A 124190-nucleotide genomic window follows, 5' to 3' on the forward strand; every position below is an offset into this window, starting at 1 on the left:
TGCTAGAACTAGTATTCCAAATCAACCCATGATAGCTAAGTTGAAATTGATAGGAGAAACATGGCTATGGTGGAAATAGTGGTGTCTAGATAGTGGAATCTCAGAATTGGTTGGCACATGGGATCAAATGAAGTTAGTTATACACAAAAGATATCTCACACCTTCTCGCCATACCTTGAATATGAATGCTTTATTTAGCCTACACCAACAAACCTTTTATTTCTTTGCAAATAAGTTGTGGGTGTGATAGATAGTATTTGTAGATTGTTAGATATTACAATTCTTTCATGTGTACTAAGGCCAATACAAGTGACAAAAAATATTTGTATACTATCAAATATTACAAGTGTTTCTTATGTATTGTTTATTTGAATTAGCAAGTTAGTAATAATAGCAAATGTTTGGGCTTTGCAACACAATGTTTGAGCCGTTTAGCCAAATTGTTAGTGATAAGCTTGACAAGCATAGCTTCCATGCTTGAAAGTTTAGATTGACTAATTTTCTTATGGGCAAAGGTTATTGGGACTACAACTGAGAAGATAATGCAAAGTCTCATGGAACTAAGGTACTTAGAAAGTTATGTATCAACCTTCCATTAGTGTTTTAGAGACAACATGATTGTGTATGTATAAGGTACAAACATACCTACACAAGCATGGAATTAAATGATCGAGCTACTTGATACAAATACCACAATCATAAAGTTATAGTTGAAGTATGGGTTAAACAATGTCAAGTGTAGCAAGTTATTTATCAATTAATATGAATTAAAGATTAAAAGTATTGTTGAAGCACTTGGATCTATTGAGGTGTAGAGTGATGATGATGATGATATAGTGACTACATGTTTGGATTGTTGAGGCAAGGAGTACAAGTAGTTTCAAACCTCCATCAACGCAAGAGATAAAATTCTTAATTTTGTAGATCTAATATCCGTGTTGATATTAAAAGAGAAGAACTTGGGTCTTGTTGCATCCTCATCACAAAGCAAGATTATTTCAAAACAAGTGCTCTACTCTAACATAAGTAGAGGTAGAGGTCGCAATGGTGGCCATCATGGCAACTATTGCGGGCAAAATTAGGGGCAATCGTATTACTCACAATAGTAGTCATATACAAGTGGTAGAGGTTAGTCTTATTGCAAAGCAAGAATATTTCAAACAAGTGATCTACTCTAACATAAGTAGAGGTAGAGGTTGCAATGGTAAAGGCCATCATGGCAACTATTATGGGAAAAATTAGGGGCAATCGTATTACTCACAAGACTAGTCATATACAAGTGGTAGAGGTCAATATCAAGCCAAGGGAAGGCATAGAGCACACAGTAGATAGTAAACAGGTTATGATAAAAAGCAATACTATAATGGTGCTCAAAAAGGTCATGGAGCCCAATGTTTCATGTATGCAAGAAACATAGTATCCTCCAATACCTCACCTATATCATCACTTAGCTTTCCATTGAGCAAGGAACCTAGTGTTTCATACATACATTAAACACATTGAGGTCCATTACTTGAGTGAGTCTTGGCAAGTGACATTGATCTACATATTGTATCTATTTCAACAATGGAACCTCTGACTATCCTTCAATGCATTCCTCAGGAACTTTACCAATAGCCTCGACCCTGCCTTCATACCTATCTACTACAATCTTTGGTTCTTAGTAAAGTTACTAAAGCAATACCAACACTATACAATAAGGGATTACCACCTTTATTCTTTGACATTAGTGTTAGAATAGATGGGGTCATTATGAGTCAACTACACCTATGTGCACCCTCTTTTCATCATATTATGTAGAATTGCTGTAAAACATGGTGGACAACCGCTTCAGCTCTATACCCATCCTTTTTACCTAGAGTCCTTCATTCAACTAGGAGAAGTGATAATAGCTTATCTACTCAAATAGAGGATGCCTTGGTTGCTCTCTCTACGGTTACTCCATGAGGAGTAAGAATAATTTTTAAAAATAGAGAAAAGAAAAAAATAAAAGGAAAATAGAAATGAAATGAAAGATAGCAAAGCTCCACCTTAGGTTGGTGCTCCCACATATTCCTACACCTAAGGCTTCTCAAGTTAGATGTGCTCGACTGCCTCGATTGGTTGGCTCTACTTCTAAATCAGTAACCCCTTGCTTGTATGGCACAACTTAGGACACATCAAGGGTAAGATATATGTAGCTTACTTGGATGATTTGTGACCTTGAGATTCATGCTACACAATAAAACCTTGCATTAATTAGGTCTTAAAATTATTAAATAGCACCCTAATCTTGCTTGGAGTTTGACCCATTTCCCAATTATACTTACACAAGCACCTTGCAAACTGCATAGTAAGATGTTGTACAAGAACCTTGCAGTGCATAGTAAGATAGACACCCTTAGGGAGATCACCCTAATTGCAAGATTATTGAAGAGTAAAGGAGCATCTAACAACATTAGCGGGACACTCATCTTCTACAATGGCCTTGCATCCATGAAACCATCATCCACCTCCTCAGGCTATCACCACTAGAGCTACAATGACAACCTTATCACTTCATCAAGAAGTACTACCACTCCTCCTATATGACCATCACTTCACAACCATCCCTTGCATGAAGCCCATAGGCTACATGCCAAGGGTTGCATTTGTCTAGGAGGGGGGTAATGTTACCCTCATTTTTGGAGCAAAGCTAAAGAAAAGAAGTGAAAGAATTTTGTGGATAAATCTTGTGGATACTTGAGAAAGATCTTCATTGATTTGAAATACTTGTAGCTTTTCCAAAGGATATTATAGTTCAGTTCTAATATCAAGAGCCAACTCACTCTCATCATGCAAATGGAATCACCCTTAGTTAGGAAAGAGTTCGAGATTAATCCTCCAAGTGCATGCATGCACTGTAAGGACCAACAACAAAGAGATAAGGTGCCCACCTTTTGGAGGGAAACCCTAATATGTAAGTCTATGTATAAGTAGAAGAGGTTATTATTGTGTGTGCCAACTTTGAGATCTTTTCTTCTTACTTCTATCTTATCCAATGCAACACCTAGAGAGAGAGAGAGAGAGAGAGAGAGAGAGAGAGAGAGAGAGAGTGTGTGTGTGTGTGTGTGTGTGTGTTGGGGGGGGAGGACCATTAAAGAAGCTCATCTCTATCACTCATGCTATTCTCTTCTTCTTCTCTTCAATTGCAATCGCTCGAGGATACATGGATCGAGTTGGAGTTGTAGATTAGTGGATTGGGAGACATAGCATGAGCACCTAAAGAACTCATGTACGGTATTCTAGCATGATACAAGTAGGTGGTTGGCAAAGTACAAACACTTGAGGGTCTCTCAGCTCTTGTCCACTCCACCATTGAAGTGAAGCAATGATTTCCTCTCTTATTGACATCTTTTGGAATATATTGATGAGATCTCTAATTAATCTCTAGAGAAGTGATAGAGGAGCCCCACTAGTAGGTACTTCAATACCCCTCTTTTTGTACACAAATGATATTTTATTTATAGTTAATTTCCCACAAGGGGCTACAAAGACATTTGAATACACTATACTCTCTTATGCACAATAGAGTGAACTCCCAATTATCCAGGTAAAACCAACACTATGATGTTTAATACCATATCACATGGGGTTGGAGATCAATAAAGCTTTACTTGTGGACATGAGAGGTGGAGTATATGGATTCTTATATGTATTTGGGTGTCTTATTTACAAGCTCACTTTCTCTATGAGATAAGCAACATAAACTAGACTCCCACGAGGTATACAACATTAAGAGGGTTGGAGAGTATGTGCTCACATATATAGTTTTAAGGATCATGCACTAATCTATGGCTATTTGATACTTGGGTCACAATCCACACTATCATATGGAATATAGATATGGGGACCTAGCCTTGACAATCGCAATAGATTAGGTCATGCATATGATGGATGGAGGTCAATGGAGAGGTGATTGGTATCCATGATTTCTAGGATGATTAGATCTAGCTCTTTGGTCTTGCATCTCCAATTGTAATGGAGGTGCTTATTAGGTTAGTGACATCCATACACAACTTATGGGAGCTCCTTAAACACAAGTATGAATAACTAGCCCTTGAACGAGACAACAATTTTATGATAGAGGGTGATACTTCATGTTGGTATATGCCCAGATGACATCATGGTTTGAGTTACATGGTTTTAGCATGGATAAACCCCCTTGATGCACCATCACTCAGTATGAGTCATTCAATTGTTAGTAAGATCATCAAATAGGATCTTATTTAGCTAGAGTCTAGGAGGACATGGCTAACACCAATATATGAGATGGAATGAAGGTGTCTTTCTAGCCAGACCACTTTCTCCACACCATCGAGGATGGATTTATTATAAGGTCAAGATATATGGATACTCACCTATAATGGCATTAGATGTGTTATTGGTTAGGTATGCATCTCTTCACACTAGCTAGAGATTGAGGCTAGAAGATATAAATCCATACATTTAGAGAAATGCATGACTTTTATATCAAGAGCTAGATATACAAGAGCATTACATTTACCATTGCTCATTCCACTATGGGATCTGAGGGTGCTTCCATTATTCATTTAGGGATCAATTTGGACCACAATCAAGTCATGTACTTCACTTATAAGAGATGCCTTTGTCTTTTCCTCTTAGAGATATGAGGATTGAGAGATGAAAGGTGAGAAGGATCGAAGCTTGCACTCGAGAGTTATGGCGGGAGACCAAGAGCAAGAAAGAGACAGACAAGAAATGGGAACTCCAATAGTCACAATGTGTGACCGAGCCTTCCTTTATTCAAACTGTCATTAAAAGAATAAAGAATAAAGTGACGATGATGGGTGCCGGCCACCTGCAGTGTGCAATGGTGGTGACTATCAATGTAGTAATACATGAGCGGCTAGGCGGAGGCGCCTTTACCCCCAACGACCTCCCACTTAAAGGCGAATCTATTGGGGGTAAAGGCACCTCTGCCTAGCCGCCCATGTATTACTACACTGACAGTCACCGCCACTGCACACTGCAGATGGTGAGCGCCCATCACCATCACTTTATTCTTTATTCTTTTAGTGATAGTTTGAATAAAGGAAGGCCCAGTCACACATTGTGACTATTGGAGTTCCCATTTCTAGTCTCTTCCTTTCTTGGTCTTGCTCTCCCGCCATAGCTCTCGAGTCCACAACCTTTGATCCATCACTCCCTTTCAACTAGTATCAGAGCTTTGCTTTCCGACTCTTGAGCTTGATTCGTGGCATTCTCAGCATCCCATCGACTCCCTACTTGCATTGGGTCTCCTTCCCGGCAGCCATATCCGACTCCTTCGAGCTCCCGTCACTCCCCGGCTTCCCGAGCAACTTCCAGGCATTGTTGGGCACCTTTAAGACATTACATCAGAGGTATCTAATCATTTTCTTCAGGATTTACTTTAGTTCTCAGGTCTCACAGGCTGTAAACAAGATTGGGACAGCCACCATTGAAGCTCCCTTGCTTCATATCTCACTTGCCTTTGAACAAGACTTGTTGGAGCTTGTTTGAGGCCTTCCTTGGCTTTAACCTGAACTCTCCAAAGCTTGGCCACCATTTTTTGCAGCCCCAAGACCAGCATTTACAGTTGGCGGAATCACGCATCCCTCCCATATGTGTCTTCAGCATTGACAGTCACAACAGCAGCTATCCCCCTCCATTGGCACTTGGAAAGGCTCCATTTCATGCATATGAACATGCTTTGATGCTTGGTTTTGATGGTTGATGTGTTGACATAGCATTTGGACTAATTTAACACTGTTTTGGGACTATCATAATAGTCCACGGGCATTTTATGACAGTGTTACACTGACATTTGATGCTACAACTTGTTTGGCATTGTCATTTGATGCCCGGTTCCCGTTTGATGCCCGGATGTTAGGGGAATGTATGCCTATTGTTTGGCAACCATTTGGAGCTGATTTGTGCTGAAATTCTCAGTTTTGAATAGTAAATCACTGTTATACACAGTTGCGCTGAAGTCATTTTACTCATGTATACTTATGCCTATGCTTTTCGGGCTATGTTTCAGACATATATGGTGATGTATTGACACTTGGGGCTCGACATAGAGCTTGGTTTTGATTCGGGATCGTTGGTTGAGCTTGAGCTCGCTTTGCAAAGCATTTGGATGCTCTGTCTTGGATGTACTTATGGCATGTATGTTGCTTATGTCTGACCGGTCCTGACATGCTTAGCCTATGCCATTACTACATGCTAGTTACATTGTTTGGAGCCTATTGCTATTGGAGCTCGGTCTTGGCTTTGGCCTTGGATTCTCGGAGCTTACTTGAGCTATTTATTGGCTTGCCAGAGTTGTATCTTGGGATGTACTTCATGTCTTACATGCTTATGGATGCTACATATGGATGCTCTACCGTCTACATGTTTGGGATGTACTATTGGTGTATTGTCTTGAACTTATGTCATTGGCACTGTGTCTTGCCTTTGCTTGAGCTCTTGAGCTCGTACATATGGCTTTTGTGCTAGTGGGAGCATTCTTGAATGCTTATCAGACATTGAGCAGGTGGTACTTTTATGCATTGAGCCGTTGCATGATATTGAGAAGTTATAGACACTTGAGACTTTGGGACTTATTACCTTTCAGGATGATACATCATATGTCTTGGTTCATTGTATGCTTATGAGCTAAGTCTCAGTTTTGGATCCGTATCTTTGTGAACTGACACCTACTTGTGTCAAGTTTTAGTAGTGCCAAGAACACTTTGCCCCGTTGCCTGGGGGGTGTGCCTACTTACTGGCAGATGTTTGTATGACATACTTGGGTGTTGGATTCATGCTTATTTATGCTATGCCCGCATGATGACGGCTTTGGTCTTGGCAGTATCTAATTGCCTTGGGATCTGATTTTAGCACTCTTAGCTCTCTTTTACTGAAATCTGAAATTTATTACAGCAAGCATATATGTATGGACTGACATGGATTTTTCATACTGAAACACTCTGAAATGATGTACTTTCACTAGTACTTGGTGGGCAGCAGCTTTGGTTCCACATTCTTTGCCATTTTTCCTCGATTTTGGTGATTTTTTTGTCATTTTCTGCAGTAAACAGCAAGCAGTTTTGAACTGTCTACAGTCTTCCAGCCTGCATTATGGCGAGTTCGTCCACTGATCATGCTATTTTCAACATCACTAAGCTTGATGGTACGAATTACTCTTATTGGAAGAGCCATATTTGGCAGGTGTTAGTGCAGAAATTGCAGATCAAACCTTTGAGGTTAAGCGGGCATCCGCCTACAACTATGCCAGATGAGGAATGGCTTGAGCTTGATGACTTATGCAAGTCCACTATTGTATTGTCTCTCACAGAATAGGTTCACTATAATGTCTTTGAGGAAGAACAGAGTGCATGGCAGTTGTGGGAAAAGATCAGAAATCTCTATGACAAGAAAAGTCCAGCGAGTCAGATGTATTGGCTGAAGCAGCTTATGGATCTGCGCAACACGAAGGAGAATGTGACTATGTCTGCTCACTTGAGCCAGTTCCATGCTATGCTCAAGAACTTGACTTCGCAAGACATCACTTTTGCAGAGGATGTCAATCCTCTTTTCTTGCTTGGTACTCTTAATGAGTCATGGGATGTATTCCGCACTGCATTATGTGCCTCTACGGCTACCTTGAAATTATCTGATGTTGAGAGTGCTCTTCTACACGAAGAGGTTAACCGTAAGAATTTGGATGCCTCTAGTGTGTCTCATGCTATGACAGTTAGAGGCAGGAATGATGGATATGGAAAGCATGGTAGTGGTAGTGGCCATGGACGGGATCCTCAAAAATCTCGGTCCAAGTCTCGTGGAAAGTCCCATAGCAAATCCTGTGGTAGGAATGCAGATGTTACTTGTCACCATTGTGGGAAAAAGGGCCATATTAGGCCACAATGCCATGAATTCCGCAATGAAAGGCGCAAAGATAAGGGGAAATACAAAGTGCAGGATAAGTCTTCTGATCGCAGCATAGTACCTGCAAAGTCCAATGTTAAAATTGAAGAGATCAATGTTATGCAATCTGAGAATGTTGATGATGATGATTATATCCTAGTAGCTTCTTCTAGTGCTTCGCAGATGACAGAGATATACTCTATGTATGCACAGTGTTGGCTCTTGGACTCAGGTGCGTCCTTTCATATGACACCTTGCCAAGAGTGGTTTCATTCATACCATACTATTTCGGGTTCTATGCGCTTGGGTGATGACAGCTCTCTTGATATTATGGGCATTGGTGATGTTCGGCTGCAGTTTCCTTTTGGAAGCAGCTTTGTTATGTAGGATGTACATCATGTACTTGCTTTGACACGTAGTCTCCTGTCAGCTGGACAGCTTGATGACGCAGGATATCATGTATGTTTTGGAGACTCTGCATGAAACATCACTCGTGGCAGACTTGTGATTGCGAGAGGTGCCAAGGCTGGCAGTCTCTACCCCTTGATTGTATCAGCTTCTTCCCTTGATCATGTTTTGTCTGTGGGTTCTATCCCACATGTATCTCTTTGGCATGCCCATTTGGGTCATATGTCTTTGAAGGGAATGAAAATGCTTTCTGGTTTGCAATACTTACCGCCCCTTGATTATGCATGTTTTAATTCATATGAGCATTGTCTTTATAGCAGGCAAACTAGGTCTACGCATAAGAAGTCTGGTAGGCCATGCATGAGTGAGCCCTTGGCATTGGTACATTCGAATGTCTGTGGATCCATGCCTTGTCAGTCTATGGGTGGTGCAAAGTATTTTGTTACGTTCATAGATGATTTTTCACGGAAAGTTTGGGCTTATCCCATTAAGTTGAAATCCGATGTCTTGGCTGTGTTTCAGAGATGGCTTGCATTGGTTGAGAACCAGTCTGGGTATAGGCTAAAATACCTAAGGACAGATAATGGGGGTGATTATGTCTCACGTGCTTTTGAGCAGTTATGTGATGAGAGGGGTATTAAGCGTCAGTTGACCAAACCTACACCCCCCAGAATGGTTTAGCTGAGCGGATGAATAGAACCATCCAGGAGCGTGTACGTAGTATGCTTAGCCATGCAAGCCTACCACATAGAGCTTTTGGACTGAGGCAGTTAGTATAGCTATGTATGTCATAAACACATCACCCTCTAGTGATTTGGATTTCCTGGTTGCAGAGGAGATATGGACTGGAAAACCTCCCTTTTATGTGCATCTCTGTGTCTTTGGATGTGAGGCATTTTGCCATGTGCCCAGGGACAAGAGAAGTAAGATGGATCCCAAGAGTGTCAAATGCATTTTCCTTGGTTATGGGGATGCAGGTGAGATGGGTTATCATCTCTAGGATCCCCAAGCGCAGAAAGTCATCCACAATCATGATGTAGTCTTCCCTGAAGACAAAATGCATAGGCAGCCTGAGAGAGTTGTTGAGATCCGCAGGGTCATATTTCAGGAGGAGCCGAGAGCTCATGCACAGCCAGTTGGACAGCCTACAGCTACAACAGATGCTCATGGTCTGGGTGTTGGACAGGCAGCAGAGCCTAGTCTACTAGAGACAGACATCCACCTGATAGATTTCAACCCTCGATGCATTATGTCTTGGTTACAGATGCAGGAGAGCCTTTCACCTATGATGAGGCTATGTGCAAGGGTGAAAGTCACTCTTGGGAGAGGGCTATGCAGTCTGAGATAGACTCCCTGCATAAGAATGACACTTAGGATTTGGTTTCCTTGCCTATGGGCAATAAGGCTTTGCCATGCAAGTGGGTGTACAAGCTAAAAAGTACCCGTGGACACCCCAAGCCGGCATACAAGGCTAGATTGGTAGCAAAGGGTTTTAAGCAAGAGCATGATGTGGACTTTGACGAGGTCTTTTCTCCTGTGGTTAAGATGACCACCCTGCACTTAGTCTTGTCTTTGATTGCTCAACTTGACTTGGATTTATACTAGATGGATATCAAGATGGCTTTCTTGCATGGGGACTTGCATGATGAGATTTATATGGAGCAACCTAAGGGATTTGCAGAACCTAGCAGGCAGCACCTAGTGTGCAAATTGAAGAAAAGTCTTTATGGCTTGAAGTAGGCACCTAGGGAGTGGTATCATAAGTTTAATGCCTTTATGCAGTCATAGGGCTACAACCGGAGTGCTATGGATCCGTATCTTTATACGAAGAAAGCCCGTGATGGTTCTTTATTGATTTTGGTACTCTATGTGGATGATGTACTGATAGCAGGGAAAGCTCATAATAAGCTAGATGCTCTTAAGGCTCAGCTCAAGAAGAGCTTTGAGATGAAAGATCTGGGACAGGCCACTTACATACTTGGTATGCGCATTAGATGCGACAGGCATCAGGGACTCCTCTACTTGTCAGAGAGGGAGTACATTCATAAAGTCCTTGAGCACTTCCACATGTAGGACGTAAAGCCTATTGGCTATCCATTGCCTTCTTACGTGAAGGTATCACAGGCTGATTGTCCGCAAATAGATGAGCAGAGGGCCGAGATGGCCAAGATTCCCTATGCATCCGTAGTGGGCAGTCTTATATATGCCATGATAGCCACTCGTCCAGATATTGCCTTTGCAGTTGGTGTTGTGGCACGCTATATGGCTACACCTGGCAAGAAGCATTGGGATGCCGTGAAGGGTATCATGAGGTACCTGAAGGGCACTACAGATATGTGCATATGCTATGGCAGCCAGGATATAAGAGTCGTGGGGTACACTGACTTTGATTATGCAGGACATGCAGATAGTAAGAAGTCCACTTCTGGCTATGTATTCACCTATACTGGAGGTGTTGTTTCTTAGATGTCCAGCATGCAGAAATGCATGGCCCTTTCTAATACAGAGGCCGAGTATGTTGCAGCCATTGAGGCTTGCAAGGAGGCCATTTGGTTGGGTCATTTAGTTGCTGACCTTAGTATTGATGCTATCCCTACACTGCATTCGGATTCTATGAGTGCTATTCAATTAGCCAAGAATCCGGTCTTCCATGTGAAGACGAAACACATTGAGGTGAGGTATCACTTCATACGTGGGGTCGTTGAGGACAAGTTTGTTGATCTTGTCAAGATCTCGACTGACCAGAATCCTGCAAATCTACTCACGAAAAGCCTCTCTATAGAGCGCTTTGTCTTCCTCAGGAGGTTGATGGGCATGGGATGAGATGACGTCTTTCCTCATCCTGTTGTACATGTGTACATGTGTACATGTTGTACTGTCTTTTTTTTTCTTTTCATTCCTCACTAGGGTAGACTCGCCTTTAAGTGGAAGGTTGTTGGGGGTAAAGGCGCCTCTGCCTAGCCGCCCGTGTTTTACTACACTAACAATCACCGCCACTGCACACTGTAGGTGGCGAGCGCCTGTCAGTGTCACTTTATTCTTTATTCTTTTAGTGACAGTTTGAATAAAGGAAGGCCCGGTGACACATTGTGACTGTTGGAGTTCCCATTTCTAGTCTCTCCCTTTCTTGCTCTTGCTCTTCCGCCATAGCTCTCGAGTCCAACCTTCAATCCGTCGTTCCCTTTCAGAATCTGCCCTAGTGAGGAGTGAAAAGGAAAAGAAAAAAGATAGTACAACCTGTACACATGTACAACAGGATGAGGAAAGAGCCCATCTCATCCCACACCCATCAACCACCTGAGGAAGACAAAGTGCTCTGTAGAGAGGCTTTTTGTGAGTAGATCTGCAGGATTCTGGTCAGTTGAGATCTTCACAAGATCAACAGACTTGTCCTCAATGACCCCACGTATGAAGTGATACCTCACTTTAATGTGTTTCATCTTCGCATGGAAGACAGATTCTCGGCTAACTGAATAGCACTCATAGAATCCGAATGCAGTGTAGGGGTAGCATCAATACCAAGGTCCGCAACCAAATGACCCAACCAAATGGCCTCCTTGCAAGCTTCAGTGGCTACAACATACTTGGCCTCTGTATTAGAAAGGGCCATGCATTTCTACACCTAGACATCCAAGAAAAAGCACCTCCAGCATATGTGAATACATAGCTGGAAGTGCACTTCCTACTATCTGCATGTCCTGCATAATCAAAGTCAGTGTACCCCATGACTCCTGTATCCTGGCTGCCATAGCATATGCACATATCTGCAGTACCCTTCAGGTACCTCATGATACCCTTCATGGCATCCCAATGCTTCTTGCGAGGTGTAGCCATATAGCATGCCACAACACCAACTGCAAAGACAATATCTGGACGAGTGGCGATCATGGCATAAATAAGACTGCCCACTGCGAATGCATAGGTAATCTTGGCCATCTCGGCCCTCTGCTCATCTGTTTGTGAACAATCAACCTGTGATACCTTCACATAAGAAGGCAATAAACAGCTAATAGGCTTTACGTCATGCATGCGGAAGCGCTCAAGGACTTTATGAATGTACTCCCTCTCTGACAAGTAGAGGAGTCCCTGATGCCTGTCGCATCTAATGCGCATACCAAGTATGTGAGTGGCATGTCCCAGATCTTTCATCTCAAAGCTCTTCTTGAGCTGAGCCTTGAGAGCATCGAGCTTATCATGAGCTTTTCCTGCTATCAGCATATCATCCACATAAAGTACCAAAATCAATAAAGAACCATCACGGGCTTTCTTCGTGTAAAGATACGGATCCATAGCACTCCGGTTGTAGCCCTATGACTACATAAAGGCATCAAACTTATGATACCACTCCCTAGGTGCCTGCTTCAAGCCATAAAGACTTTTCTTCAATTTGCACACTAGGTGCTGCCTGCTAGGTTCTGCAAATCCCTTAGGTTGCTCCATATAAGTCTCATCATGCAAGTCCCCATGCAAGAAAGCCATCTTGGCATCCATCTAGTATAAATCCAAGTCAAGTTGAGCAATCAAAGACAAGACTAAGTGTAGGGTGATCATCTTAACCACAGGAGAAAAGACCTCGTCAAAGTCCACACCATGCTCTTGCTTAAAACCCTTTGCTACCAACCTAGCCTTGTATGCTGGCTTGGGGTGTCCACGGGTACTTTTAGCTTTTACACCCACTTGCATGGCAAAGCCTTCTTGCCCATAGGCAAGGAAACCAAATCCCAAGTGTTATTCTTATGCAGGGACTCTATCTCAGACTGCATAGCCCTCTCCCAAGAGTGACTTTCACCCTTGCACATAGCCTCATCATAGGTGAAAGGCTCTCCTGCATCTGTAACCAAGACATAATGCATCGAGGGTTGAAATCTATCAGGTGGATGTCTGTCTCTAACAGACCGTCTCACGGCAGGCTCTGCTGCGCTTGCCCAACTGCCTGTCCAACACCCTGACCATGAGCATCTACTGCAGCTGTGAGCTGTCCAACTGGCTATGCGGGAGCTCTCAGCTCCTCCTGAAATATGACCCTGCGGATCTCAACAACTCTCTTAGGCTCCCTATGCATCTTGTCTTCATGGAAAACTACATCATGACTGCGGATGACTTTCCGCGCCTATGGATCCCAAAGACAGTAACCCATCTCGCCTGCATCCCCATAACCAAGGAAAATGCATTTGACACTCTTAGGATCCAACTTACTTCTCTTGTCCCTGAGCACATGGTAAAATACCTCACATCTAAAGACACCGAGATATGCATAAGAGGGAGGTTTTCCAGTCCATACCTCCTCTGCAACCTGGAAATCCAAACCACTAGAAGGTGATCTATTTATGACATGCACAGCTGTACTAACTACCTCAGTCCAAAAGCTCTGTGGTAGGCATGCATGGCTAAGCATACTGCGTACATGCTCCTTGATGGTTCTATTCATCCGCTCATCCAAACCATTCTGGGGGGGAGGGGGGGTGTAGGGGGCGGTCAACTGACGCTTAATATCCCTCTCATCACATAACTGCTTAAAAGCACGTGAGACATACTCACCCCCATTATCTGTTGTGGGAGGCTTTTGCTCAACCGCCAAGACCCTCGAACCGCTTATTGTTTCAAGCGTTCCAAGCCGAGCACTAATGGCTACCTCTCATATAGCCGACGCGCCATCCGTATCTACGGGTGTAGTGAGCTTACCTCCATGCCGATCGAGTTACCTCCTCTCCCACGCACTTCGGTAGCTCCATGATCCAAGTGCAAGCTTCAAGCAAGCTCCATCCTCAAGCTCCACACTCCAAGATCCATTGCCACGAGCAAGACAACAGAAGAGAAGAGAAGAGAAGAAGAGAAGAGAAGAAGAGAGGAGAAGATGGAGAGCTTCTCCTCCTCGGTCCCTCACCCTCACACACTCACTCCCTCACACTCTCACACTCCCTCTCTCAAGCACAAGCTCAAGCAAGCAAGAACAAGAATAAGAAGAAGAAGAGGAGAGCTACTTTTGGCCACACACAAGAATGAGCTTCTCATTCACTTTTCAACTTTCATATACAAAACCCTAAATCCCTTTTGGGCGGTCATCCCCTTTTCCCCTTTTTACATGGCCGACCGTAGCCTAGCCCCTTTTTCCCATTGTCCTTCTATCTTCCTAGCTTCCTTTCCACCGCCCGTCTACATTTACAAATTGCACGAGTGAGAGCCCGACGCTCCTTGAACTAAACCATGATGCACTTGCGCTCTTTTACAAAAGTTTTGACTTGCGCTTTTCCTTGTGCGCCTTTCTCCCTTATTTAGGACTCTTTTCCTTGTGCGTCTTTGTCTTCCGTTTCTCTTTGCCTTGGCCTTTGTCTTTGTCTTCTGCTTTAGCTTTTTCGGATTTTCCACCTTCGTTCATTTGAGGGTTAACCTCTGTCCTTAGGCATTTGAGCCTATACCCAGACTGGTTCTCAACCAATGCAAGCCATCTCTGAAACTCAGCCAAGACATTGAATTTCAACTTAATGGGATAAGCCCAAACTTTTCGTGAAAAATCATCTATGAAAGTAACAAAATACTTTGCACCACCCATAGACTGACAAGGCATGGGCCCACAGACATCCGAATGTACCAATGCCAAGGGCTCACTCATGCGTGGCCTACCAGACTTCTTATGCATAGACCTAGTCTGTCTGCCATAAAGATAATGCTTACATGAATCAAAACATACATAATCAAGGGGCAGTAAGTACTGCAAACCAGAAAGCATTTTCATTCCCTTCAAAGACATATGGCCCAAACGGGCATATGCCAAAGAGATACATGTGGGATAGAACCCACAAACAAAACATGATCAAGGGAAGAAGCAGATACAATCAAGGGATAGAGGCTGCCAGCCTTGGCACCTCTCGCAATCACAAGTCTGCCACGAGTGATCTTCCATGCAGAGTCTCCAAAAGATACATGATAACCTGCGTCATCAAGCTGTCTAGCTGACAGGAGACTGCGTGTCAAAGCAAGTACATAACATATATCATGTATAACAAAACTGCTGCCAAAAGGAAACTGTAGTGTAATATCACAAATACCCACAATATCAAGAGAGCTGTCATCACCCAAGCGCACAGAACCCAAAACAGTACGGTATGAATGAAACCACTCTCGGTAAGGTGTCACATGAAAGGACGCACCTGAATCCAAGAGCCAACACTGTGCATACATAGAGTGTATCTCTGTCATCTGCGAAGCACTAGAAGAAGCTGCAAGGATATAATCATCATCAACATCCTCAGGCTGCATAACATTTATCTCTTCAATTTTAACACTGGACTTTGCAGGACTTATGCTGCGATCAGAAGACTTATCCTGCACTTTGTCTTTTCCCTTATCTTTGTGCCTTTCATTGCGCAGTTCATGGCATTGTGGCCTAATATGGCCCTTTTTCCCACAACGGTGACAAGTAACATCTGCATTCCTGCCACGGGATTTGCTACGTGACTTCCCATGAGACTTGGATCGAGATTTCTGAGAATCCCGTCCACGGCCACTGCCACTACCATGCTTTCCATATCCATCATTCCTACCTCTAACTGTCATAGCATGCAACACACGAGAGGCATCCAAATTCTTATGGTTGACCTCTTCCTACAAAAGAGCACTCTCAACATCAGATAATTTCAAGGTAGCAGCAGAGGCACATAATGCAGTGCGAAATACATCCCATGTCTCATTAAGAGTACCAAGTAAGAAAAGAGGAGTGACATCCTCTGTAAAAGTGATGTCCTGCGAAGTCAAGTTCTTGAGTATAGCATGGAACTAGCTCAAGTAAGCAAACATAGTCACATTCTCCTTCATGCGGCGCAGATCCATAAGCTACTTCAGCCAATACATCTGACTCGCTGGACTTTTCTTGTCATAGAGATTCTTGATTTTATCCCACAACTGCCATGCACTGTGTTCTTCCTCAAATACATTGTAATGAACCTGTTCTGTGAGAGATAATACAATAGTGGACTTGCATAACTCATCAAGCTCAAGCCATTCCTCATCTGGCATAGTTGTAGGCAGATGCCCGCTCAACCTCAAAGGTTTGATCTGCGATTTCTGCACCAACACCTGCCAAATCTGGCTCTTCCAATAAGAGTAATTCGTACCATCAAGCTTAGTGATATTGAAAATAGCATGATCAGTGGACGAACTCACCATAATGCAGGCTGGAAGACTAGAGACAATTCAAAACTGCTTGTTGTTTACTGCAGAATATGACCAAAAAATCACCAAAATCGAGAGAAAATGGTGAGAAAAGTGTAACCAAAGCTGTTTCCCACCAAGTACTAGTGAAAATACATCGTTTTAGAATATTTCAGCATGAAAAATCCATGTCAGTCTGGAGTTATAAGCTTGCTGTAATAAATGACAACAGGATACTGTGAGAGTCAATTTCTGACCAAATCACTGCACCAAGTCAATAAATGACAACCAAGACATGACCAGTCATAAACAAGCATAAATCAGCACCAAACGGTCATCAAGACCCTAAGCAAACACCCAAACATGTCACCAAAGCATCCGTCAGTGTGAGTAGGCATACCCCCTGGACAATAGGGCAAAGTATACATAACACTGGCAAGACTTGACACCAGTAGATGTATGCTCACAAGAGTACAAAGCCCAAGCTTAGGTCAAAAGCAACTCCAAGATATCAGTGCATGGACCATGCATCATTTAAGTGTAAGAGATCCCAAAGTCTCAAGCATCTGCAAAATGCTCAAAATAGCATAAACCTCCTGCTCAATGTCGGTCAAGCACACAAGATGCTCCCACTGGCACAAAAGGTGGATAAACGAGCTCAACAGCTCAATCAAACCAAGTTGGAGTACCAAAGACAGGTAACCAAGACAATGCCTCAATAGCATCCTAAGAGCATGAAGACTACAAAGCAACTGTAGGTAGCATCCATGAGCAAGACATACATCCCAATATAATATATCTGACAACCAAAATAACAACCAATACAAAATTCTGGAATAGCAAATGAGAATCCAAGCCAAGTCTTCAGAGAGCACTAAAGCTCAACAAGTACATGGTATATTGTGCCAAGACAAATGCATCGAGCCGTAGGTGTCGGGTAAGCATGTATCCAAATAGCATATAACTGTCAAAGCACTGACCACTGTCAAGCATAGACCAATGTCAATAAGTGCGGGCTGAAATAAGCTCAAGCTTCCAAAAGCATCCGGATCCAATGACAAGCTCGAAGTCGTCCCTCGAAGATCAATACATCATAGCATAACCCAAGGCATACACCCGGAACCAATAGGCATATGTCAAAGCATGAAAGATAGCTTCAACCCAATAGTATTCAGCATGCATATAACCTCTATAAACTGAGCAAATTAGTGCTCAATCCAAGCTCAAATCCATAGGCAAACCATAAGCATACATTCCCGTATGTATAGGCACCAACCGGGCATAATTGGGCATCAAATGCCAAGACATGTAAGCATAAAATTAAAGTAACAGGTGGCTGCCCTGTTTTGGAAAAATCTAGGATTATTCAAAATAGTCAATGGCTAAGCTAAATCAGCTCCAAATGCGTCTCACATAAGAGGCATAGCATTCACAAGTGATCCGGTATCAATAGACATCAGTAGAAGCATCACATAAGCCATAGGCATACAAATACATGCTGTCTCAGACCTGAAATTTGTTGCAAAATATTTTGTCATTAGAATTTAGCAAATTTGACATCACCATCGCGTCTGGAGCGTGCCAAAACTCCAACTTAGACTCTTACCTTGCATAAATCGGGTTTCGAATGCCCGAGATATGACAAAAAGAGTGATTTTTGGGCCAGATTTTGAAACATGCGCAAAAAAAACGTGAGCTGGCTGGGGGGGTCTGCTGTCCCACGTGTCAACAATGGGGCCCAAAGGGGGCACAAATGGGGGCCAAAGAAGGCCTACACCAAGCCTTAGCAAGCCTTAATTGGGTGGAAGCAAGATCTAGGTGAAGGAAGCTCCAAGAGGTGTGAGCTATGGCTGCCCACAACCTGTGAAGACCCTGTTTTACCTAGACCTGTGGACTGAAGTAAAAAACTCTGAAATAGTGAAGCAATTCCTCAATGTCAATGCCCTGATGGTGCCTCAATAGGCCAGGAAGAAGCTCAGAAAGCCAGGGAGTGACGGGAGCTCAAGAGAATGAGCTATGGCTGCCGGGAAGGAGACCCAATGTGAGTGGGGAGTCAATGGGAAGCTAAGAATGCTACAAGCCAAGCTCAAGAGTCGGGAAGCCATATTATGATACCAGTTGAAAGGTGAGAAGGATCAAAGCTTGCACTCGAGAGCTATGGCGGGAGAGCAAGAGCAAGAAAGAGAGAGACAAGAAATGGGAACTCCAACAGTCACAATGTGTGACCGGGCCTTCCTTTATTCAAACTGTCACTAAAAGAATAAAGGATAAAATGACGGCCACGGCCACCCGCCACCTGCAATGTGTAGTGGCAGTGATTGTCAGTGTAGTAATACACGGGCTACTAGACGGAGGCGCCTTTACCCCCAACAAGAGATACCATCCTTAAAGGTAGAGCATTAACTTGTTGAGGGCCCATCTAGAGAACTCATGGATTTCTTCATGAGGAGCACCTAGACAACCTTAGACTAAACTTAGCTTACATTCACAAGGAATTCGGAGGAGTCCCTACACATCCTTAGTTTACATATACTCAAGGGACTTTGATATCGAGCAACTCCAACTTAGCTAATCCAGACATCCTAGAGCCCAACAAATAAATTGATGATATATATATAAGAGAATACATCAAACCATTTCTTAAGCTATAGCCAACCCACCCAGGTCCTTCTCTATATGGGATGAGACTGAGGTAATACGGTAGCATGATTGATGAGGAATTTCTTGAGATGATATGTATTTTCATATTCCTTTTGGGTCCACTTTATCAATTATGATACCACTAGCAAGGTTTTTTTATTATTGATTTAGAATTATTTTGTTGTAATTGTTATTTCTTAACAGTTATTATTTTACATACAATTGCAACCTATAATTTTGGCCACTTTCATACACTAATACACATCATTTCACACACACACACACACACCTCTCTCTCTCTCTCTCTCTCTCTCTCTCTCTCTCTCTCTCTCTCTCTCTCTCTCTCTCTCTCTCTCTCTCTCTCTCTCTCTCTCTCTCTCTCTCTCTCTCTCTCTCTCTCTCTCTCTCTCTCTCTCTCTCTCTCTCTCCATAACTATGTTCATAATAGCAAAACCTTGAAAAAAATAGCTAAATCCTAGCTATATGGAAGGCGGATTAAAGTATTGAGGTGTTTATTAACATGTATTTCAAATAGCTAAATGCTAGCCTACATAAGGGGCATTGCTTTAAGATCCAAAAGCAAGAAATTACAACAAACACGTATAAAATTGGAGAAAAATTAGAGTAGTTGTCTCAAACAATAGTGTACTTAAATAAGCAGAATGAAAATTTTAGATATAGGTAGTTTTTACCAATGTTGGAAAGACCATTATCAATATGCATGTGGGTATATTTCTTCACTTTCTATTAATATGTGTGTTGATATATTTTGACAATAGTATCGATGTGTTTATCAAAGTGGGCATCAAAATCAACCGTCAACATACCCTTCATTTCTTATAGTGTATGATCAACCTAGTACTTAGGTTGTGAACTCAAGAATATCATCATTGCTTGGATGGTCAACATTTTCCCATGCTAGTTTCAATTATAGGACTATACCTTCACCATAAACTTCTAAAACAAATGAAATGCTCTTTTACTTTCATTACATCCATTATATGCTTGTTTCCTTTGAGTCTATAAATTGGCATATTAACTTTTGTGTAATTTATAGTAGGTTGTTGGAGAGGACACTTACGCTTGCAATCCACCTCTAGACAACATATTAGGATGTCATCACCATTCAAGGATGAGATAGAGATGTTTGACTTCAAGCATTGTGTCATGTTCTTAACTATTGTGACTGATTTTTGCCACCTTTTAATCTAATTTCACCATGTGCCTTGTTATTTTTGCTTTAATATGTGATATATGAAACCTAAAACCACCTCCATCATTGGTGGCCTAAATACTAACATTGGTGAAAGGAGGATTTAATGTGCTTCTAATCTTTATCGAATATTCCCAACTTTATTTGCGCATCTGATTCTAATCATATTGTGAAGCTTATCAAAGGTCATCATTACACATATACACCATTTTAACAATAGTTTGATAAATGTCTGAATATCATTTTTGTGCCATGTGGTTTGCTACCACTTATGTCATTGTCAATAGATTGAAGGAGGTAAAAGATGCATTTCAAGAGACCATTGCAAGCATATATTAGCACTATTGGCATGGCAAGGATCCTCAATAATTTTGTTATGCAAGAACTAGGGGTACTTTAGGGTTAGTGCAATGGAGTCCTATTTATAGGACTTAAGGCCCTGTTGTGCATATTATTGTGAGATCACCACTCTTGGAGTCTTTGCGTGTAGGTCAAGTGTCTATGTATGGGGATGGTGTGGGCTAGTGGCATGCTAGACAATAAGGAGATTGTAAAGGATTCTTACTATTGATGTGTAATTAAGAACAAAGCACCTAAGATTACTCTATGACTTTGTAGGGTATATTGGACCAAACTTGCACTTCATTGATTCGTATGCAAGTTTTCTAGGGCATGTGAACGATAAAAGAGCATTGCAAAATATCTGCTTCTTTTGATTGGCACAAGCTAATTGTCAACTAAATGGTCCTTTATTTTGCAATCTTGAATACAAAATTTGAGAGTGCATAATAGGAAATGGGTGATTCCACTACTTGTCCTAGTTGCTTATTCCATTTTAAGGAACCATGCTTGCCTTTGCAACATACTATAATTTTTGGTTGTCATTCTCCTGAGTGGTTATTGAGTGAGTTTTTGGTTGTCAAAAAACACTTGCAGAGACTTGGATGGAGTCATAAAAAATCATGATGTTTGAAAGGCTCCCAAAGTCGTTATTGTATGTTGCATGACCATAGATTGTGCTATCCATGTTCACAATGATGTGGATTGAGTTTTAGGAATTTTACAAGGGAATTCCTTGATTTGTAGATGCTTTGAATGCTAAGACTGTGACCATGTATCTTGACAAGATTCACGACACTTTTGCTTGACTATCTCTTGTATCCTCATAGTTTCTAAAACTACATAACTATGTATCATATCTATCATCTCTTCTTGCCTCATGAGAAAATTCTTACACTAGTAGCTATAGATTGAATATGTTGTTAATGTATACTCATAAATTGGGAACCTTGCAAAAAGATATTGAATTTGTAAGTATTATATGCATGGTAGGCCTTTCTTGTCTAGGAATGAGATAAATTTTAAAGGAAAGATATGTAGATGTAAGAGGGGTGGTTGTAATGATAAAGGAGTAGAGAAAAGGTTGAATATATTGGGGGTTCATGTCAATCTTCCATGCATGTCTCAATCCTCTTTTTTAGTCATTTACATATTTTTGGAGACATGGAGCTCTTCCTATTAGACCTATTCTCTTTTCTATCTCAAACCAACCATTAACATCCATCTCTCAAACTTTTTGATATAGTAGGTATGTCTCCTCTCTATGTTGACGCATCCATGTACCCTAAATATCAACAAACACCATTATAGATGGATAAAATACTTCAAAAAATATCAAATTTGATGTTACAGGTGAATCATAAGAACCAATCCTCCCTGATCTTTTTTTCCTTAACAACACAAGCCTCAAGATAGAAGAACAACAATAAGCACAACCAATGTCATTTTCAAGTCTACAAACTAAAGACATTCTCACCTAGATTGATCACTTTTGAGAACATACTTAACTAGCATCATACAAGTATTAGAAGTAGGCATATTACATGTGGCATAGCAACCCCTTGGTTCTTACAATAATCTAAGGTGGTGGCAGTCACAAAAAAAAAACTTTTAATTAGAAAATTTGCACATGAAATTCACAAACAAGTTTTTCTTAAAGCAAATCTAGCAATTATTGAGGCCATGAAGCTCTTCTTCCTATGGTCTCAAATACATTTAGAGGTAGCAAGGTATGTTGAAGATCTAGGCTCTACTACTTTTCATGATGCTATTCAAATAGTAGAAATAATTGAAGTCAACAACACGACATATAATAGATGGATGTTTTCTAATTCTACTTGTCACTCCTTGTCATGTTCCTATAGCTCTTCATCATTTCCCTCTATGGGTGAATTAACTCCCCATGGGTCTTCATGGTTTGGGTGGTGGTGATGCCACAATTAGTGGATCCTAGGCTTTTGCTACAACCTCTCCTTATGGATTGGGTTGAATGCTTGATATTCAAGGTGTTGATATAGTCATTTGAAATCCCACTTCCTTGAGCTCTTGACTGCCATAGCCTACTAACTTTAAAAGCTCTACTAAAATTTGCTTGGCTTGCTCCTATTAGAGCACTTTAAATCCTTTGCCAAAGTCATATAAAAGAAAGGATGTGGCTATTGATAATTTTTCTTTTAGCTCCTCCACATCATCCGTAGATGGTACAATGTCAATAAGGATGGCCTTTTTTGTGAACTTGTCGTTCATGGTGATGATATGTCTATATACTACATCTTGTTCCTTCAAATGCCTCTCTTTGGATAGGGCACTTGCCAAGTTAGAGGCAAGTTTTCTAATGAATTCATCCTTAGATTCTATGCCTTTCATGATTCTCTAACTATACTTTTTGTTGCTTCCACCAAGTTAGCATCTATGGTGGTTTATAACTTGTTGATTCTACCAACTTAGTGTCTATGGTGTTTTATAACATAGCGACCAGGATCAAATCCCATCTCAGACTCTATAGGTTCATTTCTATCTAGGCAACTTTGTTTTGGAAAAGTGGATTTGTTTTATTATAACTCTTTATTTTATAATTGCTTTAATAATAAGCCGAACGAAAAATCATGGGAATAGACCACAACATCTTGATTCAAATTTCGTTGTTGTTTTTATGTATCATATACCCTTCAAGCCTAGGAACACACAATCTGTATCATCTTGATTCAAATGTTTTTGCTGGTTTTATGTATTGTGCTCCCTTCATTTTAGCAATAGGTCATCCTTCATACTTGGAATTGAGGGGAGTCTCAACCATGCCTAATCTCTCACAGGGCAAGCATGGCTAACAGTTACTTTGTCCATGGGATTGGTCAACATGATTTTTAGAGCATTGTTTAGCACCTCAATCAAGATCAAATGGATGAATCCGAAGCGTAAACAAATATTTGTAACTTAGTTGGGTAATGCTGATGTTGTGGCCTTTAGTGAGTCTTTAGTGTCTCGATCAAGATTGAACGACTCAAAACTTAAAGAGAGAACTATGAAGTCCAGGGGCAGTGCTCTGTCTGTACAGCTCCTTAGTGTTAGTGGATATGTTAGCTCATGTGTGAGTCTGTGCATACAGAGGCTGGGTACTATGCATATAGAGGCTAGGTACATTATTTAGGATATTTATGCATTTTTTATTTGTGCCATTTTATGGTCATTTGTAGCATTTATGGACTGGTGACCAACCAGCATTTTATGCTCCTCCTTTTTCAACCTATATATTCAAACTCCTCCTCCTCACTCAATCACTCATCTGCCATCAGACGTGTGAAGACTCCGTGGAGAGAGGAGCCAGTGTTGGTGCGTACACAACCAGTGACTCACTGTTGTATGCAACTGTCTCATGTTGAATATAAGGATTTCATTTTTTGAGCATACATCTAAGTTCTCATCTGTATTGTGTTCTTCAATGTTCTTTCTTTCCCTTTCTCTTTTTTCTTGTGTTTTAGTAGTTTATTATAACATATGTTCATGCTTCCATTGCTGCTCCACTTTTGACATGGTATCAGATTTCACGTTATATTCTATTTCTATTGTGATTTGTTGATTTCAGGACATAGATTATCTCTCTTACTGATTAGGCACGATAGCTACTGTTCACCATTTAGCTTGTCCTCCATCCCCAACTGCCTCCATTTTATCCTAGAATGGTGCATTTATAGCTGACAACACCTTTCAACCTACAAGTGAAATTATTACTACATTAAATTTTTGCTTAGCCTATGCTTTTACATATATTGTTATTGTTTTTTATTTTTTGAGTATTTTATCGCAGTGATTTTAGCATTTAGTGCCTGCTACTACGGGGCAACATCATCTTCTGACATTTGCCATTGTCTATTTGCTATTTTCCATTTTTTGCAATTCATTTTTGTGATCAACCTATGAATCTTGCGTGTGAACTCATTTTTGTGCAGTCTGTGTTGGTGTTTTGGGTGTGTTCCCTCTCCAAACACCTTCTTTTCTCTACTTCTCTTCTAAATCCTCTACAGATGGCTCCTCCGTGCACACCCACTAATGATAAGTTACATGGATTTGAATATCTCACGTGGAATGTTGTGACGAAAGCTTGATTTGTGCAGAAGTGGTTATGATATGTGGTTTGCAGAGCTATTGAACATCCTCAACAGCCTTCTCCTGTTTTAGCTAATTTTGATGAAGACAACCACAAGAAAGTGGTGCTTACATGGGATTCGGATGATGCACATGCTTACTACGCCTTGCTTTGATGTATTTCCAACACAATACCTTCCACCATGAGGGCAATCACTCTTTGTGCGTAGCTACAACAAATTACATTCGAGGCCAAAGATACTATCAAATCTTTTCTAGTTCATGTGACCTAGATCCAAGACCAACTTTTGTAAATGCAGTCTGCCCTTCTAGAGGCTCATCTTATTGAACTTGTACTCTCCAAACTCCCTCCGATGTTCGATGGAGTGGTGAATGCTTTGAGGGCATAGACATCATCAACTCTTCACTTTTACACATATGACCTCTATTATGCTGCTTGAGCATGAGGCATCATTGCAGTTACAGGGGAGGCTTTCGTCAGGTTCTAGCGAGGCTATTGTAGCTTCAGAGAGGGGTTCAAAGAAGAAGAATTTGAAGACCAAGTGTTACCACTATGGGAAGAAAGGTTATTTACGGAAGGACTACAAAGAGTTAGTGGCTTCTAGGAAGCAAAAGGAGAAGAAGATGAAGCAAGCTATGGACCCCTCTAATGAGTCACCATCTGCCTCCTCAAACTTAGACTTCGATCCTTTGACCAAGGAAAGGTCCAAGGCATGGAAAGGATCAGCTTCATTGAATCACGGGAAGTGATTGATGGCCCCTTCCTTTTCTAGCGGTGGTGATGACGGCATCCCTCATGACTCTCTAGTGCCTGAGAGGGAGTGTGAGAGGGTGGTGAGATGGGGCAGCTGCACCTCATCTTCACAACTATATAGATGCACAGGATCCAATGAGGGATATCCATGGTCACATATGTGGAGCCGAGATTGACATCCAAGTTCATGATGGGTTGTTTATTTGATAGAGAATGGGCTTGGCTCCTAGTCTTGAGCTCACATGAGAGGACACTTTGGCAGTTTGGCTAAAGATAGGGAATCCATGGTCACATATGTGGAGAGGCATTTTTGACAAGATGGTCTTGTATGCTACTGCGAGACATTGTCGACAAACACTAAGATCTATTATGACTCTTCTCTATTTTCAGGACATGGTACAATTGACATCGACATTAGGTTCTCTCTGAGGCACCTTGGTGGTGGCTTGATCACCCATTGCTTGGGTATCCATGGTTCTACTTGGCCGTTCCATGTTGTACGGTTTATGATGCATTCTCATTGTACCATTGTATTGTATCAGATCACCCATGGTCTGAGATAGGGTGTTAGCAGATTTGTCAACTCATGTGCGAGTTTGTGCATGTAGAGGCTGGGCACATTATTTGGGATATTTATGCATTTTTTATTTGTGTCATTTTATGGTCATTTGTAGCATTTATGATGAGCCAACTAGCATTTTACACTCCTCCTTTTTCAGCCTAGACTCTCTGGAGAGAGGAGCTGGTGCCGGTGCGCCCACGTAGCCAATGACTCACTATTGTATGCAACTCTCTCATATTGGACATATGGATTCCATTTTCCAAGCATACATCTGAGTTCTCATTTGTACTATGTCCTTTAGTGTTCTTTCTTTCCCTGTCTCTTTTGTCTTGTGTTTCAACAATTTATTACAACATATGTTCACGCTTCCATTGCTACTCCACTTCTGATAGCTTGGACTTAGTTAAATAGTTTTTTTGGATCTAAAGCCAAGAATGAAGAGATTCACTTGAAGACAAAACTCCATGTCATGAAACAAGAGTTATGGAGTCTAATTCAACTAAAGACACTGTGATCAACAGAGAGGAAGAGTAAATGACACTTGAATTGAAACTTGTAGTAAGTACCATGTACCTCACAAACAACAAGGGCATCAATGGAGTTTACACACTTAGCATAATCTTACTCAAGCTATAGATGCATGGTATATACATTGCATGCCATAGATACATAAGCACAAGCTTATCTCGCAATTTAAAGCTTCTATGTATCCAAGCACATCACTACCAATATATGGTAACATCAAGCTTCTTCTTCTCCAAGCATTATGTGTATTCCTACCAAAATATAATAACATCAAGCTTCTTCTCCTCCAATCATTGTGTGTATTCATACAACCCTACATCCAATGATTAGCATGAGAGCAAACTTCAACCTCTTGAGTAGAGTCATCAACATCCTTCACTTAATATCCTTTATTTGGAACATACCAACTATGAGAAAAAAGGCTTGGTTCTAAAAGACTTCAAGTTTGGGTTGAGTAATCAGTTAATGGACGTATACACACCAACATTTGAATCTACAAGTTCACCTCCCCACAAACAAGCTTGTACAAACAACAAACTCACAAATGTTAAATTTTTGACTCCATAGGTGTCATCATGTGCATTGGTGTAGTGACAAGAAAAAGATGCTCAAAGTTGGCCTTAAACCATGTCTAATGTAAATGCTTATAGATTCTCGCTGAGTGCAGCAAAAATAGTTTATGCTCCTCATTTTCCCAATTCTATCCTTCATTTGGGAGCTTGCCTGCCACAATCCTCTAGGCTAGCCTCCTCTCCCAAACCCTGGGATTCCATCCCTTCTAATCTTACGTGCTGGTTTACCTTTGGCATTGCCCATGCTGGCCCTACCTTTGTGGGTGTTGGCCCTTTGTCCATCAATACCATTTCCTCCCCTCCTAGGGCATACATATCTAGGTATCAAGCAACTCACCCTTGGCTTTATCCCATATGTCTTGCCCCCTGGTAATGCCTTCCCATGGTAGGGCATACCACTTTCCCGCATTGCCAAACAAGGGTCCATAGGAAGGATATGAGCATGTTTTCTAATCGAGTTTTGGTGATATGGGGAAGATGGACGAGAATACCATGAGGGTCTGGAATGTAGTTATAGTGTAGTCCTCTTCAAGCATGTATGGTCCAATAGAAATAGGGTCCAAATGGCTAAAGAGAATAAAATACCTAATGGGATATGTTTGATGGTTAGAAGTGATAGCCTGGCTATCCTTAGAGACCTAAAAGGGAAAATACATGTCTTTAATGTAGCCTATAAGAATCTAGCCAGAGATGGTTGATTTTGGCCAAGGTTTAAGGTTAATCTTACAGTTGTATATATTTCATTTTCCCTTTATTTAATACATAAAACAATGCATCACAAAAAAAGAAGATGCTCAATGTTTTTGCATAAAAAGAACACACACACACACACACACACACACACACACACACACACACACACACACACACACACACACACACACACACACACACACACACACACACACACACACACACACACACACACACACACACACACACACACACACACACACACACACACACACACACACACACACACACACACACACACACACACACACACACACACACACACACACACACACACACACACACACACACACACACACACACACACACACACACACACACACACACACACACACACACACACACACAAATGCAAATGAAGGCATATCTAGGACACAATTCACAATTGAGCATCTTTACACCTATCGACGACTAGTTAGGGGGGACTAATGTAGTGTTATTAGTCGTGTAAAGTTTTGGAGAAGGAGTTGGCACAACAATGGAAAGGATCAAGGGTAAAGGGGCCTATTTAGTGACATCTATTAGGCCCCACCCATTTCTGCCTTTTTTTGGTCAAAACTATCGGTTTCAGCACATGGCCACTAAGGCCCACCCTTCCCTAGGGCCCACAAAAAAGTTGATGATGCGACATGGCAATCAGAGCCAATTTTACAAAAAAGAAAAAGGAAAAAATAGATGCGCAAAAAAGGCCCAGAGTTTTGGGGCATGGATCCCCCCCTTTCTATGAAGGGTAGTGCCTTGCCAAGTGGCACTATCACTCCAATATAATGACAATGCCAAGCCAAGTCAGCTGCATGTAGGCATGCATGTGTAGATCCCTTTGGTCGACTGCCATTTCTATACTGATTTATGCAATCAAATCTAGCCTACCATGAATTATTCCTTCTACTTCTCATCCTTTGTTGTTTTGTAGGTGAAGCCATGGATACCAAGCATCCTCCAACTTTGCCATGGTTGCCAGGCTCCAACATGTGTCGCTAGTAATTGATTCTTTGTTGCCAGAATGAAGGCCTTCGATGTTTTGCTATTGCATACAATAGAAACCCTAAACCTCCACAAATCCACCCAAATCCACTCTTCTTCAAGTTCGTCTTCAAGTTAGAGTCGGCCATAGATTTGGCCTACTGGCTTACCGAAAGGATAGCCAAAGAAGGAGATCATTGTCCGGCTTTACGGCTTGGGCCAAAGACATATCATCTATTTGATTTTGTCTTACAGATTCAAATAGAAGTTCGAGATCGACAAGGAAATAGGCAGGGGAGATGACATAGCTCGCCGGCTGGGGAATGTCCAGACAATGCAAGCTATTTGATCAAATTCTTCTTGCCTTCTTCACTGCTATTGCCTTATTGGTGCCCTCACAATGCTACTTGTAGGAATTGGTATTTTGGCATCCACAGCAGCTAGTGAGACAATGTGACAAATCAACATGGCTGATTTTGTTTCAGGAGGATATTCCTCATTTCACGACAGTCATCAATCGATAGGTGAGTTTCAATGTCATACAATTCTTCAAAATTATATTGATTGAGGATGCAATGAGGGATTTTTTGTGCACGATTGCCTTGTAGAGAATGGCGAGGACACCCAAATGTTTGTCTGGCAATCCTACAAGCCACAGATGGCTATAATGACTTCTACCAAGGCAGTGTATAGTACATCATCTTGGTGAGGCTCCTTTGGTAGGACAACTTTGCTGGTACAAAAAGTCTTGGCAGTCTCCAAGGTAAGAGATGCTTGAAAGTTTGCATGTTGTCACAACTGATGCATGCGGATATCTATGTGCTGCCTACACATCTCCTTTTTGGTGATGGTGAAACAGCAAGAGCCACATTAATGTGCATTTGACCTTGCTAGTAGACTATTGGGTTTTCGTTGTGTAGAGACCTATCTTCTATAGTTTCATCCATGTATTTGAACACTAAAAGCTCCATAAATTTTGCTCATCCTTGTAGGGCAGTTTTGTGTACTATGGAATATTGGTGGTCTGATTGTATTGTTTCTGCGCATGCACCTGTGCAGGTTGAAGGATGGAACAATGAGAGAGTCACCCTCTCATGGGTGGCCATAAGCAGGCTAACTTGAATTGCTAGCAAAGGGTAAAGCCTGCAACAAGAAGAAACCTGAAGGAAGACCTGACTGTAGACCACCTTTCTCTTCCAAGCAATTTATAGGTGTAGGGTTTGCATATTGAATTATCAAATTATTTGGTTTGATGCAAATATTTGTGGTACTTACAAGCAACACAGTTTCTAATGGTAATAGATCGATGGTGGGTAATTCTTTTGTTACACAAAGGCTCCTCCACCTGAATGTGTATGCATGTTGTGCTTTGTTCACAAAGTGACCAATCTTCTATTTTTTTGCTTGGATTATGGCTTGTACAGAAATCAATCTTTAGGTCTTTGTTAGTAGATGAAACATTTTATGTCTAGGTCTTACACATGCAGCCTCTTCTTTGTCAGAATATACGGCCCTTGGAACAAAGTTTGGTCTTGGGAGCGGGGTGTTGGCATGATTGCAACCAAGCAACATCGTGTATCCATTGGTGAGCTTTCTCTCTAACACACCTTATGTAACTCTCATTTTTGGTTGTTCAAGTGGCATTATGGTGCAATGTCTTTTGGATTATTGTAGATGATGATTAAGATAGGAAGTTTGGACCTTGGAGAAGGGTGGTAGCATGATTGCAGCCAAGCAACATGTTGTGGCCATTGGTGAGAGCTCTCTCTCTCTCTCTCTCTCTCTCTCTCTCTCTCTCTCTCTCTCTCTCTCTCTCTCTCTCTCTCTCTCTCTCTCTCTCTCTCTCTCTCAATATATTTGCATTGTTCCAGACAATGATTAAGGTAGGCAATAGAGAAAGAAAATAAAAATTCAAGTGTAAGTTAAGCTGCAGTTGATCTAAGTACAAGTTAATTGTCGGGTTTTACATCATTGAGACAAAAGGTTGTTGCAACTACTATTGTTAGCTAGCAAAATGGGTAGCTTAATGAGGCCTATAGCTGTTACAAAATGCTCTAAGACATAGCTATAAGATGCTCTAAGATGTAGCTACAAAATGCTCTAAGACCTAGGTAGCTAGAGCCAATAATGGTAGACTTTAGATAGGATTACTTGGCTTCTACTTCGGTAAAGTAGGACTGAAATAAGGATCCTTATTCGATGGCATCCATTCTTTGCTTATCTCTCATGCTCAGTAGCCTTTGTGCATGCTTTAGCCTCTATTGCATTGTAGGCACATGCAAGGTAGGTAAGTTGCTTGCCCATGGTGCACCCTCCCACAATACTGCCCGAAGCTCTCTCTCAAATTGAAGTTTTTGTGCTTCCCACCTCTTCCTAGACTCTTTGGTAGCTTTATCTTCTTCCTTTTGTCTCTTGCGAGCTTCAACAAGAGCTTGGTTCTCTCATCTCTTTTGGTCTCGCAATCTTCATTTTGCCTCCTTTTGCTTCTCGATCTCAGTCTTCTTTGCATTCTTAGCTTGGAGACTTTCAATGAATTGGGCTGAGGTAAGGATCAAGGAGTTGGAATAGTCCACAAAAGCCTCCCCATGCACACGGGTGATAGTAACATTTTCCCAAGGTATTTGCAACAATTCCAAAACATTGCAATATTGCTGATTGATATTAGTGGATGAAGCATTTGGTGGCCCACATATGTCAGACAAGTGGCTAAGAGTAGTAGCAACATGTCCTTCCAACTCCTCCATGAGTGGTGTTACGGGAACATGGCTGCAATCATCCATTTCTTGGGTGTTCAACCCATCTTCAACACTCTACATAAATTGTGTCTCAAGAACATGGCTGCAATCTTGGGCATCCATGCCACCATCAACATCATGGTTGAGGTCTTCAATTTGCACATGTACATCCAAATTGGAGCATGGCAAGTTTTTGTAGCTGAGAATGTCATGGTTCAAGGGCCAAATTCTGGTTGCCCTAAAGCCTGCATGAATATTGCTTTCTGTGCAAGCAATAGTTAAGGCCTTGGATGCAATGCTAGCTAGTTCACCCTTACTTGCATGTGTGGAGAAGCTACGGGCTTGCCAGAGGTTCCTCTCCTTGCAAAAATTGGCCTTGAAGGGCTTAAAAACGGACACATCTAATGGTTGGAGCTTGTGAGATGTGTGTGAGGGTAGTGAGACAATGTTTATGCCACACTTGTGAGCTTTTTGTACCACCTCAAGACGTGTGTGACTTCCATGGACGTCAACAACTAGCAAGTGGCGGTTTGAGGGGGATGGAGGATTGGGCATTGCAGTTCTAAAATGTTCTAGCCAAGCCTCAAATAGTTTCCCAGTCATCCATGTTTTATTTTGCATTGACATAACAACCCCATCTTTGCATCCCATCAAGTAGTTTTGCATGGCTTTCCTCCCTTTGAAAATTTAATAGCCCGGAAGGACTTTTCTAGTAGCATTGACACAACAAAGAATTGTGAGCCCTTTCGAGCCAATACCCCCGCATACCTTTGTCCTTGCAGCCTTACATGCCCGTCTCATCTACATTCCAAATGTTCTTCTTCGGAGGGTAATTATGGAGATTGTACATGGCTTGCAAGTTGTCATGGAACGTTTTCACCACTTCTGGACGAAGAATAATTGCCCTTGCTTTGTCTAGGTTTTCACTTACTCGAAATGTGAGTTGTGGATGTCTCCTTAAAAATCCATCCCACCAACTCTTTCTAGGGATGCCATTGGAAAAAGGGATCTCACGCATTTGACACAATTCAACAGCCTTCAATCTTAAGCATCTCAAGGAGACCTGCTACCCAATGTCTTGCATTTTGAATGCCCAATTGAGAAGAGCTTTCTCCTCATCGGCTGTAACAATGGTTTGGGGGCCCCTACGCTTCTTTTTGGATCTACCATCTGTTCAAGCAACTAGGGCTATCATACTCATGCCAAATTGCCTACAACACTTTTGCATAGACATATCCTCGTCATGTGTAGCAATTGCCTTGGCCATGTTCAACTCTGTCCAATGTAGTTGCCTTCTCTTGGTTATAGGCTTGGCAATTGGAGTATTGGAGGGTTCAGATTCCTCCAATGATGTTGGTGCATTTCTAGCATTAGATGGTGGAGGAAGAGAACATCGTTGGGCTAGTGTGAACATATGCCTTTCACTTCTTCTTTTGGTAATCCTTGTGCATCTAGTCCTCATGATGGAGAGAGCAATTAGGCTGTTGTGTTTACAAACCCAATAGAGAATGTGCCACCTTTGAAGTTCTCTCTTTTGAGGGAAGAGGTATGGGCAATCTACTTGGAACACAAAGCAAATGACAATGATGAGATAATAGTTGAACACCGGGTGGAATGATAATTCTGTATAACACCATAATACCTAAAAAAACATTAACAATCTAATTGGCAATATAGTCTAAAGTAGATATAAGTATGTAATGCAGAAGAAAGAGGTGTTAGAGAGTTAATAAGTACCACATTGAGTTAGTATCAATTCATTAGGTGTGCATAATCTGAACAACGAACTCTCTTTTTTGGTGGGCTTGTGGGCAGCTTGATGTGTTCCCTTTGGATAGCTGAGCTTGATGATAGTTTTTTTTTGTTCACTTTGTACAGCACGGTGTTGATCTCCCTTGATAGGTTGAGATAAGAGGGAAACCGATTTTGAAGTAGGGATTAGCTTTGGCAGTTTTGTCAATAGTGCATGCAACACAGTAGATGGGCTTTTGCAAGAAGCAGTTGACTTCTTAGTAAGCAGTGCAAAATGCAACAGGCAAAGGATGGACTATGACCGGTTTTGTGACAGGCATGAGGCAAAGAGAGGCCTTGCCAAGACCAAGGAAAGAATGGGCCGCAATCAGTTTTGCAACAAGCTTGGGGTAGGAAGAAAGACAGTCTTGCTTCCCATGGAATGTGGTGTATTATGTGACTTACTTGAGTAAAAATAATGACGTGACGATCATGACTCGATACCCTATGTAAAAAGCATGTTCCTATTTTAATGTGCTTGCCGCGTAAAAGTTGGTGGATTTGTCACTATATAGGCCTTGCTTCCAACCAAAGAAACGTCACAAAAAAGGGGGCTGTTACTTTTTCGGCCCCCGTACCCTATAAAGACCAAAATGTGCTCTTGAGAGAGTTGAAGGATTTAGAGCTATTCACACGGGAGGGAATATGGTTTTACCCCTATTAAGATTGTGTTCACGTGTAGCTGTGGTAGGAAACCCATTATTTCGTCCTTGGGTGTTATTTTGGGTTGTTTAGAGCTTCTTGTGTGCCAGAGGCAGGGCAGGGCAGGACAGAGTAGCAGCAAAGGCAGGGCATTCTGTGTCAGCGCAGTCTCTTACATTTGCTGGAGGTGGCGTGCCGGCGTGAGATTCTCTCCGAGACAGGACGGAGTGTGCCTCACTCTTCTCGGGCTTAATTGCGCCCTCTCACAGCAGGTGTCGCCTAGTAAGTAATTCGGAATCCTGTGCTTGTGTTGCTGTATCTTGACCTAATCTGAGTGTACTGCCTCCAATCCATAGTGTCATTTTGTCTCTACACCTTGCGTTATATGATTGCTGGTAATGTCCTTTTCTCTCCTTCTAGCAGCAACGGTTGATTCACACGCTATCTCTGAGAGAGAGAGAGAGAGAGAGAGAGAGAGAGAGAGAGAGAGAGAGAGATACGCAGATGGATATATGAACCCATTATTTAGTTGTGTGTTATTCGGAGGACATCGAAGTGGGTTGTTTAGAGCTAGAAGAAAGGACTTCTTTCTTTCTTGTATGCCAGAGGCAGGGCAGGGCAGGACAGAGTAGCAGCAAAGGCAGGGCATTCTGTGTCAGCGCAGTCTCTTATATTTGCTGGAGGTGGCGTGCCGACGTGAGATTCTCTCCGAGATATTACATCAGGTACATACCATATATATACTTGTATCCGCATGTTATCATCTCATTTGAGGATACGAGGATTTGTTTGATCTTGTCATCTTTCCTAATAGTCGTAGGACTCTGCATTCTGATTTACCTTCGACATATTGCGATTGTACTGTATGATGGGACATCACCTCAGTTGTAGGTCTTACACGCCATTCTGGCGTTTTGTAGACGTTGTACGTCTTTCTCTATCGCAAGTGTCGAGGGGATCATTATTATTGTTTGTCCTGATTTTATCAGGAGTAAGCAATGTATCAAAACATATGGAACATTTAGATCATGGTGCATATTCAGTACATGTATTCTTTGGATGCACAGGATACACGAGTAGTTTATTTGTTTTAAACTTATAATGAAAGGGTATGCATTATTGTTGTGTGTGGGTGTGTACAGAAACCGTCACAATGATTGTTAAGAGAAATTTACAAATATGACTTGCATCTGTAAATACAAGCAAAATAATGGGCCATCAATTGTAAAGAGGAACACTCGAACAAGAAGAATTACTATTGGGTGGCGCCCCAGGCAAAGAAGATGGATGGGGTCCAAAAATAAGATAGAGGACAATAAGATCCAATGTGACCAAAATGAGAAGGCCCAGATAGAACTCCTAATGCCCTCACTAACTCTATGTACTGTGTAGGGCTTGCAACAAGGACATGACCATGACCACTAACAACTCTCATAAATTTTCATCCCATCCGAGGGCCCAACATATACACACTAAGCAAATGCATGCTAGCATTGTACATCGCATTTCATTTCTGTGGTAGTGTATATTGAATGTTGGCCAACCTGATTTAATGATTTTAATCTGCTGGCCAACCTGCTTTTCATAATGTATTGCTTTGGCCTGTTTAAGGCGGTCTCTCTCCTCCACATCATCACCATCTGATATGAGCACACTGCATCTTGTTGGAGAGAGATAGAGACCGGGAACACTCTGCTGGTTGTTCACAGTCCGTGCCTTTACATACACTTTTGAACCTTGGTATATGATTCGGTTTCCTGATTTCATTCTCTTTGAGTTCACGTGTGCTCGTTCTTCTTTTCAGTGTTTTGTGTTTACCGCAGTCCTTTCAGCTCTATCTCTTCACTTATGTTGCTTCATGACATTTTGACATGTTATCAGAGCCCAAGTATCTTCGTTCTGGTGCTGGTTGCTGTTTCTAACGGCTGTTTCAGGTCTAGTCATACTTCCCAACTTCTCTAAAGTTTGTGTTTTGCTGCTGTCTTGATCCAGCTGACTTGGGCATCGACTTTGTAAGCTGGGTGGCAGTTGACCCTGTAATTTTATCTGCTGCAGCCTGTGTTTTCATGTCCAGCCATTGTGTTTGCTTCAGCTGCTGACACTTTGAACTTTTGTGCAGTCAAATTTCACGTTGTTTTTGCAAGTGTCAGCTTCTTGTTGCCTGTGTTTTCAGCTTGATTGGCACACTCAAGGGAAGGATCACATGTTTTAGTTATTGCGCCTTTGTTGCATGTCACATTTTGTTCCTCTCTTATCTCTACTTGTCTCAGAGCTAATCCAGCAGCACTTGAATACACCAACAGCTGTCGACCTGGCTGGTTTGCTTCCTCAGCTTGTGAATGGCTGTCTCTATGCCCAGCCGGCCCCAATAGCCTTCTCTCAGCTTGCCTGGGCAAGTTTGCTTTGGCAGTCTTCCAAAAGTAAATTTCAGCATTAATGAATTAATTAATTATCTAAATTATTTTTCTGAAAATTAACTAATTATTCATTTGACCCATGTGCACCTCACATATGCACAACCTAATAATGAAGCTAAGCTTTAAAAATACACGTCCCTGTTTGATAGATGAAGCAAGTGTAGAGTCAAAGCCTAAGCTATTAAAAGAAAGAAAACCTCAATGATTATTTGAAGAGGGAGCGGTAGAGGGGAATTGAGATCAATACCACCAATAACATGCTCATATGAAACATAAGGTAAAGATTAGGTCTAATTGAAGACAAACTTATGCGTCTAGAGCCTTCTCTACTAACATTAACATATTGATACTAGTTTGGATCTCCATGGTAACTTACAACCAGTTCTTGTATATTAGAAGATGCAATAGAGAGGGTTTGGCTCATACGATCAAATGATTACATGAACTTGACATTAGGCGTGGTTTAGGTGTAGACAATGGATGGCCAATCGTCTCGGAAGAAGTGGTATCTCCTCCTTGAGTGGAGAGGTGGCTAGCCTCACCAACTGAATTTTCCCATTGATGTGCAGCTATTGTTAGTATAGAGGAAAGATTGAGGAGTGTAGTTGAGCCACCTTTTATGTCCGCTGCATTTACTCACACACATATACATTCATTGCATTTATTTTTGTTTGATTTTCTTTCTGTTATGTTTTGCTTTGGAGCATCTCACTACTAACTTCTGTGTTTGCAGGTTCTCATCTCTTTTGCAGGGTTTTGTCTTTCAGTGTAGGGCTAACTTGCAGATTGCTTTGGTCCTACCTGGGCTAGAGACGTGGGGATGCACACCATTCCTTTCATGGTTTCATCATCCTAGGAGTGCTTGCTCTTCTTCTAGCATGGTGGTTTCCCTTTCCGAGGGGGATTGTGTAGCATCTCTCTTGATGCTATCATGGCGGTGACTTCTATCTTGCTCTTCTAGCAGGGTGCTTTATCCACTTCCTCTTATTTCATTCCTTATGGTTCTCGGTACCATCTGAAGACCGACATCAGACTCCTCTTCCTTCTTCGGCATTTACATGCAGGTTGAGAGGGGGTTCCTACCCTTCTTGGTATTCTACAGACCTTAGTACTTTGTCTTCGACATCGGCTTCTTCCCCTTGTTGTACCTTACCCTTTGCATTGCATGATTTCATCATCTTTATACTAGGGCGCTTGGGCAAGTTAATAATTTTCCCACGAGGGACACTGTCCAAGTGGCACCTGCTGCATGAGCATTCTTCAGCATGTAGAATACTTTGCATCTCATTGTACAGAGCACCACTTGAGCGGATCCTAGGTTGTTTCCACCGGCGGCAGATTCCAACACACCACCATCCTTCAACACATGGATACCTCATCTCCTATTTTTCCTCGTCATTGACACCTTGAGTGGATGGATTAGCTTGTACTGTTTTGTGATGTGTTGGGTGTACCCTACCTATACCCGTTTTCTGGGTCACTATTACTCAATCAGCCACATTCCATAAAATTTATCTCACTTATTAAAAAAAAAGTTCCATGTGATTCCATCCGCCTTTTTAGGGCTTGGTAGGCCCTTGGGCAGTTGATGTGCACCCTTTGTCCGATGCCCTGTCCTCTATGGGATGACTACTTGGATTGCCTTGGTAAGATAACCATGGCCTTTGCAGTCTTGGTAGGCTACTAGGCAGCCAACGTGCACCTTGTTGAGCTAAAACATGCATTACTTGCTGATTAGCCTCTTAAACAATCCCAAAACACACAAAAAAATGCTCTTTTAGAGTAAAACCCTAAACTGGGGAGCGGTTTTAGAGAGTTCAATGGAAACCCTAAAACAGGGAGCGGTTCGAGAGAGTTTAGTGGAAACTCTAATTTTTGGGGCGCCCTTCCATATCTATAAATAGACATGTTACCCTCATTTAGCCTCATTCCGTCTGTGCAGGTTTCTCACTCCACGTGCAGATTTAAGCCATCAGCCTCCTCCCACGTGGCTGTCCAGCCCTTGAGACTGTTGCCACTCCATCCGTGTTTGCTCCTGTTGCTGGCGCCTTCATCCATGCTGACGTCAGCTGCTGGCGACATCATTATCTGTTGCGATCTGATCATCCAGTCATTGCCAACCACATCAGATACTGTTTCAGCCTGCTGTTTACAGCAGACTGTGGACAGTTTTCAGCCTGTGATCGATGGTTCACTGCTGCATTTACTAGTTTTCAGCGTCCAGACTACTTCGTTTCAGTGACCAGCTTGTTGCCATTCACTATTTAGCACTCCTACACTTCGACTGGTGGTCACGGACTTGGGATCCGTCTCCGGTGGACTTCACACTCCGACATTGCTTTGCCCTTGAGCACATTGTACACTCTTACATTCATTTACAACATTCATTCACTTCAGAGTTGTGTTCTCTCTCTCTCTTCTTTTGTTTGTGTTTGAGTTTTGATTTTTGCGTTTAGGGTTTGAGTTTTGCCCTCTGTGTTTGTGTTTCTCTTTGTGCTGTCGTGGTTGTACACTCTGTGTGTCCTCAGTGCAAACCCTAGTAGTTTTCTTCACACTCTTGTCAAATTGTGGTGATAACAGCCCTTGTAGAAGAATCGTCAATACAAATGGCCTGCTTGGTGATGACAACTTGGGTACCAAGCCTAGTAAGACTATAAATTGAGAGGAGTGGAAAGCCTAAGTTCGGAACATAGAGGGCTTGTGAAATGAGCACGAAGCGCGGTTGGGAAAAAAAGGCAAAGTGTCAACACCACTAATAGGGATTGATACAATGTGACCAAGAGTGACAGAACCCTTAGAAAGGCATAGATCTTGCAACAAATCACATCGTGGAGTCGTATGATTAGAAGCTTCACTATCAACCAGCCAAGGTCTCTCAAAAGATGAGACAACCATGGAAGAGGGCTTGAAGAGTGTGTGTTTGGCAAGTGAGGGAGACTGGCTTTAAATAGCCATAAATGCCTAAATTTGGTCGATTTGCATCAATAGGTGCTAGAAAGGCTGGCCGACCAGCATTTAATGTTGGTGACAGAAAAAAAAAGCTAGAAAAAAATAGGGGAGACCATGAAAATTTCTAGATGACAATGAAAATGTCCAACAGGTGTAGATAGGCTGTGGAAAGTGGAAACTAGCCTAGGAATGCACATAGGAAGCTGATAAATAAAGAAAAATGCGCCTAAACTGCCAAAGCTCCTATGTCTCAGTCAAACTTTGATAGGGGATCACAACCAGGAGATGACAGATTGACAAAACTATTATAGGCAGACTAACACCCCCTCTCAGATCCTGGGAGCGTCTGAAGACCCAACAATTTCATGTGACGAAGCATAGAAGCCTGGGACAAAGGCTTCATGAAGAGATCAGCTACGTCGTCCTCCGTGAGATAGTAGGCCATTGCTAACTCAGAACCCACAATCTGCTCTCGAACATAGTGATACTGAACCTCAATGTGCTTCGTGTGAGCATAAAACACAAGGTTCTTTGCCAAAGCTAGAGTACTGTGGTTGTCAACATGCAGCTTCGTAGGTCTAGGCTAAGGAAGCTAATCTTTGCCAACATGTGGTGAAGCCAAGCCGCCTCCGTAGTTGTAGAATATAATACACGATACTTCGTCTTTGTAGAAGAAAGGGCCACAGTAGGCTGCTTCTTGCTACTCCATGAGATAACTCTCAATGCAAGGGAGAAGGTATAGCCTGTAGTGGACGAATGAGAATCCACATCACTTAACCAGTCAGAATCACTCCAACTAGAGAGAGTAATTCCCTTTCCATACATGACCCTATAGGATCGAGTTCCCTGTAAATAACGAAAAACATGCAAGGCCGCTCTTCAATGCTCCTGAGTGGGAGTCTTCATGAAAGAAGACAACAATGCCACAACAAAAGAAACATGTGGCTAAGTGTAAATAAGCCAGATGAGGGAGTCAACAAGACACATATAACGGGTGGCATTTAAAAGGGAAGCTCCGGTTGCCAAAAGCTTGGACTTTGGGTCCATGGGGCATGAAATAGGCCGACAATCGGCCATACCAAACTCTGAGAGAAGCTTGGAAATGTATTTGTGCTGCGAAATAAAAATGCACTGTGCCATTTGATACATGTAGAAGAAGTAGAAAAGTGAGAAACACTTGAATCTTGCACGAGTTATCAGTACCAATGAGTAATATGAATAGGCTCATCTTGCTGTCAGGGAGATTGAGTAGTGTTTAGGACCTGCAATGCACATGTCTATGAAAGGGACTCCCCCTCAACAAGGGAAGGTAAATCCTCCTCATCTAAAGAAGGCTCCTCCTCTGATGGTGGATCAACCCTAGAAGACTTTAGAGAGGCAGCTGAAGGGATAAAAGTATGTGATGAAAAAGTAGTAGTCGCATCCATCAAATGTGATAGGGAAGTCGGAGTAGAGGGTGAAGGAGGAGGGGGAGGAGCTGAAGACGAAGAAGGGGTAATAAGAGGCAACTTGGAAGGAAGTAGAACGGAGGGTGGGGGTGGGTTAGTCGATGATGAAAAATCACTTGCAATAGAATCGTCAATAGGATCCTCGAAGAGACGTGTCGAAGATCACATCCCCACTCACCTCAAGCTTCCGTGTTGTTGGGTCATAGAGTCGATAGCCCTTCGTAGTAGTGTTATAGCCCACAAAGATGAGCTTCCTAGACTATGAGTTAAGCTTCGTCTTGCTCTTCTTCTTGTCCACATGGATAAATGCTTTACATCCAAAGATGTGGAAGTGAGACATAGAGGGCTTTCGACCAAAGAAAGCCTCATAGGGAGTCATGTCCTGTAATGTAGAAGTCGGGGAATGGTTGCGGATGTGAATTGTAGTAGTCACCGCTTGACCCTAAAGGTTATGAGGAAGACCCCGATGCTCCAACATTGATTATGCCATCTCTAGCATGGTTCGATTTGCACACAACACCACACTATTCTCCGAAGGTGTGTTTGGATGGGTATACTTCACTTGAATGCTGCGATCCTTGCAAAATTGAGAAAAGAGGTTAGTAAGTAAACTTTCCACCATGATTGGCTCGTATGCCACAAATTTTGAAGGTAGTCTGTGTCTCCACAAACACCTTCCACTTACAGAAATGGGAGTACACCTTGCTCTTGTACTCTAGAAAATAAGGCCACACATACCGATTGAAGTTATTTATAAGTAGCATCAAATACTTGGCCTTTCCAAGGGAGGCCGTGCCTATATGAGTATACTCTACTGAATGCCATGATCCTTGCAAAACTGAGAAAAGAGGTTAGTAAGTAAACTTTCCACCATGATTGGCTTGTACGCCATGAACTTTGAAGGTAGTTTGTGTCTCCACAAACACCTTCCACTTACAAAAATGGGAGTACACCTTGCTCTTGTACTCTAGAAAATAAGGCCACACATAACGACTAGAGTCATTTATAAGCAACATCAAATACTTGGCCTTCCCAAAGGAGGCCGTGCCCATAGGTCCGCAAAGGTTTGTATGAACCAACTTAAGCGGAGTAAAAGCTTTTTGGGAGGTAACCTAGGGATGAGGTTGCCTATGCTGTTTGCCTCACAAACATTTGGGGCTCAAAGTGTGAATAGGAGGAAAATCAGGAAGTCCCTCCACCATCTTCTTCCAAGAAGTGCGTCACATAGTGTCAAAATTTAGATGACCATAATGAGCATGCCAAAGTAGCCCAAGCTTGTGTGAAGGTCTTGCGGCTAAGGTTGTGAGCATGTAAGGTCCATCCTTCTGAGATCTTGTCTAAAGAACGGCACCTATAGAAGCATCCTCTATTGTCACCACATCTTGTGTAAATACCACGCGGGTACCAACCTGTGTAAGTCCGTGAAGAGACAATAGGCTAAAACCTAAACCTGGTACATGTAGAACTTTGGCCGAAGAAGACTACTTGTTTGGCAATAAAGGAATAGTCTCCACTCCTCGAGCGGGAATGGTAGAGTTGTCACCAATGGTGACTGTGTTTCTTCTGGCACTCAGATCTTGAAGCTAGTCTTGTCTCTAGGTCATGCGAGAAGAGGCCTCATTGTCAACGAGCCAAGGCTTGTCCTAAGTGAAAGACGTAAGAGCTGTATCCTCCTCGGTAAATACATACACAAAGAAGTGGAAGAAGCAAGAGCTGTATCCTCCTCGGTAAATACATACACAAAGATGGACTTGGTCATTATCGGGGCAGCCTTTGTATCCTTCGAATCCTTCTCCTTTGGCTTCAAATGGGGGTACTTTTGCCAATACTTCTCTTTGGGATTAGTTCCCTCCCCACAACGTGGGCATGGGCTTCTCCTTCATTTCATCCTTTTTGTCCTTAGTTTGTGCCTTCTTTTTCTTTCGTCTACTTGAGTAAATGCCTTGGTGGAGTCAGAACCACTGGCTCCAACCTCTTTGAGTTGCTCGTCATGCTCCAAGTCAAGCAGTGAAAGCTCCTCCCATAAGAGTATCTTGTGGGTTCTTGATGTGAAAAGACTGGTGTAGAAGACATCAAACCAAGGAGATGACAGTTGAGAGGGAATGATCATAGCCATGTCTTTGGAGGATATCATTGGACCAAGAGAGGCAATCTCACCTCATGTCCTCTATCTTTGTGATGTGCTCCTTCATAGAGTAGAAATCATTAAGATTGAGCATTTGTAACTTCTTCTCAAGGGAAATCTTGTGGGCAAACGTCTTGTGCTGATACATAGACGCAAGTTTTTTCCACACTTTTGCCGCAGTCTTCAACCTATGAACATGCACAAGGACAAAATCTTGCAACCTCATAAAGGGAAAGGATCGGGCTCGAAAGTTGAGCCAATCCCACAAGGCTGTTGGGTCCATATAAGTCCCATTTGTTGGATCTTCCTTAGGATGGGGGATGAAATTTGAAACAAGAGCCCAAAGATTGAAGTTGTCAAGTATACACTTCACTTTACATGACCGCAACAAATAGTTCGAACCATCGAGTTTGTCTTCTTTGGGTAATGAAGGTAAGACAGACACTTGCATCGAGGGTATCAAGCATGACATCTTCACTTCGAATAGAGCCTTGTGTGATAGATGAATAGAAGGGGGATTGGTGCGAATCAGGGACTCCTCTTGCTGACTATAATGGTGATAATTGCGTCTCCGTTTAGAAGAGTGTTTGGAAAGAAGCTCCTCCTTTGAGTCATCAAAGCTCGTGAATTGGTAAGATATCTTAGATTCTGCAACAATCACCTAGAAAGCTGCGCTTGGATGGAGACAATGCGTGAGATAGAAGACAACTATAGGGATTGTAGATGCGTCGTGTGTTAGGGAAAAGCTATCGCTTGCCACCAAGAAGCTGTTGCCTGCTACCAGGAAGCTGTTGCCTATTGTAGGAAATTCGCCTTCTTAGTACAACACAAGAAAATAGGGGTCGCTTGATGCCTAAATGCTCGTCTAGCTTGTAAGGAAGTCACCCGGTTGGCTGAAGGCCGATTGGACCACTTGAACGAGCACTGAATGCAGTGAACATAGGCTGAAAATTTGTGTTTTAAAGATTTGGGCTGCTCCTTCGTGATGAAAACCTGCTCTTTTGCAAGAAATTTCTAGACTGTGTTCTCACTTAGGCGATGATACCATGTGAGAGTGCAATGGGAGAGAGAGAGAGAGAGAGAGAGAGAGAGAGAGAGAGAGAGAGACACACACACACACACACACACACAGAGGTTAGGCACGAAGATCGAGACAGTAGGTGTTTGTTACGTGCGGAGAGACAGAGTGCGAGAGAGCAGAGCAGAGAGTGTGTATGTTTTTAGGTACAATGACGAGTGTGTACCTTTAGGTTTTTAGATAGATATATATGTGTAAGTCTCACCTAAAGGCAATGTGCCTTAAGAGGAGAAAAAAATTAGCTAAGTCTAGGTATGTACAAAGCTGAAATACATATATCTATCCAACTCCCATCATTTGTCGGCAATGAGCAAGCAGCTCTGTTGGAAGACCCTTTGTGAGAAGGTTTGCAAGATTATAATCTGTATGCACTTTGACAAGCTCAATGCTCTTGCGGTCAAGTACATCTCTAATGAAGTGGTACTTTACCTGTATGTGTTTTGTCTTTGCATGAAAGACAGGATTCTGTGCTAGCATGATAGCACTTTGACTATCACAATGGACAACAGGTAACTCTGTGATGCCAAGCTCTCCCACCAGACGTGAAAGCTATAAAGCCTCCTTGCATGCCTCAGTGGCAACCACATACTCTGCTTCTGTAGTAGACAATGCAACACACTTTTGTAGCCAGGAGATCCAAGAGACTGCTCCTCCTGTGAAAGTAAACACATGCCCAGAAGTGGACTTCCTGCAATTGGCATGACCAGTATAGTCTGCATCCGTAAAGCCAATAACAGATGCCTTCTGCTTTCCAAAGCAGATGCACAACTCCTTTGTGCCTTTTAGGTATCTCACAATACCTTTCATTGCATCCCAATGCTTCTTGCTAGGGGTACATGTATGTGCTAACCACTCCCACTGCAAAGGCAATGTTAGGACTTGTAGCAACCATAGCATACATCAAACTGCCAACAGCTGAAGCATATGGTATCTTGGCCATTTCAGCCTTCTCAACATCAAATGTAGGGCTGTCCTCTGCACTGAGTTTCACATATGGAGGCAATGGAACCCCAATTGTTTCCCCCCCTCTATATTGAAACGCTGTAAAACCTTGGAGATATACTCTTGCTGAGATAGATAGAGTAAGCCTGTAGACCTATCTCTGAGTATTCGCATGCCAAGAATGTGATTTGCATCACCAAGATCCTTCATGTCAAAGCTGCCATGAAGACTTTGCTTCAGTGAGTCCAAGGCATGAGTATCCCTGCTAGCAATCAGCATATCATCAACATACAAAACCAAGATAATCAGGCTGCCATCTGCTGCTTTCTTGGTGTACAAGCAGCGATCCACTTGACTTCTATGAAAGCCTTGAGATTGCATGAATGTATCAAACTTGTGATACCATTCTCTTGGTGCTTGTTTCAGCCCATACAAACTCCTTTTGAGTTTATATACCATCTTTTCTTTCCCTTTTTCCACAAACCCTTCAGGCTGCTGTATATATATGTCTTTATGCCGATCACCATGTAAAAACACAGTCTTTACATCCATCTGTATGAGCTCCATATCTTCACCTACAACCAAGCCCAAAATGATTCTCAATGTAGTCATCTTGACCACAGGAGAGAAAATCTCATCAAAGTCTTTTCCATGCTCCTGCTTGTACCCCTTTGCAACCAATCTTGCTTTGTACTTTGGTGAGGAACAAGAAGTGACCATCTTGTAAACCCATTTGCATGGAAGTATTTTTTGCCCTTTAGGCAACTGCACCAAGTCCCAAGTGCCATTTTTCTCAAGAGATTCCACCTTTGACAACATGGCTTTATACCATTTCTTGCTGTCCTGTCTGTCCATTGTTTCCTTGAAGCAAGACGGTTCACCACAGTCTGTCAACATGACATAATCAGCCACATAATTTGCACCAGGAACAAATCTATCAAGTTGTCTAGTAGCCCTAGATGATCTCCTAACCCAATGATCATTGTTTGCTGGATGTTCTTGCAAATTTCCATTTTCAGCATGCTGTCCTGGCATTTCAGTCTGCAAATCAGCATTAACAGCTTGTTGTCCTGGCTGTTCCTGCACATGTAGTGGCTCATTGTCATGGGCAATAGCTGGTTGATCATTTCCAGCATTATTTTCTGCATTTATAGGAGCATTTACAGCAGGTATTTGCTGCTATATAGCGGGCACATTTTACTGTCCAAAAGGTATTTCTTCTCGGAATACAACCCTATAGACCTCCTCAGTCTTTTCGGGCTATTTATGCATGCGATCTTCTCGGAAGATAACGTCATTGCTGCGTACTACTTTCCTTTTCTCGGGATCCCACAGTCTATACCCCATTTCACCCTCGTCACCATATCCCAGGAAAATGCATTTATAGGACTTTGGCTCAAGTTTGCTGCATTTTTCTTTACGAATGTGTACAAAAGCCTCACAGCCAAACACTTTCAGGTGAGCATATGAAGGTGGGTTGCCTGACCACGCTTCTTTGGGAACTCCGCTGCCCAAAGACTTTTTTGATGACCGATTAATTAAGTGAACGGCTGTCATAACAGCCTCTGTCCAAAAACCATGGGGTAATGCAGTATGAGATAGCATCGTACGGACTTTATCCTGTATGGTCCGATTCATACACTCTATAACTCCATTTTGGGGTGGATTATGAGGGGCAGTGAGCTCCCTCTTTATCCCTTTGCTGTCACAATATGCCTGAAAGGCCTTGGAGACATATTGCCCACCATTGTTAGAGCGAAGACACTTAAGTGTCTTATTTGTTTGATCTTCAGCCAATTCCGATAAATTTTTAAACTTGTTAAGCACTTCATCCTTGCTATGAATAGAATAAACCCATACCTTTCGTGTAGTATCATCGACAAAGGTGACAAAATATTTCTTTCCCCCTAGAGAGAATCCTGGCATCTGACATACGTTTGGATGTACGAACTCTAGAGGAGAAGATTTTAGCGAAAGAGACTTTTTATGAGACGTCTGTGCATATTTGCCATAAATACAATGATCACAATGTTCAAAATCAGCATAACGAAGACAAGGCAAGTAACACAAATGAGAAAGCACTTTCATTCCTGTTTGACTCATGTGTTCCAACCGGCCATGTCACAAAGAAACGCTTGGTTGCTCTGTCATGGCAACAACATGGTCACGTGTAAAGAAAATATCCTAACACAGAAGCATAAACAAAAACCGTACGATAAAGCATAGACTGATAAAAGAACACAATTAGGGTTAGGTTAGGGTAACTCAGAGACAATGAACACAATTAATAAATGAAATGATATGACTACTAATAATACGATGCTCATGCAGCAAGCACACTGTAGTGAATGAATACTGAACCTCGAACTCCTGTATCTCAAGGATCAAGGCAGGGGTAATGAGTTGGAGAGTGTGTCGTACTCCGAACGGATCCCGAATTGCAGCAAGGCAGCCTCCGGATGTCAAACACCAGCAAACACAACAGTGAGAAGCTGGATCTGATGCAGACAACAGTGAGGAGAGAGAAAAACTAAAAACGCAGGCAACAGGAGAGAGAAAGACTAAAACGCAAGCATGACAGGTTGCAGGAGAGAGAAAGACTAAAAAAGCAGGCAGGATAGCCTGCAGGAGAGAGAGATTAAAAACGCAGGCAGGACAGCCTGCAGGAGAAAAACTGCAGCAATTGCAGCAAGAGAGAGAAAACTGTCAGAGCGGCAGCTGGGGCTTGCAAACGCAGTAGTTTGCTGATGTGGTAGGTGTACGACAACAGTGCAGATGATCAGCAATTAGTCGCCAGGCAGAAACAACAGCAATTAGCATGTGGAGGGCTGGAAACATGCGCCAGACTGTAGGGAACAGTGATGGACAGCAAGGGCTGAGATGTCCTCCGCGAACAGAGTGTGGGCAGCAAGCTGATAACACCTGAAACCTTCAAAAACGAGATTGAGGGAAGAGTGGAGGGTTGACTGCCAATTTATAGAAAATTAGGGTTCTAGATCCTCTACCACTTAACTCTCTCGATCCGCTCCCCGTTTTAGGGTTTTGGCTAAAATAAGCCTAAAATAAGCATGTTTTGGGGTTGTTTAAGTAGCTAAGAGCAATTCTTAGCACAACATTCCCTCTCAGGCCCAAAATAGGGCGAGAAAAGTAGGCCAATCTAAATTTTGATTTACCCCAAGGCGTCCCATCCCAAAGCAGCCAGGGCATCGGACAAAGGGTGCATGTTGGCTGCCCAATGGCCTACCAAGACTACAGAGGCAATGGTTATCTTACCAAGGGAGCCCAAGTGATCACCCCAAAGAGGCCAGGGCATCGGACCAAGGGTGCTTGGCGGTTGCCCAAGGGCCTACGAAGTCCTACAAAGGCGGATGGAATCAATGGATTTTTTTTTGAAATGTTTTGAAAATACATAAGTAATATAGGGGCAGTGGCCGATTAAGTGACAGATAGGAAAAGATAAAGAGAGTTTTAAACTCAAGTCAAGCACAAAACTAGCAGACCAATCCCTCGCACTGACTAGGATAAGTGCCTAAGGATGAGAACAAGTGTGTACATGTGCCAATCATGTGGTGAATATGTGGAAAGGCAAAAAAGAGGATAGTGGGCGTAGCAAGACAAGTAAAACAAGCAAGTAAGCAAGGGTAGGGAAACTGCCGTTAGGAGAACTGCCATGTGTTATGCTATGAATATGGTGGATCCTAGAGTCGACCACTCCAAAAGACCGAAAAGGAATAAATGCACACAGATGCATGTTTACATGAACAGAATGTCAATGCATGGGGTAATGCAAAGGGAGATGCAAGATGTCTTGCTCATGCAAGATGTTATGCAATGGTGCCACTGGGACAGTGCCCTCGCAGGGAAATTGTTCACTTGTCTAAGGGCCCTTTTACAATCAGGTCATCTTGACGGTGCGGAGGAAGTTACAAATGCCCATAATACAATATAAAAGAATAAGTGAATGTAATGTCTAAAAACTATAAGCATCATCATTGTCACGATCAAGAGTAGAAGCCGCCCCCTCTCAAACTGGAAGGGAAAGCAAGAGGGAAGCACCCTCTCCCCGTCAAGCTGAAGAAGTAGGGAAGGGTGTACCCAAGCCGATCCTGGGTAGCAGGTATTGATGAACCGACTGGTTGACCACTTTGGTCAAGATATTTGCAAAATTATCTGATGAAGGCACAAACTCTAGGCGAATAGTACCTAGCTCAACTTGCTCTCTTGAAAAGTGGAAGTGGACTCCTACATGCCGTGTCCGTGGTGTGATGATCAGATTGGCCGCAAGGGCAATGGCACTCTGGTTGTCGTAGTAGACAACTGTGGGAGAGTCACATGGAACATGAAGCGCCGCCAGTAAACTCCTCAGATAGATGGCCTCGATGGTGCCATCGAAGAGACCCCGGTACTCAGCCTTGGCCGTGGAAGCCGCCACCGTCTCTTGCTTACGGCTGGACCAAGAAATGGGAGCCATGCCCAAGATAAAGAGGTAGCCGCCATGGAAACGCGGAGTGTAAGGATCTCCTGCCCAATCAGAATCAGTGTACCCCTGTAAACATAAATTAGAACCATATGTCAAGCCATAAGAAAAAGTACACTGCAAATAACGCAACACACGAAGACATGCAATTGAATGTGACATCCTAGGTGCTGTGAAATACTGACTAAGTATGCTAACTGAGTAAGCTAAAGCTGGCCTAGTGTGAATTAACCAAAGAAGTTTTCCTACAACAGAACAATAAGTGTGTGCATCGAAGGGCTGTCCTAGGGTATCCTTCGACAAGTGGACAGTAGGATCAAGAGGTGTGGCCACTGGCCATGTCTAATTCGAAGTGGTAAGCTTACCTATCTTGTCATCAGGCGTGTGTGTGTATGCATGACACCCGAAGACTCTGAAATGGGAAATAACAGGCCGAGAGCCAAAAAGTGCCTCATACGGGGTCTTCTGAGGAAGAGCCTCAGTCATGCATCGGTTGAGGATATACATTGAAGTGTTAACAACCTCGACCCAAAGGCGCTCAGAAAGCTCTCATGCGAACAGCATAGAGCGTGCCATTTCCATGACTGTTGGTAGAGGTAAGCTGGCGAGAAATGCCATGCTTCTGTAGAAACTCGGAAAACTCGTGGGAGATAAACTCACCACCGCTATCACTCCTCATGTACCCGACACGACGACTGATCTGGTTATGAACCGGTAGCACCCAAGCAGAAAAATATGTGAAAGCATTTGACTTATGCTTGAAGAAGTACATCCACATGTATCGAGAATGATCATCCACTATTAAAAAGAAGTACAATGCGCTGTTCAAAGTGGGAGTGGATGTCGGCCTGCAAAGATCAACGTGAATCAATCTAAGAGGCTCCTCAACTCTATGTGTAGACTGTTGAGGAAATGGGGTACGGTGCTGCTTCTCGAGCTGACAGGCTTTACAGGCATCTCGAGCTAGCTTTAGGCGTGAAAGGCTCTCAACCAACTCATAGTGTGACAACTCATAAAGTGAGTCATAACCAAGATGCCCTAAGCGAAAATGCCAAAGACGCTCATTGTGCGTAGGCTCCCGAGATGTGGCTAAGGCCTGTAAGCTATGGAACATAGAGTCCTCGGCAGTCGACTCGGTGAGAAAATGAGTCATGTGGTATAGGCCATTAGGCTGTGCCTCACCGCGAGCAATCACTAAACCAGTTTGAGAGTCAAGGACCTTGACTCTGGTCGCTGTAAAGAAAACTGCTCGCCCCAACCAGCAAAGCTGCTGAATAGATAACAAGTTCACCCCAAGCTGAGGGACATGATATACATTGTCCAGTGAAGCTAGATCCGGACCCTTGTCAGTGGCAAAACTGATGCAACCTTGAGCTGAATCTTGACCGAGGAGTTGTTCCTACACGGACCTGCCCGGCTGCAGGGGCTGGGGTATGGAAAATGTCCTCTATAGGAGTCATGTGACGTGTAGCTCCACTGCCCACAATCCAAACTGAAGCTGAAGTGCTCGGCTGTGACGAGTGGGCCTCTGCAGTAACCTCGTCAAGAGGCAACTCATAGATGTGAACGAGACTCGCATCGGATGTCTCTACGGAGACGATGTGGGCCTCTGTAGACCAGTCAGACAAGCCCTTTGGAGTTGAGAACATTGTTGACTGAGATGGCTGTGCGGTGCAGTGTGAGTCTGACCTTTAAACTGCCCCTTGCCATCACCTTGCCTCTCTTGCTGGGGGTTGCCCGACTGAGGGGCAGGGGTTTGAGACTTAGATACATGAAGTGGATACATGAAGTTATGTGCTCCTTCAAGCTTCTTTATGTGCATGAGATTATTGCTGTCACTGCTGCCAGCCATGATTATCAGCCCAAATATGACCAAAAAAGTCAGCAAATGCAGGCCCAAACTGTCACCCAAGTGACCAACGTACAAACAAGTACCAAAAAGCAATAAATGACCACGTAGAAGCATAGATTTCAGATCTGTAATTAAATTTGCAGAAGCACCAAACCATGTGCTACATCATTCCACAATTGATTACAGCTGTTCCAAGGGCATATGCATCACATTACATGAGAAATCCCAAATTTTAGCTGCAATTTCTGTTGCACACGTACCCATGGGCATAAAATTTGAGACGAACGGTCAAAAGCCCCAAAATTTTTGTGCTCAAAGCATCAACCACACATTTGCATTTTCTCTGTCATGCATAGAACATGCCAATTTGCCAAAATAGAGCAATTTCAGCAAAACCTCCAAATTTTACCAAGCGTTGATGTCCAAATTGAATGAAATTGAACCTGTATGTATATAAAATGACCAATTGCTGCACAGATTTTGCCCAAACTGCAAAAGCCCCAAAGGTCAGGGCAAAATGTCACAAATTCATGCAATTTCTGAGACAGATATCACTGTTGCATCTTGCTCGCACAAATTTGGACAAATCCCTAAAATTTTCCTTGTCTTGCATGCACTAATTTCAATGAAATTGAAAGAATTTCACTAAAATGTGAAAAGCCCCAAAATTCCCAGGCAAATGTGCATCGACTTTTGAGTCAGATTGTCCAATTTTGCGTTAAGATCCCCAAATTCAAAAAAAGCCCCAAGCCTAAATCTGCCCAGAATCCTGACTGTGCCTACATGCACGAACGCCCGTCAGTGGGCAATGGGTTTGTTTGTAGGGAACCTTTGAACAAATTAAAAAATTTTGCAAAGGAAAATGACAAATCTGCTCCCGTTGACCAGATGCAGCCTTTGTGACCTGTCCCCTTGCAAAAAAAGTGCCGCCTGATGCCAGGGGAGCTGTTGCCTTCAAGTTGGAAGCTGTCGCCAGTCAGTCGCTAACCTGTCACGTACTTGAAAATTGTCACCTGCAGTGTGTCGTCAGACCTGGTCGCTTGTCGTTCGTCAACTGCTGCAACTAACTGTCAACTGCTGCAACCGACTGCGTCCTGCTTGCTTGCCAGGTCTGAAAATGACCCCACGACCTGCACGCTTGCTTGTCAGCTCTTGCTTGAACTTCGAGAAGTACGAACTCCTTAACCGCAGCTCTGATACGAGTTTGTAGTGACGGGTTAGGCACGAAGATCGAGACAACATGTGTTTGTTATGCGCGGAGAGATAGAGAGTGCGAGAGAGTAGAGTAGAGTGTGTGTACGTTTTTAGGTACAATGATGAGTGTGTACCCTTAGGTTTTTAGATAGATATATATGTGTAAGTACAAGTGCTAAGGGTGTGTTCACACCCGAGTACATTTCAAGGCACGAGGGCCTTTATTCCCAAAGAGAGAGAGAGAGAGAGAGAGAGAGAGAGAGAGAGAGAGAGAGAGCAGAAGATGAAGGAAGAATACTGCATTGAGTGAAGAAGAATGTTGATACAATCATGATGGATTGATCAGTCATTGCATGCAACCCAAACCATTGGTGAGGGCACTGGATCAGGCTGATGATGTTGGTAGTACCAAGCACGGAGAGTTGGAGTATGCACTTGCAAAGGGAAGATAGAAGATTGAAGAGTTTGTGTGTCTGCTAAGTAAGGGGGCTAGCTAGCTATAAATAGCCAAATATGGCCAACCTACACCAGTAGGTGTCAAGAAAGCTGGCATACCAGCATTTAACCAGCATTTAATGCTGGTCATTGAAGAAAAATGCTAGAAAAGAATAGGGGAGACCCCAAAAAAATCCCAAATGATAATGACAATGTCCAACAGGTGTAGGTAGACTTTGGAAAGTAGAAACTAGCCTAGGTATGTAGACAGGAAGCCGATAACTAAATAAAAAATGCACCTAAATTGCTAGAGCTCCTATGTCTTTGTTAGACTCTCATATGAGCTCACAACTAGGAGATGACAGACTGACAAGACTAACATAGGTAGGCTAACAATGTGTATATGTGAGGTGCACGTGTTGTGCAAGATAGTTAAGTGGTGATGATAGGGCAAGGACCTCGATATATTGGTGGGTATTAAACTAAAAAATTGTTATAAGTTATATTAGTTAAGTACTAGGTGGTGCCTGGTGGCCGATTTTGGCCTAAAAGATTTTATTAGCCATTAATGTAGTGGTGATATTAGGAACCAAGAATTTTCAATTAGTTAATGCTAGTTCAAGGGCTAATAAATGCTCAGGATTGCTTAGATGACAAATTGGCCTAGCCAAAGCCAATTTGATTGTTGGTTGGCACAGTTGTTTTTTTGAGCAAGAACTAGTAATTAAATTAATTTAAAAATTAATTCATTTGGGCTAAAAAATTACTGAAAAATGCAACGATAAGGTTGCCACTCCACAAAACCTTCCCATACAAGGGGGGAAAGGGCTGTTAGAGGATGGTGGAATCTGATTCTAGCATTGCGGAGGTTAGGAGAGGAGGAGGAGAGAGAGCTGCTGCTGCAATTTTCCAGCTAATGGTGATCAGCCGAGCCATTGGAGGTTATCAAAGAGCTGGCCCTAGTTGATTAGGAGGCTAGTGGAGATAGGTGACAGCCCATTGTAGGCATAGCAACAAGGAAACATGTTTCTTTGGGTTCAAATCTTCCGAAACATGTTTACAAGTAAGAAATGTTTCTTTGAGTAAAAAACATGAAGTTTCTATGACAAAAATACTGTGGAGTCCGACTTCAGTAAAATGCTGCGTGATGCTATGGGACCTTAATTGGGGTCTTTTTTTCCTTCTTCCATACTTCTCCCATGACTCTAGCTTCTCTATCATGCCCAAATAGTAGTGGCTTCTTAGCCCACTAAAAGTTAATTTTGGATGAGAGATTTATTTTTTTGGTAATTTTTAAGTTGTTGGACTCTATCACTGTAGTATCAATTCATGTCTTGAAAGTTGATTATAGGATTCTAGTCTCATTTATGAGTTATGTATAATCTATTATGATTCATTTTAAATTTTGATATTTTGAACATTTTGTTTTGGAATGAGAATCATGATGTTGTAGGTTGACTCATTCCACATTGCACATGGGCTATGTGGTATGTTTATTTCAATTTTCTATGTGTGATATGTATGAATCATGATGTTTGAGGTCTGAATAATGATTAGCTTATCTAAAGACTAAACTTTGACATAAGTCAATAATGGATGCGTAATGTATTATTCTCAATTGACTCTCATGTGTTATCATTTATGCTCAATTGACCTTTCTTGGTTTATAAGAGAGTTTCAATGAGTTTTAAAACCTCTTTCTCTTTTTTAAAATTAAAAAAATCTCTTTATTAAAAAACTCGAGTTTCTTACTTTACCCCCTCTTGAAAGAAACTTACGAAACACATTTCTCATGTTTTATTTTTGAATGTTTTTGATGTTTCTGGTTGCTATACTTGGTAGGTGATATCAAATTTGGGGTCCACAATGGCAGGTGAGTGCATGTGGGGCTCTTGTTGATGGTGGGCTATAGTGGCTGTAGTCCATCAGCCATTCAAAGCAAGGCACCATTAAATTTCAGCCAATTTTGGCAATGTAACTATGAAATTTCTCTCTCTAGTTTCCTCTCTATTCTCTTAGCCAATTCACAGCTTCCATCAAGAGATCTTAGCCAAACTCAGTCCCAAGAGGGTGCAATTGAAGAATTTTTGTTCCTAGACCTTATTTTACAGTATAAATTCGGCTTTACTAGCCACCTTGGGAATAATGCTTAGAATTCAGGACCTAATATTGGAGATTTCAGCTGATTTCAAGAGACTAGCCAATCATTATTAGGTTTAGGGCAAAATTTGTCATCCTAGGAGCAAATTGAAGGCTAATCTCCTAGTAGACCAAGGGGCAAATTGGTTTGACGGTTTATTGGTTGGTAGGAACTGTAAGATGTATTAAATATTAAAGGAGATTAGGATGGATCTCAATGTACTTCAACCTTTAGCGATACAAGTTAGGAAATGTTGCAAGGGGCACAAGTTTTTTGGGGCCAACAGGATGTCCATTGTCTAAGATTAAGTGGTAAAGTGTGTATTTTCAGATTTGTATATTTTATGCTTGTTGGAATTACTGCTTAATTAGGTTATTTACTTTCCTTGCGAAAAAGGAGGTTGGTTTCAAAATCTTCTGAAATAGTTGAAGTGCTGGTTCTATTTCTAGCTCTCTCATGTTGTGAAGTAGTCTTGTTGTGTGTGCTATGACTCGAGGCTATTATTTTCTTGTAGAGCATAGTGTACATGTCGTGCTTCTCTAATGTAATGTCTTGAATAACTTTCACATTCTTTATGTCAATCTTATCAATATTAATGTGTGTTTTATTTGACAGAGTATACAACAAATCTATTATCTTTAGAATTGGTATTTAAGAGTCAAGGAAAATAGAAATATAATCACTTGTTGGTTTGGGATGGATAGCATTTTTGTCAACAATTCGATATTGCAATGACAAAAGACCAACATCTCTAATTAAGTAGTGCTAACCTTGTTTCTTTTCTTTGTATGTAAAAGGATCCAAGTATCCCATTTTCTCTCACACGGGCTTGAGCTTCAATCTCGTGAGAGCATTTCTATAGCAATGCATTTCTCTAAATCATTATTCAAATAGAAACACAAAAGGAGCCATAAGCATCAAACTATGCAGTAATAACAAATTACATAGATGATATTACTTAGAATAAAGAATTCTTGGGATTGCAATCACGAGTGTGGACGCATAATTTTCATAATTCTCTCACCATGAGGCCTGTTGAAGTTGAGTCTCTTAGCTTCGTGGTCTCTCTATCAAAATGCAAGGTTTGATTGTAGAATGCTAAGTGATCATTCTTAATTGTTTGAAGCATGGACATATCACCACCGGTCACCTTTGTCATGTACTCGAATTCCTGCTCTAGCTCTTAACTCTCACATTGCTCATCATCTCGACAAAAAGATGTAAGTCATGGGCCGTTGCATGAATTGATATATGAAACCAATTTCATCTCCTCTCCCACAAAGCTATAATTTGAGCCATCCTAAATATGTCAACATTGAAAAAACATATAAAATGTCAATTCAAGAATGGTTATTTAAATTTCACACATTGCAATTTGCAAAATAAAGAGTTACTTGCTTGTTTGAGGGATTTTTAAAATAAAATGGAGGCCTCTTCCATCTTATCAATATAAGGAGGCCCATTGTCCTATCCTCCATGTTGGTGATGCGTAGCACTCTGTAGATAGAATTGATAGTTCTTACCATTGCCTTCATCTCTTTCCACTAAGTATCATTCACAAAGGTGTTTGGATTCGTATACTCATTTCACTATATGAACTTATCAGACCATATAGTGTGCATCAACTCCTTGTAAACTTGTAGCAGTCTCTCAAATACTATACAAATGCAAGTAGATCTAGTGGCTGAGGGTTTTAAGAGATCAAGGTCCCTAAATAAGGGAAAGATTGTAAGGATCTTGCGTCTATTTCTCACAAAATTTACCATACTTGTTGCGGTATTGGATATGGTCTAAATCCATTGAATTTTTCCTATGTCTTCAATCAAAAGATCAATGTAATTAGAATTGTGGGTTGTCCATACAATTATTGAAACTCCTTTTGTAACATGCTGCTCATGGAGAGAATCGCTTTTATTATAAGTCACTATTGATACAACATATATGGGTCCAATTTGCAAGATGATATTTATTATGAGGACATGTATTTTTGAAATCTTACTTAACATGTGGATTAATTTTTAATCACACAATAAGTAAATGTTGATGTGAGGTGTAATTGGGGTTAGAGTAAATTTACGAGCTTGGGATCTGAGGAAATCATGGGATGTAAAAGGAAACGTTGCTATAAGTTATGCTGCATAGGTACTTGGTGGTAGCTAGTTGGCCTAGGTTATTTATTTGTCCATAAGTGTCAGTTGGTGACACTAGAGAAGTGGTGTTTAATGGTACCTAATACCAAATTGATGGTCAAAGATAGCATAGTGACACTCGAGAATTATAAAAAATGGATTTTTTCTCAAAAGGTACCCAATCATATTGGAAGTTAAAGTACTCATTTTTATATATTTTTTTGTATTGAATTTCCTCCAAATCACTTAATAATGTTTTTTCCAAACCATTTATTAAATTTTCTCCAAATTACTTTAGTGGCCAAAAAGGTAAATTTTTTCCTTCCCCATAAAAAAATGGTATTTTTCATCTCTAACGGTGCCGAACCATATTATATATCCAATTAAGTATTTGTCATTATCTTTCCTCTAATCCTTTTAAATCAATATTATGTTGAAAAACTCAATCTACATCATTTCCTCTCCTACCTTATATCTACGAATGAATTTGGGGCATTTTTTATCTCCATCAAAGTAGATGAAGGCCAATTGAGTGCTTGAATCAAGGGGCAAATCAAATTGAAGACTTGTTGGTCATTTTGGATAGCAAGGGGAGTTGGAATACCGTAAGAGATTGGGAAAATCCCATTGTACTTCAACTTCTTCTTCAATTAAGGTAATGAAATACCGGAAGGGGCGTCAGTTTTGGGGCCAGTAGGGTGTCCATTGTCCAAGATTGTAAGATGCACTGTGTGTGTGAGGTAGCAGTGTCCCTAAAAGAGAACCAATTATGCATAGTGTATTAGTGGTTGGATGCTCTATGTGTGAATGGATGCACATAATGGATGAATGCAAAGTGCAGTGAACTGTGGTGTGTGTCAGATATATGCCTCATTAGTTATCTTCTCTCTACCTCGCTCCCCTATGATCCTTCCTTCCAATAGGTTGGATGTTGGTTTGTGGAGAAGGAGAAAGGTCTCCAAATGTAAGCGGTTACCTATGTGTTTTTATGTGCGCACAATGTATACAAAACAATTATGTATGTGTGTTGTAGTGTGCGTCATAGTGGGGTGAATTCTTTACCGTAAGGTATGTCATCACTTGAGTGTCCATGCAGCTATTGTGCATAAGGCATTCAATGTGCTATGTGCAATCATTAACATAGGAATCAAAACACACCAATTGTGATGCATGTGTGTCCACATGTATCTATGTGTGACAATGGTGCATCAAAGCTTCATCTTGACTTCTTGTTGTACATGAGTTAGATACCAAAACTGAAACGGAGGCACTTGGTAGTAGTTGATGCAACCCTACTTCTGTTTGATGGTCCTCTTGCACTTGTGCTGCCCTCTTGGTGAGTTGTGACTAAATCTCGTTCCACATCAGCTACTAGAAGTCCAAGGTGTTGCCTCTTCCATAGATCAAGGGAAAGCTTCACATCTCTTGGCACATTTGCACATGGAATTGTGTCCCTTCTTGGCACATGGGCAAGATGGTGTGTGACACTAGTGACACTCCATGTTTTCACTATGCCACAATAATTGCATTTCCATTTTTTGGACCACTTGGCCCTTGAAATGAATCTATAAGAGTAACATGGTGCCAATTAGGATTGGGGGCTATGGTAATTTGTTGGGCTGCATGTTTCCCAAACATCAAACAAACGAGACATAAGACTGAAATAGTGCACACATCAGTGGCAAGGCTGAATATTTCATTCATCTTGGCTGAAAATTGCAGAAATTCAGGAAATCTGCAGAAAAACAGGCAGACTGTTCACACCCGAAGCTTACTGTTCGAGAAGAGAGCTTTCAACAATGTGGAGATGGATAACAATTGCATAATTGGAAATAGCATTTTGAGGTGTTTCATTTGATTGTAAAGATGAGCATGTTCCGACATGATGATGTGAAAATGACAATGTGGCACTACGCTTGACAATGTGGCATTGCTGATGTGGCAAACATTCAAGGTTAGAAGTGGTCTTTAAGCTTACCTGAAAGTTCAAGTTTGGGCCAAAAGTTTGGTGATCAAATTTTAAAGTTGAAAGCCCATTTGAATATTTGGGCAAACCATCAGCCATTAAGTCAATCAAGGATTTAGTGTCAGCTTTAAGAGTAGCTGGGATGAATTTGAAAAGTGAATCTTGCCATTCTCATCGCTCTCCCTCTCCTCTCTTGGACCAGGATTGTCTTGAAATTTTTCTGTTCACAGCAGAAATTGTAGGTGTAAGATGCAGCCATGGAGAATGCAAGGATAGTATCCAGGATGGCTGTTACAGGTGGACGATCAACAGCAGATACATTTTGGATCAGTAGTCAGCATTGAGGAATAATGGACATTATCATGTTGCTGTTTATGAACAGCATTTGCTTGCATCTCTTCTCCTCTGACCAGCATTGGCTGTTTGGATCCGATCAGAGCTGAGATCCTCTCTCTTTCTCTTGCCTGTGAAGTTTCTTTGTGATCAGACATGGATATGGGCTGTATTCTGCAGAAATTGACCTTTCTCTCTCTCTCTTTCTCTCGTGAAGTTTCTTGGTGATCAGAGATGGATATGGGTTGTATCCCACAGAAATGAACCTTGCATGTGGGTTTGCATCAGATATGGGAGTGTCTAAAGCAGATTGCTTTTGAGTTTCTCTTGAGGTATGCATCTTGGTCATGCAAGCAGTGAATTTGGGCATTTACTTGGTATTTCAGCCAAGTGCTGAATGGAAATGCGCGGGACTTGCTAGAGGTCCATTTGACAGGTCTGTTACAGAAAGTGCCACGAAGTTGAGAGCAACTGTTGCAAAGGCATGAGGAAAAAAGTCGGAGAGCTTTTAGACAGCATGCATGAGGATTGTAATCAGTTTTTGTTGTGTGAAAGGCATAGTTGGTGAGAGCTATTGTTAGCAGATGCACTGAAGACAAAGGACTGATCAGATGGGATTCTGGAGGCACAGGGGGCTAAGTGGGACTGATTAGAGGAAATTTGAATCATTTTTGTCAGGTGAAAAGTCATTGTTCATGGGAGAAAAGACTTTAAATATGCATGAAGACACAGTGGGGTCGATTTGGAAGAAGATGCATAGTGAATTCGGGGCAATCGAACAATTTGTGGGCTTATATGAACTGTCCATGTGGAACCATTGACAGCTGAGCAATAACATGCGCAATGAACATCAGAATTTTTGTACCCATAATTGGAGATAGTCGTGGGCTCATTTGAACTGTCCATGTGGAACCGTTGACAGCTGAGCAATAACACCTGCACTGAACAGCAGAATTTTTGTACCCATAATTGGAAGCTCTTCAATGGAATTACGAAATACTTAAAAATGCATCAGCGTTTGGGAGTCGGAACTATAGTGTCATTGTGCATGGCTCTTTGTTTGCTGATTCAGTGCTTCAAGTTTATTGTACTTGCACAATGTAGAGTTAATGTCTTTAAATTTATTGTGTTTGTAAAGATTATGTCTACAGGCCTTATAGCTCAATTGAAGACATGCCCTCTGATCATATGTTCACTTGCTTATAGGTTGTTCAAGTGAGCTGAGTGGTTATCACAAATGGCAGTACGGCAATTGGCAAAACAGGTTCTAGCATAAAGATCAGTCATTCCTCTTTTGCCTTGCAAGTTTTAAAACATTGAAAGTTTTAGTTTTTTAATGCTAGCCCTGTTTTTACTGTAATGAAGAAGATGGAATAATTTCAAGTTGGTGTTGTCTTTTGGATTCATTTACTGTGCCTCCCATGATGTTTATTAATATGCTTGGACTCTTCTTTAATTTGTTCCTATGGTTGTCAGTTGATGCAACTGCTAGCTTAGGTGGTCGGGGTCCACCCCATTGTTGGAGCATTAATTTATACCACTGAGTCTTGCATGATGTAGACATAATAACCAATGACTTTTTGTTCTAGACTGGGACAATGAGGGAGGATACAAGATGATTGAATTGACTTCCTTGTTGTGAGACAATGACCATCCTTAGTACTAAATGTAACACAAGGTTCTAGTATGATTCACTATAGGTAGTTTGTCAATATTTAAGTATGCACAGCTGGAACTTGGTAGCTTAAGGACCAATGGACTTGTCTCTTTTTAGTCGCTGTGTAACAAGTTTGTCTTCCAAGAAGAACAAGAAGGTAACTTGAAAAGATATGCAACAAAAGGGTGATTATTTGTGCCATAGTGTTAACATGTATCTTTTGCAGATAGATAAGCTTGAATAATCTCCCCTTGAACAAGAGATGAGACCATAACAGTGTAACACTATAGCCTTGCACAATCAATCAAGCTATCATGCTTATTGAAGAATTGCCAACACTCCATATGGCATGCATGATAACTCATAATTCGACACTCTCCACAAATTGTGCTTGTCACATCTTGATTGAACAAAAGATGGAGATTGGTCCATGTAGATGGTGTAGAATGTCAATTTTACATGTAATTGGTAGACATGCCATTTGAAAGAGGTGCAATAGAAAGCATTGCATGAATGGGTGTATACTTTATTGTAGCAGCAAAAGTTTTTTTTGTATTCAATGCCAAAAGTTCTTGTACACTCAAAACTTCATATATCAAAGGTAGTAAATCAAGTGGAGAAGATAATTCACCTGTCTTTCTTTTGCTATTGTTTAAAACTATTTCAATATCATATCCAAGATTGTGTTGATCTTTTGCTTAAGGATTTGTAGAGGAAGAAGGTGGAGATGGCATGATTGGATAATCTGGAGAGTGAGACGGACTAGTTGATGTATCCATCCACATAGGCAACTCCATCATTGAATGGACTCTAAAAAAAAGATGCACGCTAAATTTAGAAATTAAATGACAATATTTTTGAGATGATTTGTCCTTTAGAACCGTCGTCGTCTCCTTTAAAAAATTTTCAATCCCCTTTAACAAAAAAGAAGGGGGGAGGGGAGGGAGTTCGTATGCGGGCAGAACGGAATGTTACAGGCCAATCATCTTCTCCATTAGACCTTGAGAAGTGGCTTTCCAAATTAGAATATTACTTTGATGTATTTCCTTGGGCTGATGATCAAAAGATCCACTTGCTACCATACACCTAGAGGGTTTCGCCCACACTTGGTGGAGATACATGTAGAAGGAAAACTATCAAATGGACACTTGGGAAGATTTTAAGATGCTCATAGTGTAGGTCTTTATTTCCCCTATGGAAAAAGTTGGGTGCCAATCTAATCGTAAAATCTTGATCTCTTGTTTTTTTAATTGCATTTTTAGCATTCATTGTCACATGGATGTGTATTTTCAATGCATTGATGTAAGTGCAAGTTAGTGACGGCCTAAGTACCCTAAGTTTGTAGTGGGTGACATTGGCAAAAGTTGTATTAAGTTATGCCATGGATAGGTACTTGTGGGTGCTTAGTGTCAGTTTGGGCCTATGATATTAAATGGGCCTTTAAAATGTCCTTTAGTGACATTAGGATTAGGCATTAATCAATAAATTAATGCTAGTCTAAGGCCATTTATTGCTTGGAACAACCTTAAGTTCCAAAGTGATTAACACATTAAATATGAATGGGCACTAGCCAATTATTGGGTAGGGTTAAATGGATAATTAATTAATGCTCAAAAATTTTATTCTTATATTAACTAATTAATGCTGGAAATGCTTTTTGAAGGCTACCACTTGGCAAACTTGCCCATGCAAGTTGAGAGAAGGCTGTTGGGGCAGGCTGAGGGTGGTTGCAGCCATTTTGGAGGCTGAGAGAGGGTGGAGAGCAATTGAGAGAGAAGAACCAGCCATCAATGAACACCCTGAACTAGGGACAGCTGATCGTGCAATTGGACAGGGGCAGCTGGTTTCATTCTCTGCCTTAGTGAGAGGTGGGGATAGAAGAGGAGGGCTCACCAGCCATCCTTGGGCTTTACCTCCCTTTTGGAGCCATCGGTACCATTAGAGCTACCATTTCTCTCTCCAGCTGATTTTCTATGTCATTATCTGACATTGCCTCAGCAATTCTTAGCAAAATCTAGTCTTTGGTGAAGAGTAATTGAAGAAATTATTGCTGAAACCCTAATTTGCATCAACCTTTAGGGTTTCTCAGCCACCTTGGGAACCATGCCTGATGATTGAAGACCTTGTTCTTAGAGTAGCATATGTGAATTGAGAATTTACAGCTGATATGAGGGGTGAGCCATGCCCATTTTCTTTGGCCCGCATATATGAGTCCAAGGTTTGATCTATGTCCAAATCTGTAGCCAAAAGATAGGGCAACTTGTTCCTTGTTGTTACTGGCCATTTGTTTGTATTGAGGATTGAAGGATATCAATCCAAATCTTAGTGCACTTCAACTTAGTGCAATACAAGTTAAAGAATTATTGCAAGGGATGCAAGTTGGTTGGTGCTAATTGGGTGTTGGATGTCCAAGTTTATTCGGTAAAGTGCATAATTTCAGATCTATGAATTTATTGCTTGCTGTAAGCTGTGTTGAATCAGGTCATGTTCCATCCTATTAGAGAAGGAAGGCTGGTTTCAACGACTCACATGGGATTGTCCAATTTTACCTCTATTCATTAGTGTGCACATGTGATTCATAATTCTACTAAAATATTTATTCTTGCACTTGATATAGTGCATTTCTTTGGAAGTTCTTCATAGCCGCCACCACACTCAAGCTAGGTCCACTTGTGTTATGTGAGGCACTTGTAGCAACTGTTGGTTTTTGGTTTGTGAATACCAATCACTCATTGGTTTCCAAATCAGGTTCTTGGTGAATTGTTGGTTGTAGGGGGCATTTATATATTCTAACTTTTTTTTTTGCAACATTAGCCATCCAAAGCCATCATGGACGACATTGGTACCTAAAAGTTTGTGCTATGTGCCTTTGTTAGTAGATTAGTCAATTCATGAGTGAGTCGAGGTGTGCTTTAATGGGTTAGGCACAATATTATTGTGCATTTCTTTTTTGGCCAATTGATTGTTTTTTATTAGTTATTTACTGATTTGGTTGACTGGCATATCGTAAAATTATTTTATTCAGCTGGCCAGCTTCTCCCAGATTTAGGGCTATTTACAACTGAGCTCTCTCCTCCTCAGTCATTCATTCACTTGGAAACTTCCAAGACAGGTTCTATTGGAGAGAGGGAGCCAATGCCAGTGCCCACATGGCTGGTGACTCATTGTTGTTCACGACTGCCTTATGTCTTGGTATATGGATTCCATTTCCCGAGCATATCTTTGGGTTCTCCCTTTGCAGTGTTCTTCTGTTTCTCTTTTCTCGTGTTGTGTAGTCTATTACAACAGTTTTCTACTTTTTGGATTTTTGGTTGTTTTCTTCTTGCTATTTCTTTATTTACTGTCTTTAATCAGGTTTTCTTGTTATAACAATTGTTTTTTTGATTAGTTGTCTCTACATTGTGTGAACTCATGCCAAGTGCAGTTTGTGTTGTGTTTTGGTTGGCCTCTTCCTCTTTGCTTCATCATGTTATGTTGGGGAGGAGGGGGCACGTCGCGTCGTGTTGTGGCATGGGGGGCGGGGATGTCATGTTATGTTGGGGAGGGGGAGGGGGGCACGTCATGTCGTGTCGTGTCATGGAGAGGGGGGATGTCATGTTATGTTGGGGAGGGGGAGGGGGGCGCGTCGCGTCACGTCGTGTCATGGGGGGGACCGGGGGGGGGGGATGATTTAACCATTCCTACGAGTCCCTCGCGGTTTAGGTGTTTTTAGGGTAAACCAATTTACTTGTCTATTCTTGAAGATATTTACGATACCATTCTATCTAACATGGGGTGATGTTATGAAAGCATGGTTTGTGCAGAAATGATTAGGGTATGTTGTTTTAGGAGCTATAGGGTGTCCCTCACTATGCACTACTATAGTGCACTACCCCTTACATTGCATCCTACCCCCTAGTGCATAGACATGCATATCCTCCTGACCTCCCACTTCTCTTCCTATTGATTGGGATGTTGACAACCATGAAGAAGTTATGCTTACATGGGATTCTAATGATGCTCGCGTGTATTATATTGTCCTCTAATGCATTTCTAAAGAGGTTCTATGGGTGGTCACCTCTCATAGAACAATTTTAGTAGTGTGGGGGAAGCTTCAAATGTTGTACGAGGCTCCATCGATTGTGAGCTGGGAGATATTATTAAGTCGTTTTTCCTCCATGTTACACAAGTATAGGATTAGGTGTTGCATATGCAATTTATGCTTCCAGAGGCTCATCTTGTGGAGACTATGCTCTATCATAGCAGCCAGAAACGTTTAGAAACGAAACGTCAGAAATGTGTTTCGTAAGTTTCTTTCAAGAAGGGATAAAATAAGAAATGCGAGTTTTTTTGTATAGGGATTTTTGATAGTTTTGATTAGGGAAAGAGGTTCTAAGCCTCTATGGAACTCTCTCTTAAGCAAAGAATGGTCAATTGAGCTTGAGTGATAATAGAGTCAATCGACAATAATACGTTACATATTCATGATACATTATTGACTTGTTACTTATGTCAAAGTTAGTCTTTCAAGCTATACTATGGTTTAGAACTCAAACATTATGATTCATACATATCATACAAAGAAAATTGAAATTAACATGTAAATAGTCTATCTACAATATGGACCGAGTCAAGTTGCAACATTATGATTCTCATTTCAAAACAAACTGACAAAATATCAAAATCGAGTATGAATCATAATATATCATAAATAACTCATAAATGAGACTAAAGTCGTATAATATTCAACTCTCAGGACAAGAATAGAGACTAGATTGACCAAGTCCAATAACTAAACAAAATCACAAAAAAATCAATCTTTCATCCAATATCTTGAGCCCTCACGAGTCATTATATATCATCATCATCATGTTTAACATTGCCCAATAGTTTTGGTAAAAAAAACCATGTTTTGGGTTTCAACTCACAAAAAAAAAACACCCACATTTTTTACTCTAAAAAATGTTTTGTACTTCAAGAAACGTTTCGTAAGTTTCAAATTTATAGAAACGTGTTTTTTAGTTGCTATGTGCTCTATAAGCTTCCTCTGGAGTTTGATGGAGTAGCCAATGCTTTGTAGGCCTAGACATTCTTGACACAAGTCGGTTTCACTCATATGTTCTCGATGTTGCTTAAGCATGAGGTGTCATCGAGATTATAAGGGTAGTTCTTATCTGGACATGGTGGCCATGATGAGGCATTTGGAGCTTCGAAGAGGGATGACAAGAAGAATAAGTTGAAGACCTAGTGCTATCATTGTTGTAAGGAAGGGATAAGTGCGTAGAGATTGTAAGGAGTTAGAGGCTTCAAGGAAGAAGGAGAAGAAGAAAAAAACAGGATATGGAGACTTGTATGGAAGGGGTCATCTTGTTTAGAGAAGGGGAAGAGACTGGTTGCCTCTCCCTTTGCTGCTTTCTAGTGTTGGTGATGCGGTCATCCTTCATGACTCTCCAAGGCCAAAGAGCGAGTGAAAGAGTGGTGAGACAGGGTAGGTGAGCATCATCTATACAAGTATATGAGTGCAAAGGATCGAGAGAGAGACTTTTCTTCTCATTGATTGAAGCCTCACAAGTTTGAAATCGTGGAGCTAAGATTGACATCTAGGTATATGATGGGATATTTCTTGAAGGAGAGTAGGATTGGCTCCTAGTCCAAGCTCACATGAGGGGACACATTGGCAATTTGGTTGAAGGCGGGGAATCCATGGTTATGTATGCTTAGAGGTATTGTTGACAGGATGGTTATGTATGTTATTGCAAGACATTGTTAACAGACATTGAGAACTGCTATGATTCTTCTCTCTTTTCAAGAGTTGTTATGATATTGACATCAAGTTCTCTCCAAGGCACTTTCGTGGTGGGTTAACCACCCAGTACTTGAGTATCCATGGCCTTATTCTAATTATCTTTGTTGTATAGACTATGATGAGTCATTATCATTGCATCATTGTATTGTATCAGATTACCTATTATTTAAAAGAGGGTGTTAATAGATTAGTTAGCTCACGAGTGAGTTTGGGTGTGCTTTACTAAGTTGGGCACGCTACGCAATATTATCATGTGTTCCTTGTTTGGCCAACTGAGTGTTTTTCATCAGTGATTTGCTGATTTGGCCAACCATAATCTTTTTTTATTACTTTATTCAAGTGGCCGAGTTTTCCTAGATTTAGGGCTATTATTACCTAGGCTCCCTCCTCAATCATTCATTCACTTGCAAATGTTCAAAGCAAGTTTTCTTGGAGAGAGCGAGCTAGTGCTAGTGCTTTTTAACCACGATGTTTGTCATGCACAATCATTTCTTGCCTATGAACCTTAGTCTGAGTTAGATAGGGATATTAGGAGCTTTGATACATCTATCATGTGTTTTGATGGAGGAGGCAACTCATTCTAGAGCATGGATTTCCTCCTCAGCCAGTTTAGATATGTTCAGATTGCGCATTTCCTAGATTTGCCAACTAGTCTCTAGCCCTTGCTAGCATGTGACTGCCCCACGATGGCCATTTCAGCATTGTGGCTACAATGTCAACATTTTCACAGCAACCTAACACACCAATGGGTAAACTCCTACCATAGCACCAAGGCATGTAGTGGAGGCTAGTTCATGTGGAGCTCAATATCTCAATAAAACATAAGAGGTTACATCTTGCAAGCTTGGTGTAAATTCATTATAGATAGCTCCTTTGTAGAAGAAATATCTCCATTAAAGATGTGCATATGTATTGCATTGCACATGCCACATCTACAAAGAATGTTGCTGAGTTTCTTGAAATGTAGCACATATCAAGGAAGCCACTTCACAAATATTCAATACATAAAAAAGGAACTTGCACAAGTTGTTCACACACATGAGAATATCTTTCCTCACAACAACTCCAAAGTGCTAAAAATACCTAAGCCATTAGCAGTTCTTTTCATGCAACTATGGTTCCTCTTTTAAGTTAAAGGAGGCATGTGCCTTAATAAAATGGGCTTGATCACAACATGACAATGGAAATGTTGTTTGGATACTTCACAATGCTTTGAGGGAAGTGTTATATGAATCCATCCATGAAACAAACTTCACAAGGAGTCTCAAAGTCCTCATAATCTTGATACTTTAGATGTGGTAAATGGGACTTAGACCAATGCATGAGCCATCCCTTGCCCGAGACTTCCTACATGCACATTAAAAGAGAGCAATGATTCACAAGATGTGACTCACTTTGGAAAATTACAAGACAAAGGTAAAAAACAAGAAGAGTAGTTGACCCTTACAAGAACTACACGTCTCAAAGTATACATTGACTACCATTAGAGATCAAGAAGAGCATTTTTGGCAAAGAATGACCATATTGTGGAGTTTGTATGTCAAACTACTAGACAAGTGCAAAAGCAAGAATAATTAAGTACAAGGCCTGTAGAACTACTAACATATGACATAGATTATGAAGAAGCATTTATTCTAGTTGCTAGGATGACAACTATTAGATGTTTCATTTCTGATCTTTTTCTTTCTATGAAGAAAGTAAATAGAAAGATTCTATAGCTAGATTACACAACGTAGTCCACTCTTGGTTATGACACATTCATTGTGCCACCTCATCTATCATTAGCAGGTTCACACTTGATGATTGCATTTGCATATGGTTTAATACTTTTACATTAGTCTATTATCATGTTGCAGGCCAGTCATTTGGGTGGAAGAAGAAGAAAGAAGAAGTTTTCAGCCCTACTTCTTACTGTGCTTAAGTCTCCATCGTGTGTGTGTGTGCCTTTGGTTACTTCACCTCTATCTCCTCTCGTTTGGTTACATGGTTGCTTGCTCTTTAGATTAGGAGTGTTTATACATTATTTTCTTATGTTGGTTTCATAAACTTGTGTTGTAGTTGATATGTGCCATTTGTATAAATCCTCTACCCTCTTTTGAGGAGTTGGAAATGCACATAAATTGGAGTTGGAAATGCACATAAATTGAGGATCAGTTGCCAATTGCACAAACATTTCAGTTGCTGTCCTCAGATGATCCTTAAATTGGTCATCAAATTCCTCTTCCTTTTACTGGTCATTAGCTTCAAGAGGCCTAGAAGATCCATGTCTTGTCCAATTCCCATATTCTCAGCTTGCTGCCCAAGTTGGGTGCTGTGTCCAAGGTTAGGCATTGCATTTTCCCCAACAAATGATTTTTTCAGATTAAGAGGCATCATTAGTGCTTGACCCCATCTCACTACTTGAAGACACGATTATTGTAGCACTCAACTGATCAGAATTTTAGTGCTAAAGCAATGTGTCAGACTTCCAACCAAGTGCCATGGGCCCACCAAGTTGAGGGAATTGATGGTATCTCGGCAATGGAACTATGACACTAGCCTTTCTTCTGGAATACGGTGGTGATTAGCGTGAATAAGCACTAATTACAACAAGAATGAAATTCAGATAAATTTAAAATGCAAATGTTCTCACTTAATCTTGGACATTGGACCATAGTAACATGGAACGGGGACGAGGGACGGCTAAAAGCAAGGAACGGGGATGCGGGGTGGGACATGGGAGGGAATGACATACATAAATAGCATTTTCAAATGTATGCATATGATGTGGTGGATGGATGTGTGGGCATAGTAATAGGGGATGCCCATTTTGTAGCTTCCCGTCCCAATCCCATCCCCATGTTAGAGCCCCCTCTCATGGTAACAGGGGATGGCAATTTATTATTCTTGTCCCCGTGGGCCCGTCCCTAGTCCCATCTCTATCCCCAAAACCAGTCCCATGCTACAGTGTGTGTGGATGAATGTATACTACCAAAGAACATGCAAAAAAACCACCCCCTAAAAGACACCCATTCCCACAAAAAAAAAAGAGAGTCAAAAATGTTCCCTAACAGGGGACGTGACAAGGGGACGGGGTAGGGGATGGTTGAGACGGGGGGACGACTGTTGGGGACGGGACAGGGGATGTCCCCATCCCATTTTGGCGTCCCCATTCCGCCCATCCGTTCGGGACGGCATTCCTGCGTTCCAGGGCCTCGAGACGGCCGTTCCCTGTTACTATACATTGGACACTTGATTGGCTCCAAAAATGGTGCCCCTTGCGGTATTTCTTTAACTTGTATTGCTAACGGTTGAAGTACACTGAGATCCAGGATATATCTTGCAGCCCATAGTAACGAGCAAGTCTTCATACGATTTCGGTTCTTGGTTTGCTTGGGGATTGGTCTTCAATTTTGTTCCTTGAGTGACAAATTTTGTCCCAAACTTATTGGTTAGCTGGTCTTTTGAAAATCTATGAAACCCGTGAAATTCAACTGCTGAATTTCAAGTACTAGGCCTCGAATTTTGAGCACTCTTTCGAAAGTGGCTAGCAAACACTATTTTTTGTATAAATTTTGTTTGAGCATTAGAAATTCTTGAATTGCACCTCCCTTGGATTGAACTTGGGTGAGATCTCTTGAAGGAAGCTATGAATTGGGTGAGAGAACGGAGAGAAAGCTGGAGACAAAAGAAATTTCAGAGTTTCATCGCCAAAATTGGCTGAATTTTAAAGTTGGCTTAGTGTGGATTGTTGATTGACTGTAGCTTGCTTTCAATAGGAGCCCCACATGCAATTGTCTACCCTTGTGGGCCCCAAAATTGTTGTCACTTGCATGTAGACAGCCTACAATGGCCTCTTGATCAGTTGGGGGCACCTCTTCGATAGTCTCCAATGGTTGGGTAGCGGGCCAATCACTAATGTCTAGAAAATTGCAATAGTAGCTCTCTCTCTTCCTCTCCCAACCTCCACTTTGTTGGAATGAGGCTCCACCAGCCTCTAATAGCCTTTCCTCACTCGCATCGGCAAGTTTTGCCAAGTGGCAGCCTTCTAATTGTAATTTTCAGCCTAATTAAATCAATGTTCAAAATATTAATTTTACAATTAATTTAATTATTAATTCTTACTTGAAAGAAACAATTTCACCAACCAACAAGTAAATTGGCTAGGCCGATGGGCCATTGAAGCAATCATGAGCATTTATTAGCCCTTGAACTAGCATTAATTAATTAATTAGTTAATTAATGGCTACTTCCTAACGTCACCATTGATATTAATGGCTAATAAAATGAACTAGGCCAAATTCTATTACCAGGTACCACCTAGCACACATGACCAATATAACTTATTACAACTTTTGCCAATGATACCCACTGACTTCTCAGGGTCCTTGGCTCGTCATTGTGAAATAATTAACTTGCACGTCACATGTTCACCTCACGTTTGCACATTTGATTAATAATTAATCAAATGCTAAGCAAAGCATCAAGATTTCATGTCTGTGCGACATGTAGGGTCACTGAGGAGGGGGCCCCTAGTGGGATCAAGCTCTGTCGTTTGTTCAGCTTGTGTGCCATTCTATTTGTGCATGGGAAAATGCTAGTATGGCTCTTGCCAACTGTATCAGCTAATATTCAGGAGGTGCTTCCTTGTGGGCATTGAAGTTTGTGGGTCTTATCTTAGAAGAAAAGGGAACAAGGAAGAAGAAGAGCATAGCCTCAAGGCCAGCTCTAATGCAGTTCCAGGCACTCAGGAAGCTCCCACATCAGAGGCTCTGACCCTCTAAGGTTGGTGTGCACAGTTAGAAGTGTAGCTGCAGAAGCAGAGTGAAACCATGATAGAGCCTATGGTACTGGAGGCCTTAGTGAAAGCCTCTTGTTGTTTCGTCCCTGTATTTTTGTGTCACATCTGGATACCAAAGAAAGAAATATGCCAAGATGGATGATAGAAGCCATCATTTGGAAGGCATTTGATTGGGGACTGATTGCTGTATGTTGACAGAATTACTACTAGTGTGCACAGATAGAATAGTAGCTACAGAAGCAGAGGTGAAAGCATGAGCGAGCCCATTTACTGAAGGCCTTAGCAGAAGCCTCTTGTTTTTTCTTCCTTGAATTTTTGTATCGAACAAAGACATGATTCAAACCTAGACACTAGAAGCCATCACTTTAAAAAGGCATTTGTCTTGTGAGAGATTGCTCTATTTTGATAGAGAATTACTGCATTCTGGACTTTAGTCACTCACTTTAACAGTGGTCCTATGAACAAAGATAGAATATCATTCAAGGAGTTTAATCCTGTATTCAATACTGTGGTTCGTTTTATCTACTGCCAACAGTTTAAGGAACGCGTTGATTTTGTAAGAGATTGTTCTATTTTGATATAGAATCTCTGTATTCTAGTCTTTATCACTTTTTGTTATTGTGATTCTATGAGTGAGGGCAGTGTATGATTCTTATTCTATAATGTGGTTCATTTTCACTGTTATCAGATTACTATCAATCGAGGACTTGGTTCAAGAGTTATAACTTTGGATAATCCAAGGAACCTGAATGCTCTTACAACTTCTATGGTACTATAGCGAAGTTCCATTTCTAGGTCAATTGTTTACATCATTTGTTAAGAATATCCCTAAAATTTTGCTATGGTGCACAGGTAACACGGATGCAAAAATTCTATGAAAAATGGGAGAAAGAAGAAAATGTACATATGATCCTTCTTAAGGTGAGTATCTTTGTCAATTTGGTAGAGGAGGCCATGTTATGACTGTGCAGTGCAAAGGTCAGCTCTCTGTCAATTTACTTCATGCCTTATGTATTCTGAGTGGAACGTTGGCTTGATAGGGTAAAGGGAACGCATTTTGTTCTGGTGCAGATGCGAAAGACTTGTACAGATATGGTATAGAAGGTATTTGTTTCTTGATCCTGATAAAGTTCATTAGCTCAAGAGTGGACAATGATATTGACATTGTTTTTTCAAAAGAGCACTTTCACAAATGAATTTGGGACAAACTGGGACTGAATTTTGTGTGCACCCTTGTGTCTGGTGTTCTGGAGGGGTTTGCTGGGGTAAGTTAGATGAAAAATCTTCTTCGTATACGTAAGTTAATTATATAAGTTTTTGGAAGGGAGATGGTGACAAAGAGAATGTGATAGGGAAAGAGGTAGAAAGGGTACTGAAATCATCTCTCTGTGAGCAAAATTCTTGAATGGATGTTTATGTTCAAAATTGCAAGGTGAGAATGATGTAAAAGCTAAGGAACCAAAGCGAGTCTGGAGCTGCTGATGAAATGCAAAAAAATGTAGTGGGGATAGAAACAGGGAACAGCTGCTGCAGGCTTAGGACCAGTGGAACAAAGTGAGTCTGGAGCTGCTGATGAGATGCAAAAAATAATTGTGGGGATAGAAACAGGGAACAGCTGTTCCTAAGGAATTGAGTCATACCCAACTTCACAAAATTACTCTTGTTCCAGAACTGTTCTAGTTTGATCAAACAAAGGAGACATGCTTTCAAGCAACATTATTGCAGACTTGCTAAATAAAAGAAAGTACAAGGTCTGAAAGAAAGTGATGCAAGAATTTGTGGACTCCAATAAAGTTGATAAAAATTACTATTCAACAGGCATTGGATGAGAGCGACATGCCTCAAGATGGTCTCTCGATGGTGTTGAAGCTTGAGTGAGAAAAGCCCTAGGCACCCTTGTCTTCATACTCCATGATCCACCATAGTGATTCAAAGCTCTCTCAAAAGAGAATGGTACTGCCCTCTGATCTCATAGTGCACTATGCACTTGCATATGTAGTGCCCCTATATATAACCCTACCTCCACTCTGCATTGCTGGCAGATGTGGTGCTGTGGTGCAATGCCCTTGTATCTCCCTGTCTTTCTATAGCTGTTGTGACGAGGTGCCTCTCTGGCAAATAGCGGATCTGATACTATGTGAAAGCCATGTGTCTAGGTATGCTGGGTGTGTGACAAATCCATCCTGACAGAGCTGTAAGAAGTGTGCCTGGTACTATTCCATCTTTGTGCCCAACTGCTGCAAGGGGTTCATCCAAATTCTCTCTGCATCTAATATCACAATATCCATTTGATCATTCTGTTCAGCTCTGGGTGGCTTGAGTGTAAGATGAGGGCAGTCCATGCTAAGTTAAATGGTGGCCACATGCATGGTTACTACTGGCCTGAGACATAATGTGTAGACAAAGCTCAAATAGATGAAGGCTGATAATACTTTCAGTTTTAGGCACACTAATTTTTGACTATATGTTTTTGAGTCTGTCACTTGTATCTAATGTGTGGTTAAAATATAAATACATTCATGTTGGGGCGGAAGCTGGTAGTAGGGTGCTGGTTTATATTATGATCTGTTTGTAAGTTGTTCTACAGTGGAGAAAACTTACTAGCTCTTGCTCTGGTCTTTATCCTGCAGTTTAATTAAGTTTAGAGGACTATGCAGCATGGGATTTGATCTGCCTACTTTTCTATATGCATTTAAATCAACCGTATAGCATGCTTATGGTTAGTTTTTTTTGCAATAAACACATCTAGGTTCTCTTTTGCCCTCTTACTTTGCTCTTCAATGCATTCTGTTTGTCATATGATGGTCAATTAAAGCATTTTGGGATGATTTTGTATGAAAGGTTGTTTATTAGGGCTGAATGAACTTAGACACCAAAACTTAGATCATATTTGAAGCATTCTAAAGGGCCATTTTCTCATGCTTTTTATCTGCTTTGTAGGAAAATTTGATTCTTCTAAAGAGTTCTTTAGGGAGCTTTATAATTTGCACTATTTGCTTGGAACTTATAAGAAAATGCAGGTATGATTGCCTTCATGGTTTTATGATGATGCATGCAGCTTATTTGTAAATATTCATGGAGACTTTTACTTAGTGCTGTTTGACTCATACAGGTTGCTGTTGTGGATGGATATGCTGTTGGAGGAGCTTGTGCATTAACTGCATATTCACAGTTCCAGTTGGTGACAGAAGAAGCTGTATTATTTGCTTTGTTAAATTTTCAGTTTGAATGTAGCTTTGTTGTATCATTACCAGGCTTTTTATTGGTTGAACCATGGTTTCTATGCATCTGGCCTGAAAACTGTTATATTTTAATGTTTGATTGCCTTATATGTTCTGAAGTGTTGAACTGTTGATAAGTGAATGTTCATGTCAATTGATGTCATTTTTCGTTCATTACCAGGCTTTTTAAATGGTTGAACCATGATTTCTATACAATTGCCTAAGTCTGGCATGCTGATGATGATGGCTTCTGCTCTTTTCACGTCTGTAGCTTAAGCCATAGCAAGGTCACTACTTTTGTACAATGATTGTGTACTGGTGTCACTTGAGCTTGCTTTAGGAATCTCTTCAGCAAATAGAATAAATAGGTCTATGGGATATAGAGGGTTACCAGTTGGTTGTGTTAGTGGTACCTCTGGTTGAGCATAAAAAATATGAGGCTGAAGATGTACAATTATTAGCAGTTTATATCAAAATCTGATATGTTCTGGTTTCACATAAGCTGCCCTTGCATTTTCTTCTTCTAGACAGCTGATTGATCATTTTGTATTAATCCTATTTCCTACTTAGCTGCCCTTTCATGCTGAGCACCTCTCTTTCTGAGCTCCGTTTTCACAATGTCTTTTGTTTTTGCCGTATATACGCATGTTTTTGCTGCATTTGGTTTTTGTCTTCTTCAAATCACTTTGTAGAACAGTTGCAACCCTGTTGTTGATGTGCATGGCAGGCGTTTCTCTCTCCGGAGACACATCTTGGTTTTCACCCTGATGCTGGAACCTCATTTCTCTTGTCATGCCTGAGGGGTTCTTTTGGTGAGTGGCTTCTGATTTCTCATGTGGGAGGGTCTAGGGCTTCTTGTAGTCTTTCTTTAGATGGGGTATTAATTTCTAAGGCTTCACCTGGCTTAAATTTAGGGAGTTTGACGGTAAGATTAATTGTGCAGGAGAATATTTGGCGTTAACTGGTGAGAAGCTGGATTCAGTTGATATGATCATGACAGGTCTAGCACGTTATCCTATAGCTAGGGAGGTATGACTATGATATGAAGGAAACTCACTTGTCTGTTCAGGACTTTTTGAAAGTTGGCCTTTGTTATTTGTTTTAAGCAGTGTGCTGTGCCATTTGCACAGTGATATACAATGCTGTGCCTAGAGTGGCCATTGTTAACCGGGGCTTTTATGCAGAGGGTACATGAGATCATGTTTCACTTGCAAACATTGGACACTGATGATATGGAGGTTGTAGATCACATTTTGGGAGGATTTGAAGAGGGTATTGATGTGGACCCAGATAGCTTTCTGCACAGGTGCTTTTGTTGCATTTCACTTTGTAACCATCTCATTCTGTTCTTCTGTATAAATGAAATACTTGTACGTTTTACTGCTTTAGGTATTTGATATAGTTACTGTGAACCCTGCTCGTAGCATCTTTGATTGCTGAAAGTTGAACTCATAATGTACGTAGCTTTCTAACAGTCAAAATTTTTAGAAAGCTTTAAATGCATTTGTTTGTTGTAATGCAGTTCTATTCAATCAGATAGTGATGGTCAAGTTCATGATGTTTAATGGTTCAGAAACTGTGTTCAAACTCATTAGGAAGCTGCTGGTCAGAGGGCGCCAGTTTATTTGCCTCTGATTTTGGCCACCTGGCATTATTTACTCGGCCAATTGCTATTTTTTGGCCATTTTGATGCTAGTCAACCTGATCCAATTTCAGGCATATTTTGTGCCTATTTATTTGTGGGCTCCCTCAGTCAATTCATTCACTTGCAGTCTTCTAGAGCAGGTCCTGACGGAGAGAGGGAGTCAGTGTGAGTGCCCACACAGCTGGTGACTCATTGTTGTACACCATGACCATCTCATGTTTGGTATATGGATTCCATTTCCTGAGCATATCTCAAAGCTCTCTTTTTGCAGTGTTCTTGTGTTCTCTCTTTGCTTTTGTGCATGCAGTCTATTACAGTAGTCTTCTACGTTTCCATCGCTACACCACCTTCTAACATGGTATCAGACATCCATGTTAGGTCTTGGAGTGCTGCTTTCTGTTGTTGTGGGTCTGCGAAATGTTGATTCTCATCTTTCCTAACTGGTACTGCCTAGGCGACCTGTGTCTGCTGCAAAATGATCAGATTCTTGCCTACTGCAGCCTGCATTTTGTTATCAGCTCCCTACACTTTTATTTTCTGCATTATTTTATTACTGATTGGTCTGTGTTTTACTGTTCAGCTGCTGCATTTCATGCATTTAATGCTCCTTCCTGCTGGATGACATCATTTTCAGGATTTTGGCAGTGATTCTTGGCTGTTATTTTCCTGTTTATTCTCTGTTTGCTGTGTTTGATCAGGTTTTCTTATTTCAGAAGTTATTTTTGTGATTGCAGAAGCGATTATGGTATGTGGTTTTGAGGAGCTATTGAGTGGCCCTGACTTCCCATTCCTCTTCAACTGATGGAAACCCTAACAACCATGAGAAAGTTGTGCTTAGATGGGATTTGGATGATGGCCATGCATATTCCGCTCTTTTTTGATGCATGTCTAAAGAGGTTCTAATGGCGGTCACCTCTTGCATGACAGCTCTAGTGGTGTGGGAGAAGCTTCAGATGTTGTACGAGGCTACATTGACCATATGTGCAATGATCCTGTCAACTCTAGTAGATGAAGTTTGAGCCGAAGGACACTATCGAGTCTTTCTTACTTTGTGTTACATAGGTAGAGGATCAGCTTTGGCACATGCAGTTCACGCTTTCCTTTCATCTTGTGAGGATTGTGCTCTATTGGCTCGAACTCGAGTTTGATGGAGTAGCCAATGCTTTGCGGGCCTAGACATCATAGATAACAAGCAATTTCACTCATATGTCCTCAATATTGCTCAAGCATGAGGCATCATTGAGATTATATGGGAGGTTTTCATTTGGAGACATGGTGGCCATGATGAGGCATTTGCAATCTCGGAGAGGGGTGACGTAGAGATGAAGTTGAAGACCTAGTACTATCATTGTGGTAAGAATGGTCATTTGCGCAAGGATTGTAAGGAGTTAGGAGTTTCGAGAGGAGGATAAGAAGAAGCAAGATATGGACTCTTCGGATGTATCATCCTCATCTTGATTCGACTTTGACTCGGATCCTCCAGCCAAGGTGAAGGCTAAGGCGTGGAAGGGGTTCTCCCGCACCCTATCAAGGCTCAAGGCTCAAGCCTCTCCCATTCCCTCTCTCTTACTCTTACTCTTTCAACTTTACCCCACCTCTCTCCTTCTCTTTTAAGTTTCAACTTTCAAGTTTCAAGAGTCAAGACTCAAGCCTCTCTCTCTCTCTCTCTCTCTCTCTCTCTCCATTCATCATTGGCACCATGACTCATGAGAAGCACGATACCTTCAATTTGCATGCAATCCATGTGGAGAGGGACGCAAAGAAGTTCAACTCCTGCCATTGGACGTCGAAGTATTACGAGAAGTGCTATAGAAGTGGTGCAACCTGGTTTCTCCAACATCTTTCCAATATTGGGCAAGTTGCTCCATGCAAGGAAATCCCTCAAAACATTGCGGATGAGATTCTCGCCAAGATGAGATGGGGATCCACAAGAGGAGGAAGTGGCACGTCGGCACCAACTCATATGCCCACTAATGGGGAAGCATCGAATGTGGGCGTATCTATGGGAATGGTCTTTACCATTGATGGTGGTGAGTGCTCCACATTTACATCCGGCTCCGGCAAAAGATAAAGAGTGGAGGCTCATGTGGCACCGGAGAGACAATTCTCTCTCTCTCAAGCTCCCAGTCATGTGCGTGGATTAGTTGCCTTTCTTAGAGAAAGGCAACAACTTGTGACATTGAAATTGCATGCACAATGATTGAGTGCAATCTTGCATTCAATGTCCTAAAGCAAGAGCAATGGATGAAGATAGTAAGAGCCATTGCCAATGTAGGTCAATGTGAAGGATGGACCGGTGTCACATACAACGACATAAGGACAAAAAAGATTGATGGAGAGAAGGAGAGGATTGATAGAGCCCTTGTTCCCAGAGCTCTTCTTTCTATTCATGTCCCATTGATAAAATATGGTTGCTCCATTCTCACCGACGGATAGAGTGATTGTAAGAAACGGGGCATCATCAACATACTCGTCTCATGTCCACTCGGCGCTTACTTTTTGTGGGCTATAGATACTGATAAGAGGGGGAGAAAAACGATAGGCGTATTTATCTACCACCACATTCGGCAAGCTCTACTCTATGGAATGAGTGGGATGAGCATGAGACAGAGGAGGCCAAAGCCATGCAACGCTTGTGCCTTAATGAGCAATTTTGGTAGAAAGTCCATGCCATTGTCATTGTAGTGACTCCCTTTTATAGAGTGTTACGTATGAGTGATTGCGAGGGGTCCACTATGGGCCTTCTCATTTACTTCTTTAGAATGGCATTGCTGGAGACACGTGCTTGCACGATGATCACAGAGACACAGCGTACACATGTTCTAGAGATAGCGGAGATGAGATGGGCATGGATGCATAAGCCTGTCAATGGTTTTGCTACATTGGTACATCCAACCTACAAGTCGCTGACAGTCATGGATAATAGAGAGCTGTGTTCGGACTAGCCTGTTTATTTGACTCGTGTGGTCCCTACGGATGACCACAATGCAGTACTAGAGCGAAGATGCTATATAGATTAGAGAGGGCATGTGGCCTTTGTTTCTCCCGCTTATTGGAAGAGAGAGTTACTTATGAAGCTTTTATTTTGGTGGCAAAACTTTGGATACACATTTGAGACCCTTCAATCCTTAGCCATGAGAGTCCTTGCTCAAGATTGCTCTTCGGGTGCATGTGAGAGAAACTAGGGTACCTATTCTCTCATTCACTCGAAGATTCACAATTGGCTTAGCACACGATAGTTAGAGTGGCAATTGGCTAGTCTATTACCATACTAACTTAGACATGATGAGAGCTATGGGTAGTCCAAAGCAAGTAAACACTTACCCATAAAACTTAAAATTTGTTGTTTTAAACTTCAAAGTTTATCCTTTACAATTTAAATTTTAGCATTTACAATCTTATATGCACTGTGTAGGTGAATGTTGATACATATAAGTTGACGGGTGACACTCTTCCAAGTGTATATCAAGAGATGGACGAGGAGGATATGATTTTTGTGGAGCTCTATAGAGAGCTTATAGCATCAAATACTTGTAACACTCACAATCAGCATGCTCATGGGCGAGCAGTTCGAGTAGGTGGTAGCAAGGGCATGGTCATCTGCAACCCTCCAACATGGAGGAGGGGCGGTTTGAGTGGCTTGCAAACATATGTAAGGCGAGGCTCACAACCCAAGTCTCATGATGACATTCTCCCCTTGCCTACATAACCGGCACCTAGAGAGCCATCATTGGATGATGATGGTAACCGCATTAGTGAGGATGGGTACGAAAGTGTTTCATCATCCGATATGGAGGAGTCATCTTCAGATTCTCTTGAAGATGGTTCTAATGATGATGATGATGATGATGATGATGATGATGATAGTGATGTCTCATCATAGATTCATAGATCTTTCTCTTTTTTGTATCGACTATCATTGTATCCACATCCCACTATGATCCATCATCCATGGACCACGTATATACTAGACTCTAGTTGTATCACAAGTTGTGCGCAGCCCATACGACCGCGATGGCCACCCTCACGTATGCATCTTATTTTGTAATGAGTGGCTATTTCCACTTTAAACATATGCATTGTGTTCTATCATTCAATGATTTATTGTGTTTTCTAAAATCATGTTATTTTTTTCGTACTAATATCGTACCCTACCTTATAAAATCATAAGGTACCATTTAGTATTATATTTTATCGTACCATACCGTATCATACCTTTCATACCTGACAACTATAAGAGAGAGAGAGAGAGAGAGAGAGAGAGAGAGAGAGAGAGAGAGAGAGAGAGAGAGAGAGCACGCGTATGTGTGTGTAATGTGGCAGGAGCAATTCTAACATGCCTTGAAGGCATAATCCACAAATCCAAGACTTAGAGGGTGGACTTAAACTTAAAGATGATACAAAGATGGAAACAATCCTGGGTTGGATGGTGGTAAATTGGAGTCAATGATGGCTAGATAGCAGATGATCAGTGGTTGATGGCTGAAATCTGCACGGTAGAGTGAGAAACCTGCACACAAGGATGGGTTGAATGGTGGGCAGGGTGTCTATTTATAGGTGCAAAAATATCCTCCCAAATTAGGGTTTTGCTTATGGGACACAAAATCTCTCAAGGACTACATGCCATTTAATGAAACTTTTGTTAATATACATGTTTAGGGCTGTTTTAAAGAGCTAATTAATTTATGATCGTACCATTGCTTGAAAATAGAGAAGAATCATAGTAGCTCTCTATGTCTGTCAACAATCCCTCCCATAACAGATTTCTCGCACCAATAGCGTGCATAACCAACAATACCTTTGAAGATACATGACCATGGATTCCTCGTCTCCAGTCAAACCATCAAAGTGTCCCCTCATGTGAGCTCAAACTATGAGCCAATCCTGCTCTTTATCAAGAAACAACCCATCACGAACCTAGATGTCAATCCTAGCTCCAAGATTCCAAAACCTATCAGACTTGAATCGATGTGTCGAGGAATACCCCTCTCTAGCTCCTATGCACCTATATATCTCTATAGACGAGGCTCAACATGCCTACCTCACCACCCTCAAACACTCCCTCTCTAGCACTAGAGTCTTGAGGAATATCCATGTCACTTGTGCTAGAAAGCAATAGAGGAAGGGGTAGCTAGCCCCTTCCCCTTCTCTAAGGAGAGAGTGAGAGGCTAGAGCTTCACGAATCACAAATCAATTCAAGATCCAAGAGAGGTAGATGAGAATGGCAAATGCTTGTTGAATTGGTGTGGAAGCATGGAGGAGATGGGCACCTTTTGTAGATGAGAAGGGTGAAACAGTCAAAGAAGGGTCAATAGTCAAACACTCAATAGTCGAAGAGTCAAATAGTTAAAGAGGGGTCAGTAGTCAAATAACACTGCTAGCTGGATGGAATCCAAGGGAGGTTGGGGGAGGAGTGCATAGCTAGAAAAGGGGGTGGGCTGAAGTGTCCAAAGCTACCCCAAACACCCCCCCCGCCCCCCCACCACCCCCACCCCACCCCAGGAGATGCGGTAGTCAAGGTTGCCAGGAAAGGCCCGATTTTTTGTACGAATTTGTATGGATACGTATCGCATTGTATGGATGCATACACATATATGCAACAAGGACATGTGATGGTCTTAGGTGACTTAAATGTGCATATTGGACGTATGCAATTTCAGCCCATAGTGCGTGATGAGCTAGATAAGGAAGAGGTTGTGGATGTAGATGCACGTTGGTGTAGACAATTTGAGGATACATACATTAACGCTCATGGACGTGCTTTGATGGATATGGTGAATGGTTTGCACATGCCGATATTGAATGGTATGAATTGTTTCCCCAATACTGAAGGATACACGTGCTACTCAGCTAGTGGAGGTTCCAGTGTGGTAGACTATGCAATGGTACACATGAATGATTTATGCATGATTAGAGAGTTTTGGTTAGGTGAAAAACATCCAGAATTAGATCATATAGCTTTGGGCTTGACACTTGATATTTGCCACCATGTAGGACATGTACAGGACACAGTAGGTATTGGTGCATTCCGTATTGATGTAGACAAGAAACAAGCATATGCTGGTCATGAAACCACAGCCTTCCTTCTTGGAATGGGTGGTGATAACCTGATTTAAGAGTTAATTACAACAATGAATAAATGCACATAAAATGAAATACACACTTTACCATAACATTCTTGGACAGTAGACACCCTGTTGGCCCCAAAATTGACGCCCCTTGCGGTATTTCTTTAGCTTTCATTCAATTGGAAGGAGTACAACTTGAGATTTTTCAATCTCCTCCTGCTAACCAATTGCTCTTGCTGTCATAAATGTCTAGCAAGCCTTTTGGGTCATTTGCTCCTTGTTTCCCCCAGGACTTCTTCTCCAATTCTTGGCTGGCGAAATGCTGCCCCAAATCAATTCGGGATGGGTTGGCTCCTGAAATCCCTTGATAATCTTCAATTATCAGCTGTTGATTTCAGTCCCTTGAGCCTTCAATATCTGGCACGGATCCCAAGGTGGCTGCTAAACCCTAATTTCTGCTATGAATTAGGGTTTACTGCAGAAATTACAGATCAGCCCACCAAAAATGGCTGAGATCTCCTTTGAATGGCTGAGAATTGCTAAGAATGGCTGAGCATAGGCTGAAGGAGATGAGAGAATACTGTAAAGAGAAAATTCTGAGATTTGTCGTGAAGAACTGATCAAAATCAGCTGCTGCCCTGCTGTACCAATCCCAAACGGATGCACCAACAACAATAGGAGCATCAAAGAGTGTGATATTCAAGAGAAAGTGCATCAGTAGCAATTGCCAGCTTCCCAAGGTCAAGAATATGCAATCTCCATCACCCAATGGTCTCCAATGGCTGGGAATTGGCCCCAAAAGCTGGCAGCAACAGTCCAACATCTCTTTCCAACAGCTCCAAAATGAAAAAACGAGATTTCCCTCTCCCTTCAGCCCTATTTAACCTTTTTTCCACTTGCATGGGAAAGTTTTGCCAAGTGGCAGCTTTCTTAATCCATTTTTAGCAACTTCCAGCCATTTAATTAATTTTCAGAATTAATTAATTCTGAAAATTAATTCAGCCCTTAATCCATGCCCAAAAGATTGACATTGCTCATCCAAAAATTAATTGGCTAGGGCATCTGCAACCCAAAGTGGTCCCATGCATTAATTGACCCTTGGACAAGCATTAATCCATTAATTAATGCCTAGTCCCTAGTGTCACCACTGACACTTAATGGCCAATTAATGGTCCTAGGGGCAAACTGACACCAAAATTCACCTAGAATCTAACAAGTGTAACTTGTTACAACTTTTGCCTTTGACATCTTTTTCACAGGGTCCTTCGGTCTTCAACTGTGAGAAAGTAGCTTGCACCTCACATGTGCATCTTTTAATTGCACATTTGATTAATCCTTTAATCAAATGTCAATTAAATATAAGCAAAGTATGAGATTTTCACGTCCTCGTGACAACTCACTTGATAGTCTTATGAGAAATCTTACTAGGAGCACATGGGTTGATCTGAGAGATGCAATGTTAAACACGGCTATAGAGGTTTTTGGGAAACCAAAGAGCAGCCACAAAAATGTCAAAGGATTGCCATGTAAGAAATTGTTTGATGATGAATGTAAGGCTGCAGATAGAAAGTTGAAAATCCTCCCTAAGGGACAAGAACGAAGTGAGGCAGAAAAACGATATAATGCTCTCACGCATAAAAAAGAGACGACGATATGTAGTGGCCAAAGAAACTGAAGATGTTAGGGAGTTAGAGAAATGTCCAAGGCAAGCATGGAGAAAATTGCAAACCAAAGGGTCAAATGTTATGGGGGATTTTACAGATGCTGACATGCTATCGTATGTTACAAAACTTTACATGCATAAAGTGGTACAACCCATCAAATGTGATGTACATACGCAACCATTTAGTGCTCTATTCACTTTAGAAACATTGGAGGCAGCCCTTAAGAAGATGGCTAGTGGAAAAGCATGTGATACTTTGTAGATGAATGAGGAGATGTTGAAATGGACAACAAAGGAGATGAGATCGTTTATGTTGCATGTGATACATCATACTTTTGCATATGGTTTTCCCCAAGAATGGCAGGAGAATTGGATACAACCGTTGCATAAGGGAGGAGATCGCAATTTTCTCACAAACTACCGCACGATTATGGTCAATTCAGCCATGGCAAAGCTATTTAGCACTATCTTGAAAATGCAATTGAGTAAATGAGTAGAAAGTAATAACAAACGAGCTTATGGACAAGTAGGTTTTCGCCTTGGTCATAACACCATAGACCATTTGGTTACTTTACATGTGCTTATGGATGAGAGTCGGCTTGAGGGAGCAACCTTGTATTGCTGTTTTGTGGATTTTAAGAAGGCTTTTGATACCATACAAGGGGTTGGCTTATGGCAACGAATGCAAGAATTAGGGGTCCCAAATGATATATGCATGGGAATTTACAGGATATCATAACGAGTGGTGTGCCGTCTCAGAGGTCGCAATGGGCAGTCATACAAAGTAGAGTAGAGTAGTTTATTAATGTCCACGGAAGGCCAAATTATGACCCATGGGACCTTTCCAGATATACAATGGTTCTCCTCCCCATGGTAGGAAAGGGTAGCTACGGTGAAAGAACGATCTATGCAACGTGGTTCTCCCAAAAGCGTAACATGTGAGTGATGAGAGCCCCTAACTTCGATATAGAAGTAGTGGTCAGAAACTGGTGATAACTGTGGGAGTTTTCGCTCAACCGCCGAGACCCACGGACCGCTTATCGTTTCAAGCGTTCCAAGCGGAGCACTAATGGCTACCTCTCACATAGCCGACGCGCCATCCATATCTACGGGTGTAGTGAGTTACCTCCATGCCGTTCGAGTTACCTCCTCTTCCGCGCACTCCGGTAGCTCTACGATTCAAGTGCAAGCTTCAAGCAAGCTCCATCCTCAAGCTCCACGCTCCAAGCTCCATCATCGCGAGCAAGAGAAGAGAATAGAAGAGAAGAGAAGAAGAGAGGAGAAGATGGAGAGCTTCTCCTTCCCGGTCCCTCACCCTCACACACTCACTCCCTCACACTCTCACACTCCCTCTCTCAAGCACAAGCTCAAGCAAGCAAGAAGAAGAAGAAGAGGAAGAGGAGAGCCACTTTTGGCCACACATAAGAATGAGCTTCTCATTCACTTTTCAACTTTATATATAAAACCCTAAATCCCTTTTGGGCGGTCATCCCCTTATCCCCTTTTTTACATGGCTGGCCGTGGCCTAGGCCCTTTTTCCCATTGTCCTTCTATCTTCCTAGTTTCCTTTCCACTGCCCGTCTACATTTACAAATTGCACGGGTGAGAGCCCGGCGCTCCTTAAATTAAATCATGATGCGCTTGCGCTCTTTTACAAAAGTATTGACTTGGTGCTTTTCCTTGTGCGCCTTTTTCCCTTATTCAGGACTTTTTTGCGCTTCTTGTGTTTCTAGATTTTTCTTGGCGCGCCTTCGTCTTCCGTTTCACTTTTGCCTTGGCCTTGTCTTCTGCTTTAGCTTTTCTGGATTTTCCACCTTTGTTCATTTGAGGGTTAACAACAGCCCATTGCGACCAGGAACAAATCTATGCTTTGTTCATACTACATATCTTTTAGGTTACTTTGGAAATTGCATATTTCCTAAATTTCTTTTGCCTTGTTCTTATATGGCATAACCTGTACACTTGTCCATTGCACGCCTAGTGTCAAATCCTTTCTTGCCACTCCAATGGTCACCGTGCCAAGAACCAGGGATATTAGAATTAGAGTTTATTTTAATCAAATAATTAAGTTAATTTCTCATTTTGGTGATAATTCATTAATTTCTTCACGACAACATTATCTAGAAAGTGCACAAGGCTTGGGATCTCGGAAATGAAGAGAGAATGTCACACATAGTGCCATAATAACTTGTTTTGATGAGAATCAGGTCAAAACCAACACCATACCTTGTTGTATATGGAGTAGTAGAGTTGCTCAATGGATTCCCCATGTTGAGAGATGAAGATTGGTTTTTGTCCTTACTCCATACATGTCTTCAACTCATCTTTTGTTGTGGATACCTAGAAGTTTTATAGTAAAGAAGAGAACAATGGTTTTTTTCTAAACTTGTATTGCTCAAATGAGAGAGAGAGGTCCCAAATAGCCAAATCAATTTTTCAAATAAGTCACAAGCTGTTCACTAATCAAAATTCAAATTTAATTAGGACCTTATTAACCAATGACTGATTAATGATAAGTAGGCTGCTCATTGGATGAAACTTAAGTAGCAAGCTTGCTTTACAACTTAAATGAGATGCTTGTTAGGAGAGGCTTTCAAATGATCATTAAATCTTAGAAAACTTGCACATTTTGTAAGTTTCTTTGGAAATTGCACATTTCTGAAGTTCCATTTGTAGTGTGAAATCCTTCATTGCCGATGCAATTATCACCATGCCAAGAGCTAGGGATACTAGAAATAGAGCTCATTTTAATCAAATTGTTACGCTTATTTCTCATTCTGATGACACAAGCTCTTATTGTTGAATACCTAAGGTTTTTGGTTTTGAATGTGGATAGGGTTGGAAGGGGGTAGTTGCTTTGTCTGTAAGATTTCAAGAAATGGAAAGGCTAAGGAGTATTGTTATGCATTGAGAACGATCATCACCATCGGGATAAGAGAGATGAAAAGGAGCAATATGAGGACAGCAAGAAAAAGACATTGTTCAGGTTAGATTCTTTTTTAACATGGGGCAGGTATCAAGGATAGTGGTCATGCAGCTCTTATTGAGATGCAGCATCTTGATTTGGACTTTGTGACTTTGGGAAGTGCCATCTCACACCCCTTATTGTCAAAAGGGTGGGGGACTAGGGTGCACGTATTTTTCCCATTGCTGGCTAGCGTGAATTCTAGAGCATATTCTTCTTCAAGAAGAAATTTCTATAATCAAAAACTTGTCAATGAAGGAAACCAAGGCCAAGTTACAATACCCGCAAAAACAAGCCCTACATAGTACAAAATAGTCCTCTCCAATTGTCCAAGAGATGAAGATTGCGATAGAAGCACGTGTAATTCAAGGAGGGAAAGCTCTACCATAGATGAAACTTGTGAGGAACAACCATAGCCAAGGTGATAGCTGAAGGTGATTGAAACTCCACCTAGGGAGAGAAGCCAGTATCTTTGTCTCCATGGTAGTAAGACTAAGAAGGCATAGCCACCAAGGCATGGATGAAGTTTTACTGCCCCGGTCTAGGTAGAACTAATAGATCTTGGATGTCAATGCTGAAAAAGAAGAATAAAGAAGGCCGCAACCCTCAATATGGTGTGTTGATGGCTGTGGTGTGGAGGAAGAGAAACATGGTTCTCCCATGAAGGATGGGGGGATGGAGAGAGTGAATGCAATCCATAATGAATGATCATGATAGCTTGTGACCCCCTTTGAGTCCACCTTTGAAGGGATCTAGGGGATTTAGGAACTCATGGATGATGTCCTTTGGGCAATTTAGGGCAAGGGGATGTACTATTAAGAGTATCAAGGAAGGTATTTGAGATTGGGGTTGTTGTAGAGGAAGCAAAACATAGTCCTCTGAGTAGGCTAGTAGCATCAGAAGAGTCATAGCCCAATGCAATAGAAGCCAATTCTAGTGGAGCATTAAAAAATCATCTAACTTGCTTGAAGGAAGCAGATCTGTACTCAGAAGCAATACGTGGAACCTTTATAAGAGAAGTGGAAGGTGAAAAGCAATTGAGCGTAATCTCAAGGTGGGCAGAAGAAATTAATTTGTACCTGGAAGCAATACGTGGAATCTTTATAAGAGAAGTGGAAGGTGAAAAGCCATTGAGTGTCATCTCAAGGTGGGCAGAAGAAATTGAGTGTGATCTCAAGGTGGGCTGTGGTCTTCTCGAAGAGAAGCTACTGGCCTTGTATAACCTTTTGAAGGAGACCTTGGATGTGTTTGCATGGTTGTACAAGGATCTGAAGGGGTTTGATCCCACTGTATGTCAGCATCACACGTGCTTGTTAGATGGATGGAGTTAGTGAGCTTATAAGAGAAGGCCCCTTGAGATATTACAGTTGGATATATGAGAGTGGGTCTAGAGGGATCCATTTCTCAATAGTTGGATATTATAATTGGATATATGAGAGTGGGTCTAGAGGGATCCATTTCTCAATAGGCTATGCGATTTGGCCTTCTTTGGCTACACCATTAATGGCCACTTCTTAGTGGCATAGATAGGGCATCTAAGATAATTTATTGTTAGACTTTGGAGTAGGCTAGATGACAGGTTTAGGCCTTCAAAGATATCCCTCTTCCTATGACTATTAGCTCACAAGGGCTTAGTAGTTGGTACATGGCTTGGGTATTGTAGGGGTCCAGTAGTGTGTGAGATGTGGTGAGCTCAAGGAGACATAGAGATTGCCTATGGGACTATCCTAGAGCCTAGGAGATATGGAGGAGAGCCCTCGGTATGTTCTTTCATGGCACAACAAAGACCATGGTTGTGACTTGGACAGCTGTAGCTTGGTTCATAGATAGAGGGCAACCAAGGAGTTTCAGGGGAGCCACTTCTTTCTCATTGTTGGTCAGTGTCTGTGCAGATCTTGATTCCCCACTCCAGATTAGTCGGCATAGATGGGAACTGATTGCTAGTTTTATTGTTTTGTAGATTTGGACCATTAGGTGCAGCCATAATATAGACCACCAGGATATCTCAACTGCAGACTCTTTAGGATTTGGACAGAGACGATCCATTCTCTCTGTGGGAGATGGGAGAGGGTGTAGGGTGGCTCTGAGAGAATGAGGAGGTGCTGAGATGCCTTCTTGTGGACATAAGACTCCACCACCTTTTGGCACACAGTCCCTTAGATGGTTTGGCATTATAGCCCACGAGACTGCTTTTTCATGCAACCATTGTATTTGTGATGAACTTAATCATTCTCCACAGGGTTCTTTGTACTTTTTATTTTACTGTTGGGGGATCTTCTTGGAGGTGTTATTAGTAGAATATTCTTTTCTTTGGGGGAAAAAGAAAGAAGGAAAGTCTGTTGTAGACGACTGCTGGCTAATGGTGACAAAAACATCAGATGATGGTTGGCAGCCTTCTGATAGCTAGGAATAGCAAAATGCAGAGTGCAGCCCACGGTAGATGAAAATGACTGCTCAAACTAGTGCAAAGAAGGCTGCAGCAACCAGTGGACAGCTTGTAGCAGATCAGGAGACAAAAAATGCAGCAGTTGTAATGATGACTGCTGCAGCTGAAGGTGAGGGCATCTAGAAGCAAAAGGCAGGTGGGCACCAGGTCGACAAAGGCAGGCAGCTGCTGGGTGACAGCCAAACTAAGATGGTGACAGGTTGAGGATGCTCTGAGTGGACAGCAGCAGCTTCGTTGTGATAGCATCCACTAGGCACCTGCAAGAGGAAGGAGGGGCAGCACCTCAAGAAGTAGAAGAATGATTGGAAGAGATTGGAAATGAATGACGGTGACTAAGACCATGACAAAGATGCCCACAACATGTGGTTTTAGAGGGGTTTTTTGGGCATTAGTCCTATTGTGCAAAATAAAAATCTTTTTCACATAGAGAAAGCTCTTTGGGGCTGATTTGAGGAGCAAAAAATATGCTGAATGCTTGACAATGAATTGTGAATGCCAGTCCTGAATTTGGTGGCTCAATACTATGTTTGAAACTATCATGCAAATGACAAATGAACTTAGAAATGAGCGCAGATGAACAGAATGAAACTCTATGAATAAATTGAGTATATGGAGGTATAAGATAGAAGGAATGCTGAAGGAGAGGAGGTTTTCCAACCGCGAACTGTTCCTCAAGGGCATGGGCTGAGGTATGCTGGAGTATGTCTTACTCTCCTGAACACAGCAAACTACCAAAATCAATGCCCAGTGGAGAAGGAAAGGGTCTGGGCAGAAGCATGGCAGCAGGAAGGTGCAGCCAAAACACTGCAGTTCTTGGAGCTGTCAATGTTGCTGAGGCTGAGGAACACTGTAGACTGAAAGAGCAGTTCTCTGACTAATGGATGGAGAGGCTGAAATGCAACAGCAGATGATGTTATACCAGCAGCAAGCTGCAAAACAGAGCTTTCTGGTGACTCGCCAGTTGCTTGTGATGGAAATTCCAGTGCAGGCTGCAAAATGCAGCAGGTATGGATGTTGACCAGCAGCAAGGTGTGAAGATAGTACTGAACAGTTGCAGAAGCAGTCATCACTCTTTCTCTCTCTCTCTCTCTCTCTCTCTCTCTCTCAGATTAATTATATTACCCTATCATATTTAGGTGGTAAAATGGCTATATCAAGGATTTTGTGAACCTAATTGGCTACTTCTGCCATTGGATTGTCGTGCTGTAGGACTATTTTAGGGGGGACAAATGCCTGTGCTGAGGATTTCGTGAATGTAGATGGCTACTTCTTAAGCCATTGGATGCAATATCATGGCCTGTTGACATTATTGGTCATCTAACATGCCCTTTGGCTTGAATATCTTTTGTTGGAATCTGTGGAATGGGCCCTTCAAGCGATCAAGGAAAAGCTAGATCATAGTGGCTGCATGTCCTTGCAAAACTCCAAGTATGATGTGAGACAATGTCTGATCTGCTGTAGACTTTGTCCACACTTTAGAGACATTGTAGGGATTGTTAAATGCATAAGTTTTTTCATACATGCATGTGAATAATGCATTGTTCGAGTACTTGATTCAATAATGCCTATAGTGCCAAACCATGTGTGGCTGAATCTCAGGTCCTGAGAAAAGCATCTCTCCTTCTCATAGCCTCCAAGCTGCCCTCTTATCATTCTTTTCTCTGGAAAAAAAACGACGCTTCTAGAAACTTTGGCCAAAGAAGAATGCATGGTTTCAAATACCATACTTGATTAGAAGTTTTTGTTGAGAATGTATCAACTGTTGTAGATTTTGATGTTTTAATCTCCTTCCTCTTTTGTGTGGCCTGCACACTCTTTCTAAAGCCTACAGCATGCATGCAAACTTTAGATTGGATGAGTATGCACAAGTTCTGTTGATCACCTGGATTGACCACAGTTTGGTCTTTATTCCACATAGATTAAATATTTTCAATCAGTCAGGCATTTCCTCTAGATTGTCACAGATTGGATGGTATTGATCAATTCCAGTTGAAGTTGTGTAAAAAATGTTTTCTGATTGTAAAAAGCCTGCCACATTTAGTTATTCTTCAAACCATTTAAAAATGTTTATGAAGAAGCAATGGGTTAGAACTGTGGTTTAAGTACAAACTGTGTACATAAACTTGACAGAAGACACATGCTGGTTTTACAGGGCTGAGGCGATCAATAGGTGTTTTTCTCTTGAAAGGGTTGAAGACATAATTTATGCACTCGTGAGTTTCAAACAACTGTTTAAAGCATTTATCCTTTTGTTTTTCTGACTTTGGTCATCGAATCAAGTAACTTTGGAAAATGTGGCCAACAATTCTCAATCTTATAGAAATAATAGAAATACTAGTGTATCCTCCTGATTTTCCTTTTTTGCATGATGGTATCTTGCTATAGTTTCTTTATAGGTACTTCTGTTACTCTTAACTACTTCTTCATCTGACATTATCTTGATCTCAATATCGATAGATCTGCGAACTGCCAAGTTGAGGTGTAATCATCCCCCCACTTTGCCTCTGGCCTGGACAATGTTTCCTAAGACATCGTCTATTTTTGTACCAAGAGTTCATCCGCGATTGATAATGTTGCATTTGGAGCTTGTTCTATTATGGAGCATTTAAGATGAACTTTAAGCATGAGAAAAGGAGAAGTGAATCAAATAATGTTTCTTTGCACCTGTATTTAGAAGAAGGCCAAATAATATTTAACATTGATTACAACTGTTTGAAGACCTCCTGAAGTAGTGCAAAGCAATGCAGCGATCCTTCTAAACCCTTCAAACAAGTATCCACAATTGGACTTGTGAGATATGGCTCAGTTTAGATGTATTTGCCATTTACTCCAAAAAGTTTAGCATCATGTTCTTTACCTTTCATTTCCTTGCAGGCAGATTCATACATTGACATGGCAGTTTTTGAGACATTCTTGTTGCATGCAGAGTTTTGTATTGGAATCTGATCTGAATTTTAGAACTTCCAACTTTCTATTCTTGCACCTTCAAGACCACAGTAGCAAGGCATAATCAAGATGTGGAATTCAGAGAATCGTTCCTATTTTTGTGTTTTTGATATCCTTCAGATTCCAGATGCTAGATACCTTTCCTTGTTATTTTGAAGGTAAGTGCCTTCCAGAATAGCACTAGAACAGTCTCAGTTACTGTCTTGAATCTGATGGGAAGGAAGAATCTATACTGGTCAAGGGGGCTAGAGCCATAATGGAGTGCATTAGGGAGGTCGTACCCCCTGAATGGAGGACTGACACTGACCGATCAGGCATGGATTGGGCTCGTTATCCGAGGAGAGATCCTTCTTGCAGTGGTAGACACCAGCAAAGAGAGAGTGTTTACTTTCTTAGTGGAGATGGATGGCAGACTTATGTCAGAATATCTGGATTAGTCAGAGTTGATGGGATGCTATTGATAGAGGATTAGAGTTGTGGCTCATTGTGACAGGACTTGGTACCTTGGCCCAGACTCTCAGACTTGTATGGTAGATGGATGGAGACATTGGGCAAATAAGAGGAAGCTGCTATAGAGACTCCAATGGGATCCTGGGGAGTGGGTATGGAGAGATCCATTTGCAGAGACACTTTGGGATGTGCCCTAATTTGGTTATACCACTAGGTTGGGGAGGAGGATACAGATGAGTAGGATTAGAGCAGTGCCAGCTGCAGCTGAGCATTGGACTACCCAGGGTATATCACAGCCTTCCCTTGCAGACTTTTGGAGGAGATTGGAGGACTGCTCTAGACCAAGAAAGATTTCACTCTTTCTTTGGTTACTAGCACATAGGATTTTGACAGTGGTGGTATGTGGCTTGGCTATGGTAGAGACCTTGCTCCTTGCGCTAGATGTGCGGAGCATGAGGGGACGCAAAGGCACTGCATATGGGATTGCCCAAAGGCTCAAGAGGTCTAGAGGAGAGCCCTTATGATGGTGTTTCATGGTATTATAGACTTCATGATTGCTACGAGGGGCATGGTTGCTTGGGTCATAGACAGAGGCCCAGCTTGTGCATATGAGGATGTACATGAGTGTCACGCCTATTTTATTTTGGGGTAGCTTGTGAGCAAGACTATCATGCTAGATTTCTCAGATAGTGCGGAATCAGGGGCATTGTCACAGATGAGAGCTCATAGCTGTTGGGAATAAAGGGCCCTCGTGCCTTTTATATGTGCTCGGGTGTGAACACGCCCCTAGCACACTTGTACTTTCATATATATATTTATCTAAAAACCTAAAGCGGTACACTCGTCATTGTACCCACAAGTTGTGCTCACTCTTACTCTCTACTCTGTACTCTCTCTCTATCTCTTTGTTGCTAGCAAGCACTGCGTGTCTCGATCCTCATGCCACAGGTGGGAACAAACTTGTATTAGAGCTCGCAGGTTGTGCACGCTTTCCGGAGTTGGCACCAATCGTCAGCATTTGGCAGGTGTAGGAGAGGTGTCGTTGGCGAGGAGAAAGTGTTGTAGGGTTGTAGGTGGGTAGGTGGACGAGCAGCAGACGGCAGTTTGCAGTTGTCACCGCAGGCCAAGAGGTCACACTTCAGTCAGGCGTGGACAGTTCCAGAACTGCACGCAAGTCAAAAGAGTTAGAGCTGCAGACAACATGTTGCAAAACGTGTGGCGCCAAGCGACAAGATCGGTGCGTTGTAGGCAAACGTAGCTTGCCTTACAAGACCAGTCAACGGGCAGGTGTGTCCAACGGGAGTGTTGGAGTAGGCAGGCGGAGACCATGCGACGGCAGGTAGGCGACGAGGCGGCAACTTGCACCCCCAGCGCGAAGGGAAAATCAGTTTTTACCTCTCTTTCCTAACGGGGATTCGCGCGCGCAAGCATAGTGTGCAGATTTAGGCCCAGAAACTTGGGGCTTTTCCAAATTGAGTGCTGCTCATGCAAAATTGAGGCATCTACGTCAGAAATTGCAGACATTGTGCGGGTTTGAATTGGGGATTTCACCAAATTTATTGAAATTTTACTAAATTGAGTGAAATTTCTCAACATTGGACTCATAAAAGTTGGGGCTTTTGCTGTATTGGTGAAATTTTGTTCAGCTGAGTCAGATTGGCTGACATTGGTGCACATTTGGACCCAAGAAATTTGGGTCTTTTGCAAAATTTTACTAATTTTTGTCCGTTCTATGCTTCGGGAACATGTATTAATGCAATCGGGACAGATCGGTTAGTGAAATTTGGGGGTTTTGCTGAAATTGCTCTCTTGGGGCTTTTGACCGTGCGTGTCAAATTTTGTGACCGTGGTTGCATGTGCAACAGAAATTGCAGCTAAAATTTGGGACTTCTCATGTAATGTGATGTATTTGCCCATAAAACAGCTGTAATCAGCTGTGGAGTGCTGTAGCACAAGGTTTAGTGCTTCTGAAAATTTATCTGCAGATCTGAAATTTCTGCTTCTACGTGATTATTTATTGCTGGTTGGTCCTTGTTTTGTACCTTGGTCACTTGTGTGATAGTTTGGGCCTACATTTACTGAATTTTTTGGTCACATTTGGGCTGAAAATCATGGCTGGCAGTAGTGACAACAATAATCTCATGCACATAACTTTGCAGTCTGGCAAAAACAGTGCTACTATATCTTGTTGTTGAAGAAGCAGGCATAGCCGATTAAGACCAAAGGGGCAAAGCCTACAGATTTGGAACAGGAAGATTGGGATGAGTTAAATGAGCTTGCACGCTCAACCATCGAGCTATCGATTTCTGATGCCTTGCTATATAACATTGAAGGTTTGGATTTTGCATATGCTATTTGGACTCGACATTGGAAGAACTGTATGTATAGAAGAGTGCCACAAGCAAAGTGTATTGACTGAAAAAGCTTATGGATTTGCTTATTCATGAGGGTATAACATTGTCTACTCACTTGAGTGAGTTTAACTCCATTTTCAGCCAGTTGGTTGCCTTGAAGTTTTTGATTGATGAAGAATTTAAGGCTACGTTCTTGCTTTGCACTCTGCCAGAGAGTTGGGATACATTCAGGACTGCTATGAGCAATTCTAATGCGATTCTTTTGTATGCTGATGTAGAGAGTGCTCTACTCATGGAAGAAATGAATTGGCAGAACAATGCATCCAGTAGTCTTCCAGTGCTTTGCATACTAGGGGCTTATCACAGCAAAAAGGCAAATCTGATAGCAAGGGACGTAGTAAATCATGTGGCAAGGATGTTGAATGCCATCGTTGTGGCAAGAAGGGTCACTTTAAACGTGACTGCTACAAATGGAAGAAAGAGAAAGAAAAGGGCAGAAGACAGTTGATAGCAAGGAAGAAAAGAAAGAGAGTTAGCCTAAGAAGAGCAGTGCCAAAATTGAAGAGGTGAATGTAGTCATCACTCATGACAATGACAGTCAGAATGACGTACTCTTGTTCTCTTCATACTTTGGTGCACATGCTTTACTTGCAGATATAGATGATGACATGCATACTTGGATTCTCGATTCAGGTGCTTCCTTTCATGTCATCCCTCATCGTGAGTGGTTCTCTGACTATACAGGGGGTCGACATGGTGTTGTCCATCTTGGGGACAACTATGCATGTGACATTGCAGGTATTGGCAATGTGCAGTTGCAGTTTCAGCACGGTTTTGTCTTCACACTTCAACATGTACGGCATGTATCTCAGCTCAAGAAGAGCTTGATTAGCACAGGGCAGCTAGATAACGATGGATTTTATACCACCTTCGGTGATGGGAAATGGAAGATCTGTAAGGAATCTAGAGTGATTGCCAGAGGTTGTAAAAGTGATACCTTGTATTCTCTCCATGTATCTAGTGTGAGTAATCATGTTGTTGCCGTGACCGAGCAGCCAAGTGTTTCTTTGTGGCATGGCCGGTTGGGACACATGAGTCAAACTGGAATGAAAGTGCTTTCTCGTTTGGGTTACTTGCCTTGTCTTTGTTATGCTAATTTTGAGCATTGTGTTTATGGTAAACATGCACAGACGTCTCATAAGAAGGCTCGTTCGCTGAAATCTTCCCCTCTAGAGTTAGTATATTCCGATGTATGTCAGATGCCAGGGTTATCTTTAGGGGAAAATAAATATTTTGTCACCTTTGTTGATGATGCTATATGGAAGGTATGGATTTATCCTATTCGTAGCAAGGATGAAGTGCTTGATAAGTTTCAAAAATTCTTGGCATTGGCTGAAAATTGGACTGATAAGATACTTAAGTGTCTTTGCTCTGACAATGGTGGGGAATATGTGTCCAAGGCCTTTCAGGCATTTTGTGACAAGAAAGGGATAAAGAGGGAGCTCACTGCTCCTCATAATCCATCCCAAAATGGAGTTCCAGAGCGTATGAATTGGACCATATAGGATAAGGTCCGTACGATGCTGTCTCATGCTGGATTATCCCATGGTTTTTGGATAGAGGTTGTTATGACAGCCGTACACTTGATTAATCGGTCACCAACAGGTCTTTGGGGGGGGGGGGGGAGAGGGGAGTTTCCCAAGAAGTGTGGTCGGGCAAGACACCTTCGTATGCACACTTGAAAGTGTTTGGCTGCGAAGCATTTGTGCACATTTGTAAAGAAAAACGCAGTAAACTTGAGTTAAAGTCTTGTAAATGCATTTTCCTAGGATATGGTGACGAGGGTGAAATGGGGTATAGATTATGGGATCCCGAGAAAAGGAAAGTAGTACGTAGCAATGATGTTATCTTCCGGGAATATCGCATGTATAAACATCTCAAAAAGATTGAGGAGGTCCGTAGGGTTGTATTCCGGGAAGAAATACCTTTTGGACAGTAAAATGTGCCCGTTGTACAGCAGCAAATACTTGATGTAAATGGATCTGCAAATGCAAAAAATAATGCTGGAAATGATCAGTCAGTTATTGCCCATGATAATGAGCCACTACATGTGTAGGAATAGCCAGGACAACAAGCTGTTAATGTTGATTTGTAGTCTGAAATGCCAAGACAACAAGCTGAAAATGCTCAGCAGCTAGTAAACAATGATCATTGGGTTAGGAGATCGTCTAGGGCTACTAGACAACCTGATAGATTCGTTCCTGGTGCAAATTATGTGGCTGATTATGTTATTTTGACAGACTGTGGTGAACCGTCTTGCTTCAAGGAAACAATGGATAGACAGGACAACAAGAAATGATATAAAGCCATGTTTTCAGAGACGGAATCTCTTGAGAAAAATGGCGCTTGGGACTTGATGCAGTTGCCTAAAGGGCAAAAAACCCTTCCATGTAAATGGGTTTATAAGATGAAGGTCACTCGTGGTTCCTTGCCAAAGTACAAAGCAAGATTGGTTGCGAAGGAATACAAGCAGGAACATGGAGTTGACTTCGATGAGATTTCTCTCCTCTAGTCAAGGTAACTACATTGAGAACCATTTTGGGCTTGGTTGCAGGTGAAGATATGGAGCTCATATAGATGGATGTAAAGACTGCATTCTTATAAGGTGATTTGCATGAAGACATATATATGCAGCAGCGTGAAGGGTTTGTGGCAAAAGGGAAAGAGAAGATGGTATGTAAACTCAAAAGGAGTTTGTATGGGCTGAAATAAGCACCAAGAGAATGGTATTATAAGTTTGATACATTTATGCAATCTCCAGGTTTTCATAGAAGTCAAGTGGATCACTGCTTGTACACCAAGAAGGCTGCAGATGACAACTTGATTATCTTGGTTGTGTATGTTGATGACATGTTGATTGCTGGGTGGCAGGGATACTCATGCCTTGGACTCACTGAAACAAAGTCTTCATGGCAGCTTTGACATGAAGGATCTTGGTGATGCAAATCACATTCTTGGCATGCGAATACTCAGAGATAAGTCGAAAGGATTACTCTATCTATCTCGGTAGGAGTATATCTCCAAGGTTTTGCAGCGTTTCAATATGGAGGGGGGGAAGACAATTGGGGTTCCATTGCCTCCATATGTGAAACTCATCGCAGAGGACAACCCAACATCTGATGATTAGAAGGTTGAAATGGCCAAGACAGCTGTTTGCAGCTTGATGTATGCTATGGTTGCTACACGTCCTGACATTGCCTTTGCAGTGGGAGTGGTTAGCAAATACATGGCGAACCCTAGTAAAAAGCATTGGGAAGCAGTGAAAGGTATTATGAGATACCTCAAAGGCACAAAGGAGTTGTGCATCTGCTTTGGAAAGCGGAAGGCGTCTGTCATTGGTTTTACGGATGCAGACTATGCTGGTCATGCGGATTGCAGAAAGTCCACTTTTGGGTATGTGTTTACCTTCACAGGAGGAGCAGTCTCTTGGATCTCCTGGCAACAAAAGTGTGTTGGATTGTCTACTATGGAGGCAGAGTATATGGCTGCCATTGAGGCATGCAAGTAGGCTTTATGGCTTTCATGTTTGGTGGGAGAGCTTGGCATTACAAAGTTACCTGTTCTTGATTGTGATAGTCAGAGTGCTGTCATGCTAGGACGGAATCCCATCTTTCATGCAAAGACGAAGCACATACAGGTGAAGTACCACTTCATTAGAGATTGACAACAAGAGCATTGAGCTTGTCAAAGTGCATACAGATGATAATCCTGCAAACCTTCTCACGAAGGGTCTTCCAGCAAAGCGGTTTACTCATTGCCGATAGATGATGGGAGTTGGATAGATATATGTACTTCAGCTTTGTACATACCTAGACTTAGTTGTTTTTTTTTTCATCCTCTTAAATGCACATTGCCTTTAGGTGGGAGGTGGTTGGGAATAAAGGTCCCTCGTGCCTTTTATATGTGCTCGGGTGTGAATACACCCTTAGCACACTTGTACTTTCATATATATATCTATCTAAAAACCTAAAGAGGTACACTCGTCATTGTACCCACAAGTCGTGCTCACTCCTACTCTCTACTCAGCACTCTCTCTGTGTCTCTCTGCTGCTAGCGAGCATTGCGTGTCTCGATCCTCGCACCACATGTGGCAACAATAGCGAGCATTATTGCTTGGTAGATATAGACAGCCAGATGTAGGGAGGCTATTGATTTTTTGGACATGTCTACTGTAGAGATTCTCTCTACGATCTGGACAAGAGAATACAGGGCAGTTTAGAGACTATTAGGAGAGATGCTTTTCTCAAGACATGGGATTGTAGCACCATTTTTCTTTTCCAGACCCACATCATCTGGTATTATAGACCTCTGGACTGGCTAGTCATTTAAGCTTTGTAATGGACTTCCCCTTGTTACATATTTCTTGATATGGAAGGCCCTTATAGTGCTGCTTTGTATTTTTCTTTTTGCCTTGCGATACTTCGTTTTGAGGAGTGTTAATGGAATTTTTAGTTTTCTCTGAAAATAAAAAAAAGAAATCTGTACTAGTGATAGAAAATCATTGTGTGTAGGGTTTGTCTTTGCAACCTGCCTTAGAGGAGAGACTTGAGTATATTATTCAAATTTGTTGAATATAGTAAGGTGCTGTGTCCTCCAGTATTGAGATGCTTTAACATTCTCCCAAGAGACTCCATTTCTGAATGATTTTACTACTGGAATGCATGCCCACTATAAATGTATTCATTTCAGCCATGGTTAAGATAAAGTACACAAATCTTGATAAATAATTCAAGATTGTCACTTCAGCTATGGTGAAGATAAGAATATACAGATGTTGAGTACACCATTCAAGATTGTGAGAGTGTGTGGTAGTCTAGAGTTTCTACATTCTCTAGATTTTGAGGTTCTATTATTGGCTATCTACTGCATTCTATACGCAATGTAATTGGTTCTCCTCCCCTATAGTGGAGAATCTTGAGTACAACTTTCAAGACTGTTAGATGAGATTGACGTAGAGTTTCTGCAGTGTTGACTTTTGGATGTTTACCATTTGTAAGCAATAAACATTCTAGAGACGAACTGGTCTTTGTTTAAGCTGCTTATGACATCTGTTTTGGGGAACAGTTATTTTCGTTCATGATGGAGTTCTTTTTAGTGTGTTTTGCGTTTGTTGATTTGGATTTTAAAAGTCTGAAGAGCTAGATGCGCCTAACTACAAGCTATAATACTTCATCTGCTTGATAATGTTTGGGATCACTATTCGAAGGTAACATACATATTTTAAGTACTGTTTGCAATCTGTTGTGGCTTTTTTGGACAGGAAGCTGAGGCACAAGGGCCAGATTATGCTTGGTACAGAGATGTTATTGACAACATGAGATCTGCCTCGCCACTTAGCCAGAAACTTGCTTTAAAATCAGTGAGTTGATACAATAAGACTTGCTTTTAATTGGCGATGGGGTTATTTGATGACACTGAAATAGGATTCCTTTAGTTACTCTTTGGTTTACCTGGACACCATGTTTTTGGCATTCAGATACGCATGGCTCGACAGGAATCTTTACCTGATTGCCTCAAGCGGGAGTACAGAATGAGTTGCCGAGCAGTGTCTGGAAATATTTCAAAAGATTTCTATGAGGTGTGTACAGATGTAGGTTTTGGTCAGTCATGTTAAGGAGGTTGGTATCCAGAAAGCTTATTGACTGCTCTATTGCTTTTCAGGGAATCAGGGCTCACATTCTTGACAAGGACCATACTCCTCAGGTATCTATTTGTTACTTTTTCAATAGTTACAAGCTCTGACTGAGTTGGGATCTAGGTTCCAATATTCTGTGTCTTCAGTGGTCATGATGATTATAGAGAAGCACAGGAGCATAGATTGGACACACTAATTAATGGAACATTGCCACCCCTCACCCAAATAGTGGTTATTTGACTTCAAGTAGTAGAGGTTCTCTGTAGTTTGATAAAACCACTGCTTGAGCACTGAGGATGATTTCTAAACGAGGAGCTGTTCTAGCACCTTATCTTAGTCGTCATGTTTGGAATACTGGGTATCTGACTCCTTTGTATGCACACATGTTTGCATAGCTATTTCTAGATCGAATGATGTTGTCAATCCTCAAGGTACACTGATGAGGTTTCCTCAGGCTCAAAGAATCTATGCTTTGTTCAATCATTATAGGCCTTTCTGGAGATTGATTTAGAGCATGATTGAATATTGTCAGCCAGTTCCTTTGTTGAACATTGAGCATAGATTACAGGATAGGAGCATTCCATGAAATAAAAGCATAAGCAGGTAAGTCAAATCCAAACAGCAAACAAAGCACAACTATGATTCGTTGATAGGATTTGAACCTGGTTCGAAGCCATTCCTTTGACACCGCTGGCAAATTCTACTGTTTCCACTGCTTATGCGAGACATTTTCTCTTCATGACATGACAACTGAGGCAATGAATACTTTGTTGCAGCCAATGGCTTGAAACACTGATCATGGTAATTTGGTTTGGCATTGATTAGATTCTTTTTGAAAGTGGAAAGAAGGATTTCAAAAAATTGTACTAATAAATTGTGAATTAAAGTGAGCTTTTTTCTTTTTCTTTTTCTTTTTTTTTGGGGGGGGCGGTGTTCTGCAGAATAGTATGTTTGAAATTATCCAATCGGGATCTGTGCTTGCTAAGTGTAGTATGCCCTTGTGGTCTATGATAAACCTGGTGCTTTGAATGAGACTATTCCTCCATTTTTTGAGATGTCTGCTGGCACACGAGTGTATTTTGTGATTGTACATCTCTCAGCGCCCTTTTCCTTGTTTTGGCTTCAGCAAATTATTTTGGCCTTTTAAGGCTTTCCTTATTTTTTTGCAAGTAAAATGTGCCTGATTATATTACTCAAACAAATTGATTACATCGGAGTGCTCATGCTCAACAGACTAGCTGGAGCTGATGCAAAGTCACAATTACATCATGCATACAAGCCTCTCAAGGCGATTTGGGGGGGATAGGGGCAAGAAGCCATGGAGGGGGGGTGTATCGCCATCTGGGGTTGCCTGCCTGCATCACGAAGAACAGGTCCTGACCACCCCAAGTGTGCACACGACTCCAAACCGACCACTGCACACGACTCTGCCTCGATAATGAATATCGTATCCTGCATCCCGGCCTCATATAGAAGGTGATAGCCCTAGCTGACTGCTTGCCAGCAGAAAGCTCCCCATGAGATACATCCAAGGCTGGGTGCTATATGGCGAAGGATGCGGCATGCTCCTCTCCACACGAGCTGCGCCTCCTCACATGACCAAAGGCAATGCTTTGGGGTTTCCAGAGGTTGTATGCAACGCTTATAATCTCCCTCTTGCATCTGGGCAAGCCAACTTCCCACCACCAAGCTTCCATGTGTCACCAGCCATAAAAAATACGATACCCTTCTTGGCCTCCAGCTATCCCATAGGCGGCGCCAGAAAGTCCGTCGGAAAGGCTCCATGATGCTATGCTCCGCCCAATGCATGCTACGTGATGGTTCCCAATCCATATCCTCGTGCATTAGTACGTGTCTGCCAATCCTCGTAGTGTACTCTAAGAATCTCGGTGGCTTCTTGGCGACCGCAGTGGCCGGCCATAGCTACTCTCTTGGATCCCACTCCAACTCATCAAGTGGTCTGCTCTCCTAGATCCAAAGGCGCCACTCCCTGAGGTCCCTCCAAAAAACATAGGGGTCTAGTCTCCATGTCTTCCCCTGAAGGCCCATCACCCGAATCCTCCTCCACGAAAGGGTAGCTATCCCCTCATTCTGCTGCCCTCTGTCAAGGGCCATACGCCCCCCCTCCTAAACGGTGAAGAAAATCCCCTGCGGGGCGCCGCCCACCCTACTTGCCACCTGTATGGGGATGCCTGCTGGTGAAAACCTAGTGAACCATACCTCCTCGGGCTCTAATGGCTCACGTGTCGGGGGAGCAAGCCACTCCAGAGGTATCGTTGCGTCTATCTCCCTTCTTCTCAACTCCACTCCTCTCTGGCAGCTCGATACACGTTGCAGCACCTCGTTGTCCACCATCTTGTATACCTCCTGCTAAGTCCTGATGGTACGGGCCGGGCTGGCCTCCCAACCAACCCAATGGATGTGGGGGCGTTCGCAATCTATGCCCCTTCCTGATCTTTGACCTGGGGGTTCCAGATCACTAGCTGATGATCTATCTTCTGCTGGCAGCCTGAGGGGCTCTGGATTAGGGCCTTACGGAGGCCCTTCCACATGCGGAGTAAGCTGCATAGAAAAGGTGATCTGGGGGGGGGGGGGGGGTGATCTGGGCTGACATGAAGATCCATCTCAAGGACGGCCTCCACTCCCTGCCAAGTCTCGGTCTACAATCTTGAAGACCTTCCTGCAATAAGACTTTCTAGGTCTGCCCGCCTGGTGTGACGCCGTGAACAACTAGCTTGCCCAAGAGGGCCATACTTTGATACTTTGTGTCTATGATCCCAAGCCCTCCCTCTGCCTGATGCCGTATGATGGTCGCCCAGGCCACCTTGGCCTTGGAATCCCTGGAGCCATCCGACCTTGACCAAAGGAAATTCCGTACTAGGCGGCGAAGTTGCACTATGCAGGATGAGGAGAAGCACCAACACAAGGCGATGTACTAGGCCGTCGCTAGGAGGACCTGGTTGACCACCAGGGCTCGGCTGGCTAGTGAGAGGCGAGCCGTGCTCCAGTATGTTAGCTTCCTCTGAATAGAATCAAGGATAAGAAGAAATTGCTGGGTAGGAGTGATGTGGAGTCCCACTTGGAACCCTAGGTATCGGACGGTCTACCCTCTGCTCACCCATCTAAATCCTAGGTGGACGCCCCACTCCGTGCTAGAGTCCGGATTTGTGAGGAAACCAACCGACTTTCGCCTGATTTTCGCTCCAGTTGCAGAACAGAAAATGTGAAGAGCCAGCCTCACTCTCTCCAGCATCGACTTATCGTCCTCTATGTAGAGTGCTGTGTCATCTGCATACTCTGAGTCTAACAACTCAGACTCCTCTCTCATTGGAAGTCGAAGGCTGCGTAATCCGCTTACACGTGACCTGAGGAGAGAGTCATCGCCTCTACAAAGAGTAGAAACAGGTATGGGGCCAGGGGGCAGCCCTGTTGGACCGATCTCTCCAGTCGAAACTTCTCCCCTCGCCTTCCACCTATGAGAACCCTGCTGGTGGCCGATTTGTAAAGTGCGGAGACCCTGCGAATCCAAACCTGGGGGAAACCCAACCTCACCATGGTGCCCTCTAGGAAATCCTAGTTCACCTTGTCATAAGATTTCTCAAAATCCAAGAGTAGTACGGCTAGTCTGCCCACTGTGCTGAGTCCACTCTGTCGCCTCAAAGAAGGTGAAAGCATTGTCTAGGATGCTCTTATCCTGGACAATGCTTGTCTATGTGTCATGGATGATGTCTAGAAGCACGGGGCGTAGTCACCTACCAATCATCTTTGCCAGTGCCTTATAGGCCATTGACAATAAGGTGATCGGTCTCCACTGAGAAAGCTCCAACCGGTCTTTCCCTTTGGGAAGAAGACTGATAGGGCCTGCCGAAAGACTCCCTGGCATCTGTCGTCTTGAAGTGAAAATCTCTTGGAAGGCCAACAGTAGGGGGTCCTTCACCACTTCCCAGTAGATAGTGAAGGCCTTAGAGAGGCCATCCTCTCCTGGGCATTTTTTGCCCATCTTGTGCATGGAAAGCCTCTTCTAGTTCCTTCTCTGTGAAGGGGGCTAGGAGGAAGCGTCCCATCTCCCCTATGACGAGGGACGGGATGTGATCCTAGACCTGCTGTCTACATCGCTGTCCTCTACCTCAAGCTGTCTCCTGCTGGACAAGGTGCCTGTAGTAGTCGGTGGCAATCTCCTTCACTTCGTCCGGGTTGGAACGAGTCCTCCCATACTGATCTCGGAGGCTGCGTATTTTCTCTCTTGCGGTGTGAGACTGGTGCACCTGGAAGAACTCCTTGCACATCGTGTCCCCCTTTTGCGACCGGAAGGTTGCTGAGGTGTGGAAAGAGAGCTCCGAATGCTTGTCCTCTAGGCCAGCAATGGCTGTTCACGCATGCACCTCCTGTGCGTGGAGGGTTAGATCCCCTGGTGCCTCCTGTAATAATCTCTACGTGGTTGTGATGTCCCGCCGGAGTGCTCTCTTCTCCTGCCAGCTTTGCTGCTTGGCCTGTATGGCTGCCGCTTGGTAGATTTTGCTCGACTCGGCTAGGACCTCTGCAACCTCCTCTACGATCCGATCCCTCTTGCCCCACTCCATGGTCCAAATCTGCTCTATCTGTCTCATCATCTCCTTCCTCCTATAGATTGAGTCAAGGATCTGATAGGATCGTGTGTCTAGGGCAGATGCTAGGGGATCAAGTGTCAGAAGAACCGGGCAATGATCGGAGACAGTGTGGTGCCCGCCAATTGCTCAATCAAGGCTTTCCTTATGGTTGGGTAGTTGTGATTCTTTTTTCTTGGGTGTGCACTTTTAGACACTATTCTCTAGAGTCTTTGCAAAATAGCTAAGTTTGATCCTACTATCTCTAATGGCTTTTATACTTAAAAAACTCGAGTATCTTTGCAAAATGTGACTATTTTTAATAACTTTAGATTCTCTAAACTCTGAAGTCTTGCCAAAATGGCTATATTTGATGTACTATCCCTAATCGCTTCACTTCCTTAAAAGATTGTTCTCTTTGGCATCGTCGTCACGTGAGGATTGTATACTTCAATATTGATCTTTTGTTTTTGAGCTTTTTAGGGCTACACTTTTCATACTCTTTAAGGATTATGCACATTGGCAATATTGTGACCCCCACCCCCCACACACCACACCACCACACACACCCAAACTCACACACCACCACCCAACAAAAAAAAAAAGAGAGCCAAGGATTGGTCATGCCACATATAGAAATAAAATGAAATAATTTATTGACATTATGAAAGGCCAAAATGACATGTGAGACCATGAGTTACAACCATCCACGGAGTGATTTACAATTGTCTAGATAAGAAACAATAAGTAAAAGCTAAAAGCAAATCCTAACTAATACTATCATAAGTAATGAAGGTACTAAGATGCCACGAGGCCAAGAAACAAAACTTGACATGGATGTTCATGATATGTAAACATGGCGATAATATACAAAGCTAAAACTCCATGGGTCAAGCCATAACATGATACATATCACATAGCCTCAATCTTTGTCCAGGTAGAGAAGAATTTTGGGTGCATGGCTCTAGCTCGAGCGATAATCTCTTGTATCCTCTCATCCATGTGTTAGTAATGCATGTTTTAGAAGAGCAATGAGCATCAAGGTCTTAGGCTTTTGAAAAGACATGACATTTGACACTGACAGTGCAAACTTCAAAGTTAACATTTGATGTGACCCGACACCTTGCCGTTGCCAATGCAAAGTCAACATCTAATGTGACCTAACATGCGCGAAGTGGTGAAGCCTTGGACAATCTCGCGATTATGGTGCCAGGCTTTGACAACATGCTAACTTGGTTTGACGACTGCTTTTGGCTCTAAAACTTGCTGCCTAGCATTGGAATGGCTGAATACTACAACTTCACCTCGTTTGCCTGCCCACCAACTCCTTGCCGCCCACCACTACCCATTTGCCACCTGCCTGCCTTGCACCACTATCCGCTCGTAACCATCTTGCTTGCCACTCAATATCATCCATCTCAACCTCATCTTCTTTATCTTTGTCCAAGCTATCAATCTCATTTGAGGACTTATTATAGATCCACCATCTCTATCATCATCCAGCTTGACACACTACCTATCAGCGCATCACTACCCGCCTGTCAACATTTTGTCACTTGCCTTGCTTGTCACCATCTTGTCCTTGCTTGCTAGTGATTTGCTTTTCCCCCACTACCTCCATGCAGCTGCCCTCCTCTTGCCTTTGTTGCTTTAAGCGCTCCCTTCCATCCAAGCCACATCCACATTGCACACATGGATGCATCATCAGCTTCTCCATCCACCCTTGCAACTTTCATTTGATTCCTCGCCCAGGCTGTGTCCATCTCCCCTAATTTGTTGCCACAACTCCATCTAGGGTCAGAATCACCACAGTAGAGCTTGGCACGAGACACTAGACAATGCCAATACCAGAGACACGTGTGTGAAGATATGCCAGTGTCTGCATCGAGGAAACAGAGAATGTACAAACACGATTAATACAAAATCAAAAATTCAAAAACTCAAATAGAAAAGAAAGATATATTTGAATTAAATGGATGAATGCTCATGCATTATTGAAGAGAAATGAATGAATGCTGATGCTCAAAGGTAGAACTGCCCAGCAGCCGATGACTCTTGTGGGAGCAGGCTGAGGGATTAGTTGGAGCGTGACGTACATTGGAGATGGATCCCGAGCACTATAACCAATAGTTGGAGTGGAGATGATGCTGAAAATGACATGGCAGCAGGCTGGGAACCAAAACACAGCAGTCTCAGAGGCTAGAGCTGGTAAATGCAGCCGTGCACTACGTGAAAATGAGGGCTGCTGGTCACACACAGTAGTTTAAAGCTGGGCAACAGCTGGAAGAGAGTAGTAGTCAGATGTGCGGCCTGCATAGCTGCAAAACGTAAGCTCAAAACTGATGGAGATGCGATGTGGTCACGTGGTTGAGAGGGCAGGTGGCAGGAGTCAGTGGTAGAGCTGGAAGCCACATTGGGTAGTGGAGAGTGGATGGAGTAAATGAACAAGGATGTTAACTGTGGAAGTTTGCTTATGGGACAAAAACTATTTTTAGTATTGAAGTTTGAGATGAGAAATGCTCACATTTTTTAGCTTTACACCCCCTCTCAGACAAACTGGAATGAGAATGGGACTCCAAGCGTAGGTCACCCTGTGTGTACCCTAAGATATCCCACCCCAAAACAGCTTGGACATCAGTCTATGGTTGCACATTGGTTACTCAAGAACCCACCAAGACTACTAAGGTGATGGTGGGAGTCTAGAGGGCCACCCCAAAGAGGCCAAGGTATCGGACGAAGGGTGCTCATTGGTTGTCTACTGGCCTACCAAGACTTGCAAAGATGATGTAAGGAGGGAAAGAGAGGGTGATTGGCTCACAAATCACAAAATAGATTGTATGAATTCAAGCCACTCGCAAGGGTGTTGATGACGAAGTGAAGAGGTATGTAATGTCAGTGGAGACAATTTAGGATTTGGTGTGAGCAATGTGCTCAAAGGCGCTCTGCACAATGGGATGCATAAATGAATGCTACATGAGGAGAGCGTGTGTACTATAGTTGAGTTAGGCTTCCGGTTTTCTCTTGAGGATGTTGGTCATCCTTTTGATGTTTCTCTCTATCAATAGGTAGTTGGATGTTTGATCTTTTTGTCCATTACATGGCGTGACAGCATTCAGTATGCTGTATCCCAATTGAGTAGATTTTGCACAACCAGGGCTTAGAGCATTGGCAAGCTGTTAAGGTTGTCTTTCGATATTTAGAAGGCATATGAGCTTTGAAGCTGTTATATCCTTGTAGTACCTCAAATTGCATGCTTTAATTGATAGTGACTAGGCAGGATATTTTGACATGAGTGTCCACCAATGGAAACTTTTACTTACTTGGTGATGCTTGCATCTCTCGGCTTAGCAAGAAGCAACCTACAATGGCTACTTTGAGTTGTGAAGCTGAATACAGGGCGGCTTTTATAGCTATAGTTGAGTGTGTTTTGCTTAGATGTCTTTTATCAAACTGGATATTGCAATTGAGATACATTATTACTATCTTGGAGAGAGACTCCATGTAGGGGACAACATAAAGACATATTCGCCAAGGCTTTATCCAGAGAAAATTTGAAGCTTGTTGCAAAGCTTTAGGATTATTGCCATTCGGCGATTGATGTGCTGATTCCTTGTATACATTCATATCATTCACTCAAGGGGGGTTTGTTAAACTTATCATGTTCCATTGTAGCTCTTGTGTGAACGCTCCCTTATACACTGGCACTTTTTATCTTCTAGCTAGAGAAGGGTTTTTTCCCGTGCGAATACTTATTAGTGGGTGTGGTACTAAAGTACCTCGGGGATTGTACTTTCATTATCGTTCTTACATTTGTATTCACCAAGGCTCTATCTAGAGAAAATTTGAAGCTTTTTGGAAAGTTCTAGGCTTACTAGCATTTGACAATTGTTGATTCCTTGTATATGTTCACATCATTCACTTGAGGGGGGTTTTGTTACACTTATCATATTCCCTTGTAGCTTTGTTGTGAATGCTCCCTTATCACGTGCACTTTTTATCTTCTAGCTAGAGAATGGTTTTTCCCATGTGAACACTTGCCAATGGGTGTGGTACTTAAGTACTTTGGGGATTGTACTTTCATTATTGTTCTCACATTAGTGGATGTGATGTTCCAACAACTCTCCTCTCTTGCTATTCATTTGTTCATTGTGTGAGAGAGAGTGTGTATGTGTATGTGTGCACCATTGTGTGATTTAATTTGCACCAACTTAGCATTGGTAGTCTTGACCCGCTTATCTGAAACTCATGTTTAGGATGTTCTGAAAAGTTACGGGTTGGTTTGGAGAATGATGTGAAATGAGAGTTGGGCAATAGATAATGGTAGATCTAGGAGCAATTTTTAAGATGTTCTACAAAATAAAAATAATGACATCAAGGCCTGCAACTTCGTTCAATGTTAGCTATCCTTGTAGTGTGATGACATCTTTATGTGGCTAATTGTAGTTTCAAATCAGTTGGCGAATAGGTTGGATTTTCAATCAGTTGCATTTCCACATGGCTGGTATTGTTCTCTAGATGCTTGTGTGTGTCAACTTTAAAGTTTCAAACAGTAATTAAATAGCTTAGGTGTTCATCAGTTGCATTCCCATATAGCTGGCATTTTTCTCTAGATGCTCCATTTGGAGGTTCCAAGAGAGGCAAGAGAATGCACTTGCAGCTGCAAAAGCAGTTTCATGTGATTAAAAGGGTAAAAAATATTCCCGCCATGTTTCACCGTGTTTTGCACCAAAGATTGTCTGTGGTTGTATGAATGGCATAAATGTAATTATCAGTTTTCTATGTTCTTTGCAAACTGGTAGAGAACTTTATTATTTTGTATTTACACACATTGTGTATCGTTTTAATGATGATGCTTCAGTGGTTCTTTGCTCTTATTTCTTTTGTTTTTGCTACAGTGGAACCCTTCCTATCTAGAACAGGTAACTGACGACATGGTGGATGCATACTTTGAGCCTTTCAGCAATGAGACGGAAGAGTTACAGCTTCCCTTGCTAGAACGTGAAGGAGTAACTCGTATTGAAGACAAAACATCCAATCTGCAAAGTCTTACATCAAAGGACGCAAGCAGAGTGAAGTCAGGAACCTCAGACAAAGATATGGATATTCTCAACTGGGCTATAGGTGGCTAAAGAGCGTCTTTGGAGAGGAAACATTTCGTTGTTTAATCTACCATACTTATGAGGCCATGTCTGGTACCATACCTCAACACCTCAATCAATCAATCTATGGTGCCACAGACAGTTCCAAGGCAAGGTTGAATGGAATCACAGGTTAAACTGTCAGACGGTCAGCCCTCGCCCTCTATTGAATACATGCTATGTTTTTTCGCTCCCCTCAGAATAAGGCAAGCTGTGTTCACACTACAAAATAACTATGTGCCCTGCTCATGATCAGTTCATACCATTTCAGCAGTTATAATATTGCCAAAAAGGTCTATAGATAAGTTGTCACAAATGGAATTTGAGGGATTGATCAATGAAATCCTTGAAATGAGGGGGTTGCGCAAGCAGATTTTGCCAAAGGATGTTGACAAAGACATCATCACATATTCAACACAACTTGAGTAATACAAGCAACACATTTTTGCCTACATGAGTAAAGAATTCAAAAGGTTGATTTTGTTGATCATTTTAAGGAGACCTCTCTTTTTTTCGTAATGGGTAACTGTACTTATTATTATGAATGTAAAATACAAGAGTCACAAGAGAACTATATGTACACCAAAGAGACTGAAGAGACCATAGCATGCCAAGAAGCCAAATCATGCCTGGAAATGAGGCCTGCATATCAGCCAATATGGATTGAAGGAGACCTGTGTGTGTGTGTTTCTCACACAGTGACAATGCTAAAGTTGCTACAAGACACCTGCTGGATAGAGTTTGTAACATTAGCTATCAATATCTGATTGTTAAGGCCTATTAGCATCTATGCCAATCTAAAAGGCTTTAAAAGTGGGTTGAAATGAGGTTTGCATTAAGCGCTAAGCAAGTAGTGAAGGATGCTGCTTGACATTAAAAGTCATTGGCTTTGGTGTTCAATATCTGATTGTTAAGGCCTGTTAGCTTCTATGCCAATCTAAAAGGCTTTAACAGTGGGTTGAAATGAGGTTTACATTAAGCACTAAGGAAGTAGTGAAGGATGCTGCTTGACATTAAAAGTCATTGGCTTTGCTCTCTCTCTCTCTACAATCTTGTAGATGTATAGATCCTTTCCCAGCAGTCAGTCATTCTTTTGTAAGATGAATATTAGGTGACAAGTACTACTGCATTTTCTAGAAATTAGGATCTCCTCTCGTTCATGAATCATGTGTATGTGACATGCACAAAAACTAAGCTGGATAGATGAGTCACCTCAAGCGTTGCAAGCACACAATGATAGAAAAAGAAGTGTTGGGATGCCCTCTTACCCGCGAAACTTATAAAGTTACATAATTCTTTGAAATGGACTCCACAAATGCTTATTCCCAATACCTTGATAAGTCCCCTCAAGAGAACTGCAAGCATAAAATGTGACAAAGAAGTGACCTTCCATGATTTTAGGAAATAAGGTAAGAGAAATTTCATGTAAAGACAACCATAAGAGAAGTTGATTAGTATTTTTGTTGATTAGTAATTACTATTAGTTGCTAGAGTCAAAAGTGGAAAGGAAGTTGCCAAGGGGATTATGCCATATTGAAAGAATTAGTTTCACAACTTGGCACAAATAATAATCACCATAAAAAGTAATTGTAAAAAATAGTTAGTGATAGCTAATATCTAGCAATAGCAAAAATAGAATAAGATGAGAACTAGAAAATATGAATGTTATTTTCAAAGAAATGTAAGGCATCAATGTTTAGTTCAATTGTATCTCTACTGATTCTTGAGACTAGTTCAATGTAATGTAGAGTTAGAACTAGCAAAAAGTGAAAAGGACTAGACCTAGAAAAATGGCAAACTAACTTTTGAGAAATTTAAGGCCTTGATGTCTTGTTCAATCATCTCTATTCATTTTTCGCTCTTGAGACTAGTTCAATGTATGATAGAGTGAGTTGTTAAACATTTGTAGCATGTGGAACATATTTATTGTAAAATTGGAGCATTGGACTCACTTGAGTAAGAGCTTTTGAGTAAAGCTAAAATATGTACCATGCTTGTAAACACTAAACATCTCATAGGTTAATAGGAAAATCAAGTACATGCGTTTCACTATCTCATAGAAGTTATGAAGGCCTAGTCATAAGGTGGGGCATTGTAAGTGGATGCAAAAGGCCGATCCAAAAAGGAAACACTATGCACATAATGGTAAAAACAAATAGAGAGCTCACTCTTATGTACTCAAACTTTTGAGCTCTTGCTTCCATCTCTTCCTTCTTGCTTCTATCATAGGTAGAGAGAGAGAGAGAGAGAGAGAGAGAGAGAGAGAGAGAGAGAGAGAGAGGTGGGACCAAGATGGTGAAGCCTTTTGTTATTTCTGTTTTGCTGCTTTTTCTTCTCAACTTGTCACACCACATGGTGTGTAAAGGTATTCATGCTATATAAATAAATAAATAAATAAATACAGAGAGAGAGAGAGAGAGAGAGAGAGAGAGAGAGAGAGAGAGAGAGAGAGAGAGAGAGGTTTCTTCTCTATTGCTTCTTGCTCTATGATCATTAGAGAAGGTATGGATTATTTAGAATATGTAGGATAACTTGTTGCGATAGAATATGAGATTGAGAACTTTGAAAGGGTTGAATAGGGAAAGCTGTTCTCCTTGGAAACAAACACGAATTGGATATGAAGGCTTAATCAAAATCGAATGACTTGATAAATAAATGAATAGAGAGTAGGATAGTTCAAGTTTTTGATTTCTCTTTATTTTCTTATGCATATGCTTTTGCTCTTTGAAAGTAATGATAATTCTTAGCTATGGTGAATTTTAATTCAATTCTCATGTTGGCTATCCCTTGGTGCTTTGTTCACTTAGTCACAATCTCTTTTGATCACTCTAGGTTTGTATTTAGCTGGTTCTCAATGATTCCTACGAGTCTTATCTTGGATACTGATGACTATTATTGAGACATATGCTTTTTATTAGTGTTATGAGATTTCCCTTCTTTGATTAGCAAGTTTTTCAATAAAAAGTTTAATTTAACTATATTCAAGGCACAATTATTTTAAATATTAAGCAGACTTTCCTTTAAACACATAAGTAATAGTATACATGAATGCTTTCAATTTCAAGCCACAAGACAAGTTATGCATGTGAATATAGTCAACTTGATGATTTGGTGTAATTCAACTATATTCATGGCACAATTATTTTAAAGATTTAAGCACACGTTTCTTCAAACTAGTAATAGTGCAATGCAAATGCTTCCCATTTCAAAACACAAGACAAGTTATGCATGCATAGATAGCTCAATTAGATGATGTGATTTTTAGCTGTTTATATTTTAAGCAAAGAAAATTTGTGTTAATTACACCTTAGTGAAAAATAATGAAGTACAAGGAACCTTGTAAAGAGTAACTAAGTACATAGAAAGTACAATGGTTGTTTCAACAACCGAGGTGACCAGGAATAGAGTGTCATAGTTGATGTGGGGCCCACTTTTGTGATCAAATGGTTCAATGCAGTATAAGACACATTTTATTTCATTCCAAATTAAAAAACACTTTAAGTAGACAACTTTATCATATATTCTTCTTGAACTTAAGTAAAATGCTTAGACTAGTTCACCACTTCTTTTTTATGATTCACCTTGCATACTGATCTCTTTAGTGATCATGAGAGAGACTAACTTATCAAAATCTAGAAATGGCTTTCATACATACATTGAAGTGACAAAAGATTTGTAGGCCTTCTCATTATTACGACCTCCCAAAGTAGATGAAACCAAATTAACATCACTAGGCATTGCATCAATAGCTTCCAAATATCTACAATGCTCCTTATCTTCAAAATGTACTCATTTATACACAATTTTCCTTTCTTTAAAGTATTCAGCTCTTGCTTGAGTTGAATCTTCTGTGCCTTTGTATTTACTAAAAGCATATTTTAGAAGGTGGTCCAAGCTGAATGTAAAATCTTTGCATTTTTATAACCCAAATATAGTGTTATCAATGGAGTATAGATAATCAGTACATCATCTTTTTGTATTTTGCATTCCATTCTTTCTACATCTTTAATTCTTTTGCACTGGAGGACCACTTCGCTCTCCATGGGGATAGTGCTATACCAATCTAGTGAACATAATATGGATTTTCTAGTGACCTTTGCAAGTAGACAACTCACTAATACAAAAATGAAAATCACTATATGGCTGATCACATATCATGTATAACCACTAGAGAAGTGGTTGAGCAAGGCATCATGGATAATTTACATGAAGCCCATCTCTTCAAAGTCTCTAGCAAAGAAGAGCCTTTTAAAGCATACCTCACATCTAGTGATAACCATTATTCCATATCCCACTAAAATATGGTTCATGTTGTCTTAACATATAACTCTTCTTGTTCTTATCTAGCTTCTCGATAATAGGGTCTCCACTGTTCTCGGCCACTATGAAAAAATTGAGTACCAAACCACAAGCAAGTCTTTTGAAACCTTTCACAAAAAGTTATAAAGCTATGTTTACAAAGTACCTATCATAGATACTTACCATATACCTATATAACACTATTTAACTAATCAAATAGCCTTCAAAGAACCTTTCATTTAACTTATAAAGTACATGTTAATGGGACTTGGAAACACCTGTATTTAATGATACTCATTATCTAACTAACATGTGCTATTTGATCCAATATAATATACTTTTATCTTTGATCCAAGTCTAATTCAACATAATATAATATAATATTTGATCTAATGTAATACTCGCAATATAAAAATATTTTCTAAATGAAGGTCAAAAGCTACTATTTAGTAAGTTATTTGTAGGATTATTGTTCATAATTGTGCTCTAAATTACCATCCTAAAAATATAGTGAATTTTAGTCACAACTATAAAAATACAAGTTAATCATATACATATCTATTCTAGTTGAATTGAATATTAGAAATGACTGAGAAATTAATTGTGGGCATTATTACCAATGATTGCACCTCTTTATGATATGCATCGATCATTTTACAATCAAGCTGCCTTGGGAAACTCTCTAATAAATTTCATGCAATCTTCAACATTTTAAACTAGCCTTGCAACCACTTCTTAAGCTTCATTGTCATTTATCCACTTTGTATTATTAAATGTTGCTTTTACCTTTTTGTTGGTTCCACCTTATATAAGACAATGTTGGCTAAACCTCATAAATGTTGGGTTGAAAAACTTTTAGTATAACTAGGACAAGCCCCTCACCATTGCTATTTCTTTTTCTTTTCTATTATCATGCAATGTACCAAATCAACATAGCATCCATCTTTGACTCTTTATAATCACATTTCATTGTTGGCTAAGGTTGTTCTGAGCCACTCTCCTTGGCAATGGACTTTGTTGGTGTGGCTCTTGGCCCCAATTTCAAAGTGGACACAAAAGCCACTTATGTGGATGTGACCTCAATCATGGAGATTCTAGTTTCATTTAACTTTGATTTGAGGAGTTACTTGAAATTTTGTTATTGCATTCTTGTCAATCTAAGTCTTGCTTCAAACATACCCACTAGTTGTAACTTGTAACTTGTCACATATAGCTTGAAACCACAACCATAAAAAAAATATATGACCTAACATAAAACCTAGATACTCTTATGAACAAGCAATGATTATCTTGATTTTGATATTATCTATTCACAAATGGAGTCCACATTCTTTCTCACCATCCACAAAGTTAGCAAAACATAGAGATGATATCGATGTCCATATACTAATATATAGACATTGACAATGCCACAACTAACAAGCATCTCACCATGTGCCACACAAAGCCATGGTACTTGTATCATGTCCTCATCTAACTCTAGTGAAGACACATCTAGTGCAAGGAAGTAGCATAGATAGTTGACTCCTCTCTAGTTTTCACAAAAGGTTCATTTTCAAATAGCATCTCCCCCTTGTCATTCCAATGTAGAAACTTCTTTCTAAAATTCAAATGTCAAGTACTGTTTATTTGCTATCCACATGTAGGATATTAAATGAGACATAGAAAACAAAAATCTTTGAAATTTGTATGGAAAATGACTAACAAGTACGTATGTTAGGCACTTTTATAGCACCTATAACTTATAATAAGATTTAATGGCCTAAGAGATACACCTAAGTACCTATTTCTCATTATTTAAATTATATATATTGTTAATATATTTATGTAGCACTATCCTAGATAATTATTAAGCACATATGACTTGTATAAGGTTTAAAGATTTAAGAACGTGACCTAAGTACCTATGTCATTACATGTATCATTAATCTCACTATGTTAGGTACTATGCTAAGTACTTATTTAGGACCTATGACTTGCAACAATCTTTAATTGCCTAAGAGATAAACCTAAGTATCTATGTCAAGTGCTTTAAATTGCAATTATTATTAATTGACATATAGCAAATACTCTACAAGTACCTAACATAGATACTTTCAAAGATAAAAGGGGCTTTTTATTACATATGATAGGTAGTTTATAAGTCTTTGACCAAAATCTTCAAATAACTATTTGAAGTAGTTCATAATGTACCTAGAGTAGGCACTTTATAGCACTTGTTTTTTGGAGAATATGTTACCTTGGTGCTTCTTAATACTAGTAACTATAGATATTTCTATAGCACCTATTATAGCTAGCTTACAAGTACTTGAATTAAATATATTTAGACCTACTATTAAAAAGATGTTGAGCCTTCCATAAAAAATGGGACATGAGTGGAGCTCCTATTCCTTTAGGTGATTTCAAGATTGTAGTAGATACACCTTGTGGTATGTCCCATTGAAGTTAATCCAATCCACAATAGAGATAGTCTCACAATACTTATGCAACTTCTTTTACCCAAGAGCTTAGTCTGTGCATGTAGTCTACCTCAAGCTCCAACTTGCATAGCAAGCCAGTCAATGAAAAAGGCTACTTGCTTTATTATTGCATACATCTTATGAAGGCTTCGTAAGACTTGCTTGCTATTTGGTACTTCATTTTTTCATAATGGCGAAGAATAGTGGAAATCCTATTATTGGGAAGCTAAACAAGAGCAATTACCCATCATGGAAGTTCCATATATGATGAACTTTCTTATTGGAAAAGGACTCTATAAGTTTATTTCATGGGAAGGAAAGGAATCGGAGCTAAATGATCCTATGACTGCAAAAGAATTGAATGCATGAAAAGAATGGAATGAAAAAGACAAAAAGATTAAGGGGCATTATAGAAATACAAAGAATTCACATGTAACTTGGATAACTTTGAAAATATGTTTTCAATAATACAAAGACACAAAAGATTCAACTCGGACACTTTGAAGAAATGAAAGATATATATAAATGAGTACACTTTCAAGGTAAGGAGCATTGCAAATGCATTAACAACTATCGATGTGATGTGAGATGATGATGATTTCGTCTTGTCTACTGTTGGTGGCCTTAATAATGAAAAGATATATTAACATGTATGTATGGAAGTTATTTTTCAGATTCTAATGAGTTATTTTCTCTCATGATCACTAAAGAGATCAATATGCAATGTGAATCTTTAGAAAGAAGTGGTGAATAGGTCGAAGCATCTTACTTAAGTTTAGGAAGGGCCATGGTATGAAGCATGCTAGTAATAACCAACAAAATAGGTCATATAAATAATTTTGTGATATGCAAATTTTAGGAGGCCGTGTTAATTCTAGATGTAGGGGGAGTTCTAGAGGAAGAGGTAGATGGCAAAATAGAGGTCCTAGCAATTTTGATATTATCTATCATTACTATGAAAGAGCTTGTCATATTGTAGCCCATTATTATGAAAAGAAGGATGACATTTGTAATGGTCAATTGCAAAAACAAAATTGTGCATTATCTTCTTGATAAAATCATAATAAGAATGTGTGTTTTTATGTCATGTAGCATATAATAAATGTTGATCCACGAAAGGGGATGTGTGATAATGTATGGTATGTTGATTCATGTGCATCTAATCATACGAGTAGGCATGTTGAATGGTTTGGAAAAATGTAGGATTTATAGAGTCTAGGTTATATAGAGACAGGTGATGATTCATGGAATTTTATTTCATATATTGGAAAGTTTCCTTATCCTTGGATGACAGTTAAACAAAGTTTTCATTAGATGTATTTCATATCTCATCCATCACAGATAATTGGGCATTAATTTTCCAAATGGTAGATTTATTTTCTCAAGGCGTAATAACTCCAAAATTTAAGGCTTCCATCTTCTTGCCTTTCTTCAAGTATTCATGTCTTTAAACTGGCTAACAAGTTTTGATTTATAGGGCTTGTAAGGCGCTGTCACATTCATGATGTTGGGCCCTTCTACTACTTTATCCTTTCCCTTGCTTGACCTTTCCACGCTTTTTTCCAGCTTTGTCCACAACCTTGTCATCCACTCTTCTTATTTTCTCCTTATGTCCTCTATAAAGGACTCTCTAATTCCTTGAAGGAGGTTCTTATGATCTCTCTTATGCTCCTCTTGTTCCATGTGTAGATCCTCAAGAGACAACTTAAGACTTGGGTCAAGGTCTTCCTTGTAGCTAGGCTTGTTCTTCTCGTAGCCCCTTTCCTCCTCATCTCTTAGGGTTTTAATATTCTTTTTTGTCACTCTTCCTCTTGGGTCCTTGTTTATCATCCTCATCTTAGGGGGCCTTGTCCAAATTTTTCTTGATATTCTTCCTAGTTCCCTTTTTCTATGTGCTATTGTGTGTTGCCGCCACCATTCTATTGGGATTCTAGTGTGGTTGTGCTATGGGGTTGATGGTTGCAACTACCAAGTCTTCAAAAGTAGTCATAATTAGCTTAGGGAGGATGCAGAGGTGCACTACAATTCTAGCCTTGTATCTATGTTGGATTGTTTCCCTAACAGGTCTATTTTAAGATGACTTTGGCTTTGGTGATTGATTCAATAATAGAATTAAGCCAAAGGTCGTTCAAGTTCTACTTTATAATGGTTCCTATCATCCAATCTTTCGATAAGGCTCTTTGGAATCTTGTTGGATGAGAGGATGTAAGTGAATATGAGATGGAAAATCTGAGATGTGACTCTTAGAATGTTATTGAAAATGTTAGAGAAGACCATACCATCATTATTTAGATCCTTTCTATCTCTTCAAGTGGCTATCATGCTAGTGGTCTTCTTAGACTGATCATATCTCTCACTTTGTCTTCCTAGGCCCATGGCTTGCTCTACTAGTTTAAAAGTTATTTTGACCTTGATGATTCTTAGATTTGATTCATTGACAATGTGCACATGGAAGTTTTTGTATCTATTCTTGGATATATTATTGGATCTACATGCCTAGATTGCATGGTTGCTTTGCCCTCTTTTTTCCTTGTGATGATTCTTGGTCGAAATTTTTTCCTTGGGTGGACTATTCTACCATCTACACATTGGAAGCAACACAAGTTGAATATTCTTTTTCCCAACACTAATAATTAACATGAGATGTAAAAAAAAAAGCACTCAAAAGCACTTATAAAGGTTACGCTTCGCTAGTTTTAATCGCTTCAGTGCAATGCTTTCTATGTCTGATGCTTTCGTTTTGTTGTTTTTTCTTTTGGAAATTTCCATTTTTTTATTTTCCCCACCATGGCAATGGTGGATAGCTTCATGGCTAGGGTTGATGTTTAGAGACATCAAGTGTGTGTATATAAATGGAAGTGAGGTTATATTGTCTATGTACATAGGCAAGTAGGTTTATTCATGTATAAGTTGGTGTTGTGGCATCATTAAGAGTCAGCACTTATAGAGATTAGGGTTGTACTAGAGCTCAACAAGAGAATCCAAGTCACCCAAAAAGGGAACTTACAAAGATAGGTAATAATATCAGTCAATAAGGGTGGACCCACTTGAGACATGCTTCCTCTTTGAGAAGGATTTTCTATAAGAGGGGATGCTTTAGCTCTAAAGGATAGTGAAGGTTGCGTGTGATGAGGACTACCCAAAGTGAGATGCCATTATGATGTGTGGGATCATACTGCAAGGTTTTGGAAACAAAGTGTTGCTTTGTGGTTGTCATAAGTTGGCTGCCATTGTAGGCAATAACGAGGTGATGGATGTACTATGCTTTTAGGAATGGATGTTTAGAAGCACACTTCTAATATAGCCCAATCACTTTAGCTAGATCTTGGGTTTTTGCGGCTAATGCCCAATTGGAAATGAGCCACATTTTCCTTGGCACTCTTTTTTGGCAACATTTTGAGTAGGTCTTACTAAATAGTCACACCCTTGGACAAGATGTGTTCATGGTTTTCCTATGTGCTCTTCCAACAGAAGATGAGCTCTACCATTTTGTCCTTGAAAACTCTTAGATCAATCATTTAATAGACCCTTGCAAGAATTATAAATATGTTATCTAATTATGTAAAGTAGAGGATGGTAGGAAGACTGGTTTGCCTAGCTAGGGATATTTTTATTTGATAAATAGACCATTGAATAGTGTTAGGCTTTTGTCCAATTGGCAATCATGGCTTGATTTAAAGATTCATTACATTGAGGATGAATCTCATGTGGGCTTTGAGAGCATGTGCTTATGATACATGGTTGTGGATTTGATTCCTATATCATCAAGCTTTGGGTTTGACTTTTCCATGTGATTTGGTGTTGGGGTTGCACCTTAGTTGGGTTGCTCCAAGCCTAGGTTGTTGATTGTGGTTGAGATTGGTTCCACCTTGATTTGAGTTGATTTGGGCCTATATACCCATGTGGATTGCTTGGGTTGAGGCTTCTCCATTAAAGGCCTAGGCTATTATGCAAAATGGTACATTTACATGGAGTTCCTACATTGTGTTTATTGGGGCATTAATCAATGGGCTTGGATGACTTGAGAGATATACTTGGATATCCATATGTAAGGGTTTCCCTTGAAGTACCTTGTGCCGCCAATAGGCCCTTAGCCCTCACTTCAAGGCATGCTTTGAGGTGGTGTCTTCATGCGTGGTTCTTTCTAGGCCTTCTACATTGCATGTATGGTCTAGGTAGGTTCTTTACGAGTTTTGCGGACTTCTTTGGACACCAGTAATGGTTTCCCTATGTTTAACATTGGTGATTAATTATTGGGTTGCTGATTGAGGTGAGTTTCTTATTTTAGGCCACGAGTAATTGTTGCAATAGGGAACCCATTGATTTGCTAGGCTTGGGATGCATGGTTAGTTTGGTCAATTTGCAAGTGTTTCTCAACCAACTCCCCAATGTTGAAGGTGGAGGTCACCTTGGCTCGGGGAGCATCAAGTGGATATGCTTTTCCACATAGCCTACTTAGTAGTTGCTTTGATACTTAAAGCATTTTCCTTAAAAAATTATGTGCCCTATGTCTTCTCTCTTTGGGAGAATATAGAAGGACTTTAGAACACTTAATGTTTTTGTGGTTAACATAAGCATGCACTTGCCTAGCAATGAGTAGATATAGCCTATGTATAGATAAATTGTTCTATCTATTGGCACTAGAAGGAGCTAGTTTATTTGATCCCAAAAGTCATACTCTAAGATGTCATAGTTTGAGCCTTCATTGTTGAGGGTATTAGCCAAGTTTTCCTTAGACATTGTGAGTTTAATTTTGAGATGGCTGTGGCATGACCAATTCCTTCACATAATCCAAGTTGCTAGTTATAATAGCGATGGCCTTGATTTTTTGTGGTTTGATTGGATCCTTTGTTGGAAACATGGTGATTAATCACAAAAAATGAACTAATCTCTATGGTGGGAAGAAATGAAACATTGTCATGATAAGATGTACATAAGACTTGACAAGAGTTGGAATAAATTGGATAAAATCACATTAAGTAAAAGTTGTTACAAATGAAGTAGGCTTCTAACAACTTCTAACAACTTCTAACAAAGCTAATCATGTTGCTCTCTCTTGCATTATCTCTTGTGCTACAAATGAAGTTCAACATCTTCTTATATGGGTAAGTACAAGAGATTCAGTAGGTGAAGAGTGACATCATAGATGATTACATACCTTATTCTTCTCTAGGCAAAAGTTGGTTCTTATGAGCCTATTTGAAGGGCCATTTCCAACACACTCCCTAGCCCAAATAATATGCAAAGAATATATAAGATAAATAGAATAAATACTTAGATAGGATATACATAGTAAATGGGCTAGGTGGTACTCACTCTAACATGATGGAAGAAAAAAGGTCTTGAACTCAAAATAACAAGTCCATGATTACAAGGTTCAAAAACATCTAGTACCTATGAAGACTAGGATTACTAGAAAGAAACTTCTGAAACTTACATAACGAGTCCAATATTGCAACAAAAGAAACATACGGAACTTAAATAATAAGCCCAAGATTATAAATAATAGTGAGAAAATACCAAAAACAAACATAGCCAAGAAAGGTTTGAGCATATGTTGCAGTTTCTTTTTCTTTGTTCTCCACTAAGTTTGTTGTAGTACACTCCTTTGGTGCTATGTAGTACTTTGCTCCATGGCCTAGTCTTCCACAATTCTTGCAAGAATACTTTAAGAAGCAAAACTTTGACTTGTGTGGTCTTCTTGCAATGGTTGCATGGATCTAGCTTCCTCACTTTAACAACATAGGCTAACTTTCCTTCATAAGGTCTTAGTCCCAAGCTCTTCTCTTCTTCCAAAAGAGAGTTTATTACACTCTCTAGACTTGGAACTGGGTCTTTATCTTTCAAGATTTTGACCCTTTGATCAAAGTTAGATGGCATACTCTTTAGCATTAGTGCCACAGCATCTATGTTTTTGACTAGTTCTCCAACATTGGAAATTTGGTTAGGCTCTTGATTTATTGACTCCAATAGTAACAATTTCTCCATATTCAAATTTTACACCATAAATATCAATCTTAAGAGTGCTAAAGGAGTGTTTACCTTTGGTTCCAAATGAAGTCTTTGTTAAGAAAAAAAATATGGGCACATTAATCCTAATTGAGCTAAGAAGGATAATAAGGAAACATTGTCAAAGTAAAATGCACATAAGGCTTATGAGAAATAATTGCACTAAATCAAGGTTCCATTAAGTATAAGATAATACATATGATGTGGACACACTCTCACATCCTCACTAATGTGTTGAGATTGACTCTCATAGATTAATCCTCAAACTTGTTACAAATGAAGGATTAGTAGCCTCTTATATAGGTTGAGGCAAGTGGATGAGTAGGTGACCAGTGACATCATATATGAACCCTCAACTTGTTACAAATGAAAGATCGGTAGCCTCTTATATAGGCTAAAGAAAGTGGATGGGTATGTGATTATAGTGACCTTCAACTTTTATTCTCCTCTAAGCAAAGGCTTGTTCCCATGAGCCTAGATGA

The 124190-nt window shown here is 41.2% G+C and overlaps 1 protein-coding gene and 1 pseudogene across 4 annotated transcripts; one reads left to right on the forward strand and one right to left on the reverse strand.

The window, feature by feature from the left end:
• Positions 1-31702: 31702 nt before the first annotated feature.
• LOC148038701 (MFS-type transporter clz9-like) lies at positions 31703-32428 on the reverse strand (annotated as a pseudogene).
• Positions 32429-34038: 1610 nt separating this feature from the next.
• LOC148038702 (3-hydroxyisobutyryl-CoA hydrolase-like protein 5) lies at positions 34039-111701 on the forward strand. Of its 4 annotated transcripts, none has more exons than XM_087674429.1 (16): positions 34040-34342; positions 34590-34785; positions 60752-60809; positions 72456-72536; positions 72620-72688; positions 72808-72871; positions 74708-74787; positions 74880-74963; positions 75716-75800; positions 75932-76017; positions 76173-76294; positions 91928-91988; positions 100846-100944; positions 101062-101163; positions 101247-101288; positions 110699-111701. In XM_087674429.1, the coding sequence occupies exons 3-16, from the start codon at positions 60783-60785 to the stop codon at positions 110930-110932; spliced, it is 1236 nt and encodes a 411-aa protein (XP_087530555.1). In that variant the 5' UTR covers positions 34040-34342; positions 34590-34785; positions 60752-60782; the 3' UTR covers positions 110933-111701. The 4 variants fall into 4 exon arrangements, with proteins under 4 accessions (XP_087530563.1, XP_087530555.1, XP_087530562.1 ...); XM_087674436.1 differs by having other exon boundaries at positions 34617-34785; XM_087674433.1 differs by having other exon boundaries at positions 34667-34785.
• The last annotated feature ends 12489 nt before the right edge of the window (positions 111702-124190 follow it).

The sequence above is a fragment of the Lygodium microphyllum genome, chromosome 3, assembly GCF_053477565.2.
Source record: "Lygodium microphyllum isolate KBCC chromosome 3, Lygodium_microphyllum_v1.1.10, whole genome shotgun sequence".
Taxonomy (NCBI): domain Eukaryota; kingdom Viridiplantae; phylum Streptophyta; class Polypodiopsida; order Schizaeales; family Lygodiaceae; genus Lygodium; species Lygodium microphyllum.

Bases quoted from the DNA above. Each gene is read 5' to 3' on its own strand.
- LOC148038702 (XM_087674437.1), top strand. From the start codon at position 60,783: ATGGCAGTACGGCAATTGGCAAAACAG. The intron at 60,810-72,455 runs GTTCTAGCATAA...CACTGTTATCAG, and splicing joins TACGGCAATTGGCAAAACAG to ATTACTATCAATCGAGGACT. The intron at 74,964-75,715 runs GTATTATTTGCT...TGTGCATGGCAG, and splicing joins AGTTGGTGACAGAAGAAGCT to GCGTTTCTCTCTCCGGAGAC.